Raw genomic sequence first — 144,179 nt, forward strand, 5'->3', positions numbered from 1 at the left:
CACAGATCCATTTACATGCAATCGGAGACCCTCAATGAGTTATGAAGCCTAGGAACACTGAAAACAAATGCCCCATTTGCAATGAACGGTTTGCAAAATTTGGTAGGAGAAAAAAACTCTTAAAAGCCCTGCAGGGTAGGCTAGAATTGAGGTGTTCCATGGATTAGTTGGGGGGGGGGCGACCCTGAGATCTGCTGAGTAGAAGTGAGATGGTAGCACTCTGCATTTATTAGTTACATACTTTTCCACATATAAAATGTGGATGCTGGGGTGCTGGTGTTTTGTTTTGTTTTGAAATAAATAAATGAAGGCTGTCATCTGTACTGGACACTGTGAATACATCAGCTGGTGTCTGTTGAATCTAGTTATTGGTAATCAACAGGAAATTGGGCAGCCCGTTTGGCTTTCAAATCAATATGCTAGGGGGCCTTTCTGAAAATCAGTTGATTCCCTAATGACTCACGTCATTATTCTGGACACAGCACCACTGACCAATGTCTCACATTATTAACGAATATAGTATTGCTTTTCTAGGCATTTGCTAGAAGAGGAAGAATGCATGGTTTGGTGGCAGGTGGCCGCTATGTGCCCATCAGACAGTGCTTCTTGGCAGAGGAGAAGTGAGAATGGCTCATGAAAGAGCACTCAGGTGGTCCTGTGGTCCCACACACCAGCCCAATATCTGAGTGATGCAAGATTCCAGGGGTTCCAGGTGCTAACCTAGGGTTCGTGTTTCCTTTCACAATGAGGCATAGTGTCTTTATGGTTTATGAACACACATATATACGGTAATCTGAGCCTACGATGGAGGGGTTCACAGCATTAACACCACAAAAAGGTCTTCTTTCTCCCATAGCCGCAGCCTTGGATTCAAACAGAAATCAAACATTGCTCTGACTCTCTCTCCAGCCTGCTGTGTTACCTCTAGGTCACATCAGTGCCACTTTCACCTTTAAACTCAGGTTTTGTACTTCTAACTATCTCTGAATTGAGGGAGGGACCTCACCCATTTGGGATCTAGCACAGAGCCCCCTTTCCTTTGTTCTATTAATGGCCCATCACCCAGGCAATCACCTAGGCAATCACCTAAACATAGGAAGCTAGCCTGGCTTATACTTTAACACTTGCTGTATTCAGGGGTTAGAAGGATCTCACATACATCCTACTTCCTCTTCCACAACTCATAACATACTATAGAAGTTCCTATGAGTGCCTAGGATGCGGGGTAGGGAATGAATTTGGAATCATCCCTTAAGATAACTAGAGATGCTCAGAAGGGCTGTAGTTCAGTGGCAGAGCCTCTGATTTGCATGCAGAAGGTTCCACCTTTTGTGTCTCTAAGTAGGGTTGGGGTGGCCTGAGCATTTGAGCCAAGTCGAAAAAGGGATGTGCAAATCAGGTTTTCTCCAGGAGAAAGTTGCACAAACGAGGCACCAGCATGGTGAACATTGAGCCGCTCTACAATTCCAGAGTACAAGCAGGCATTTCCTGCTGATCACAACACCTAGGTGAGATGGTATATGGGGAGATGCGGCTTTCAGTACTTGGGTATTCAAGTCAATTAGGACTTTATCTTGCTTTATATTTAAGGAAAGCCCCATAGCTCAGAGATGAAGCATTTCCTTTGCATGCAAATGGTCCGAAGCTCAATCCATGGTGTCTCCAGATAAGGCTGGGAAGTCCCAGAGAGCCACTGCCAGTCATTGTAGACAAAACTGAGTTAGATGGACCAATTTTAAGTCAGCTTCTTCTGTTCTTAGGATCAAACATGGAGCATAATGCATGCAAAGCATGCCATTTATCGCTGAGCTGTGCCCGGCTTCAGCTTCACCTTAAAAATGTCACCCCAAGTTGCAGCTGGAAACACTGGCACTGCACTGTAGTGCTGAACATCAGTCCAGTGTAAAAATACACAAAATTACTCCAAATTGTTGAGATGATGATGATGATGTCTGCAACCATATTGACTTGCGTCCTTTGGCAGGAGGGAGGCTCAGTTTAAATTTCACAAGGTGGCCGTGTCTCCTCTTTCTATTAATGTGTCTTTTTACATTTTTAAGTCAGAGCCGTTGCTTCCAGCATAAAAGCTATGAAGATCAGCTCAGTGTTAATAATTGCCAGGGGAGGGGGAAAAAATGCATGAAGAGGCTGTTTCTCACATCGGACTTCTCACCCTGCATGACAAATGCTAGCCTGGGCAGATTAAAAATCAATGCGCAGCACAATATGTCATACATAAAAGCAAGTACATGCAGTTAATTGGCAGGTCATCCATTAGTTGCTATTAGTGTGGTTGTCTATGGCTGTAGTACAGAAAACCATTGAGATAGGGAAGGAGACAGATTATTGGCTGGCGTAAATCAACAGAGATCTATCGAGCCCAATTGAGTCCCAAGGATTTAGGGCATTTTCACACCAGCATCTGTTTGCATGAGTTGCTCTGTTATGTACTGCTAGTACCTGGCATGGCTGACATCGAACACCATGTTGTCCCTGATTTGCAGCTTTTTTCTCTTTGTAACAAATTTGAAGTTCTTGAAACAGGGATTCAGGAACCGACTCTGGAACATACAGTAGATGGACCAATGTCATACACATGGTGTTAGAGATTTTTTGGGTATGTGTGGATCCTCCTGAACCCTAGAGATTAATAAATGCTATGATTTTGATTATGAGGACTGTGAAGGGAGAAATATAAGCTGCAGAGAGCCAGTGTGGTGTAATGGTTAAGAGCAGTGGACTTGTAATCTGGTGAACCGGGTTCGCTTCCCCACTCCTCCACATGCAGCTGCTGGGTGACCTTGGGCCAGTCACACTTCTCTCTGAAGTCTCTCAGCCTCACACACCTCACAGAGTGTTGTGGGGGAGGAAGGGAAAGGAGATTGTTGGCCGCCTTGAGACTCCTCAGGGTAGTGATAAAGCAGGATATCAAAACCAAACTCCTCTTCTTCTACCTGGGTTGGCTTAGGCAAAGCAACTTGGATGACCTATGGCTATCAAAAGAACAAAAGAGGGCCATTAACAATACAATAGAACTCTTCTCCCTTCACCATGAGGTGTGAACAGAGACAGGGGTTTAAATAATAATAATAATAATAATAATAATAATAATAATAATAATAATAATAATAATATATTAATACCCCTGGGTTTCCCCAGCCACCCTGGGCGGCTCCCAACAGAACATTAAAAAACGATTAAAAAAATCAAACATCACAAATTTCACTAAACAGGGTTGCCTTCAAATGTCTTCTAAAAGTCATATAGTTGTTTATTTCCTTGACATCTGATGGGAGGGCGTTCCACAGGGCAGGTGCCACTACCGAGAAGGCCCTTTGCCTGGTTCCCTGCAACTTCGCTTCTTGCAGTGAGGGAACCGCCAGAAGGCCCTTGGAGCTGGACCTCAGTGTCTGGGCTGAACGATGGAGGTGGAGACACTCCTTCAGGTTTAAAAGGTTGCCAGGGCAACTGTGTGCTTGAGGTGACAGGAAAAGGGAGGCTGAGAACAAGGGTTGCTGGGAAGAAGATGCAGGAAGAGGGGCTGAGATCCATTGGGAGGAGGCTGGCAACAGGGCTGGTGGCAGAGATGCCTTGGGCTCTAGGGTTGCTCGGCTTTGGGGTACAAGCCCCTCTTGAAATGACCATGCAGTAGGATCTGGAGTCCCTCCATGCAGACTGAAGGTGTAGATAGGTGAACAAACCATATTTCTTAAAGCCACAAAGGTCTCCACCGTGTCTTCAGTTCTCCAAAGGACAAAGGAGCACAGTCCCTATGTAAGTGCCTGGAACCCCATGGTCTCTTGCCACCACTTTTGTAACAATGTATGTGACACTCATATATTTCTCCTTGCAGGAAGCAATGAATGAAGGCCAGGAAGCAGAATCCTGACAGGACAGAGGTATTGTGGATTAGGAAGGTGGCCTTTTCTAGACAGGGCTGCTCTCCTGAAGAATCAGGTCTATCATCTGGGAGTACTGCTGGATTCAGGAGCACCGAGTGCCTCCCTGCTCCCTCCTCTGGTTCATCAGGTATGGCTGTTCCTGGACAGAGATAGCCTAGCCACAGCTAGATTCCTGCAACTCACTCTGCATGGGGTTGCCATTCAGAATAGTCCAGACACAGGCATGGCCACACTTGGCCCTCCAGCTGTTTTGGGACTACAATTCCCATCATCCCTGACAACTGGTCCTGTTAGCTAGGGATGATGGGAGTTGTAGTCCCAAAACAGCTGGAGGGCCAAGTTTGGCCATGCCTGGGACTCCAGAGGCTGCAGCTGGCACAAAATGCAGCAACCAGAACATTTATGATGGCATTTGCACAAGGCCATACAATGCTGATCATCAAATAGCTGTGATTCCTGTATTGCAGAAGGTTGGACTAGATCAGTGTTCCCCAACCTTGGGCCTCCAGCTGTTTTTGGACTACAATTCCCATCATCCTTGACCACTGGTCTTGCTAGCGAGGGATGGTGGGAGTTGTAGTCCAAAAACAGCTGGAGGCCCAAGGTTGGGGAACACTGGACTAGATGACCCTTTTGGATACCAACTCTACAATTCTGTGCTTCTATGAATAGCTGCACTGGCTGCCTATTTGTCACTGGAACCAATTCAAGGCTCCAGTTTTGAGGATTAGGACGCACTCAGCTGAATTCCAGTCTTGAGCCTGACACCTATTTGATAATCAGCCTTTGTTGTTCACCATGTGTCCCCAACCTCTGTCAACCTGAACCTGAAAGACCCAAAACTTCTGTATCTCTGTGTTCCTTCTTCTTACAGCATCTAAAGCTCCTCTTAGGAGACTGGCCTTGCCTTTGTTCCATCTGCTTGGAAATGTACATTTTCTAATCCTACTGAGCCGCCTTTGCTTCTAACCTCCCCCCGCAACCCGCTCCCTTGGCCTCCCCATTTCCAGTACTGTTTACTAGCTTGTGAAATCTAATGAAATGTCACTGAGTTCATGAATCTTTCTGTCCCAGGCTTGTGAGTTACTACCTGAATTATGGGTCAGTTTCAATCATCTGGGAAAGCTGATCTCTCCGGTTTCTCAAAGGGCTTTGCTTTGTGTTGCTCAAATAACTGGAAAGCTGCTTTAAACAGACAACTGGGAATTCCCCGTCATTCACGCGAAACCCAGGAGTGGAGCAAAGCTGGCAGAGTTACTACTGATGCCAATATTTAACATTTATATAGTGCCAGCAGTGCAAAAATAAATAAATAAAATAAAATAAAGGCTTTGTGCAGGACTCAGAAGTGACATGATCCTTGCTGAGAGGTCTTGCTTTATGGCACACCTTTGGTTTTCATAGAGTTATAGGATTATGGAGTTAGAAGAACTCTTGGAGGTCATCCAGCTCAACCCCATGTTCTAATAATAATAATAATAATAATAATAATAATAATAATAATAATAATTGTCAGGGGCTCAGGAGCAGAAGCACAGGGGAGAGAGGAAATGGAGAGCGAAGGAGAGGAATCTGAGGGGAGCGTAGGGGAGTATGACAGTGACCCGAGAGATTCCATGAGCTTCTCCAGCGAATCAGAAGATTCCCAGAAGGGGGCGCCGATGGTGAGGGCAAGGAGAGTCCCAGGGGGGACGCACCAGAAGCAAGGGGCCAGCGGGGACTCCCAAGGCAGCAGCGGGGGATCAGGACCAGCTCCCCCACCAGAGCGCAGTGGGGGGGAAGAGTCACATGTGTCAGGACCAGCCTCTCCTCCAGCGGGGAGAGAAGATGAGTCAGGGCTGACCACGCCCCCATCGGAAAGTGGGGAAACGGAGGGGAGGTCAGGTCCAGCTAGCCTCCCCGAAGGAGGGAGCAGTGACAGCAGTGTAACGGTCAGAAGGAAAGTGGGAGGCTGCGCGCGCGCACCAAGTTCAAATGTGCAGGCGCGCGGGACAGCAGAAAACCCGGATTGGGAGCCAGGTCCTAAAGCCCGAAGGAGGGAGGGGGAAGAGTCAGGGGACTCAGCGTCAGAAGAGTCTAGGAAGGGCGAGACCCCGACGGGCAGGCGGACCCAGAGGAGGAAGGAACAGAGGAAGAGGTGGAGCAAGGCTAGAGTCTTAAACTGGTGTCAGGGGGGAGGAGATTCAGACGGAGCTTCGGCGGTCTAGAGTTTGAGACGTAGGGCTGCGCGCTGCGGCTGTGGAAGTGAAACTGAACTTCAATAAAGACTTTTATACTTAACAACGAAGCAGCGTTGGTCCTTTGTGAGCGGGGACCTAGGGCAGCTCTGACAATAGCAATAATAATAATTTATTTATTTATATCCCGCCCATGTGGCTGGGTTTCCCCAGCCACTCTGGGCAGCTTCCAAAAAAAGATTAAGAATACATTAAAACATCAGTCATTAAAAACTTCCCTAAACAGGGCTGCCTTCAGATGTATTCTAAACATCAGATAGTTGTTAATTTCCTTGACATCTGATGGGAGGGAGTTCCACAGGGCGGGTGCCACTACCAAGAAGGCCCTCTGCCTGGTTCCCTGTAACCTCACTTCTCGCAGTGAAGGAACCGCCAGAAGGCCCCCAGAGCTGGACCTCAGTGTCCAGGCTGAACGATGGGAGTGGAGACGTTCCTTCAGGTATACTGGGCTGAGGCCGTTTAGGGCTTTAAAGGTCAGCACCAACACTTTGAATTTGCTCGGAAATGTACTGGGAGCCAATGTAGATATTTCAAGGTTGGTGTTATGTGGTTATGTGAAAGAATCTTGCAAGTACAGCACCCTGTCTCAGTCCTCTTTAATCCCTCCACTATAGGAGAAGCTCTGACTTTCCAAGGGCTCCTCCAGGTCACCTGTTTATTGATCATTCATCCTGATTTGCTTGCACAAAGCTTAAGTGGGAGTAAAATGATATCTCGTCCTTTATTGTATGTTTGCTGTTATTTGTTTGCAAAGAGGGGCCATAGCTCAGTGGGGGAACATCTGCTTTGTGTGTAGAAGGTCCTGGGTTTAATCTCCAGCAACTCCTGTGTACTTACATTTCCTGGATTATACGACAAGGAGCATTCATTCTGATTGCTTGTGCAGTGGTTATATGCCTCCCTCTTAATCAGTTGTTTATGCCACACTTTTTTGGGGGGGGGCATTTTCCTTCCTTCCTTCCTTCCTTCCTTCCTTCCTTCCTTCCTTCCTTTCTTTCTTTCTTTCTTTGGATTTCTTGTGCCGAGAGAGCTTTGATTCATGCTCATTTTGCAAATTTAAATTTCCAGTACACAATCGAATCCCTCCGGCAAAACATTGATAAGGGTTAAGACCGAGCTGAAAATTATTATTATTATTATTATTATTATTATTATTATTATTATTATTACTACTACTACTACTACTACTACTACTACTACTACAGTTGCCTCCTTGACCACCATCTCAAGGTGATTTACACATAAGAGCATTACAAACAGTCAATAGCACAAAAGCAACAAATACATTTAAAACAAGACTAAAACGCTAATGAGTGGACATGGTAAAGATCCAGCTGGGAAAAACAAAAATGTCTTCAGCTGTTTCCAAAAAGGGCAGATAGTGCACACCTGCCTGAATTGGGAGACCCCTGGTTCAAATCTCCCCTTTGCTAATGAAGTCAGTTTGTGATCTTAAGGCTCACCCAGATTTGCTTTTGTGCTGCATTTCATGGCACAGGTCCATGCTGTAAAGCTCCCTGTCCAAGCACTCTTTTTTGTGTTTTAGACATCTCCTTGCCAACAGAGGTCCATATAGTTCAAGCTATGGTTTTCCCAGTAGTGATGTATGGAAGTGAGAGCTGGACCATAAAGAAGGCTGATCGCCGAAGAGTTGATGCTTTTGAATTATGGTGCTGGAGGAGACTCTTGAGAGTCTCATGGACTGCAAGAAGATCAAACCTATCCATTCTGAAGGAAATCAGCCCTGAGTGCTCACTGGAAGGACAGATCCTGAAGCTGAGGCTCCATTACTTTGGCCACCTCATGAGAAGAGAAGACTCCCTGGAAAAGACCCTGATGTTGGGAAAGATGGAGGGCACAAGGAGAAGGGGACGACAGAGGACGAGATGGTTGGATAGTGTTCTCGAACCTACGAACATGAGTTTGACCAAACTGTGGGAGGCAGTGGAAGACAGGAGTGCCTGGCGTGCTCTGGTCCATGGGGTCACGAAGAGTCGGACACGACTAAACGACTAAACAACAACAACAATTGCTCCAGTGCTTTCCCTAGGAAAACCTGCTCTTTATTGCTGAATCAGAGCAATTGGCGATCCACAGAAAACCTGAACTGCCATTTGTTCCAATTCAGCATTAAAGAGTGAGTATTCCTGGAGAAAGCAGCTGGGGGGCGGGGATGCTTGGACCTGTGTCTTGAAAGTGTGGGGGGAAAGGTAAGTGTGGACGAGCCCTTATATAAGCTCCCCCTCACTCTCCCCTTCCTTCCCCAAAGTATTGGTAGAGAGGAGTTTGTGGGGAAAGGCTAAAACCAACAGTTGACAGCATTTCTGGTAGCAGAATGGTGCCCTTAAGCATTCCTGCTTTGTTTGAGGAATGATAGATACAGCAGACATGGCAATATATACAGTAGACAAGGCAGCCACTTGAGGAATTTATCTACCGGCTGTGTGCGCGCCTGTATAAGGGATTTCACATAAGCCAAATATTTTTTCCCCTCTCCCTGAATGGCAAAGCTACTATTTGTTTTCGCTCTGGTTTTACGCCTTCTAATTGTGACAGCAATACATCAGAGGAGTTCTGTTTGCTTACAATTATTTAGAATCCCAGGACTCGGCAGGCATATCTGTATCTGTTTGAATAAATTAGGGAATCATCTTTTGACATCAAGGCATTTGGAATAGACGGTAGCGTTTTGGGGAGGCTGGGGTGGGCGGGGGTGGGGGGCAGGGAATGGGTTAGAGCAACCATCTATCCTGGGGAAACTATGCTCTTGAAACAAAATTGATGGCTGATTAATCAGCAAATTTCCTCCTAATAAAACATGTCTTAATGAGCTCTTTGGAGGAGAAGGAATCTATCATTTTGTTGTACAACAATCAACTGGAGAGCCTTGCTTATGTCAGACAGAATAATTAATGGCCTGAGAGGGATCAGGAAGCAACAGCTAGAAATGTGCTCGCCCATCAGTCATTCTGTGCAAAAAAACGGGAGATACAGTTTTGCTTGCCCTGTGGGGGATTTGGGAGAGGTGGGGAGACAGAGATACGAGGGGAGAGGGAATAACTTCAAAGCCTGCATATCATGCCTATCAAGATTTATCTGTGTTGTTTGCTGCTCATCCTATAAGTCAGGAATGGTTGGAGTTGTTTTTTTTACACTTGGGGGCTACTCCAGGTTCCTGATAGCCGTCCCAAGAATGGAGGGATAGCTTGCCATATACACTGAAGCTGCCAAAAGCAACTGAAATATATGAGAAGGCTGAGATCTTCTTCTTGACCTTTTCTCATGGAAAGAATGGAGGCAGAGAGTCCTGTAGAAGACTCCAAGAATCTGGGCTGCTTGCAGCAGTGGGTTTAGTAGGGCCAGTATTGGGTGGGTGGGGTATTGGAGTTACCAATTTGTTGCTTCCCTGCACCCCACAACAAAGTTGATTTTCTTAGGTTGCCTCATCGTAGTGCCAGCCCTGGTTCCATGATAGAAGGTTCCACGGTAGAACCATGGTAGGATATAAATGCACTAATTAAAATAGATATTGGTACTGATACCTGCGGGTATAAGACGGTATGCAAATAATAATAATAATAATAATAATAATAATAATAATAATAATAATATGCCATTGTGTGTCCACTACCAAACCTAGTCCAATGCTACATACCATTTCATGTTGTGCATTAAAAGCAGTCAGATACCAAGCACCATTTCATGTCAGTTTAAAAAATACTTAATATCATGTTTATGCCAAGGGGCAAGCTCTCTGTTGTAATTCACATTTTTATTTTTAAGCTGCCTTTAGGTCGATTGTCTCATGGAAAGGTAGGAGATAAGTGTTCAAAAGGTGAACACATTGTAAATACTGACATCAAATCGTTGGCAGGTCTGTAATCATTATTTGAATAATCCGTGACTATCTGAAGGATAAAAAGGTAAAGGTACCCCTGCCCGTACGGGCCAGTCTTGCCAGACTCTAGGGTTGTGCGCTCATCTCACTCTATAGGCCGGGAGCCAGCGCTGTCCGGAGACACTTCCGGGTCACGTGACTATCTGAAGGATAGTCAACAGCAAAATGCACACAGGACAGTTTGGGGGCATTGGAGATGAACAGTGTGAGGAACCTCCCTCAGCATGGTATTGTACTTTGTCAAGATTACTACAAAATATTGCAAGCATTCTACTGATTTCCCCAAATTGCAACTGTTTTCCTGCCTGCTCCTGTCATCTTTGACACAAAGTACAGTTTTATTAGAGCTGAAAAGGTTACAGCAAAAGGTGAACGCCAGACGCTGCACAGCCTCATCACAAGAGAAGCTTGTGTCAGCAGGACTGCAGAATATACGATACCATCTCGGGGAGCAGAAACAGTCGAAATGAAATAAAAGCAAAAGCCTTCTCAGTCTCTATTGCCTGAGTGTGGGCAATCTCATTGAGCTTAGCGGCGTGGCAGAAAAGGTCAGCCTGGCCAGAACGGGAAAAAACAGCCTCCTGGGAGAACAAGGAATATTCTCTTGCACGAGATCTCTTGACCCCTGTCTTTATAGGAGAAAGAAAAGTGCTTTAAAATAATGTTGTAGCTGCCAGCACTAGGGCTGGTGGCCAAATGCACAGAGTGGAGGGGATTTTTGGTGCATATTGCGCAAGGGAGAGAAAAGTTGCAATTGCTGAAATTCCCCTTTTAACTGCCTTCCGAATGAAGGTATAGGAACACGGCCGGTTGCTCCTCGTCACCAGATGGGAAGGTTTTGATGAACAGGGCCATTTTTGTGGACCTGTGGCTAGGGAGCACTGGGGGCGGGGCAGGGCGGGGGGAGGTAAGTGTGGCTAAGCCCCGAGTCAGACCACGGGTCTACCAAGCTTGGCATTGTCTACAATGACTTGCAGTGACTCCTCCAGGTTTCAGAGGAGGTCTCTCCAAAGCTTACCTAGAGATGTAGGCAATTGATGCTGGGAATGTATGCATGGCTCTTCCCTTGTTAGTAGCCATGTTAGTTATGTTCTGCCTCCACTATTGGGGGCAGTATGACTCTGGATATCAGTTACAGAGTGCTGTTGCACTCGTGACAAGCTTGCAGGCTTCCCACAGACAATGTGAAGATGCTGGTCTATGTGGGCCATTGGCCTGATCCAGCAGGTTGTTCTTAAAGCTGTATTTGTTGGGCAAGGCTCATGGAAAGCACCATCACCTGGTGATGGCAGAGTCTGTTTTTCCTCTTTCTGCCACCCCATTTACTTTTATTCTTTCATTCTCTCTCTCTCTCTCTCTCTCTCTCTCTCTCTCTCTCTCTCTCCCCTCCTAACCAACCATTTGAAATCAAAGTCTACTTTACATCTACCAAAAGAGGAATGTTTGCTTAGGAAAGCTTTAGGCACGATGCTGGCCACAAGCAAAACTCTTTGTTATGTCATGATTCCACAGGGTTTCTTTCTTCTTCTTTTTTTATAAAATATTTATTAAAGTTTTACAAAATGAAAAAAGAAAAAGAAAAATACAAATAAAAAACAGTTCCATCTTTCCATTACATTCTTTCATTCACTTAATTTCTGGACCTCCTCTAACCTCCCTTTTTGTATTCCAGTTTAATTTGTCAGTTCAGCAAATCCTTCCCCTCTTTGCTTATCCTAATCTTTAATCTTAAAATAATGTAATATTGGATTTTTACTTATTAATAGTCCATTTTTTCATACTCCTTATAGCATTATAGCTAAAAACCACATAACTTTTAATCCAACATCATTCTAACATTCATTAATTTTGCAATATTTCTGTAAATAGTCTTTAAATTTCTTCCAATCTTCTTCCACCAACTCTTCTCCCTGGTCTCGGATTCTGCCGGTCATTTCTGCCAATTCCATATAGTCCATCATCCACAGGGTTTATTTGAAAGGTTCTTATCATATGCATCAACTCATACAAGTAGAGCCACTTTGAGATTTTCTACAATCAAGCGGTATATAAATGTTAATGAAATGCTGCTGCTGCTGCTGCTGCTGATGGTGATGTTCATATTGTGGCTTTAAAACCCCCCACAAAATATTTATAAGTTGCAAAACTGATCAGAGCACAGAGGTGAGAAGAGAGGCTGGTGACATCAAAGTCACTAGCCAATCCATGCTGTGCAGGAGCTGTTTCTACTTCCAGTCCACAGAACCAATTCCTACTGCTTTGGTTCCTGAAAGGGAATAGGTACACCTGAGAACAATATGGCGGGCACCCTTTTACAGTGCAGTAACCCATGTTTTAGGATCATATGTCTGTCTCCTTCCCCAATTCTTTACAGGAAATCAAGTTTGATCTCTGGAGAGGAAATTGGAACGATTGTACTGGTCCTAAGAGGCTTGAGGACCACAGCCTAAGAGTAAAATTCTGCTCCACAACAGCCCATGGCAGAAAAAGTCTCAGCGACATCAACTGAGCCAGGTTTTCATTCTAAATCTCCAGTATCCCCTACAGTCAGCAACAAATTGGGCTTCGTGTCTAGATCGATCCCTATCTTGCTTTTAGAAAATACCTAGGAGACATAAAGCATTAGATTTTAAAGGAAAGAATTTGTCTCCATTTTGCAGGTTTGGTTTCTCTCTCTCTCCCCCCCTTCAACCTTCCAGGTAGTATAAAACCTCTGGGAACCTGATGCAAAGGCAGCTTCCCTCCACATTTCTCCTCACACGTAAAGCCCTGAATTATCAGCAAAATTGCTTTGCCCAGGGCACAATTTTGTGACTTTTTCATTCTCTGAGGAACTGCTGGATGGGCCTTTTCAGAAGTTCAATCAGGTTCTCAGCAGTGGAAATGAAATTGCCCACAACTATTGAGAGTATAGCATGACACCTGTGATAAAACTGCAGCTTCTGGAAACAAAAGTGTCTCTTCTAACAAGGGGAATATTTGCACCTGCAAAGCAATGATTTCTTAAATAATGATTTATCTTTTGGGAGGAGTTATTCCCACTGTGTCTGCAGAAGGCCTGGAAGGGCAGCTGCAGCAGTAGAAAGTTCAGAGAACTGGGGAAAATTGCAGTCATACTCTCATCTGGACTTGGTGAGGAGAAGCTCTCTCCTAAAGAGACATCTGGTGCTTGACAAAACACTTCTACTCTTTGTACGTATGTGTGATTTTCCATCGGACTTCTAAGAACACTGTAAAGCAGGTTTGGGGCAGTTGTGTCTCTACAGATGTTGTTGGACTTCAACCCCCTTCTGCTCCAGCCAGCATGGCCAATGGTCAAGCATATTGGGAGTTATATTCCAGCAACATTTGGAGGGCTGCATGTTCTCCAACCCTGTTGAAAGGCATAGGCCGTGGGATACAACTCCTGGTCTGTGCTGGAGGAAGCAGTCTTCTAGGTCTCCCTGTCCCAAGTTGTGTAGGGCATTCAGTGTTAAGGTTAACAGAACCTTAAACCTGGCTTGGTAGCTGATAAGCAGCCAGTACAGATTGTATTAACATCAGCATCATCATCAGCATCATTAATATAATCACTTTATACAAAAGCAGTGAAGTGAATTCACAAGATAAAATATAAAGAGATAAAAACAACAGAAAATCAGAAAAAGAAGAAAAAGAAAAGCTAAACAATACAATTATATAAATTAATAATGAAAGATGCAGGGGAGGGAGTCATTATGCGGGCAGGATTTCAGTTTCCTTTCTTTAATAGCAGTTCCATGCAGAATTCAAGACCTTGGACAGCGGTCTAAAGAGAGCCAGCTTCCCAGAGGCAATCTGAATGGCTGAGCTGTCCACGGTGCTGATTAATGCAGTCAACCACCTATATTTCTGATTCTGTTTAAAATAGCGAAGCGGGGCTGCGGTTCTTACGTTAGGATTTGCCAAGAATGACTAATTATCTTTCGAAAGCGCTGGAGCCCCTGAGATCTAGCAAGAGGCAGTTCTCCTTCCTTCTGCTTTCTTGTAGAAGCACACAATGCAAAATGCTGGGTGCAGAATACGATAGACCTGTTCTGCTGCTTGGTGTGCCAGGAATTGGTGCGCGCATATCATGTATACACACCTCTCACTGCAGCATGCATGCATGTGTGAACTCACACTGTAGGCTTCTTACCATATATTGCATTTGCACCACATCTGCACGAGACTTTCAAATTGGAATTAGATCCATGTCATGAGCATATCTGATTCTTATAGATTACAAGCACCTTGAACTTAATTCACAATGGTCAACAATCATTTGCAAAAATATAAAATTATGCATAACATGAGGGCAGTGGATAGGGAAATGTTCTTCTCCCCCTCTCATAATGCTAGAAATTGTGGATATCCAATGAAGCTAAGTGTTGGAAGATTCAAGACAGATAAAAACTATGCAGAGCATAGTTAAACTATGGAGCTTGCTCCCACAGGAGGCAGTGATGGATGGCTTTAAAAGAGGATTAGACAAATTCATGGAGGACAAGGCTATCGAAAGGCTATTAGCCATGGTGGCTATGTTCCACCTCCACTGCTGAAGGCAGTATGCCTCTGAATGCCAGTTCCTGGGAACTGCAGGTAAGCAGAGTGCTGTTGCACTCAGGCTCTGCTTGCAGGTTTCCCATAGGCATCTGCTTGGCCACCATGAGTACAGGATGCTGGATGGATTAGATGGGCCAGTGGCCTCTTCTTATGTTCTTATCTCCACATGCTGAAATATAATAATAATAATAATAATAATAATAATAATAATAATAATAATTTATTATTTATACCCCGCCCATCTGGCTCAGTTTCTCCAGCCACTCAGGGCGGCTCCCAATCAAGTGTTAAAAACAATACAGCGTTAAATATTAAAAACTTCCCTGAACAGGGCTGCCTTCAGATGTCTTGTAAGGGAGGGTGTTCCACAGGGCGGGCGCCACTACCGAGAAGGCCCTCTGCCTGGTTCCCTGTAACCTCACTTCTCGCAATGAGGGAACTGCCAGAAGGCCCTCGGTGCTGGATCTCAGTGTGCAGGCTGAACGATGGGGGTGGAGACGCTCCTTCAGGTCTATTGGGCCTTTGAGGCCGTTTAGGGCTTTAAAGGTCAGCACCAACACTTTGAATTGTGCTTGGAAACGTACTGGGAGCCATGAAAACGGGGGATTCATTTGCACCTTCAAATCAAAGAGGGACCAGGAAGCAACTCAAACCTTCTTAAGAGTGGAGGAGCCAGCTTTTGGTCTGGAACAATGCATGGAAGAAATGTGAGCAGTGAAAAGGACCTGAGAAAAGCATTGTTTCTAAAAAGAGAATCCAGCAGCCGCAATTGTGACTTGAAATGTATGCATGACTGTCATTCATTCATTTTTAAGCTGCTCTTAAGTCTAGCTCAGCCTTTCTCAACATTGGGTTGACAGATGTTGGACTACAACTCCCGAAACATACAGGGAAAATAAGAAATCAAGATAACAAATCTTTATAAAAGAATGGAAATTGTTTATTCAATATTTACAAATAAGCTGTAATCAGATACACTGCAGTTTTATAAGAGTATATATTTAAAGTAGATGAATAAATGAGCAAATTAAGTTAATTTGGATATGCAGAAAATATTGAAAATAAATTTAAGGAACCGTAGAAAGAGGGGGGAGGAAGTTGAGTTTTGAAATGTTAAAATGACTGTAAAATTATTGAAATGTATCAAACTGAAAATCATAAAAAGACTATGACTCCCATCATACCTGACCATATATGTAATAGAATTGTAGAGTTGGAAGGGACCAAGAGGGTCATCTGGTCCAACCCCCTGCAGTGCAGGAGTCTTTTGCCCAACAGGGGGCAGGAACCCACAACCCTGAGATCAAGAGTCTCATGTTCTACGGAGTGAGCTAATTGGTTATAAATAAAATAAAATAAAATAAAATAGGACCTACCCACTGTCTCCACACCATGCATCATTCTGTGTGGGCCCATCCCCTGTCCTCTTGCCCTTCCCTGCTTTGCTAACACCTAAACTGAAAGGCATACCCACGCAAGAAGGCAGCTCCACGTGTTCACAAAAGCGGTGCGGGGGTCTAAACCTCCCGACGAGCCCCGCCCCGTCTTGCCCTTGAGCTCCTCTACCTATCCATCCATCCATCCACCCAGCCAGCCAGCCTTGCTGGGTCGGCGCGGGCGGCGCTGGAGGGAGGCGCGCTCGCCATTGCGCATCCTCCTCTCGCTCCTCGGGCTGCTGCCTTCCTCCTCCTCCTCCTCTCTCCTCGGCTGGCGGCGGCAGGCAGGCAGCAAAGGCTGGCGACCATGGCGCTGAGCAACTTCCTCTTCGCGCAGTGCACCTGCTACTTCCTCGCCTTCCTCTTCAGCTTCATCGTGGTGGTGCCGCTGTCGGAGAACAGCAACGACTTCCACGGCCGCTGCCTGCTCTTCACCGAGGGCATGTGGCTCAACGCCAACCTGACGGCCGAGCGGCAGCGCTTCACCGTGCAGGAGTGGGGGCCTGAGTCCGCCTGCCGATTCAGCCTCTTCGCCGGCCTCCTCTCGCTGCTGCTCGCCGCAGTGCAGGCCTGGAGGACGCTCTTCTTCCTCTGCAAAGGCCACGAGGAGTAAGTGGCGGCCGGGGAGGGAGGGAGGGGAGAGAAGGGGGAGGGAGGGAGCTGGCTTAAAAGAGCGGGAGGGGTCCTCGCTCCCGTGGAAACGGAGACTCCCTGTCGCCCACCAGATGCCTTGCGCGCCAGACTCCAGGCGAAAAGGCTCCGTGCGCATTCCTCTAGGCTTGCAGCAGGCTATTCAGTCCGGTTACCCCCTACGCTTGCCTGTTCTGAAATAAAGCCCCTCTGGTCGGCCCCTGTGAGGACAGGATACTGGATTAGATGGGCCTTTCGCCTGATCCTGCAGGGCTCTCTTTCTTAGACTCTGGTTTTGGCTCCCGTTGGGGAAGGGTGCCCAGAACCGCAGCTCAGCATAGGGGGTTGGACTGCACACGCACACAACTACAATTTAAAACATGCACACACTAAAGGAGGATTTAATGCATACCTTTTGGAGTTGCGGAAAATGAATGCCTTTCTGGACAGACCTACTGAATATTATGTGAATATGTACAGGCTGCGATTTCCCAAAATACCCTAAAAGAGCTCCCCTATTGATACTCTATCCTGAAACCATTAATACTGATTTACAGCTGATTGCTACCCCGCTAACCACAGCAAAATTGCACAAAAAATGGGACGACACCCCCCTACCATAACGGTTTGGTTAGGGGAAGCTATCTTAATGATAAAGCTTACATATGAGAGAAACACAATGCTTAATAATAAAAGAGAACAAATTCATTGAGAGGTGGGCATTTTTACATTTCTGGAATGGCAACATAAATTACATTTTTTCCTTTTAATTTAATCAAGGTATTACAGAGTTTTGCTATGCTGTCCTCGCCCCTTTATCTGTAATTTCATTTCCCACTTTATTCCCCTCCCTCCTCTTTTTTAAAATTTCATTTGTTTTCTTCTTATTGCAAGGATGTTTGATGTATAATGGTTTCTGATACATATCGTTACAAAATAAGGGCAATAACATTAAAACAACAACAAGCAAACACATGCACAACTGATGCTGACAGCAGCTGCTTCTGTTTATGGTGCTTCTCATCCCAAGGCAGGTATGGTCCTCCAAAAGTTTTCTGCTACACTGAGTGAATCCCACCTTCTCCTGACTCACCCACCTCCTCTGGGCCCCCCAAAGCCAATTCTGATTCTTTTTTAATCATCTCAGTACCACAACTGGCTCTTCGAGTGGTACCCAACATGGTACCTTCCGAATTTTGGGGGCTACAGCTCCCATCATCCCTGATTGTCAGCCATATTGGTTGGGACTGGTGAGAGCTGGACTCTTACTGCTTCTGGGGGGGCACCAAATTAGCTATCTCTGAGATATTCCATTTCTATGCTTCCTTTGGAAAAGTGGGAGAGTTAGCTATTATTGCTGAGAGCCGGTGTGGAGTAGTGGTTAGAGAGATGGACTAAGACCTGGGAGACCAGGGTTCAAATCCCCACTCGGATCTGAAGGCCACTTGATGACTTTGGGGCAGTCACTGCATCTCAGCCTAACCTACCTCAGAGGATAAAATGTGAAGATAAAATGGAAAGGGGGAGGAGATTTGAACCCTGGTCTTTGGAGAAAAGGTGGGATATACATGTATAATAATAATAAATAGATTATTTATGGTGAGATCTTTTCTCTCCAAATGTCTGCAAGCAACCAGGAGGACCTAAGAGCCCCATTCTCCATTAGGCAAATTTCTATTTTATTAAGATCAATATGGTACCTCCCATCCTCAGTTAGTCCTAAGCAGAATGAAAACCAGAAGATAAAAAGCAGGCAACATGTTCTGTTACAGTGTCTGCAGAGCAGACAGTTCCAGAGGCTTTGGGCAAGTGATCCAAACCACAGGCTTATAATAGAATGTACCATTGATCTCCATGGTGATGTGTGCCTGCAGCACTGGTAATATTTTATACACTGCATTCAGTTGGCTTTCGATATCTCTCTGGGGTGCTGCAATTTAGCTCAAAGTACCACAAGCTATGAAGAGGTCTTTGCCTGTCCATGTGTTCACCTGTGTAAGATGAACTGGTCCAGGCTGCTAGAATGGGCAGGGGGTGGATGATGATGAAGCTTTCCAAAAACTAGATATGGTGAACTGGCTGCCTTCCTGACATTGCTGAACTTTGGCTCTCATCAGCTCCAGCTGCCATGGCCAGTGTTCAGTGATGATAGGCTTTGTTGTTCGATAACATCAGGTGACCCACAAGACTCGTCTTAAACTCACAATAGGCCTGGTGGATGATTTTGTCCATGGGTGTCTAACTAGCAGATCAGAGGGAAGGCTGTCAGAATGGAAAAGTGTGGTTGCCAAATTATGGTGAGCTTCTATGGAACGTAGTTTTGGATTACTGCTTTCTTGCCTGTAATTTGATATGTTGCCATTTTACTCTGCGTTAGACTTTATTCTCTGTCCTGTTTGGGTTTAAGCTCATAAATTAGGTTAGTTTACTTGCATTGCTTTACATAAGTGAGCTTATGATAATTCTTAATAGTTTCTTAGTATGTTTTTTTGGATCGTTACATTTATTACAGTTAGTTTGATATGCTGTGAGTCACGCTTTGCAGAAAAGTAGCTTACAAATAAACTGGTGGTGATTACGATGGCAGGCATCCAGCTTGTAATATTCCGGGGATGATCAAAGTGTTTAAACTAGAAAGCTGTCCTGCAACCTGGATACACAAAGGACCGCTTGAAGCTGTTTAGATTTTAAGATCAACATCAAGAGGCCTTCCCCAAGTCTAGCCACCATCTGAAGAAAGGTGGAGGAAGATAGAACATCTGCAGAACATTCCCAGCTTCTCCAAACTTTCATAATAGGATTTGTTTTCCATATCACTGGCTATCTAGGTTGAAGAACTTGGGTTTTTTGTTTTGTTTTTTTGCCTGGCAAAGAGCAGGCTGTGATAGGGTTAGGGTTACTGGGCCAAGTTCAAGGTGCTTGTTTGGGTGCATATAGTTGTATACAGCTTGAGAGAGAGATACCTGAAAGATTGTCTCACCCCTTCTTTGACCAATTGATCACTGCTCTGCAGGTGAGGGCCTTCTGCAGAGACCATCATATCAGGAGGTCCATTTCCACACTAACTAGGAACCAGGCTTTTAGTGGTGTGGCACCTGCCCTTTGGAATACTGTCCCCATGCATATCAGACAGGTGCAGTCTCTGTTGTCCTTTTGGCACCTGGTCAGCAGACCTTTAAATTGAGATCTCTCCCAGTCTGCATCTGCAGTGGGACATTTTAAAAGTTGTTGCTTACCATCCTTGCCTACTTTGGGAAGAAGGGCAGAATATGCATTTGGTAAATAAATGAATCAATAATAGCCTCTCTCAGTTTTTCCAACATTCAGCTGCATTGAATGGGCCTGAATTCTACTACTATGGTGATGGGAACAACCTCTCCCTACCTTGTACTGGATAAATCCTCCTCTCCTACACTGTGTTCACAGTCTGGGTCCATCTACCCTCCCCTAGGTAAAGGGACCCCTGACCATTAGGTCCAGTCGTGACCGACTCTGGGGTTGTGGCGCTCATCTCGCTTTACTGGCCGAGGAAGCCGGCGTACAGCTTCCGGGTCATGTGGCCAGCATGACTAAGCCGCTTCTTGTGAACCAGAGCAGCTCACGGAAACGCCGTTTACCTTCCCGCTGGAGTGGTACCTATTTATCTACTTGCACTTTGATGTGCTTTCAAACTGCTAGGTTGGCAGGAGCTGGGACCGAGCAATGGGAGCTCACTCCGTCGTGGGGATTCAAATCGCTGACCTACTGATCGGCAAGCCCTAGGCTCTGTGGTTTAACCCACAGTGCCACCCACGTCCCTCCCCTAGTTGCTGCTTATTTGTGAAACAGAAAGCTGCTACACAATACTAAACTCTGACAAACCTCACATGTTATTTAGTGCTGATTTGTTTGCAAGTCAGAGCATGGACAAAGTATAAGCCAGCCTCCCCCAACCTAGTGCTCTTCATGTGGTTTGACTAATACCCCCTATTCAGCCCAGTTGTGGTGGCCTAGGCTAAAAGGAAATGTTTGAGGTCTGCCACCAAAAATACATAGGAGTGGGGAAGGAGATTGCGGGATAGGCCTCTTAAACCCAGATCTGTCAGTATCAATCTGTCAAAAGGCAAAGGAGCCTCGTCTGGATTTTGCTGCCTTGGCACTGAGAAAACTTTTAGCATTCCAGACATATCTGAACTGGTGCTCCGGCACTGTAAACACAGAGTTGCAGGATTCACTCCCACAAGAGGCATCAATTGGTGGCTACCAGTTTGGATGGCTTTGAAAGAGGATTCGACAAATTGATTTATAAAATTATAAAATGATGCATGACATGGAGAAGGTGGCTAGAGAGAAAAAAAAATTATCCCTCTCTCATAGCACTAGAACTTGCAGACATCCGATGAAGCTGAATGCTGGAAGAGTTAGGATAGGTAAAAGAAAGTGCATGAACTATGGAGCTCCCTGCCACAGGAGGCAGTGATGGACACTAACATAAATGACTTTAAAAGAGAATTGCAATAATTCATGGAAGAGAGGGCTGTTGATGTCTGTTGGCCATGATTACCAGATTTTTTTCAATGAATTCGGGGACACTTTTCAACTTCAGTGGATTTTGTATGGGGACTGATGTGTAAATCTGGGGACTGTCCCCGGGAAACGGGGACGTCTGGTAACCTTAGTCTATGTTCTCAGAAGCAGTAATGCTTCTGAATAGCAGTAGCTGGAAATCCCTAGTGGGGCGAATGCTGTTGCACTCAGGACTTGCTTGCACTCAGAAGAAGAAGAAGAAGATTTTGGATTTGATATCCCGCTTTATCACTACCCTAGGGAGTCTCAAAGTGGCTAACAATCTCCTTACCCTTCCTCCCCCACAACAAACACTCTGTGAGGTGAGTGAGGCTGAGAGACTTCAGAGAAGTGTGACTGGCCCAGGGTCACCCAGCAGCTGCATGTGGAGGAGCGGAGACGCGAACCCGGTTCACCAGATTACGAGTCCACCGCTCTTAACCACTACACCACGCTGGCTCTCTCACACTCAGGACTTGCCCAGAAGCACCTGGTCAGCCACTGTGAGATAACAGGAAGCTGCACTAGTCCTAACGTTGCTGTTGTTGTTGTTTAGTCATTTAGTCATGTCCGACTCTTCGTGACCCCATGGACCAGAGCACGCCAGGCACTCCTGTCTTCCACTGTCTCCCGCAGTTTGGTCAAACTCATGCTGGTAGCTTCGAGAACACTGTCCAACCATTTCATCCTCTGTCGTCCCCTTCTCCTTGTGCCCTCCATCTTTCCCAACATCTGGGTCCTTTTCAGGGAGTCTTCTCTTCTCATGAGGTGGCCAAAGTATTGGAGTGTCAGCTTCAGGACCTGTCCTTCCAGTGAGCACTCAGGGCTGATTTCCTTCAGAATGGATAGGTTTGATCTTCTTGCAGTCCATGGGACTCTCAAGAGTCTCCTCCAGCACCATAATTCAAAAGCACCAATTCTTCGGCAATCAGCTTCTTTATGGTCCAGCTCTCACTTCCATACATCACTACTGGGAAAACCATAGCTTTAACTATACGGACCTTTGTTGGCAGGGTGATGTCTCCACTTTTTAAGATGCCACTCTTTTGTTGAAGTGAGGGCCACTTCATTTCTTTTACGGGATTCTTGCCCACAGTAATAGATATGATAGTCATCCGAACTGAATTCGCCCATTCCCGTCCATTTTAGTTCACTGATGCCCAGGATGTCAATATTTATTCTTACCATCTCATTTTTGACCACATCCAACTTACCAAGGTTCATGGTTCTTACATTCCAGGTTCCTATGCAATATTTTTCTTTACAGCACTGGACTTTCCTTTGACTTCCAGGAATATCTGCAGCTGAGCGACCTTCTGGCTTTGGCCCAGCCACTTCATCAGCTCTGAATCTACTTGTACTTGTCCTCCGCTCTTCCTCAGTAGCATGTTGGACGCCTTCCGACCTGAGGGGCTCATCTTCCAGCGTCATAACTTTTATATGCCTGTTGTCTTTGTCCATGGAGTTTTCTTGGCAGGGATACTGGAGTGGCTTGCCGGTTCCTGCTCCGGGTGGATCATGTTTGGTTACTTTGCTTTGGTAAATGTTGCTTACGAGTTATAATTCCCTTTTCTTCTCTCCTCCCCACCTCCCACTTTCCCCTCGCAGCTCTTTCTTTTACGCCTTCCTGAATCTGCTCATCAGCGCTTTTGTGGTTTTCGTCATCTTCATTGCCAGCACGATCGTAAGCGTTGGCTTTAACATGTGGTGCGACGCCATCACCGAAAAAGGAAGCATGCCCAACAGGTGAGTGTGGCAGGGGAGGGTCCTTCCCATTGATGCATGCACTCAGATAGACTGGAGGCAATAAGCGAAGGGCAAGTATGGAAGCAAGGGAAACAGGCAAAAAGAGGTGTGAGGTGGAAATAATCTCCTAATGGTACGATGGGTAGCTACAGCAAGGCCAACGGAAGAAGAAATTGCCCCTTCTTTGGCTTACGTTGTCAGATGCAACACAGGACAGAGATCCAGTGCCTTTAAGAATTATCTAGCAGCATTGCAATGGGAGAAGTTAACTTCCCCCTTTTCTGTGATTTGAGGGGAAGAAAGACTACTGGAGGCCAGTCCTGTATTGAATATGGCAGTTTGGACCTTGAAACTGCAGCACCCTTTGTCAAACAAAGCAAGATATGGAAGGAGGGGAAGGAAGAATGGTTAAGCACTTCTATACCACACGGGAAGTGAAAATTGGGATGTGCAGAGCATTTGATTACTACTATTATATTCCTTGTCCCTCAAAATCCAGGACGTGATGTGTATCCTGAAAGATTTAAGCTAATTTAGGGATGGGGAACCTCAGGCAAGGGGATCCTAGGCTTCTCTATGTGGGCCTTGGAACTGTCCTCAGACCACACCACTCCATAGCCATGTCCCCCCCTCACCCAGCCCTTCTCTCCACTCTCCTTGAGTGGTTTTGCCTGGCTAGAATGTGCTGTTGAACCCCAATAGCGCTTTTTGCTGGAGGATAGAGAGGGATGGTGGAGGTGAGGGAGGGACCCGTGAGTGTGCTTAAAAAGTAGCCTACGAAGGTGAATTTCACACTTCTTACTCCACCCACTTTCCCCTCTGGCCCCGCCCATCACAGACCCATGACTCCCAGAAGTTTGCACAGAATGGCATGTGACCCCCAAATTGAAGAAAGGTTCTTCGCCCCTGAGCTAGTACTAGCCTATCTAAAAATCTGAAAGATATGCACCTATCCTATTCTGGATAAATGAAAATGGGACGTAATTTGCTTCATAGTAAAGGGCAGTAATCCACATTAACATGGTTGGGTGGGGAATATGCTGTTGTTCCTTTACACAACTGAATTAGCTTGGCAAGGGATGGGGGTGGGGGTTGATTTTCAGAAGCAACTAGGAATGTGCATCTAAAAAGCTGCCAGGCTGCAATTTAAATTTATTACTGTTGTAGAGTATTGAAGCCCAGCAATATTGCACAATTGAGAAATTATCCAGCGTATTGAACCACTCTGCGCGTTTGGTACTAGAAATATTTTTATTGAGAGTCTAAATTTCTTTCCCTTCGTGTTTTTTTATTTTTATAAAAAAAAATATCCACTGGCTCATAAAGTAGAAGATAAAATGGTGACATTTTATGTCATATGATACAGATAAACTGCATTGCTAAAGCATTTACTTTGTTTCACCTTGTCATATGTTGTAAAATGCCATTAGTGAATGTTCTGTTTAGGGCTGCAACGGTTATTCGAATATTCCGTTAAAAGGGGAGGTTTTTTTTGAAAACAAAAAAATCTCTGGACTAATAGAATATTCGGATAAGCATCCAAGATGGCTGACAACACTGGAAAGGAAGGAGAGAAAAAGAGAGACAGAGAGAGAGACAGAGAAAGAAAGAGAAGAGGCCTTCTGAAACATCAGAATTGTTCACAGCACCAAGTAGAAATCCAAGTTACCTGTAAACAAACCAACCCAAAACCACCCATAGGCAGACTCTATCTGACCAACTCTTTGCTCTGGAGCATCTGAAACAAACAAAACAAAAACCACACACACACGCAAACACCCCTTTCTTCTGAAGTCTTCTCTGGTGATGTCAAAAGGTAATGGAGGCTCATAACTCAAGTTTCATTGTGGGGTGATGCCAAAGTGGGGATTGTCTGTGTGGGTGGTTGAGTTGGTGGGGCAAAATAAAAGAGCTTAAGGCTTTTCAAATGCTGGTTTTAGGTAAGCTGGAGGACTTCCCCTGCACATTTTTGCTTCATTTGCATTGCATGCTTTTTTGTTTCTCATCCCCAGTAGTCATTGTCAGTCTGGGGGACACACCACCAGTGTTTCTCTCTCTGTGTGTGTTTTTTTAATGTACGGTGCTTATGGGTCTAAAGGTCTCCTCCAGTTTGGCATGATGATTCTTGAACTCAAGGATAGTTCGTAAACTCTGTGTTGGGATACCATCAGACAAGATGGTGGACTCAACCTTTCTAAACTGCACTGTAACCCAATTTTGCATGATGGTTCCTGAAATCAAGAAGCCGATCGCCACCAAATTTGGCCTGATGGTTCATGAGATCAAGGAGGAGGTACGAAGTAGGTTAGGCTGAGAGAACATTTACGGGCCCAAGTTCACTTCATGAGCTTCATGGTTGAGCAGGAATTTGAACCTGATTCTCCCAAGTCATAGTCAAAGCTCTAACCACTACACCACACTGGCCAGAGGTCAATTCAGTCTGATGCAAGAAGGTTCTTCTTACATTCTTATGCCGAGGCTTGTATGTTGTGCTAATTGTGGCTGTAAACTCCCTTGTGTATCCATTTCACAATTATTGTGCAATTGCCAAAATGCATGCTGGTCTCCTATTATTATTATTATTATTATTATTATTATTATTATTATTATTATTTTACGATTTCATTGAAAGGTCCTGCCAGATTAGAGACCCAATTTAGTTTCAGAATGCAGATACGGATGAAACATTCATACAGCTTCTCTCTCTTAATCTGCAGGAAATTGATCAAAGTGGGAACAGTTGGCAAAGTATTTGAAGGGACGTTGACATTTTGGCCTTTGCTCCATTATTTCTGGTTGAGATCAAACTGCAATAAACTCTGACTGGTTCAGTGGCATGCGCTGAGAGACAGAGGCTGCAATATGAAAGTTTATCTGTGTTTCAAGGATAGCAGGATGATTGTTTTATAATGAAGATGTTGTCATCCAGTTGTTATATATGGCAGTGGGCTATTGCTTCTTGGGAATGGAGCTTTATTGGACAGGATTTAGAGGTCTGTTTCAGCTGGAGCTCAGAAAAGGTCATTTGGAATTGCTGAAATGATTTTCATTTCTTCCCCTCCCCCTCATCCAAAATGTCTTCTCCCTCTAGCTGTGAAGAATTACAGGATATAGATCTTGAGCTGAATTTAGAAAACTCAGCATTCTATGACCAGTTTGCCATCACACAGGTAAGTCAAGTGATCTCCCCCAAAGTCTCTTTGTTTGTCCATAGAGCTGATAAATTGCAGCTCCGGAAAGGAATACTGATTATTGGCTGTAATAAAGAGATTGATTAATTGACAGATCGATCTCTGGGAAGGTTCTCAGTGTCATCTTGTCTTCTCTGGGAATCAAAAGTAGCATGCCTGATGAGGATGGGGTAGAAATTCAATTCAGTGTGCATTTAAAGGAGGATTTATCAAAATTCCACTTTCTGGGGCAACGTGAGAAGCAAAAGATGGTCAGCCTTAAGATAAATTTGCATTGATCTGAACTTTGCAGATCTGAACTTTGAAACCAGCCATTGTTTTCAAAAATGCATGTATTAGGAGAAAGGTCACCCAGTGAGCTTCATTGAATTTTGAATTCTGCCCGTCCAGGTCCAACACTCTAGCCACTACACCACACTACCTCTCAGTTGGAGTTGGAGTCAAATACCACCTGGAAGGCACCATGTTAGCCACCTCTGTATAATTCAGTCAAAAACTTCCCTGTATAAACAGACTTGCATGTACAGTGGTACCTTGGTTTACGAACTTAACCCGTTCTTAAACCAAAGCGTTCTTAAACCAAGGCGTGCTTTCCCATAGTAGTGGGGGACTCAATTTACAAATGGAACAAACTCAAAAGGAAGTGAAACATGTTCTTATTCCAAGGCAAAGTTCCCACACCAAAACACCTACTTCTGGGTTTGCAGCGTTCTTAATCCAAGTTGTTCATAAACTAAGCTGTTCTTAAACCAAGGTAGCACTGTAAATAAATTGGTATTAGGAATTGCTTCACCTTGTTTCTCTCTCTCTCTCTCTCTCTCTCTCTCTCTCTCTCTCTCTAGTTTGGCCTTTGGGCTGCCTGGCTCACTTGGCTCGGAATTACCATTTTGGCCTTTTTGAAAGTTTACCATAACTACCGGCAGGAGGACCTTGTGGAAAGCCTGATTCATGAGAAGGAGCTCTTGCTAGGAAGATCCTCATCACGAACTTCTTTCCAGGAGGAGAAAAGTGGCATGATCTAATGGGCAGACAAGCCAGTCTACCTAGCAGGTTGTAGGGGTTTTAAAAAAAATAAAAATAATTATAATAATTTGGCAGTTTTAGGTGGAGTTCAAGAAAATGGTACTGGTTTTAAGAAAGGAAAGTGAATCTGGATCCCGTTAAGGAGATGGTGTCTGTATGTAGATGCATCCCCATTAGCACTGACACATAGGACTGGTTCACACAGGCATGTCCATCACTCTCTTATCAGCTGGCCTTGAGGAATCTCAGCCAAATGTACAAACTCACTTGAAAAGAATTGGGTTATATTGAAGGTCCATCCCTGGGGTTTCATTTATGATGGCCCATTCACACACATGCAAACCATCCTTTGATGCTGCAGTTGCCATGTGATGGCTATGCCTGCATGAACCAATCTGTAGACAGCAAGCTGTGTGCCACTACTTTGAAATAGATTTTCTTTCTTGGCTGTCATGTTCCTTCTCCAGATGTTTGACGAGATAAGCCTGAGTCATATACTCCTCCGCTCCATCACAAATATAATGTCATGCATGATGCAGGCACTCAACGCTGATGTCCAGTTACGCTGGATGCCCAGTTATTCTTCCCCCTCAAAGAGGAGGAATGAGGGTGAGAATTATCCAAACTGAGCGCCCATGGGATCGGGGAATCTGTATTTAGTGCCTGCATTGTATGTGTGATGTTATCTTTTTGTTGAGTTTCTCCACTCCCACCTGACGGCTCTTTCTGATCCAGTGAGTGGATGGTCTGCAGTTTGCAACACTTGCAAACTCATGCTCAAAATGTACCTCTAAAGAATTGTTGTGTGACTCAGACAGTATCTCTGGGTGTGACCACCAGTGCTACCTTTTGGTAGACCCACTAATAAGCCTTAGACCAGTGTCCTCTCTGGTCACTGATGTTCCCTTGTTGTGCGTGCCAAGTAGCCCAGCCATGTGCCCGTGAATGAAGAGTGCAACTGAGTCTTCGCACATACTGCAGTACAGTTGTACCTTGGTTCTCAAATGTAATCCATTCCGGAAGTCCGTTCAAGTTCCGAAAACATTCGAGAACCAAGGCACAGCTTCTGATTGGCTACAGGAGCTTCCTGCACTCAATCGGAAACTGCATCGGACATTCGACTTCCAAAAAACGTTTGCAAACCAGAACACTCACTTCTAGGTTTGCGATGTTCGGGAGCCAAAACGTACGAGTACCAAGGCGTTCGAGAACCAAGGTATGACTGTACATGCAAAAGCTTCCTTGAAATCCAAATGCCCTGATTCTGCAGAGTTCTGGTTTACATGGAAGCCTTCTTGCATGCAGCTGAAGGCACAGAAACTCATTAGAGGCAGCCACACTCTTTTGGCAAAGACTAGTGGGCAGAGTTACTTGTTATCACTTCCTGGTTGATAAACACAGGAGCATTAACACCCAAGCAGGACTTCTTGCATCCTTGACACAAGCTCCATTCAAATGCAGAGGGGTTGTGTATGAGCTTTGCCTAGAAGACTTAAAAACCCTATGTTCTATCTACCCAGTGTCTGACATCTGTGGGTCAAATCACAGAACTTTCATACACTGGGGAAGGGAGGGTTTTTGTAAATTCAGCCATGATGCACAGGATTTATCAGCCAGCTGTTTAGATGTGACCATTGTGGTCCTGTGTTGAAAGTGTGTTACATTGGGTCATATGCACATAATATAGGCCCTGGGAACAGGCATGGTGATGATTTCAAAGTGTATTACAAGATACACAAACCCAAGCTTTTTCTAAGTATCGGCATCATCTTACTGGTGACGCTGTGGGTAAAACCTCAGCGCCTAGGACTTGCCAATCGCATGGTCGGCGGTTCGAATCCCTGCAGCGGGGTGCGCTCCCGCCGTTCGGTCCCAGCGCCTGCCAACCTAGCAGTTCGAAAGCACCCCCAAGTGCAAGTAGATAAATAGGGACCGCTTACCAGCGGGAAGGTAAACGGCGTTCCGTGTGCTGCGCTGGCTTGCCATGTGCAGCTTGTCACGCTGGCCACGTCACCTGGAAGTGTCTGCGGACAGCGCTGGCTCCCGGCCTATAGAGTGAGATGAGCACACAACCCTAGAGTCTGGCAAGACTGGCCCGTACGGGCAGGGGTACCTTTACCTTTTTATGTTTGAACAGAAACTCAAAAGCTTGCAGCAATGAGTATTGCTTATAGCAAACCAGATACTGGTTCTTTTATGGTTATTGCCCTGTGTGAAATAGGTACATAAGTGCCACATGAACACATTTACTGAAACATTTACTGAAGCAAAGTTGCACATTCATGAATGAATGGAAGAATTCCAGATTGGAGTTCCTGATTCCGAAATGTTGAAAACCAAGGGGTTAAAAACCATGAGTATTTATGCAAAGTTTGAGGTGCCCCCCTCAAAAAACCTTGAATCACTGCTTTAAAAAATATTTTTAAAAATCCGAAGCATCATTTTACCAAATTTAATTTGTTGCAAACAGCAGCCAAGCTGAAAATCTGCAGATTGGAGTTTTGCTTTTAAATTTGTTTCAGTTCCATTAAAAAAAATCTGCTCCTGGATTCAGTTGAGAAGATATGGAGCAGAGTGGCTTGTGTAGATTATGATAAAGATGTGTATTTGGAATGGGGTGGGAGGGGAAACTCATTGCATTATATTAGCTGCTCTCCGTAGATCTTCCAAGGAGATTTCGGAGGGCGCTTTTGCTTAGTTTTGAGGTTGGCATGCAAAATATATTATTATTGCTTAGTAAAATGTAGTGAAATGGGCTATAGTTAACAGCTTGCCTTGTACAGCGATTGATATATAATGCTTGCTTCTTCATATATACAAGTAGAATCTTAATGACATATTCTAATGTAGTAATGTTCATCTGTAATGTTGCCTTCATACAGTATGTGGAATTATTCCAAGATACAAAGTACAGTTATCTACGTGCATAACACAAACAACTACTTAGGCAGGCTGTTTGTGGTTGAATTGGGGTACTCTCCCCCTTTTAGCAAACTGCCTGAGATGGAAGTTGCACTTCAGAATTATGGGATTAGGATTGGATTTAGGATTTAGGATTTGTTTTCAGGATCAGGCAAATTCAAGGAGGTTTATCACTAACCAAAGCTTGATACTTTGGCTGTTGCTGTCGTCTGCTCTTATGGGTAAGTGGGTTGGTGGAATAAAGTAATGCATTAATTACCCACCCTTTAACCTAAGGTCCAAGGGTTGCAGCGATGGGAACCGCAGTTATAAAACAAATAAAACTGTTACAACTACAGAATCGTAGAATTGGAAGGGACCTCAAGGGCCATCTAGTCTAACTCCCTGCAGTGCGGGAATCACAGCTAAAGAATTGGTAAGAGGATATAGAATTATATTTAATCCTCTAGAGACCCACATGTGTGGGGTAGCAGCAAAGGAAAAATGGCTGCAAGGCTGTTTTCAAAGAGTCCCAGTAGCAGAGTTCAGTTTGGCAGTTTAGTGAAGGTTGATTAGCATCCGTCTGTCTTTGGGGGTGAAGTCAGACCCCTGTGACTGCAGGGACCAGTGTGGGAGAGACATGTTTTCTTGCAGCTGGAACAGATGAAGGCATTCAGTTTTGCTGTTACAGATGCACCATGGCGTTCCTTCTTTCTGCACACCTCTTACCTGTAATTCCTCCTCTGGTCACATTATTTATATATTACGATAACTTTGATCTTGCAAATCACCCCCACTTTCCTTCTGCATTAACCGTCTGACAGGCTGATAGTTTAATTAGTTTTGCAAAATCCGAAGACATCAGGTCCCCTGGCCCCTGCTGCAAAATAAAATAATAATAATAATAATAATAATAATAATAATAATAATAATGATGATGATGCACTCAAAAAGGGGAAAAGTCTGTATTTCCCCATGATCTCCAGGATTTAAGAGCTATTATTTTTTATAAGCCATGGGGGCCACTTCCACAAGGCCTCCCAAATGCCAAAACATAATTCTGCTCCTTTTTTATAATGTCTTCTGTAGTGTTTACTTATGTATTTTATTCTGTGCTCTCCTTTCTCCTAGCACAGGATTCAAGGCAACCCACAACATGCATTAACAACAGATACAGCTAAAACACCCACCCACACCAATTTCACAGCCTGCAAAGTGCTTGATTGTTCTTCCATTGTAGATTTTCAGACCCAATGCTTATCTTTCTTTCCAAACCAAAGAACTCATTGTGTAGAGCCTTGATTCTCTCTCTCAATCTGCGCCATCATTTTTGTTTGTTTCTGCTCCCTGCAGATGGATACAATCAGCAAACTGTTTTCTCACTAGCCATGAGTCTTGGCTTGCGTTTCCTCTGATACACAGAAACAGAGCCAGCCCATCTTGAGGCAAAGGGGAAGATGGCATCCTCCCTTTTTCCTATATAACAGAAGATGCCTGGAGTGGGAGCTGATTCTTGCTTCAGTACTGCCTGAGGGTAGCCCCTGTTGCCTTCCAGCATTCTCTGATGGAGGTGGTTTGTACCACACTTCCTAGTGGTAGGGCTGTTTTTACTTAATTGAAAAGGTAAGGGATGTGCGTGGCGCTGTGGTCCAAACCACTGAGCTTCTTGGGCTTGCTGATTGAAAGGTTGGTGGTTCGAGTCTGCATAACGGGATGATCACCTGTTGCTCTGTCCCAGCTTCTGCCAACCTAGCAGTTTTAAAGCATACCAGTGCAAGTAGATAAATAGGTACCGCTGCGACAGGAAGGTAAACCATGTTTCCGTGCACTCTGGCATTCGTCATGGTCCTCCATGCGCCAGTAGCGGTTTAGTCATGCTGACCACATGACCAGGAATGCTGTCTGTGGACAAATGCTGGCTCCCTCAGCCTGAAAAGTGAGATGAGTGCCGCACCCCAAAGTCGCATTTGACTGGGCTTAACCATCCAGGGGTCTTTGACCTTTACCTTTTACCTACTTAATTGAGCAGTGGAACAAGGCTTGCCATGGAATTCCATGTCTAGCAGAAGGTGAGGTCTGCTTGGCGCCACGTTTGTGGAAGCAGGATATTGAGGAGTCCATACATTGGGTTGCCATACGTCCTCTTTTTCAAGGAGATGCCCTCTTTTTCAGGGATAGAATTTCTGTCCTGGTGGATTTTTTAAATTTGCCAAAATGTCCTCATTTTTTCCCTTTGGTACCCAGAGGGCATGCACGCGTTCGGGAACTGCCGTTCCAGGAGTGTCAAAATTGGACAAGAGCTAATTCAGACATGCATGTTTGGTTATTCTGAGCCCGGCTTCAGCTGGGGAGGGCGGGATATAACTAAAATTTTATTATTATTATTTTATTATTCCTTTACTTATTTTCAACAGCTGTCTCTTTCTCTCCCATAAAAGAAAAATAAATCAAGGTAGCAAACAATGTGATAGGAGATGAAAATGATACCAAACAGTAACATGCATGCAATTAGGCTAAAACAACAATAAAACTCAAAGTCAATATGCTGGAGGAAGAACCTGTTCGCCCAAAGGAGTGCTGTCTTGAGTCTGAACTTCCTTTCTTGTCAACATCAGAAAGCCCCCATCCTGTGGCTCACCTACCTTAATATGGAGGGGGAACAGGGTCTTAGAAGATTATCTCAATAAGTGAGCTGAGAGCCAACATGAAACAGTGGTTAGAGTTTCTAGGCTGAGCCCATAGGGTCATAAAAGGGATCCTGCAGGATCAAACCATAGGGCTATGTAGGCCAGCACCTTCTCTCTCGCACCTCCTTCCCCATCCCGCCCCAGGCATTGGCAAATGTGTCCTCTCTTTTGCTCTTCAACATATGGCAACCTCACCCATGCACCCTATGCTGCCTGAGTAGAACTCTCAAAAACTCAGAAAAGAGGGTCACCCATCAAGGCAACTTTAAGGGCTTGGAAGATGTCACCTTCTATCTGCAAGCGTGCAGCCACCATGTTTATGCCATTTCCAGTGAGAAAGCAAAAGCCTTTGCTTGTCAGTGTTTACATTTTGATGTCAGATGTGAGAGTTTCGAAATGTAGCTTTAAAGCAGAAACGTAATCTGAGATTTTCAGATTTCTTTCCTTCAGCCCAGCTCCACAATTTAATGTTCTGTTGAGTTGAAGATGCTGCAGAAGAGCCAGCAGATGGAACCTGGACCTTTTGTGTGCATAACACATTCCCTACCACTCGGCTGAACCTTCCTTTCCTGCAATTCCCAGTAGTGAAAAAGCAAATTCAGTGTACATTTAATGAAAACTTTCTACTGGTAGATGTTTGAACTCTTATTGTATATTTGTGTACATAAAGGAGGGGATGAATGCTTCTGTTTTCGAATCGATGCCCTGTGATGTGTGTGTTTGTGTGTGTGTGCATTCCCTAGCCCAAACTTGAACTTCTTCTGAATTCAGGAGCAAAGCACCAAACAAGGCATAATGTCAGGTGGTCCACAAGTGGTTTTAAGAAAGATCTCTTAAGTCAATTTCTGGGAGAGGGGCTCAAAATGCAGTTGTGTGCATGTATCACACCCACCAACTTTTATGACCTAAGATTTAGAACCTGACCTTCTGAAAAGATTTACTATTGCACTATGCATCTGTCAAATTCAAAATAGTTAAGAAATTGGGACTGGAATAGGTTGCGCTCATTTCGGAGCTTGTTATCACGATGCTATCTGAGTATTTGCACTCACAATCTGCATTCTCTTTTTTGGGTGTATAGTTGGGCATGGATTGCATGCAAAGTGCAGGGAAAACATTGAGCTTGGAAATGCAAAGTGCTGCTTGTTTTATACAAAACTGAATAGGGAGTAGGTTTTTTAAAAAAAAGATGTACCCCAAACCCCCATTGATGACCTTCTGCTGTAACACTTTGTATACATCAAGCAAATCTGAGATTGCAAGGCCCATTCTCCTTGTTTGAACCAACGATTGAGTTTCCATTGTCTTTGGTGGGGACAGGGTTGCCTAAAACGGGAAATTATTGTTTTATATCAGTTGTTTGCCCACCACCCCTTCTGGAGAGCGTATTGGGCTTTTGATCTGGTGCCATATAAAAAGAAATTGTCTGAAAATTTAATGCGTTTTGGTGTTTTATTTAAACACAATCAGAATAATTAGATTTTTTAGCACAAGACGTATGAAGCAACTGATGGTTGAGAACCGAATAGTGTGCTTCACTTATAGGCTATATGAGTCTTGCTGGCAAGTATTGTGCAGATCTAGGAATCTAACAAGGATATAATTCTTTTTTTAAAAAAATGAAAATAAAACCTTTTCTTGTGTGTCGAACCTCATTTTCCAGATTTTTTCTTGCACAGTTCTATAGAAGCTAGGAGGGCTGCTCCCCATTTTCATTTTCCAGCTGCTGACATGTATTAAATGGCAGCTAAAATAAACTCCTTTTCATGTATATATTTTTCATTTTTTGCTATGTAAACAAGAACTGTTTTGTCGCAGTGGGGATAATGCCTGAATACGAAGAGAAGTCAAATATGGTTCACGTAATCGGTGCAGGCAGGTGGTCTCAATTATGGTGCAGAATCCACACCGGGAAGAACATTGCCTACGTCGACCTTTAATGCACTCATACAAGTGGGTCAGTGTGTATTTTAAAAGGTTCCCAGCAATGCATCATCCATTAATGCCATCCTTCGAGGCAGGTGTTATAAATATGGTCAGAATAATTCCTTTTAATGCTCTCCATATTTTATTTTATTTTTTGCGGGGGGTGTTTCCATCTGAAAACAAAAATGGTAACCTGCAAATGAGTTTCTTTCTTCAGTCAATGCCTGTTCAACACTTTTTCATCTGCCATGTAATGTTCCTTCTGCACTTGCAATGAATCAACCCTTCGGTGTGGTAGCAACCATAAGGACGTAAGTGGAGTCTGTTGCATCAGACCAATGGCCCTCAGTCCAGCATGTGCAAAAGAAAAAGTGTCCCAAAGCGCCAAAATTCTGACATGCTTTTTCCACACAAAAGGTGGTAAACATATACCATTAGTCCTGGAAGTGCTCCAAGCTAAACCCCTAGCACAGTTATATGGGGCTCACTTTGGAACTACGGAAGCTGTCCAATCAAAGTTCTTAAGGCAAATTTTCTCTGTACCACCCTGGGACCCAAACGCACCATTGTGCCTAGAAGCTAATCTTTCCTTGGTAGAATTATGGATTTGGTGTAGGACACTTAACTATTGGCTTCGTCTAAATGCAAATCCCCACCCCCCCGTCTAATATCCCTAGTGCTGCAAGATTGTCACAAGAGCGCCTGGACTAAAATTGTCTATCAAAAACTTCACTCTTGCAGTTTATCACCACAACAGCTACTCACTTTGGGTTTTAGTAAAGCAAACAGTCTTAATTTTTCAGTGCCTAAATGATATTGAGCGTCAGAACAACTTGGCCACAATAAGGAAATTTTGCCCATGGTACAACTATTTTCCACCTTCCCATTTTGGCTCTCTGGCACCCTATCTGCATAACCTAGCAATTCTAAAACATAGGCGTGCTTTTACTCTTGCAAGATTGAATGTATTGCCCTCGGCTGTACTCAAGGGGCGATTCCAACAGATTCCACACGAAAAACACTTATGCCCCTGTGGAGATGGCAGTATCTAATTGGTGGTGCATGCCCTTCTGGCTTGCCCTCTTTATAAAGGCTTGAGGAATGAGATTATCACCCCTCTTTTATTGTCCATTCCGGTCGCCCAACCACTGCCACAGTGTCCATCCTTTTGGCAGATCAAGATGAGCTGGGGCAATTAGAATAAGATCCACTATTTGACAACTGATTCAAAACCCTAAAATGTATTTTATATAATTGACTTTTTATTTGTATTCTTTGTATATCGTATTGTTGTTTTATTGCTATGGCCGATGGCTGACGCAAATAAAGATTCCTTCCTTCCTTCCTTCCTTCCTTCCTTCCTTCCTTCCTTCCTTCTTTCCTGTTCTCATAGTGGCCAACCAGATAATAGAGTTATAAGACTGTACAGTTGGAAGGGATCATCTGGTCCAACAGCCTGCAATGCAGATATTGGTGGGAAACCAGCAAGCTGGATTCAAGTTCTCTCCCATCCTGTGGTTTAATTCCTGCCGCTGACTGTGGAGCCAAAGCGTTGCCATTGTGGCTAGTGGCCATCAATAGACTTTTCCTCCATGAATTTGCCAAAATCTCTTTTAAAGCTCTCATCACCGACTCCTGTGGCTGTGAGTTCCACAGTTTTAACTATCCACTTTCTCAATGCCACACATAATCTTAGAAAGTTTCTAACCTGACTTTTCAGCAGAGGCTGGTCCATTAGGGCAAATAGGGCAGTGGCCCACCGGCCTCATCCTGCTCTCAGCCAATCCATTCTTCTTCTTTGGCAATCACTCGTAGCCGAGTAAGATTGTCTTCCATAAACACGGTTTTAACAATGAGTCCATAAGTGACTGTGGAGGTCAATTCTGGATCCACACGTCCTTCCACAGTGAGGACATTGGTTTCCAGGCAGGAGTTGATCACAGTGTGGATTTGCCAAGCGTGCCTTCCTCTTAGCACGTTTCTCCCTTGCGTTCTGAGTTCGAGTGTCTTCAAAGCCCATGACACCTTTGATAAGGCTGTTCTCCAACTGGAGCGCTCGCAGGCAAGTGTTTCCCAATTGTTGGTGTTTATACTACATTTTTAAAAAATTGCCTTGAGGCAGTCTTTAAACCTCTTTTGTTGATCACCAGTATTACGCTTTCTATTTTTAAGTTCAGAATAGAGTAGTTGCTTTGGAAGACTCCTGTGGATGTGAGTTCCACAGTTTTAACTATCCACTTTCTCAAGCCATGCATAATCTTAGAAAGTTTCTATCCTGACTTTTCAGCAGAGGCTGGTCGATTAGGACAAATAGGGCAGTGGCCCACCAGCTTCGTTCTGCCCTCTGCCAACCCATACCTGCCTCCTGTCGGGATGATGTCAGCGACTCCTGGCTGGTTGCCCAGGAAAGTATAAAGACAAGGGAAAGTTTCTTACAGTCCTTTTTTATTTCAAACTTTACACAGAGAGGCTATAGAACCCAGCCTCTTGGATAAGGGCATTGTCTCGAGTGAATCTCTTCTCCCCTCCAATCTCTCCCATCCCTCATTCTTCGTCGTCATCATCTCCTCTATGGGTGCTGCTAAGGACCCTCTGTCTTTGAGCTCTTTGCTCTCCTACTTTTAAGGCTCGCCGGGTTCTGGGAGATGGAGGGTTTGGAATGCTTTCTACTGACAACGTGTCAGCCACCTGTTGCTCTGGCTCTCCCATGGTTTCCCAACTTTACCCTTCATCTGCCTCTGAGCTGTGACCTCCCTCAAACCCCTGTTGTAAATCTAGACTGTCTTCCTCCTCCTCCTCCCTGAAAGGGTCAGGATGGGGAGGCGGTTTCCACCATTCCTGTCCCTGACACTTCCCTTCTTACAGCCAATCTGGGGTGGGTGTGTGATGCTGGCTGTCAGCTTCCTCCTTCTCAGTCTGTTTTGCCCTTGTATAACTAAGCAGGGAGGCAGCGAATAGGGACAAACCTAGAATTGGTTGGCCCCAGCTACTCTTGGCCTCTTCGCCTTCCATTGCACCAGTCCCACCAGTCCCATTCCACCAGCAGTACCTACTCTTTGGAACTCCATGTCCATTGATTTCAGGCAGGTGTCTTCACTGCATTGTTTTCAGCATCTGCTAAAAACACCCCCTCCCCCCCAGCAAGCCTATCCATGCCATTGTTCATACACAATATGATTGTGTATAATTTTTTTTTAGTTGCTGATTTTATTTATGTTTTGCTAAGATTGCATGCCAGCCTTGTTTAAACATTTGCTTTTGTTGGCATTGTTAAACTAATCTTTTATATAGTTCTTTGTAGACCTTTCAGAGGCAGGGACTTTAAATGTATAGTGCAGACAGGACCACAATGTGTGACAAGCAGATTTAGTAACTGTTACCAGCATTTATTCATTCTTAATCATAATTTTGCAATGCAGAAGGCATTTTTTTTTCATTGTGTTCATTTTTTAAAGAGTCTTGGTGTGATTCCAGTAAGCTGAAAATGGCATCAATGTCTTTAAAAAACACCTTTTTATAACCAATTTTTATTAGTATATACAATATTTTATTAAACCATGAACCAATGATAGTAGAGACGGCAACATTCCTGTAATTTTTAATTGTGTGGTTAGACACTTGGTCAACTATCTTTTGAAAGCTAGCAGCAGCTATCCATAAGCTGGCATATATAGAATAGGTTTCAAACCGTGCAATGGATAAAATGTGATATTTATACATACCACTCACAAATACCCACATTGCTTAACCCTCACCTCAAAATATACATCAGACACAAAGAGGCTTGACTCAGCTCCAGCGAAACACTTTTACACCCCATTGGTTCCAGTGGGGGAGAGTAAAATATGCACAGCTACTCTCAGTTTCATCCAAGCCAAAATTTGAGTTGAATTCAAAGGCTCCTCCCCGAAGAAACTGCTGGGGAATTTCAAAGGAAGCAAGTTTTGATAAGGTTATGCACCCTGTCTGTCCACACTTTCCTCTGTAAGCAACACCCACCATTTATCATTTAAAAATAAGTCATTTTTGAAGACTAGTCTTTTGTATGGTCTAGCTCATGGGTTTATTATTATTATTATTATTTTAAAACGTTTGATTGGCAATACTTTGAAATCCTGTTTGCAGCTCCCACACATCCCCAGGTTGGAAATAAAGAATATTCTCAATGCTTCAAGGCTCTTACACAATGGGCCTCTAATTGCAATTGAGATTGCTAGGAGACGATAATGGCATTATGAAAAGAAATGCGGAACCCAAATGACGGCGATAAGAAAGGAAAAATGCCCACCGTGGGTAGCGTCGTAATTTTGCAAGAAGACAGCTGCTTCATTTTCCGTTTAATTTTTTCCCTCTTAAATAAAGAGGCTCTTTTTCTCTCTCAGACACATTCGGACAGTATCCCAGAGGAAGCGAACCATCGTCCCCAGACCTGCATGGTTCCATGTGTGAGGCTTTCTACAGCCTCATAAACCAGGCCCAACATTTCACAGCAACGTGCCTGATCTGAAGGACGACGATAACAAGCTGGGTGTGAAACTCCTCCAAGACTTTGAAATCTCGCCTCACGCTGCCGTAGTAGAGACTTAAAGCCAAAAGCAGGAGCGCACAAAGGAAAATCCCCAGGAACAAAGGCAGTATGCTTGCAGGCCTCTTGTGCGCTGGGATGTAGTGGGGGAGAACAGAAAGAAGCGAGGTTAAAATTAGGTCCTCCCCAGTCATATTGAAACACACCCCACCTCCCCTTTTGTGCATCGAGGTCCCCCAGGCCACCCCAATAACAATTTTTCTTTAAGGTTTTTGGCATGAATTTGGCCACAACTTTATTTAAATACACACACGTGAGTGGTTGCTTAGGCATTGGTTACGACTATCTGTCCTTGCCCCAGGGACAGAACTGACTTCCAGATTCCAGCAGAAGAAATGAAGCTGGGCATCAGTCCCTCATCTCTCACCCTCATGCCCCCTGGGGCTTGCACAGCCCAAGTCCAATGCCAGGGACTAGGATGAAAGGGATGGCAAGCCCCTGGGTTCCTTTAATGGAATTCCCTATGCAGTACCATCATTGGAGGGGTTGGCACTTACCCCTCCACCAACCAATTTTAACCAATGCCTAACTGCAACCTTACAAGTTGTGATGATTTGCTACGCAGTAGGCAAAAACCAAATGGCAACAGCCAATCAGCCAAATGGACAAAATTCCTACCAGGCCCCTGCCCCAACGGCAGACGACCCCATGACAGGCATAGCAAGGTCAGAGGACAACGAACCCCCCCTTTTCAGGGAGGGTGGGCGGGTGATCCGGTGCACGCAGCCCAAGAGAAGGCCCCAGGCTGCCGCCCTGTATTTAAGACCTCTGATCCCTCCCACCATTTAGCAACATAACATTCTCCCCAGCAACACTCCTTGCCCAATCACAGCATTTGCCCAACAACAGTGGGGTGGCCTTCAGGCCCCCACCGCAACACGTGCTCTCTGTTATGGAAAACACACTTTGCTGGAGAAATATTAACTTCCGGTGTCATATCACAGACCCTCCAAGTGTTCTAATTCCACTCCCCACCCCCCGTGAGGTTGGGGAAGCTGAGAGGTTGCAGATGACTCAAGGTGACCAATGTAGATGTGTGGGAGATCCAACGCGGAAGAAGCTTCCTGATCTAGAATAGACTGTCCCTATTTTCATCTCAGAAATGTATGATATCCATTTCTTTTTATTTGGGGGGCGATTAAGCATGCTGCTCTCAGAGGATCTCCCTCTGAGGATACTGCCGCTGCCTCCTTGTGGGAATGTTGTGGATATCAGGAGAGGATATATTGATTAAATATTATCCTTCCTCACTCACGCTGCTGAGTCAGTAGCAGAGTACATTCCCCTGTATATTGCAGGAATCTAGTTGGTAGATTCGTTTGAATCTCTTGAGTTAAGCAATCCAGCCTGGCTTGTCCAGATTGGATTTGTTCCTGGTAAATCCCCTTTGTTCCCTCTTAAAATGAATAAAGACACAACAGTCTTCTCTTACAAGCAATGAGAAGTTTACTTACATTCAGTTCACAGTATGATCCTGAATATAAGTCGTTCGTAGTTACAGAAGAGAGTGTGGGTACATCCATAGCTGTCAATTTACAGATTTGAAAACAAGAGACCAGCAGCCTCGAAAATAAGGGATCAGCAGCCAAAATAAGGGATTTTAGTCAACCAGCTCCTTTCCTTCCCCCCATAATAGTCAATCAAAGGAGCCTCCAAAACAAATCCAAAAGACCCACCCTCCCACGAGATCACCGCCCGCCATTGTACTCAACTAGCTCCTTTCCTTTCCCCCACCATGTGCCCCCGCTCCAAAGAGACCTTTTCCCCGGCAAGGGTGAGTGGGCCGACGATGACATATCTATCCGATCCCGAGCACAGGTATGTTCAACTTCTGAGCCCCTCCGAGCCAAAGGCAGAAAGCCCACCCTGCAGCCAAACGAAGCCTCAAGAAGTGGTTCCCACACCGCAGCAACCCGGCAAAGGGGATGCAGCAAGGAAAACCACCGTCACCTCTCCGCTGGGAAGCGCTGAGCAAAGGCGAGTCCCCAGGCAACGCGGCCAGGCACAAGGCATTCAAGCTCCACCCCCAGTCATTCTGAGACTCCTTATTGGGTGAGCAATGCAGCCAAGGAACACAGTTGGAGCCTCCCTCTTCCCTGGTCGGCAGGCAGAAAGGGAGAGGAGCTGCTTTCTTTGAAACCCGGGAAATTTAAGGGACATCATCAATAAGGGACAGCAGTGGGAAACGGCGCTGGGATAAGGGAGTTTCCTGCCAAATAAGGGACAGTTGACAGCTATGGTTCATCCCATATGGGGATTGAGCCCATGTGCTGCTGGCTGAGAGCCAGCAGACAGCAAAAGCATCAAGATATGATAAAGTGAAGAAGAAGGGTCAAGAGAGAAGGGAAGATGGCTGTGTGACCAGCCCTTTCATGGTCACACTCCAGAGTCATGCCCATCTACCTGGTGACACACGGGGGAGGAAGCTCCAGACCAGGTGTCACAGGAAGTCCTCCTGGCTGGAGTAACATCCCCCTGTGTGTCCACTCTGGGCAAACAAGAAATGTATTTGACTGCTTTCTGTGATGTTACATCCCACGCTCCTCATGACTCTTGATGCTGCCCACTCACCTCTTCCTCTGGCCCCAATCCACACCACATTCCAGAGGGAACATAGGCACACAGGAAGTTGTCTTATGCCCAGTCAAACCATTGTCCCATCTATCTTAGTAGCGTCTGCACCCATTGGCAGAAGTTCTCCAGTGTTTCAGAAAGAAGGGGCGTGCTCAGCCCCACATGGAGAAGCTGGGGGTGGAACCTGGGATCTTCTCCATCTGAGGCAGATGCTCTGCTATTGAGTTACATCCCTCAGTGGTAGACCCTTTCACACCAAAAACTGTACGTGTGTAGAGACAGCTAATATCTGTGTTCAGTGTAATGCGTGAAGAAGTCACCTTCCTTGGAGGTTTTCAAGTAGAGGTTGGATGGTTATCCGTCATGGATGCTTTAGCTGCGATTCCTACAATGCAGGGGGGGTTGGACTAGATGACCCTTGGGTCCCTTCCAACTCTACGGTTCTGTGATTCCACGATTCTATGAAGTCTAAGCACACGGCTGAAAATGTCCTACCTGGAGATGCTGAGGACTGAACCTGGGACAAATAAAATAAAATAAAATAAAAAAAATAAAATAAAATAAAATAAAATAAAATAAAAACCTCTATTGTCACTACACCACCTGTGTGCAGTGAAATTAAACGAGCCCCCCCCCATATACTCAGTCTTGTTCGTGCTCTGTGTGCTTGGCAGAAGTCAATTAAAGTCATACCTTGGTTTACAGATGCTTCAGGTTGCGTTTTTTTTGGGTTACGGACCGCCGAAACCCGGAAGTACTGGAATGGGTTACTTCCAGGTTTCGCCAGGTGCGCATGCACAGAAGCACTAAATCGTGCTTTGTGCATGCGCAGAAGTGCCAAATCGCAACCCGCACGTGCGCAGATGTGCCGCTGCGGGTTGCGAACACTGCAGGTTGCGAACGTGCATTCCGCATGGATCACGTTCGCAACCAGAGCGTGAGCGTCCACTGTACACCACTATTTCCCCCCCCCATTCAGCAGCCCAACAGCCCACGGATAAAAACTTTTCTTTAACCTGTTGGCAGGGCTGACTATACTTCTGTATCTCCTGCCCAAAGGTAGGAGCTTAAAGAAGTGCTGGCCAGGGTATGAGTTGTCCCTAAGAATTTCCCTTGCTCTCCTGAGGCAGTGGTCTCCTGCGATGTTATCTAGTGAACTCCGAGGACAGCCCATGGTATCATGTGCTGTATTCGCCACCCTCTGTAGGGACTTTCTGTCCGCGGCTGTCAAACCTGAGTACCACCCTGTATGAACAATATGTACAGTATGAAAGGCCTGGTAGAAGGAGATAATCAATTTTTGTTTGACATTGTTCTTTCGCAAGACCCTGAGGAAATGGAGTCTCTGTTGGGCCTTCCTAACCACCTGGGTTGTATTGATTTCCCAAGTTTTTCTGCATGCAATAATGTACCGGTATATTAGGGCCAAAGCACTGTTTAATTTTAGCATTTAAAATTAGCATTAAAATGGTGATGAATTTTCACAAGGCCTTTTGTTTTTTACAGTCACAAACTGATGTGTAGAGCATTTTATGATAAAGACTGCAAAATAAGAAACCAAGACACTACGGGACTTAAAACATCTCTTTGTGGTACAATAATGTGTTGACTCTGGCTCTTGCAGAAAAAATAATGCACAAATAATGCATTTTTTTAAGGTAAGGAAGACCTGGAACATTTCTATGCCTTTTGGTGGGATTTCATTTATTGTGTGTTGAATTCAGATATACCAAACTCTTATCCCACCAAATAAAAATTAGGCTGCCGTGATGTGTTTTATTCTTTTACAACATTACCTGCTCTCTTATTTATTTGGAAAATACAACCTCTGTAGTGCTCCTTAGGATGAATGGTTGAGAGAGCTGGGTATGTTTAGCCTGGATAAGATGAGAGCAATTTTCAAATATCTCAAGGGCTTTCACATGAAAGATGGAGCAAGCTTGCTTTTTTGCTGCTCTGGAGGCTAGGACCTGAATGAATGGCTTCAAGTCACAAGAAAGGAGATTCCAGCTAAATACAGTGGTGCCTCGCAAGATGAAATTAATTTGTTCTGCAAGTTTTTTCTTCTTGCGAGTTTTTCGTCTTGCGAAGCACGGTTTCCCATAGGAATGCATTGAAAATCAATCAATGCGTTCCTATGGAGACTGTCCGGGGACAGAGGGGAAGCGCCGCACGCCTTCCCCTCTCTCCCCGGAGATTGCGGGGCAGGCAATGGGGAGAAGCAATCTTCTCCCCGCCGCCCCTTGCTTCAAAAGAGGTCCGGGGACAGCGGGGAAGACGCGCTGCGCTTCCCCGCTATCCCCGGAGCTTGCGGGGCAAGCTTCGTTTTGCGAAGCAAGCCCATAGGGAAATGCGTCTTGCGAAGTGGCTAAGAAAACGAAAAACTCCTTCGTCTAGCGAGTTTTTCGTCTTCCGAGGTGTTCATCTTGCGGGGTACCACTGTACCAGGAAGCGTTTTCTGACAGTAGGAGTAGTTTGACAGAGGAACGGACTCCCTCTGGAGGTTGTGGACTCTCCTTCCATGGAGGTTTTTAAGCAGAGGTTGGATGGCCATCTGTCATGGATGCCTTAGTTGAGATTCCTGCATTGCAGGGGGTTGGGTTCCATTTTAGCTCTTACAGTTCCTTTATTTCGTAACTTTGATTCTATTCTTTCCTCTTTGTACTTTTGGTTTTACATTAATACAAACCCGAAACGAGGGAAAAACGAGAAATTGAGAGAGGCCAAAATTGACAGATTCAGAATTGAATCTGAATTCTGAATTGAATTCAGAAATGAATCTGAATTCTGAATTGAATTCAGAAATGAATCTGAATTCTGAATTTCATTGCATCAATTAAGTGTTTTAAATTTGTTGTTAGCCGCCCTGAGCCCGGTTTTCTGAACTGGGAAGGGCAGGGTATAAATAAAAATGTATTATTATTATTATAAGAATCTAAGAAGAGCCTCATGGATCAAGCCAATGGCCTGTCCAGTGTAGCATCCTTTTCTCACGGAAGCCAACCAGACGGCCCTTGGAAACCCATGAGCAGGCTCTGAGCACAAGAGCACTCTCCTCTCCTGAGAGTTCTAGCAGCTGGTATTCAGAAGCATTACTGCCTCCTACTGTGGAGGCAGAGCAGAGCCATCAGGTCTGGGAGCCATCCATAGTCCTCTCCTCCATGAATTTTGCCTATTCTTTTAAAGCCATCCCAGTTGGTGGCCATCTCTGCCTCTTGTGGTAGTGAATTCCATGGTTTAACTATTCCTACACCTTGGTACAAAAATGGTATTATACACCTGTAAGGTTATACAGTGGTACCTCGGGTTACATACACTTAAGGTTACATATGCTTCAGGTTACAGACTCCGCTAACCCAGAAATAGTGCTTCAGGTTAAGAACTTTGCTTCAGGATGAGAACAGAAATCGTGCTCCGGCAGCAGGAGGCCCCAGTTTCAGGTTAAGTACGGACCTCCGGAACGAATTAAGTACTTAACCCGAGGTACCACTGTATCATATTACAAAATCTGGAAGTAAGAATTGTTGGAGGAAATGTGGAGTGATGGGAACATACAGTCATATGTGGTGGGATTGTCCATTAGTTAATGAATTTTGGAAACAGACTGGTATAGAAAATATTGGGAATTGTGGGTAGGAAGGTGGGAATATCTAAATTAATGGTTCTTATTAGTCTGAGTAGCACCGAGTTAAAAACAAAAGAGGAATGTAAATGGGTAAAATTGATGGTAACTGCAGCCAGACAGGTTATAGCGAGTAACTGGAAAAATGCAGAAGAGCTGGGGTGAACCAATGGAGGAAAAAACTGAATAATATCATAATTTTACAATATCTAACTGTGAAGATACACAGAATGAAAGGGTTTAAGATCAGTGAGAAAGAGGAGGATTGGTTTGAGAAATTGAATTATTTGGGTAGGTTAGAACAATTTGGGGCAATTAAAATGTTAAAAGTTAAACAAACCCTGTGGAGGGAGGAGTGCTAACGTATATAAAATTGTGCATATGGTTGATTTGAATATGTTATTATTGATTATGTATACCTAATGTATCAGCCACCTGGGGGGGGGGTGTTCACTGTTTGTGTTTGGTTGCTGGTAAAAAATAAAAAAATAAAAAAATAAAAAAATAATTGGATTTTGAATAACTGAAAAAACAACAACAACCTATCCCTGTTGCTGTTGTTGTTTAGTCGTTTAGTCGTGTCCGACTCTTCGTGACCCCATGGACCAGAGCACGCCAGGCACTCCTGTCTTCCATTGCCTCCCGCAGTTTGGTCAAACTCATGCTGGTAGCTTTGAGAACACTGTCCAACCATCTCATCCTCTGTTGTCCCTTTCTCCTTGGGCGCTCAATCTTTCCCAACATCAGGGTCTTTTCCAGGGAGTCTTCTCTTCTCATGAGGTGGCCAAAGTATTGGACCCTCAGCTTCAGGATCTGTCCTTCCAGTGAGCACTCAGGGCTGATTTCCTCCAGAATGGATGCGTTTGATCTTCTTGCAGTCCATGGGACTCTCAAGAGTCTCCTCCAGCACCATAATCCAAAAGCATCAATTCTTCGGCGATCAGCCTTCTTTATGGTCCAGGTCTCACTTCCATACATCACTACTGGGAAAACCATAGGTTTAACAATACGGACCTTTGTTGGCAAGGTGATGTCTCTGCTTTTTAAGATGCTGTCTAGGTTTGTCATTGCTTTTCTCCCAAGAAGCAGGCATCTTTTAATTTCGGGGCTGCTGTCACCATCTGCAATGATCATGGAGCCCAACCTATCCCTACACCTCAGCTTTTCAGGCAGCCAGGAGGCCTGCTCCTTGAACAGTATAAAGGCAACACAGGAAGCTGGATAGAGAGAGAGGAGGAGCGTTGATCTGCATATAGATATGTGGCTCTCCCCCCACACCTCCTGTGCTTGCCCAGGATTTGCTATAAAGCAGCCCTGGCTCTGCCTCTTTGCAGCTGTTTGGCAGCAGTTCCCAGGCCTGTCTCTGCCCACTGCATGTGTTCCTCTGGCCTCCTGCCCTTGAATACAGCTCTTTGGCACGCCTAGCTCAAATAGCAACAACACACACCTCCCTCCGAAAGGAGACTGAATAACAATGATGAAATCTAATGGAGCGTTGAAAGGATTTGATTATATACAACAAGAACAGGATTACCATAATTAATGCATGCACTTGGATACCCTCGCTGCCATCTTTTAAAAAACAAAACCCCTTTCAGCAAAAAAACGTGAGCACTTAAATACTTCTGAACGCTAGGCAGCTCTGGCAAATTATTTAATGCTCATTGGCAGCTTATAAAGAAACGAGATTCCGTGGCTTCTGCCTGTAACACGAGCCTTTTATATCCAGTCCTTTCAAATTGGAAGAAAAGAGAGTTAGTTGCGCACTCGGTGCGGCATAAAATACAAGCGGGCTTAAAATGATCATCCGAGTAAACATTCGACATGTTTTAATTTTCACAAGCTGATTTAGGAAGGCTTTCTCTTTCTTTTAATGAAATGCTTGTGCGTGTGTCATAAGCGTTCATCTTAATTTGTATTAATTTTGGTATTTAATGGCATTTACAATGTTTTCATTTGCATTCCTATTTTATTTAAGTTTTCTGCGAAGCCTTTGGGGAGGATACCACTAGTCTTGATACTCTCGTAGAATCATAGAATTGTAGAGTTGGAAGGGACCCCGAGGGTCATCTAGTCCAACCCCCTGCAATGCAGGAACCTCAACCACCCCTGACAGATGGCCGCCCAACCTCTGCTTATAAACCTCCAAGGATGGAGATTCCATCACCTCCTAAGGGAATCTGTTCCCCTGCTGAACAGCTCCTACCCTCAGAACGTTCTTCCTGATGTTTAGCCGGAATCTCCTTCCTTGCAACTTGAATTCATTGGATCAAGTCCTACCCTCTGAAGAAGGAGAAAACAAGCTTGTTGTTCCCTCTTCCATGTGACAGTCCTTGAGATACTAGAAGATGACCATCATATCTCCTCTCCGTCTCCTCTTCTCCTGGCTAAACCTACCCAACTCCCTCAACCGTTTCTCATATGGCATGGTTTCCAGATCCTTGACCCGTGTTGTAGGTGTCAGGAGTTCAGCCTACACTCGAGTAGGACCCTGGCAGAGACACATGCCCGACTGGTACGTTCCCTCCCTCCTGGTCGTTTGTTCGGGAGCTTCAATAGCTTTCTTCAGCCCGAACATCACAGCGACTGATGCCAACCGACATCGGCACACTTAGGGATCTGCAGAGTTTGCGCATCATGTGCGTGACAGATCTCAGCAACTCAGCATTTTGGCTAATCTACTTTATTTACATATAAACACACACGGAGCACTGCAACGTGGCTCCCTCTCTCTCTAGCATCAGACAGCAAAGAGAAAAAGAACAAAGGACAATAGTCCCACTTCATGGAACACAGTAACACAAACATCACTTCCCACTCTGTGGAGTCAAAACATATACCGTCATGTGATAGACAACAATCCTATGACTGCAATCATGGAGCAGGAATTCTAACAGTAGGACTAGCCAATTCTGATGCTCACCTTCCAGATGATGATTGACTCCAGCTCCTATCAGCCCCACCCGGCTTGGCTGATCGGCAGAGATGATGGAAGCTGCAATCCAGCAACACCTGGAGTGACATCTTGTCTGTGAAGACACTGCTGGTCAGTACAGACAATGCTAAAGTGGGTGAACCAGTGGTACAAGGTAGCTGTTTATCATTATAGGCTGTGTGGGGGTTAGCCTGGATAATATACATGGGTCCTTTCCAGGCCTGTGATTGCACATCTAGTGAAGTTTGGAATCTAGCAGAAGCAGCTGTCGGAAAAGTCTCTTTGTTGGGTAATGGCCTTGTCTTAGCTGGCTGGTGAAGTGCTCTCATCAGCATCTCAAAGGGTGAGCTACGTTTCCATAGAGACAAATAGGTGGGCCTTTTGCCACCTCACCTGGTTGGGTGCCATGTCATCCTGGGATGGAGAGCAATAGGCCAAGGGAGATTGCGCATGTGAGTGGATGTGGGGTGATGCTGGAAGCCAGAGAGACAGAGACATGCCTTGCTCTGTGATGGATCCAAAACTGTGACCTGGGGCTTGCCTGGAGACCTAAGGGGAAAGCAAGATCTTTGGGAGTGTTGATGCTGTGAGCCCCTTCACCCTCTGCTTAGGTTGCATATATGTGTAAATCAAACCTTATGTCCCAAGGACACCACAATCTCTGTTGACCTTCATCAAGTGCAAACTATTTAATTATTACTTGCTGGTTTAAATTTATTCTTTACTATTATACTCTAATGGATTATTGAATATTGGTTGATTTGCTATACTTGTTCATTTCAAAGTTATGCTTTTATTCTGACTTCTTTTGTATTGGATCAGATGGTTATTAGGTGTGTGATCTTTGCTGTCTATTTTGTTGTTTCTTCAGCTTGTAAACCGCCTTGCGTATAGTGATTTAGAAAGGTGGTATCATACCCTCCAACATTTCTCCAATGAACATAGGGATGTCCCATTCCATGATGACAATTTTACTATTTATACCCCACACATCTTACTGGGTTGCCCCAGCCACTCCGGGAAGCTTCCTACATATATAAAAACATAATAAAACATTAAACTTCCCTATACAGGATTGCCTTCAGATGGCTTGGGGCATGGGTAGGCAAACCAAGGCCTGGGGGCCGGATCCGGCCCAATCGCCTTCTAAATCCGGCCCGTGGACGGTCTGGGAATCAGCGTGTTTTTACATGAGTAGAATGTGTCTTTTTATTTAAAATGCATCTCTGGGTTATTTGTGGGTCCTGCCTGGTGTTTTAACATGAGTAGAATGTGTGCTTTTATTTAAAATACATCTCTGGGTTATTTGTGGGGCATAGGAATTCATTCATCCCCCCCCAAAAAAATATAGTCCGGCCCCCCACAAGGCCTGAGGTACAGTGGACCGGCCCCCTGCTGAAAAAGTTTGCTGACTCCTGGCTTGGGGGTTCAAATAACTCCATACCCTCCAACATTTCTCCAATGAAAATAGAGACATGCTAAGGAAAAACAGGACATTGCGGGATCAAATCAGAAACTGGGATGGTTTCTCTAGATCAGGGAAGTCCTTGGAAAATAGGGACACTTGGAGGGTCTGTGGTATGCAAATAATAAGTGAAATGAAAAAAGGAAAATGAAATGAAATGGTGTTAAAGGCACAGGGAGGGGCAGAGCTCAATGGCAGATCATGTGCTTTGCAGAGAGTTGGTCCTTGACTCAACCTCTGGCATCCTCAGTAAGGCCAGTTGCTGGTTCTTGTACTTGTGTCCTGCTTGGTAGCTTCCTATGGCCATTGTAAGAACAGGATGCTGGACTAGATGGGGCATTGGTCTGATCCACTAGACTAGTCTCTTCTTATGTTCTACAATTCTGGAAAAGCACTGCCAGTCAGTGTAAAAAAAAAGAGTAAAGGTAAAGGACCCCTGGATGGTTAAGTCCAATCAAAGGCAACTAGGGGGTTGTGGCGCTCATCTCGCTTTCAGGCCAAGGGAGCCGGAGTTTGTCCACAGACAGCTTTCCAGGACATTGCCCAGCATGACTAAACTGCTTCTGGCACAACGGGACACCGTGATGGAAACCAGAGCGCACAGAAACGCTGTTTACCTTCCCACCACAGTGGTACCTATTTATCTACTTGCACTGGTGTGCTTGGTTGGCAGGAGCTGGGACAGAGCAACAGGAGCTCACCCCACCGCAGTGATTCGAACTGCCAACCTTCTGATCAGCAAGCCAAAGAGGCTCAGTGGTTTAGACCACAGCGCCACCTGCATCTCCAGTCAGTGTAGACTGAGCTCAATGGACCAACAGTCTGACTTGGCAGAAGGCAGCTCCCCCTGTTCTTATATGCCCTGTTGATGATCCTGTGTGAGACACACTGTCGTACCAATATCTACTGACAAGCTGCTGAGTGAGACGGAACATCGCTCTGACCCAGCGTGGCAATTTTTATGTAAGTTGCATTGCCATTACTTTATAACAACAGTCTTCTTTTATAAAGCTGCTTTGATATGGAAAGTGCTACCCAACGCCTGATCTATGCATCGAATAATAAGCATTTTTTAAAAAAATAATAATAATTCTGTACAGAGTGTAACCATTTGCCTAGTATATGAGCGCAGCCAGTATGGTTAAGATTAAATATATATATAAACACCGCTGTGGTCTGTATCGTTATGGGTAAAGGTCCACTATTTGCTCTGGCCTATTTAAATTAGCTGCTATTACCAGTCCCAGAATTCATGGTAAACAATTAAGCTGTCATGCTGAGGTACAGGGAGGAAAGTAGAAGTCGTAAAGGCAGGCAACCCAACCCATAATAATGTATCAAAAAGTGTGTGTGTTTTGGGGGAAGGCAGAATGCTAAGAGCAAATCATTTTAAAGAAGCCGAGAAAGCGAATCAATGTTCTCTAATAGAGTCGGGGGGAACTATTTGCAGCAAATGATTTATTCATCTCGAACGAAGCCCTCCTTTCCGCTTGCAAATTATCTCTGAACAGGCTTCCATTTTCTTTGTTAAATCGATTGCTATTTAAAATTACTCTCTTTGTGCTTTCTGTGAATAAATGTCAGCCTGTGGCTTGCTCGCTAACTCCTTCCTGTGAGGGACTGATTCAAATGTTATTGCACTTGTAGACTGAATATATATATATATATATATATATATATATATATATATATATCACACGCACTGTAGTAGATAGCATCTGAAACATACAGTGTGAAATTGCTTTTGGACACAGAAAACTGCTCCATTCTCAATGCTGGAGCTGGGGTTGCTCAAACTGTGTCCTGTGGAACAGTTATTTTGATGCCTATCAGGGTGGTAATTAATGATGAACTCTAAAAAACAGGATGCCCAGCATGACCAACTGTCCCTTAAGATGCAAAGCTATGGGGAAGTGCTATAGGGCACATGAGGACTTGGGTAGCCAAGGAAGTGCCCCCCAGATGTTGCTGGAGTGCAACTCCCATCACTTCCATCTAGCACAGCCTTTCTCAACCTGTGGGTCCCCTGATGTAGTTGAACTACAACTCCCATCACCCCTAGCTACCAAGGCCAGAGCTCAGGGATGATGGGAGTTGTAGTCCAACAACATCTGGGGACCCACAGGTTGAGAACCGCTGAATTCTAGCATGACTGTCATGAACTGGTTGGACGCAGAGGAATGGTGGAAGGAACCAGTTGGGGAACCACCAAGGGAAGAAGGCTCAGAGCCTGGAGATTGGTGGTGCAATGACTATGAGTGGCCAGAGGGAGAAAGGGGAGAAGACTGGGAGGAGAAGGTGAAGAGGGCTTAGTGAACTGGGAGAGCCCATGGCCAAGAGAAGTCCAGAATCAGAGGCAGTAGTAGGAGGAAGGACAAGAGGCAGAGTTGAGTCGGGCTGGTGAAGAGTCATGAGGGTCTCCCCCTCCTGCTACAACAAGCTCCCCTCCCAGCTTGTCTCCCAGAACCAGAAGAGGCATGAAAAGGGCGGAGGAGAGGCTGGTTCACACAGGCACAGTCTCTGATTGCTTGGGAAAAACCCTGGAGAGGCAGGGACTTTCAGTCTCGGCAACTGATCCATGGGGCAAGACCTACTGGGGGCGAACTGTTGTGTTCATTGGGCCCGACACTCTGCCAAGTCTGTACAGATCATGTTCTTGCTAATAAAGACTTAACTTCAACTTGCACGGTGTGATTTACTGTCGGCTCGCTCCTGACAATGACCAGCGGACAGGGATGATGGGAGTTGTAGTCCAGCAACATCTGGAGGGCACCAGAAGTGATGTCAGCTGCTTGACGGGTGGTTGTGGTTGGGGGGAAATAGCCTCATGGGCCAAATTGGACCAACCCAATGCGGCCTGAGATTAGCTTGCTGTCTGGAGGTTAAAAACTTAAAATGAGCCTGTTGAATCAGTCCAGTGGGCCATCTAGTCCAGCATTGTGTTATCACAGTGGCCAAACAGAAGCTCATGGAAAACGTACAAGCAGGACCTGAGCACAAGATCATTCTCCCCTCCTGTGGTTTCCAGCAACTGGTATTCCCAAATATTGCTGCCTGACTTTGGAGGCAGAGCACAGACATCATTGCTAATAGCCATTGATAACTCTACCCTCCCCAATTTTGTCCAGTCCTCTTTTAAAGCAACCCACCCCTAGCTGTGTTTTTTAAAACAGCAGTGTAAAGGAGCTCACCCCCATATTGTAGATGAAGTATGTCGAAGGAGACCTAATGTGAATTGCTACTCTCAGCTAATGTTTTATTCCTTTTGCAAACCTAGGCTATTAATAATCCAAGCAGCAAGCCATCATCAGTCAGTTCCACAAATGGCCCACGGTGAACATGTTAGAGATTTCAACTTACCAACTATGTAGTCACAGCAGGAAATGTCTAGATAGAAAACAGAATGAAAGGGATGTATTATTAGCACTGCAAAGAAGGAACCTCTTTGGACTAATAAAAAAGGGCAAATTCGGCAGAGGACTTAGCTGCAGGTTGGAAATTGCTCAGTTAAAAGGCAAATGCAGATTTTACACGGCTCACTTGCAAAAATAATGAGCTGGATTTTCACTGAGAAAATAATTAAAGCTGGTTCGGCTGATTCCACTTTCTTCTTATACATCAGGTTGGGGAGGGCTGTCATATGTCCGGATTCGTCCGTCCAAAATGGTGTCCGGGTGGAATTTTTGGGGCCAGAGTCAGAAGTGGGTGGAGCAACACATGCAATTATTATTATTATTATTATTATTATTATTATTATTATTATTATATACTGCCCTTTGTCTGAAGGTCACAGGGTGATTTACAGCACAAAGATAGAAAATGAGAACACAAAATTCAAAAATAAACCAATAACCCCACTCCCCCAAACACATTTAAAAGACCATAGCTTTAGCTAAGATTCCTGCATTGCAAAGGGTTGGACTAGATCAGGGATGTCAAACTCAAATTCATCGGGGGGCCGCATCAGCAGTTTGGTCACCCTCAAAGGGCCGGTTGTTCAGGCAGCCGTTGGATCTGTCACATCACAGGATGGCATGCGCTCAATATAAAAACAAGTGGAGGTTTCCTGAATGCATGTAAAGTGGAGGTTTCCTGTGTAGAACGGCCGGCGCCGCTAGAGGGCAGACGTTCTCTGGCTTGTAGGCTGTCGCGCATGCGCTGAAGAGGCGGCTTTCTTGTGTAAAAAAAAAAGCGAGAATAAAAGGTGAAGGCTGGCGGCCGGCGGCGGCTACATGGGCCACATGACGAGGTCTGGCAGGCCGAATTCGGCCCGCGGGCCTTGTGTTTGACACCCGTGGACTAGATGCAGACCTTTCAAGCGTCCCTATTTTCTAGGGACAGCCCCAGATTTACAGAAGACATCCTGGTTTACGGTTTGATCCCGGAATGTCCTGCTTCTCCTTGGGATGGCCCTATGTTCATCAGAGAAAACTAAAGGACTGGTTATAGAGGAATGTTCTTGCCTGGTGCCTAAATATATGCAATAAACGTGACAGGTGAGCCTCCCTGGGGAGAGCATTCAACAATCAGGGAGCCACCACAGAAAAGGCCCGTTCTCATGTTGCTGCCCTCCAGACCTCTCATGGAGGTAGGTAAAGCTAAAGGGACCCCTGGCCGACTCTGGGGTTGCGGCACTCATCTCGCTTTATTGGCCGAGGGAGCCGGCGTACAGCCTCCGGGTCATGTGGCCAGCATGACTAAGCCGCTTCTGGCGAACCAGAGCAGCGCACGGAAACACCGTTTACCTTCCCGCCGGAGGGGTACCTATTTATCTACTTGCACTTTGACGTGCTTTTGAACTGCTAGGTTGGCAGGAGCAGGGACAGAGCAATGGGAGCTCACCCCATCGTGGGGATTCGAACCACTGACTTTCTGATTGGCAAGTCCTAGGCTCTGTGGTTTAACCCACAGCATCCCCTCTCATGGAGAGGGCACACAAATAAGGGCCTTAGATGATATTGCAGGATGTGGGTCAGTTCTTATGAGGAGAAACAATCCTTGAGGTATTGCAGTCCTGAGCTGTTTAGAGCTTAATAGGTCAAAGCCAGCATTTTAAATTGGGCCCAGAAACTAATTGGCAGCAAGTGCACTCAGGTCAGGATTGGTGTAAGATGCTCAAACCATTTTACCCAGGTGAGCAACCTGGCCACCCAATTATGTACCAACTGAAGTTTCTGAACAATCTTCTGAGGCATCCCCACATATAATACGTTGCAGTCATCTAGCCTAGAGGTTACCAGAGCAGAGACAACAGATGTTAGGCCCTCCTTGTCCAGATAGGGGCGTCACTGGACCACCAGTCAAAGCTGATGGAAGGCAATCTGCGGTATGAAGGCTACCTGAGCCTCAAGAAGCAACAATGAATCCAAGAGTGTTGAAGCTATAAGTTTAATTTACATAAAGTGTTATTTTTAATTGCATTGTCTATAAGTTGTTGTAAAATAAAGCTTTAGGTGTATAGCCATTACTTTTCCATAGGGTGCATTAAGTCAGCTCGGGACTCCTCTCCTGACGTGGTCAAAAGTTAAACCTTAAGACAGTGGGAAGAGATGTCATCTGAGTGCCTTGCCAGTGTTTGTAAATGTAAATGAGGTTGCTTGCAACACAGAGCTGTACACAGTCAGTTGTACATGTTGTTGTTGTTTAGTCGTTTAGTCGTGTCCGACTCTTCGTGACCCCATGGACCAGAGCACGCCAGGCACTCCTGTCTTCCACTGCCTCCCGCAGTTTGGTCAAACTCATGCTGGTAGCTTCGAGAGCACTGTCCAACCATCTCGTCCTCTGTCGTCCCCTTCTCCTTGTGCCCTCCATCTTTCCCAACATCAGGGTCTTTTCCAGGGAGTCTTCTCTTCTCATGAGTCTCCTCCAGCACCATAATTCAAAAGCATCAATTCTTCGGCAATCAGCCTTCTTGATGGTCCAGCTCTCACTTCCATACATCACTACTGGGAAAACCATAGCTTTAACTTTACGGACCTTTGCTGGCAAGGTGATGTCTCTGCAGAGACATTAAAAGCAGTTGTACATAGTCAGGAGAAAAAGAGACAGTACAGTCGTACCTTGGATCCCGAATGCCTTTGTACTTGGGCGTTTTGGTTCCTGAACGCCGCAAACCCAGAAGTGAGTGTTGCAGTTTGCGAATGTTCTTTGGAACCTGAACGTCCGACGGGGTTTCTGCGGCTTCTCATTTGTTGCAGGAGCTTTCTGCAGCTGATCAGAAGCTGAGCTTTGGTTTCCAAATGTTTTGGAAGTCAAATGGACTTCCAGAACGGATTCCGTTTGACTTCTGAGGTACCACTGTATGTGATTTTCAGCAGAGAAGCTACATTTTAGTAAAGATGTTTAGAACCTCACCCTGGTATCAGTTTGTAAAACTGAAACCAATTGCTTTTCTCTTCTTTTTTTGTGTATGTGTGCAATGTATCAAATTATCCCTAGGCAAAATTGAGCCCCCCGGGGAAGAAAAAATAGTTCTGCAAGAGGAGAATAGATGGGTGTAGGAATGATTAAGCCCAGAAATGCTAGCTTGGCCCCCACAACTGTGGATGCCCTGGGCTATGGGTACCATGCAGAATGCATGGTCCTGGCACCAAAATTTGTGCATGCCCAGCTCCTTCATGGGGAATTTTGTGGGTGTTTGGGCCCCCAGGGCCCCAGGGAGTTGGCACCTATTATTAAGCCTCTTCTCTTTCCACCCACCATCCTCCCTTTTCTTCTGCCCCTCCCCCCCCGGCCGACTCCATCATTAACTCAGCAGCTGTGGGATTCAGACTGTGAGTTTGCTGAGTTAACATGCAGCTTGTCCCTGATGACAATCAGCAGATGTGCCACTAAACGAAACAGTCTGTTGTGAAAGGGGAAATTCCAACACGTGTGTTAGGATCTGTTCTCAGATAAACATTTTCCCGTCTCTGTTGAAGCTTCGTGATGAGACAGAACACACACACACACACACACACGCACGCAAGAAGAGCCATGACAAGTGAAACAAGGAAATGGAACTTTCTGAAAACATTACAGGGAGCAGATAATAATGTCATAGTATTTATAGCTGCAAATGGAAAGCATTCTGAGAGTTTATAGGGGTGAGAGGGCTCTTTGGTGCTGTAGGGAAGCTGAAATGTTCTTTTTCATTGGAACATCTTGCACAAACACCCACAGGTCTTTGCAAAGCATCATTTTTAGAAAAAAAAAATCCCAATTGTGTCCATCATATCAAAGTGTTTAGATACGTGCCATGTAGGATAGGACTGGCTGCAAGTTCATGGGGGTCCAGGAGTATCAAGCTGTAAAAAGTGCCCCCTGCCCTCACTGTAACCGATTGAAAAAGTGGCCATTTGTAACCCACTTTGACCTATTCTCTCCCTCCCTCTGTGCTCCCAGCACAATTTTTAATAGCATTCTCTTGCCTATGCAAACCTCCCCCCCTCCATGCTAAAATACCAACAGCAGCTGCAATTGGAAATGCAGGAAAACATGAACTGAAAATTTTGCAATTCTCAATTCAGAGAATTGAGAACCCCCTCCCTTTCCCCTCCAAAGAGATTACATGATTTAATTCCTCAGATCCTAGATTATGCATTTGTGGTAGTTATCTTAAAGCTCTATTTCAGGATTTAAAAACATAATCATACCCAGTGACTGGAAAGATAGGAGTTTTATTGAATGTCTTGAGTAGAGAATACTTTGGGTAAATGTTCATTTCATCTCAAAGATGAATGGCAACGTCGATGGGTTTGCTCTTGTTGCAGAAATATAGCCCATTGCAAGAAAACAAGGACTTTGGAACCAGTCCTCTGTATTATTTCCCAAAAGAAAATGTAACACAATAAAATGCTAGGATGTGGGTGGGAGTGAGGGGAATAAGCTTTCCTTTTTTTTTTTTAAAGCAACTCTTATTACATTGTGGATCTATCATCCAACAGTGTTTTGGAATGGCATTTGTTGATAAAAAATAAAAAAAAACGCACACAAGTTGAGATTTAGGAAGAAATGTACTGCAAATGGAAAAATGTCTTTGGTGCCAGAAAGCTTTCATTTCCCAATCCATAGCTGAGCCTTATTGATGGCGTGTGTGTTGACGCACAGCAAAATCACATTTGTCAGAGACCGTTTGCGCTGAAGCACACAAGTGGAGGAGCTGGCAGCCAAAAAATGAGGATCCCTTACCCTCTTCCCCGCTCCCCTCCCTGTCTTACCAAAACATTTCAGGTGTGAGTTTTCCATTTTGGACTTAGGCTCCAAATAGCTCTATAACAGCTGGTGTAAATAATAGAAGGCAGAACGTGGGTTGAAAAGCTGCAGTCCTAAGCGTGATGACTGCTGCTGGGAACGACTGAACTCAGTTCTGTTGCTACATACAAAGCTGCCTTACTGAGTCAGTCCCGTTAGTATTGTGTACACCAGGGGTCAGCAACTTGCAGCCCATGGACCAGATGCGGCCCACGAAGACCATTTTACTGGCCCTCGAGCCGCCCCTGAGCTGAGCCACCTGCTCAGCGTGTCCCCCGCGTGCTGCGCTAAATTGGTGCAACGCTGCACAGGGACTTGCTGAGTCCGGAAATTTCATCTGCGCACACGCAGATACTGGAAAATCGCTTCTGCACATGCCCCCCAGATGCCAAAAATCGCTTCTGCGCAGGTGCAATTTCTGGGCATGCGCAGAAGTGATTTCCGGTGCCGCGGACATTCATAGATGTGATTTCGGGCATCGCGCTGTGCTGGTCTGGCCCATGAATGATCTCCATGGGAGTGATCCGGCCCATGGCCGGTAAGCCATGCCGACCCCTGGTCTACACTGGCTGGCAGTGGTTTCCAGGGTCCCAGGCAGAAGGCATTCCCAGCCTTCCTGGAGATTCTTGGGATTGAGCCTACGACCATCTGCATGCAAGTTAGATGCTCTATCACTGAGCTATGGCCCTTCCCAGTCGTAATGTTGCAGTGTGCTGTAGTGCTTAGCTTACTGTATGCTTGTGAAACATGGACCACTTATAAACGCCATCTCCAACCCCTCGAAAGATTCCATCAATGGTGTCATGAAAAATTATTACACATCACTTGGGAAGACAGGCAAACTAATGGCAGTGTACTGGAAGAAGCAAAGATCACCAGTGTCAAAGCGATGATTCTTCAACATCAGCTTCGTTGGACATGTTGTCCAAAGCAACTACTCTATTCCCAACTTAAAAACAGAAAGCGTAATGCTGGTGGTCAACAAATGAGTTTTAAAGACTCTCTCAAGGCAAACCTAAAAAAATGTAGTATAAACACCAACAACTGGGAAACATTGGCCTGCGAGCGCTCCAATTGGAGAACAGCCTTAAAGTCCAAGTGTCATGGACATTAAAGATGCTCAAACTCAAGACGAAAGGGAGAAACATGCTAAGAGGAAGGCATGTTTGGCAAACCCTCACCATGATCAACTCCCACCCGGAAACCAATGTCCCCACTGTGGAAGGACATGTGGATCCAGAATTGGCTTCCACAGTCACTTACGGACCCACTGTTAAAATCGAGTTTATGGAAGACAATCTTACTTGGCTATGAGTGATTGCCAAAGAGAAAGAGATTGCTTCGCATCATCTCTATCAGGCAAATTGTCGTACTAATTTCCTTGGACTGGTTGACACCAAGTTCCCTTCCCAAGGCTATGGTTCCATGGCTTACAGATGCGCACTCCTGCAGATTCTGTCTCTGTGCATTTCACTCTTAACTCTGGCAGCATAAACAGAAGAATACGAAACCAGGTCAATATTTGTGAAATTAGAGCAGCTTTTTGGGTTTGTGTGGCCTACACACAAGCCAATGGAACCTTGACGTGCATCTGCCTTCCCAGAGTGCTCTTCTTCTCAGCCTCTATTTATACCTTGTCCAATCCAGCAACTGATTTCTTATAATTAGTTTCTATGCCAGTCAACCATGCCTCTGGAAGTCTCCAGAGGGTCTTCAACGTGGCTCCAGGTACAATGAAAAGGCCCCAGTGACAGTTCTGGGGTAAACAGATGGCTGGAGCTTGCAAATAAAACCTCAAAGGGATAGGGTATGAGAGAGACCAGCTTTGAGCTGTTAGTGTCATATATCAAGCATACCATGAACACGTCCAATAATTTCTTCTGGTTCCTGGAAACGAACTCTTCTCCCTACTTTTTGCTTCTGACTGAGAGCTTTGTTCACGGACGATCTTTTCCTCAATATGGAAGGAGGGCTTTTGGTGTAGTGAGTCTAAAAAGAAAAACAATATCTATATCTATATTTATCTATGCACACAGACGACGACCAGAGCTGCATTGAATTATTGAACCCATCTTTTTACTGGGGCAAAATGTCTGCTTCTGAGGGGGCAGCACTCCTCAACTTACCATTTATGGGAAAGGTTTTCTGATTATTTAGGTATGTTGCTTCAGCACCAATCCGCTCTCTTACAATCACAGAATTGCAGCGTTGGAAGGGACCTTGAGGATCATCTAGTCCAGGCATGGCCAAACTAGGCCCTCCAGCTGTTTTGGGACTACAATTCCCACCATCCCTGACCACTGGTCCTGTTAGCTAGGGATGATGGGAGCTGTAGTCCCAAAACAGCTGGAGGGCCAAGTTTGGCCATGCCTGATCTAGTCCAACCGAATATGCAGCTGTCCCATACGGGGATCAAACCCGCAACCTTGGCATTATCAGCACCACACTCTAACCAACTGTCTTCTTAGTTAAATATTCTTTCACATTCATTCTATGATCCCAGCCATTCAGGGGTGGCGTAGTGAATGCAATGACCAGACAGCCAGTGAGCATGTAGCATGTGGTGGCATCTCGTGAGGGCAAATGAAATACTTTGCTCTCGTCCTCAATGGTGGGGGAGAATGTATGCATATATTATTATTATTATTATTATTATTATTATTATTATTAGTTGTCTCAGCAGTAGACAAACACATTCTTTCCGCTGCCCACCAAACACTTTCATGTCCTCCATGAAACATTGTCATGGGTGGCTATTTCTGGGGAGCGGGGATGACCACACTCATGAACCTCAACTCCATGTTTCAGCTGAGCTCCAACGGCAACCTCCACCAATGGATACATAAACACCCAAACCCACTCCATAAAGACAAAAGAAGAACCTGCTGGACCAGGCCAATGACCCATCTAGTCCAGCATCCCGTTCTCACAGCGGCTGACCAGATGCCTATGAGAAGTCAAAAAGCAGGACCTGAGTGCAACATCACTCTCCCCACTTGTGATTCCCAAAAGTTGGCATTCAGGGGCATGCTTCCCCTGACCTTGGAGGCAGAACATAGCCATCGTGCCTAGTAGCCTAGGCCTTCTTTTTCTAGTGAGTGTGGAGGATGAGAAAGAAAAATCTCAGGTGTTCTCTGAAAAATGTCTTCTGAGAGATTGCAGCTTGGCTCAAACACAGGAAGCTGCCTTATACAGCGTCAGAGCATTGGCCCACCCAGCTCATTATTGTTTACACTGACTGGAAGCACCTCTCCGTGGTCTTGGTTAGGGAACATTTCCACCCCTACCTAGAGACGCCAGGGATTTAAGCTGGGACCTTTTCATACCTGCTAACTGTCCTGTTTTAAGTGGGACATCCCGGAATCAGAGAAGTCAATCCCAGCTACTGTTTGCATCCCGGAACATGCTGTTGTTTGGTCCAAAAGATGCTCATTCTGGCGCGAGTCAGCAGGGTCAGGCCAGACCACCAGACCAGAAGGCAGTCTGGTGCAATCCTGCTGATGTGAGCCAGATCGCTTTCTAGACCCTTCTGACTCACGCCAGAGTGACTAACCAGAAGGTGCTCTGGCACCCTAACCGGAAGAGTCTGTGACCAGAAGGAGGAGGAGTATCAGGAAGAATGGAATAAATTTAATGATTATTTAGTTAAATTTGTTAAGTTAAACTAATTGGAAATAGCTTGCAGATACTTAATGGGCTTAGGATTTTATTTATGTTAAGTGATGAATTAATATGTTTAATTCTATAAGGTGAAGATTTAAGGATGTTAATGTTTAAGTTAAATTTCATGAAAAATGGGGAACCAACCAAGGGGAAGCGAGGAAGTCACTTAACAAAGTTAATAACTGTAATTTTTAATAAGGCTATGTTTGTTTTGTTTGTTTGTCTTGTCTGTTTGTTTGTTTATAATATTGTGAAAACCAATAAAATTTTTGGGAGGAGAAAAAAAGAAGGTGCTCTGGCACAACTTTGCTGACGTCCCAGTTTGGGGGACAAAAATGTTGGACAGTATGCCTTTTGCATGCAAAACAAGTGTTCTCCCAGCGAGTGTGGGCCCTTACTCTGCTTTCAACAGTGCGTTCTCTCTCTCTCTCTCTCTCTCTCTCTCTCTCTCTCTCTCTCTCCCTCTCTCTCTCTCGCTCTTATAGAATGGTTGCCCTCATTCCTTTGTCCTCGTTTTTCTCTAGGAATTAAAATAGCCCAGGGCTGCCATACTTCTGGATTTCAAAGGCGGAATTAGCGTCCGGGGGAATTTCCAAAAGGTGGTGCCTTGTCCTGGAATTTAGACAAGTCAAATTGTGGGTTGCTTTTTGCATTTTCACAAAAGCTCAACAACTTTCGGGGTGCCCTGGTTTTTACTTTTTGAAATAAAGCAACCCGAAAACAGCCAGAAAACAACTTAGCTGGGAAGGGATTGTATATCTCTCCCATGCCAATATCTTTAAGGCCACATTTTATCTGTTTTACAAATTAGGTCCATTATTACAGTAATAAAGCGGGATTTGAACATTAGGATTTCCTACAGATATTTCAGTAAAACTATTGATGGAATTTTAGTTGGGAAGAGGCATGATTTACTGTTGCAGAGGATTTGCTTTAAAAGTCCTTGGTAAAACTCTGGGGATCTGCCGTCATTAAACATACACCTTTCAGTCAAGATGGCTTGGCAATGATTGCTGAAATATGTTTTTTTTATTATTATTGTTCCTGCCACGTCAATAGCACATGCAAGCGCAGATTCTTTTGTTTTCCTAGGGCTATTTGTCGACCCCCCTTGCCTTTGTGTTCTTCCTAAGACCAGGACGAAAGCCCTATAAAAGCCTTTCAGATATGAAGCCTCTTTATTGCTGGGTGAGATGGAGAAGTCTAATGCTGCTTTCGATTACCATAAAACTGCCAAGTTATGAATGCCTCAGGAATAGCTACACGGACAAAGTTGTTACTGGGTCACTATAAGCTGCACAACAATGGAAGCTTTGTCTGTAATTTTGGAAGTTCTGTAAGAATGTTTGTAGGCTGCAGCCCCTTTGCAACAAAAAATATATATTTTTTAAGGCCTAGGCCTAAGTGCCATTTGCTCAGTGTTTCTAGAATGCATACCCTGCAAGTGTCCCAGAAAAACTGTGACATCCCTTTTTTTTTTTAATCCCGAGAGAACAGAGGCCATTTTGGTTGATGTGATCTCGTGGCATGATTCTCCCATACACAAAGGAGGGTTTTTTTGGGGGGGAGGCACAACGTGAAATCTCGCGAAATTGCAACAACCAAAATGGCTGCCGTGCTCTTGCAATTTAAAAAAATGGAAAGATGGCATCTGGGAAGACGGCGTCCCAGATTTTGGCTTCAAAGTGTTGGAGGGTATGAGAATGTTATTGAAATTTCACATGTCTTCCCAACACTATGAGGTCCCAGGGCAAATTACAAGAATTTAAAACTAAAAATTATAAACAATGCAAAACTAGTCCATTGCATACTAGCACTTTGGACTCGGCTACATTAGTCAAAAAACAGTGTTTTGGATGCGTTATAAACATGCAGCACCAGATGGCGTTGGAAAGTAAAAAAAAAATTCTATGTGATTTTACATAGTGGTTTTGTTCTTTTGTTATAGCGATTTAATTTCTGACTCATTTATAGCGTGTTTTTTCTTCTTCTCTGTGTAGATCCACTCCTGCATTTAAAAAACAGTTCATGTAACTTGGAAATTCAAGCAAGAGGTTCTCCAAGTCCCTAACTCTAGAGCCCCACATCACTGCAGCTGAGCCAATCTCAGCCAATTCCTGCCCAAGGACGTAGTGATAGCAGCACAGGTCCATCTCTTACCACCAGAGAATGCTCAGTGCTTCTGTGGGCTGTGAAAACACTGGTAGCAACAGCTTGGAGAGGTATTCCGAGAATCCACCTTACCTTTCCTTCACAGTGCATTGGAGAATCTGCAGGAACGCCTTCATGCTGCAAAAAATGGACATCTGCGGAACTTCCGAAAGTCTTGGGAACTTTGCTGGTTCATGGCTTCTGCAAGGATCACATAACTCAGTTAGCACAGGTTGGCCAAGTCAATAGCGGGAGGCTCTTCTGCATAAGACCCACCTAAATGATACGATACGATATGATACAATAATCTTTATTGTCATTGTCCCATACAGAACAACAAAATTGAAAAAATCTACACCAGACATTCAAAAACCAACAAGCCTGCTATCCCAGCCTGGTTAGCCCCCTAGAAACTCTGATACCCCATAATTAAATACAATATACTCCCACAGAGACTACCTTACACTGCATTTAAAACCAAAATCACATTTGGATTAAAAACTGTTTCTCAGATGGCTAGTCCTAGTCTTTATAACCCTGTACCTTCTTCCAGAAGGCAGAAGCTGAAAGAGATCATTTCCGGGGTGCATACTATCCTGCACTATCTCTGCAGCTTTCGTGTGACACCTGGAAGCATAGATTGGGAGCTGCCCGGTTGTTGAACATCTGCAGAATGAGATGCTTTGGGTGGGTTGTGCACACAAGGTGTTCAGGGGAAGCTCAGTGGCAGAGCACATGCACTGCATCTGAATGGTCCCAGGTTCAGTCTCCAGCATCTCAAGATATGACTGGGAAAGACTTCCATATAAAGTCCCAGGAACCCCCTGCCAATCAGTATAGGCAATACTGAGTGAGATAGACCAAGATGGACTCTCTATAAGGCAGTTTCCTAGGTTCTTAGTCAGAACTGGATTTATGTGGGATTTGGTATATACATTTTCCCTTGGCTTTTTTTGCTGGCCCATGTAGGACCCACATGGATAGCTGGCTCGGGTGAATATCTGATGTTTCCTCCCTTTACCATCTTGATCTATGGGCTACTACTAAAATGAGGCTGCATTTTAAGCTGTATTTTAATTAACTGTTTTTTGTTAATAATAATAATAATAATAATAATAATAATAATAATAATTTTTTTAAAAAAAATATATTCCACCCTCCCCAGCTGAAGCCGGGCTCAGAGCGGCCAACAACAGTAAAAGTAACACAATTTACATAAAATCACAATCAATTAATTAAAATACATTCTAAAATCAATTCATTCTAAAATCACTTGTTGCCCCCCCAATTACCGTACGTTTCATTGTAATTTATATTTGGTGTTAGCCGCCCTGAGCCCAGAATGCACCGATCCGTTGGGTATATAAGGGCAAGATGATATTTTCGATACAAGCTGTATATATGTATGTTGACTGTTTAACTGAATAGTACGTGAACAGGCACTTACAACGTTCTGCAAACCACTTTGCAGGTTGCTGAGTGAGCAAGAGGTCTTCTCGATCACTGCCAACTCTTCTAAAGAGGGATGTGATTCAACAGTAGCTCACAGTTTCTCTCTTGCCCTTTCCAAGGAAGGAAATGGGAAGTCTAACAGTAGACATTGTTTGTTTGTTTGTGTGTGTGTGTGTGTGTGTGTGTGTGTGTGTGGATAGATAGATAGATGATAGATAGATAGATGATAGATAGATAGATGATAGATAGATAGATATAGATAGATAGATAGATAGATAGATAGATAGAGATAGATATAGGTAGGTAGGTAGGTAGATGATAGATAGATAGATAGATAGATAGAGATAGATGATAGATGATAGATGATAGATGATAGATAGATGATAGATGATAGATGATAGATAGATAGATAGATAGATAGATGATAGATAGATGATAGATAGATATATACAGATAGATGATAGGTAGGTAGGTATGTAGGTAGATGATAGATAGATGATAGATAGATAGATAGATGATAGATAGATAGATAGATAGATGATAGAGAGATAGATGATGATAGATAGATGATAGATGATAGATAGATAGATAGATAGATAGATAGATGATAGATACATAGATATAGACAGAGTATGAACACAGGAAAACAGCATAAGCAATATGAACTCTTCTTCCCCCCATTTCCTTCTGCAGGAATAAATACTTGAGACAAGCAAAGTACTTTGTAAATGATGCCTTTGTACGGGTTCATGCAGCCTGGTTCAATTATTCCAAAACCCAGCAATTTTCTCATATCATTGAATCTGGTTTTATTGCAAATAGGGTCATAGAAATAGTCATTCCCAGTGATAATGGACTTAGTTTATCTTAACTATTAACACTTCCAGAGGCTGTGTGCTCCGGCACAGATACAACATTTATGTATATATATGCGTGCGGTTGTGCATATATTAATAATGAAGTAACCTTATCTCGTACAATCTGAAAACAAAATCGTGTAATGGCAGGCAGCAAAGTGTGCTGGTGTAACTGGAAGCGGGTGTATCAGGCTCCCCAAACGGGCTGATAATGAATTAATCAGGAGGGATGCTTCCACTGTTCCTCTGGCTTCCCACGCGTCAACCGATCCTCTGTTCAACGTTCCAGCTCTAATGTTCTGGACGCATTTGGTAAATAATAGGGTATAGCCTCCTTTCGCAGCAAGAGCGAAGGATGGGGTTCCCCTTTGTCAGGTGCAATTATCCAGAGCCGTGTAAAACAACCACAAACATCATGTCCCATTGCAACCCGATTAAGAACCTAAGAACATAAGAAGGGCCGGCTGGGTCAGGCCAATGGACCATTTGGTGCAGCATCCTGTTCCCATAGGGGCTGAACAGTTGCTTGTGGGAAACCAGCAAGCAGGATTTGAGCGCAAAAGTCCTCTCCCCTCCTGTGGTTTCCAGCAACTGGTATTCAGAAGCATTTCTGCCTCCAACCATGGAAGCAGAGCACAGCCATCATGGCTAAAGGTAAAGGTAAAGGACTGGACCATTAGGTCCAGTCGTGGCCGACTCTGGGGTTCCGGCACTCATCTCGCTTTATTGGCCAAGGGAGCCAGCATACAGCTTCCGGGTCATGTGGCCAGCATGACTAAGCCGCTTCTGGCAAAGCAGAGCAGTGCACGTAAACACTGTTTACCTTTCCGCCGGAGTGGTACCTATTTATCTACTTGCACTTTGACGTGCTTTCGAACTGCTAGGTTGGTAGGAGCTGGGACTGGACAACGGGAGCTCACCCCGTCACGGGGATTCGAACTGCCGACCTTCTGATTGGCAAGTCCTAGGCTCTGTGGTTTAATCCACAGCGCCACCTGCATCCCATCATGGCTAGGATCCATCAATAGCCTTCTCCTCCATGAATTTGCCTAATCCTCTTTTAAAGCCACCCAGGTTGGTAGCCATTACTGTCTCCTGTGGCAGGGAGTTCCATAGTTTAACTCTGTATTGTGTGAAGAAGCACTGGCGGAGGAACTGGGATGTGGAGGGAGCACACCGCCCCTGGCACCACTATTCCTGTAGGATGCCATCGTGGTGGCCCCCCCCGGACATGCACCCCCCTGCGAGTGCCGGGTGCCATGCCCCCCCAGGCGGCATGTCACGCCCCCAGAATGCGCACAACACCCCTGAGGGTAGCGCGCTATGCCCCCAGATGCGTGCCACGAACTGGGGCGCCAGCCATGCCCCCGCCTGCTCTCCGCCCCTGGTAGCAGAGCATGCGGCTTCGCCACTGTGAAGAAGCACTTTCTTTTATCTGTCCATGAGTTCTAGTGTTGTGAGAGAGGGAGAAATAATAATAATAATAATAATAATAATAATAATAATAATAATAATAATAATTTATTATTTGTACCCCGCCCATCTGGCTGGGTTTCCCCAGTCACTCTGGGCGGCTTCCAAAGAGACCAAAACTACACTAAAATGTCACACATTAGAAACTTCCCTGAACAGGGCTGCCTTAAGATGTCTTCTGAATGTCAGATAGTTGTTTATCGCTTTGACATCTGATGGGAGGGCGTTCCACAGGGCGGGTGCCACTACCGAGAAGGCCCTCTGCCTGGTTCCCTGTAGCTTTGCTTCTCGCAATGAGGGAACTGCCAGAAGGCCCTCGGCGCTGGAGCTCAGCGTCCGGGCAGAATGATGGGGGTGGAGACGCTCCTTCAGAAAGACTTTTCTCTGTCCACTTTTCCCATGCCACATATAATTTTATAGATTTCTACAATGTGACTTCTTCTATGCCTTTTCTCTGAACTAAAAAATCCCAAATGTTGCAACCTTCCTTCATAGGGGAGTTACTACATCCCCTTGATCATTTCCGTTGCAATAATAATAATAATAATAATAATAATAATAATAATAATAATTATTTATATGCTGCTGATCTGACTGGGTAGCCCCAGCCACTCTGGGTGACTTCCAGTAAATTATGAAACCACAGTTAAGCATCAAACATTAAAAATGTTCCCATACAGCAGGGGTCAGCAAAATTTTTCAGCAGGGGGCCGGTCCACTGTCCCTCAGACCTTGTGGGGGGCCAGACTATATATTGAAAAAAATAACAATGAATTCCTATGCCCCACAAATAACCCAGAGATGCATTTTAAATAAAGGGACACATTCTACTCATGTAAAAACACACTGGACCATCCACAGGCCTGATTTAGAAAGCGATTGGGCCGGATCCGGCCCCCAGGCCTTAGTTTGCCTACCCATGCAATACAGGGCTGCCTTCGGATGTCTTATCTACTTGACATCTGATGGGAGGGCGCCACTACCGAGAAGGCCCTCTGCCTTGGTTCCCTGCAACCTCACTTCTTGTAGTGAGGGAACCACCAGAAGGCCCTCAAAGCTGGACCTCAGTGTCCGGGCTGAACGATGGGGGTGGAGATGCTCCTCCAAGTATATAGGGCTGAGGCCATTTAGGGCTTTAAAGGTCAGCACCTTCACTTTGAATTGTGCTCAGAAACATGCTGGCAGCCAATGCAGATATTTTCCAACTCATTAATATCCTATTTGAAGTGAGCTGGACAGAACTGTACACGATATTAGCGGGCTGCTACAAAGTTAGTGGTTTGGACTGTGTGGGAACATCCCTCCAAAGGCAGATATGCAATTAGTTGAACACCGATGGAAGCTGATACACCACCACTGGAACCACCACTGCTGCTGATTTTCATGCAAGGCAATATATTCTTAAGGTTATGTGAGTGATCTATTCAACTGTACCACATTTCCTTCACAATAAGGGGTCCTTCTTAAAAAGTGCTAGGGGAAAATGTGGTTGCATCCAATGCCGTGAAGTTGCCGTGAACCGCCCTGATATCTGACAATGAAGGATGGGATACAAATTTAATTAATAATAAAATAATAATAATAATAATAATAGTGCTAAGTGAAAGTCACTAATTGGGACACTTGTTGAACCGACAGGAAGTTGTTGCAGAAGGGAATTTACAAGTACAGTGGTACCTCGGGTTACAAACGCTTCAGATTACATATGCTTCAGGTTACAGACTCCGCTAACCCAGAAATAGTACCTCGGGTTAAGAACTTTGCTTCAGGATGAGAACAGAAATTGTGCTCCTGTGGCGCGGCAGCAGCAGGAGGCCCCATTAGCTAAAGTGGTGCTTCAGGTGAAGAACAGTTTCAGGTTAAGAACGGACCTCCGGAACAAATTAAGTACTTAACCCGAGGTACCACTGTACGGTACTGGCAGTTGTGTAACAGTTGCACAAGAAGAATGAGCTGTTGTGCAACCAGCATCCACTCAACAGCTGTTTGCTATTGGAGGGAGAGATTTTTTTTTAAAAAAGCACATTGCATTAAAAATAAACAGCAATATGTGTTTTGTATTTAAAAATAAAATACAAAATGGACCTCCTCTGCTAAAGTATTCCAAGAGACTTGAGATAACCAGCTTTTCTCTCCGTTGCAAAACTTTGCCTCAATATAAGGCAGTTTCTTATTTTACTGAAAGACAAAACAGCACACACACACACACACGCACACACTGGCTGAGGTTTGTACCTGTTCCTTGAAGGCAAGGTGTATTCCCAAGTCTCCGTCAGGTGCATCAAACTTGGGAGTCCCGGCTCCCAAACCTTCACAGGAACCACCGCTGTTCTCCTTTCCCCTTGTGCAAATCCCTTTAAAGCTGTCAAAGATGTAATCAGACGAGGTGATCAAACCCAGTCCTCTTGAGACCTGGAAACAAGATCCAGAGAGGAGCCGTTCAGCTGCAGACCGGCCAGGGCTGAAAACACTAAAGTTTCCATTGAAATTAAATGAAGGGACTTGAATTGCTCAGAAAGGGAGAAAGCGAAGCTTCAGCGAAGACTGGCAGGCCAAAAGTACTGGGCCCCTTCTCGGACCAATGAGGGATCTATGCAGCTCATAACGGAATCCGAAAGCAGAACCAAACACTTTGCTGTTGAAGCAGACTTTGCCAACAGAGCATTTAGCTGTGAGATTTTCCTAGATTTTTCTTTCACTCCTACGGCTGAGTAGTTTTATTGCTGGATCAAATTAAAAGAAGAGGAGGAGGAGGAGGAGGAGGAGGAAGGGCATAAAGTCACAGAGAAATTGATTCTTCTTTTGCTTCACGATGTCTGCAAACACGAAAGCCACAGAAAGCTGCGGTGTGGATTTTGCATGAAAAAATGTTGCGTCCTTTTTACTTTCTGCAGGGAAAGGAGGGCTTAGGATATGAGATCTTAAGGACCTAGAAGAGACTGTACTTTCCTCAGCTGCATTGGTGTGAGCTAGATGGAGTCCTCTTTATTGGCTTGGGCACAAATAATAGATGTCATTTGGTATTGCAAGGGGTTGGACTAGATGATTCTTGCGGTCCCTTCCAACTCTACAATTCTACAATTCTATGGTGGGCAATAAAAAGTTCTGTTCAGGCATTCACAGGGCATGTGGAAGAATCAAGTGTGGAGCGGGCATGGCATGTACAGTAGGGTTACCAGACACCCCTAGTTTCCGGTCACAGTCCCCAGATTTGCAAATCTGTCCCCGGACAAAATCCGTCCACAGAATGTCCCCAGATTTGCAAATCTGTCCCCAGGAAATGTGGCAGTGGCAGCCTCAGCAGCCTGGAGCCAGCCTGGTAGCATAGGTGGCTCTGGCTGGCTTCAGGAGCTGCTCACTGCTCACTGCCGTGGCACCCGCCATTTTTCCTGTGCCATGGCAGCGAGCAGCTCTTGAAGCCAGCCAGAGCCAACTGCGCCACCAGGCTGGCCTCTCCTGGGCAACGGCTGCCTGCCCGTGACTCCCGAGCCTCCCCTGATCTGTCAAAACAAAGGGGGTAGGGGGAAGGAGATCGAGGAAGGCTCGGGAGTCACGGGCATGGGGTGCGCTGTTGCCCAGTCTCTGTGCATTTATGTTTCACAAGGTGCGAAAGAAGGGCTTTGCACCTTTGTACAATATGCATGTGTACTTGGGCCCGGGGTCTTTTATCTCACCATCTCCACTGCTGACTCCCTGTTGCTACTCAACTTCTAAAAAAAAAAAAAAGAAGGGTCCCCAGATTCATTGAAAAAAATCTGGTAACCATAATGTCCAGCTGAAATATACTCAGAGTCGCAAAGTGATTTCATACTCTTTATTCAGCTCATAGTGGTGAGGAGGAATGAATGAATGTCCCCTCAAAGTATCTGCTTTATATACATTATTTACACAATGGGCTGCACATGATTGGCTAATTCTGGAATTCTACTGTAAGCCAATCAGGTTGTGGATTCACTTCTATCTGGAGCATGATTGGGTAGTTCCTGCCAACCAATCATACTGCTGCATTGTTCTAGGACCAATCAGACTGCTGCATTCTGAATCCTATTGTTCTAGGACCAATCAGACTGCTGCCTTTTGGATCCTATTGTTCTAGGACCAATCAGACTGCTGCCTTTTGGATCCTATTCAACTCAGTACATAACACCCCTCCCCTCTAAGTTCCAGTCCTGCCTGGGAGGTCGCATTCATAGTCCTCAAGGTACACCGGCGGCCTACGTGTGCCACAACTCATAGCTGCCCCAAGACTTTTTGCTGCCTGAGGCAAAGGACAAGATGGCTCCCCTTCTAATGTTCAGAAAGTGAGAGCTGACTCAAACACTGGCAATAAGCTAGCTGCATCTGCCTGCAAACCCAAGGGCTGCTGGCTAGCTTATGTCACTCTCCTGCTTCTACCCTCCAACAGAGGGCAACTTCCAAGGAGGTGCCGTGACCCCAGAGGTGGTTGTCTCCCTCTGCCCAATGGTTGTGCCGGACCTGCCCACCCCAATATCCCTGTTCCCACCACAGTGATTCCCCCACCACCACTTGAATGGCTTGAAAAGAGGATTAAACAAGTTCAGGGAGGTAAAGACTGTCTTCTGTCTCAGATGCAGCAATGTTTCTGAATACCAGCTGCTGGAGACCCCAGGAGGGGAGAGTGCTGTTCTTTTACATGGCATTTGAAAGCTTTCTCAGTTCCTAGGATGGAGGCTGAAATCAGCTTTTGGCCTGGGTGGATGTACACAGCAAAAGAGACTGTTTGCATTTGGCCAGCGGAAGAAATTTCAATTTGGCCAGGGAAATAAATTTCAGGTTCTGTGTCTAGTTGTCAAGAAGCAGCTGTTTCTTTGAGAAGGGATGGATGTTGTTTCAGGAACTGCAGGCCTGCTACTTCTCTGCTCAGCTTGTACATTTTGATGGCGGAGAAGACAGTTGCTCTGATCTGGTGGCACCATCAAAGTAGGTCTTTGGGACAGAAGCCCAGGGCCCTGCTCAGCCACAGGAGCAGAAGAAGCCCAGATGCAGCAGCTCTGGCTTACCATGTTTTTAAGTATGTGAAGCAATATCATCTAAAAAAGGGACTCCACTATAAGACCATTAAGCCCAGAGTCTAAAATGTGCGGGATATCTTTCCATCAGTAGGCTACTTTCCACACACATTCACCTCTGCCCTCTAGCCTCCATCCTGGTGACAGCAGGCTGAATGGCGCTGTGGTCTAAAACCAGGAGTCTCTTGGGCTTGCCGATTGGAAGGTCGGCGGTTTGAATTCCCACAGCGGAGTTAGCTCCCGTTGCTCTGTCCTAGCTCCTGCCAACCTAGCAGTTCGAAAGCATGCCAGTGCAAGTAGATAAATAGGTACCGCTGTGGTGGGAAGGTAAATGGCGTTTCCATGCGCTCTGGTTTCTGGCACGGTGTTCTGTTGCACCAGAAGTGGTTTTGTCATGCTGGCCACATGGCCCAGAAAGCTGTCTGTGGACAAACACTGGCTCCCTCGGCCTGAAAGCGAGATGAGTGCTGCAACCCCATAGTCACCTTTGACTGGACTTAACTGTCCAGAGGTCCTTTACCTTTTTTCCCCTTGGCAGAAGTAGCTGGACCACAACTATCTTGCCCCTGGAGCATCTCCAGCTGGTCCAGTGATGGACTGCCCAGGTGTGTGCAGGGCTGCAAGGATGAACCTTGGAGGAGATTGTGACCTTGCAGAAAAATACTGCCCAAGGTTGCAATGCTGCAACCTTCTTGCGCAAGACGCTGCCAACCCCCGCATCACTTGGTACTAGGCCAAGAACTCTAACCCCTCTCTCCTTAAGACCAACATTCAACTTGGATTGAAAGAGGGGTTTTTTCTTTTTCTTTTGCCGCCAACACACTCAATCAACATAATATTTTGTTTTCAACTCTGCTCGGGGAAGGGCTGCAGCCCAGCAGCAAAGGATCTGTGTTTCATGCAGATGGTCTCACTTTTAATCCCCAGCATCTCCAGGTAAGTCTGGGAGAGGCAACCTGCCTGAAACCCTGGAGAGCCATTGCCAGTTAGCACACACGATATTGAGCTCGATGGACCAATGAACTGACCCAGGATAAGAAGAAGAAGAGTTTGGATTTGATATAACACTTTATCACTACCCAAAGGAGTCTGAAAGCGGCTAACATTCTCCTTTCCCTTCCTCCCCCTCAACAAACACTCTGTGAGGTGAGTGAGGCTGAGAGACTTCAGAGAAGTGTGACTGGCCCAAGGTCACCCAGCAGCTGCATGTGGAGGAGCGGGGAAGTGAACCCAGTTCACCAGATTACAAGTCTACCGCTCTTAACTACTACACCACGCTGGCTCTAAGAATAAGGTTGCTTCCTATGTTCCTAGATCCTAATGACAAATTCAGAACCAATCTCATCGAAAGAAGAACCCCCTCGGTGCATATCTCTAGCATACTTTGTTTTTTTTTTTAAGGTTCAGCACAGAAGAAACATAAGGAGAGGAGTCACATTATTGTACGTTTCTCGAAAGTCACTTACTTTCCGGAGCTTCCATGGATGATGGTGCTGCTTGCCAGGAGCTCCATCTGCAAGTGAGCTACATACAGAGTTTTTCCGCCTGTGTATATTGGAGCAGCATGTTTAACACTCCTGTCATTTGTCCGAAGATCAAGTGAGGGGAAACGTCAGTGCCAAGAAGCAGCAGCAGCAGAACAGCTACAGCCTGTGGAATAAATACAGGCTCCTCTTGGCCTATGAAAGCTTTCGTTTGTATCTCTTCGTTTATATCTCTGTCTCTACTTCCTCCTGTTGCTCTTGAAAACTGAAATAGACTCTTGCTTTTGAACATGCCTCCTTTGCGCCTCAAAAGGTTTTCCTTGTATGTGTTTGCACAGTCAAATAGTCAGCTCTCAGCCAGCTTTAAGGATGCTTTTTCTTCTGGGTCACAAACAAACTAAAAAGGCATCAAGCTGAAAGCAAGGGTTGGACTGATATTCAGAAAAATTGTGGTTTCCCCAAATTATTACAAAAACACATATAAATTGAGGACACTTCCAGACTGGCTGTGTACACAGTACAAATTTAATGCATGCACACACAAGAATTCTGGGAACTGTAGTTTGTTAAGGGTGGTTGGAATTTTAGCTCTGTGAGGGGTAAACTACATTTCCCAGGATTCTTTGGGGTGGGGAATGTCCTTTACATGTACGGCGTGTTTGCAACCTAAGTCATTGTTTTGCAGGTAGGAGTCAATCTCAAACTGACAAAGTCACATGGCGAAATTAAAAGTGCTTTTTGGCACTATTGCAGCCCACATCAAGAAAGGAGAGAGAAAAAGAGTTTCTGCGGTAAGGAAAGTGATGGGGAAACACACTAAAGAGCATGGGATAGTGACTGAAACAACATTGTAGAAACCCCCACCCTTCAAACAAATCAGAATGGATACTTAAAAAACAGCTGGTGTCGTGTAAACTCTCTGCAAGCCAATCAGGATGAGTGCTTGATAAATAACCAGCCTGGAAGCGATTTTGCTTCCCAGCCCCCAAAAGCCAGGGGCGAACACTATGTACAGTCTCTGAAAGAACCAGAGCTATTGTCTCAGCTTCTGCAGTGCTCTGGCATGTTTATGAACATTCCAGCTGCTCAGCTTTTTCGTTTAAAAAGTCTACAGATGAGGCTTAGGAATAAATGGAGATCAGGGCTAATTCCCTAAAAGGAAAACCACTGCTGGGCTCCTGGGGAAAACATCACCATGATTTATCTAAAGTTAAGCACTTCTTTCTAAGCTGCAGTGAACTAGGCTAGAACGACAGAAGGATGAATGCTGCAGCCAGAATGGCCCCACAGAATGGGCACTCAGCAGTATATAATACAGTAGTATTTCTTAAAATAAATTAGAAATACCTCATCGTTGCTTTTTTCAGGTTAGACATATATTACAGCAGGGTGGGAAACTGCACGTTTGTTACATCTTTGTAACAAAGAGTAGATCTGCCAATGGACTTGGTGCCTGACAACTGAGGTGGTAGATTTTGTCTACCTGTGGTCCACCAAAACCAGCAAACTCTCCGTTGGCGCTGAACTGGACAAGCAGCTACAGCAATGGCGCACTTCTCCAAAAGGGTGTGGGAGAATGTGATGCTCACATCTAATACCAAGATGAAGATCCACCAGGCTTGTGTGTTGATCATGCTGCTGAGTCATGGGCAGCTTGCGGTCAGGAGCAATGCCTCAACGCCTTCCACATGCACTGCACCAGGAAGATTTTGAGCATCACATGGCAAGACAGAGTTTCAAGCAAAGATGTACTCTCCCAAGCCGACATTCCCAGCATGTTCGCAGTCCTATCTCAGCGACATCTATGCTAGGTTGGTCATGTCCACAGAATGGAAGATGACAGGATCCCCAAAGGATGTGCTCAATGGCTACCACTCACAGATTTCCCGGTTCCAGCCTATTTTTTGTTGGTGGGCAAGTGAGATGGCAACACTGGTCCTGAACATAAGAAGAGTCTGCTGGATCAGGCCAATGGTCCACCTGGTCCACCATTCTCTTCTCGCAGTGGCCAACCAGATCCTGCATATGGGAAACCCACAAGCCTGTTTAGGAAGCCTCCCATCCACTCTTGAACTTCCTGTCAGGCGTCTCTGCACATCACAGCTCCTCCATCTCATGCACAAGTTTTGCAAATTGATGTTCCGGTGCTTATTTGGAAGACAATCCCATCCAATCAACCTTTTGACAGCTGAAGCAGGTGCTGATGGGTAATCAGCAGTCTTCAGCTTGCTTGGCATGTTCCCAGGGCAGTGGGCACCTGCTGATCTCGTCAGAACTACACAGTCCTGGTGGCAATTTGCCCACGTTTTTTCTCAGTTAATAAACACGAAACAGCAGGGGGCCAGGGGGCTGCGAGCAGAGATAGTGGCGTGCTTCACGTAGGGAGTCCGTTCCTATTGTTCATTGGGCGAAATGGAAGCTCAAATTCTATCAGACCCAGGCAGAAATGGCTACATTGCAAACTTTATTATTTTAAAAAAACCAGATTCCATGCAGGTCTTCTCTGTGTAGTGTAAATTGTACTGTGCTGCTGTTTATTGATATGGAGCATATGATGAGTAATGTGGGAATCTGCCTGGTAGAGAGTAGCTATTTATGTGAACAGCAGGATGGGAAATTAGAAGGCTGTATCTGAACCTCAAAAACAGAATGTGTCCATTACGATGAGCATTCGGCTTTTCTTTCCTCAGACATATCTCTACTCCCTCACCTTATGCACAGAAAACAGTAAAAGTGTCTAAGAGTCCACACCAGCATTTTAGTGGTCCAATTCAGTTGTCTCCAGTTCTCTTTTCCCTCAAGCTCAAATTCAGTTTTCAACATTTACACAGCAAAATCTTCATGAAAATGCACCAGCATTTTAGTGTGAATTTCTCCTAATAAACACACCTTTGCATGCAGTTTCGAATAATGAACACATTTATTTTTTTGCATGTAATGTGTTTTGCACATTATTTTCACTAACATATTCATTTCTAGGCACACTTTCACTTGTGCATTTTTGTAAACATTGCTTGGCTGGAGAACTGCCTCACAAAATTTGGGTAGGTGCAAATTTTGACAGACAGCAGTGTTTCCTTTAACCTGTTGTGGAAAGTGTGAATTTAATGGATTTGTCTTTTAAATGCAAACTGAATCTAACTTATCATTTATCTCTACCAGTAGCTAAACAGCGTGCAGATGTGCTAACATTATGAACTGTAGAAGAACTTGGGAAATGGGGAGACACAAATCTGAGCGTTCCTTAGGTTGCGGGCAGATATTCTTCCTCTCTCATAAAATGAGAACTTGATGACACCCAACGAAGCTGAACGTTGGAAGATTTGGGATTGACAAAACAAAGCTAATCTTCATGTAACAGATTCATGATTGAGGCTGTTTGGTTATGTGGCGGCACTCACTTCTGAACCACGGAAATAGAGGAAGTTATTATGGTGCTGGAGGAGACTCTTGAGAGTCCCATGGACTGCAAGAAGATCAAACCTCTCCATTCTTAAGGAAATCAGCCCTGAGTGCTCACTGGAAGGACAGATCCTGAAGCTGAGGCTCATGAGAAGAGAAGACTCCCTGGAAAAGATCCTGATGTTGGGAAAGATGGAGGGCACAAGGAGAAGGGGACGACAGACAACAAGATGGTTGGATAGTGTTCTCGAAGCTACCAAACTGCGGGAGGCAGTGGAAGACAGGAGTGCCTGGCGTGCTCTGGTCCATGGGGTCACGAAGAGTCGAACACGACTAAACGACTAAACAACAACAACAACAATTATTCCATTGCAGATTGTTGAACTGAAAATCATGTCCAGGCACTTGTAGAAACACAACGACAATGTCTTGGCCTCCGTATTCCCTGGTCTGGGCACTAGGGAGAACATTTGTTATTCCCCCTCCCTGGGTGGACATCCCCCCCCCATTCCTTGCCACAGAGATTCAGGGCTCTCATAAACCTATGAGCTCTGTGGCATTTACTGGAAAATAAAAACCACTGGAAGATGGTTAATTTTTTTATGGCAATTGCTCGGGCCTCTAAGGCTTCCACCGTATATATTTTCCTGTCAGGGTTTAGGAGTTTAATGACCATCTTTGCTGGGGTGTTTGAGCCATGAGCGGTCCCCGGGGTCACTGCGCCTTGCTGGCTGTGACCATCACACATTGCAATGACTTATAAAAGTCCCTTTCCACCCAGCCTGTCCCTTTGATTGCTTTCCCTATCTAAGTAATTTCTGCGCCTGCCATGCACTACTAATGGGGAGGGAGGAGGTCTGTGACTGCGATGGGAGGCAGAGTTGTCCATTAGAGGCAACTTGTCTGTTAAGATCTGTCACTCAGGTGGAAAGGGGCAGGAGACCCCTGACTTCCAAAACACGCCTCATTTGCTTGGCTTCAAAACAGAGAAAGCAGGACCTAATGATCACAGTGGCAGAAATGCGCCCTCTCTCTCACTCTCTACGCTTCACCTCTCGGACAGAGAGATGCTGCTTGATTGACCGTGCAGAGAAGATGTCTTTGTGTATCCAACAGTGTTTAATTTCTGACTTTTGTTTCAAAAGGATGGCTGTTGATGTGACCTTGTCAAAAATGGTTTGCGAAGCCAAGGAAGACGCGAAGCCTCAACTCCCCTTACTGGGGGCTGATTGTAACTGCAACGATGTGACTTACCTGTTTTTTTAAAAAATAATAATATTTATTAACAGTTTAAACACTACAAAAGAAAAAAAATTAAAACAATACAGTACAATACAAAAACAAAGACACTACATAACACTAACACTAAGACATTAAACTAACAAAACAAAAACAATTTAAAACAAATCAAATAATTTCAATATCTTATCTTTCATTCACTTGTTTCAACGACCTCCTCACACCTCCCTTTTCGTATTCCACTTCAGTTAACTGTTTCAGCAATTCCTTTCCATCTTCCTCTGTTTTCTGTCCTGTAATTATCTTAACATATTCTAACCTTATTTTTCCCTTTAATACATTAATAATCTATTTGTACTTAGTTCCTTATAACATTTCTACTAAAGCCATATAACTTCATTCCAACATTTTTCTAACATTCATTGATTTTACAGTATTTCTGTAAATAGTCTTTAAACTTTTTCCAGTCTTCTTCCACCGACTCTTCTCCCTGGTCTCGGATTCTGCCAGTCATTTCCGCCAGTTCCGTGACTTACCTGTTTTGGATGGATATGATTTCGAAACCGTACGAGTCTAAATTTGGAAATGTCAGCAGCGTGGCTAGGGATGGGGGAGGGGGGAGGAATTTGATTCGGTTTACGTTTAAAGGAGCATCTGCATAATTTGCACTTTCCAACACTGTGCACAAAATGAAACACAGCCATCCTTCAAAATGTGAATCTTGCAATGCTGTTCTTCAACAAACTCATGTGTACAAAAATGCATATAATTGTGTGCATATAAATTTGTATATTGGTGAAAACTGTATACAAAACTGCATTATGTTGGGGAAGTTAGCTTTTCAAAATGCATGTATATTAGGCGATATTGCATGCAAATGTGTATATTAGGAGAGATCTGCACTAAAATGCTTGTGAATTTTTCATGAAGCCACTCTCATAGAATCATAGATTAATTTGAAGGGACCACAAGGATCATCTAGTACAGCCTTTCTCAACCTGTGGGTCCCCAAATGTTGTTGAACTACAACTCCCATCACCCCTAGCTAGCAAGGCCAGAGCCCAGGGATGATGGGAGTTGTAGTCCAACAACATCTGGGGACCCACAGGTTGAGAACAACTGAATTCTAGTCCAATCTCCTGCAATGCAGGAATATTTCACCCCAAGTGGGGCTTGAACTCAGACCCTCAGATTAAGAGCTCTATCATGCTCTACCAGCTGAGCTATCCATAGAGCTATCCCTAGCTCCCTCAATGAACTCGTACAGGTTTGCAAGACAGGACTGGCCTTCTGTGAGATAAATTTGGTGAATTCCCATATGAAGCCACTACAGGATTTCCATGTTAGATGGAATTCTGCTACCCTAGGAAATTGCCTAGATCATTGGTTCACCAGGCCTTGCACCCTGGTGCACTGCAACCCTGGTGATGGAGAGGCAGGCAGGAAGGAAAATGAAAACCTTTCCCCTCTCTCTGTGCGGTTGGTGCTTCCACTGCAGCAGCTATCCCACTATCCTCCACAGGTTGAGCGTTGAATGTCTGGAATTGCTCCACTGAGTGCCAGTAGACCTGTGGAGGATGGTGAAAAGGCAGAGAGAGGCATTTTCAGTGGTGGTCCCTCATTCATGGAAAACTCTCCCCAAGAAGACTCACCTGGCAATCAACATTAATGTCTTTCCAGCCCTAGGCAAAGACTTTCCTTTTCTCCCAGGCAATGTTCTGGCTAGTCTCAGAGGCAAATTTAGAGGAGTGTGACCAATTCAGTCACACTAGGCATGGAGCCTCAGGGGCACCACCAGTGACACCACAACTATTATTTAGAGTGGAGTGTGAGAGGCAGAAGGGTGCCAATTTTTGGCATTGCACAGGGCACAGATGATATTTGAGACCCCAAGATCCACCATTGGCTAGTCTTTCATTTCGGCACCTCAGTGACCATTTGAACCTAAGAGGAGAAGAAGAAGAGGAGGAGGAGGAGGAGGAATTTGGATTTGATATCCTGCTTTATCACTACCCGAAGGAGTCTCAAAGTGGCTAACATTCTCCTTTCCCTTCCTCCCCTACAACAAACAGTCTGTGAGGTGAGTGAGGCTGAGAGACTTCAGAGAAGTGTGACTAGCCCCAGGTCACCCAGCAGCTGCATGTGGAGGAGCGGGGAAGTGAACCTGGTTCACCAGATTACGAAACTTCCGCTCTTAACCACTACACCACACTGGCTCTCTGGATCAATCCTGTTCTCACAGTGACCGACCAGATGCCTATGGGACGTTTGCAAGCAGGATCCAGGTGCAACAACCCTCTCCCCCCTCCAGCGGTTTCCAGCAATGAGTATTCAGAAGCATACGGCCTCTGACTGTGGAAGCGGACCTCTCATGGCTGGCAACCATTGATAGTAACCTTTACCTGCAAGAACTTGCCAAATCCCTTTTGTGTAAGTGTCTCATCCTCCTTTAAAGCCACCCAAGTTAGTGGCCATCACTGACTCCTGCAGCAACGGGTTTCAGACTTTTGTGTTGTGGTGTTTTGTGGTGGTATGTTGGCAGGGAGGTGCAGGAGTCCTCTGGCCACCACCACCAACTTTGACCACTAATGGTGCAGAAGTTCTGTGATCTTTACCATCTGGCCACCTACTAATCCCATTGAAGGTGAGAGGACAGGGAAGGCAAAGTTGAGAATTCTCCTTTGGCTGGGCTTTTGATCTCACCCGGAGAAGAATTTGGGGCCTTTCATAGCTACACTCTAATTCAGGTGGGTTTTGAGAGATCCCTAAAGCTCTCATGTATGGAGGTGAGAGCTGGACCATAAAGAAGGCTGATCGCCAAAGAATAGATGCTTTTGAATTATGGTGCTGGAGGAGACTCTTGAGAGTCCCATGAACTGCAAGAAGAACAAACCTATCCATTCTGAAGGAAATCAGCCCTGAGTGCTCACTGGAAGGACAGATCCTGAAGCTGAGACTCCAATACTTTGGCCACCTCATGAGAAGAGAAGACTCCCTGGAAAAGACCCTGATGTTGGGAAAGATGGAGGGCACAAGGAGAAGGGGACGACAGAGGACGAGATGGTTGGATGGTGTTCTCGAAGCTACCAACATGAATTTGACTAAATTGCAGGAGGCAGTGGAAGACAGGAGTGCCTGGCATGCTCTGGTCCATGGGGTCACGAAGAGTCGGACACGACTAAACAACGTAACAACAACAACAAAGCTCTCATTGAGCCTGGCTGAGGAGAATGGTAATGGCATCTCCTGTTCTGTAAGATGCCCATCATCTCATTAGTGCGTCAAGAATGAAAAACTACACCCAAGCGTTGGGGGAGAACAGTGGAGGCGGTGAGACTGCAAAGCCATTGCAATTTTAAAAGCGGAAAGGTATTAAAAGCTGTTGATGCAAAGGGGCAAAGCAGAGGGGAGAGAGGTTGAATGAATTTGAGTGCTGGCTTCTCTGGTGGCTATTTCATTCCATCTCCTATAAAACCTGGTAAAACGAACTGGGTAATTGATGCAATTACAGTCCCCCCTCCTTTTAATCCAATATCTTAGCATAGTCAAGTTGCTAGTTTATAAGCAGCTGATAAAAGGCAACCGCTGTGCCTTCTGATCTGCCTTAATCAGGATGATGGAGATAAGAGAGGCAACCCATGTAAAAAGGCCCCATCCTGCTGCATTCCACATGGGGGGGGGACCCGTTTACAATCCTGAGGACTTGGTCAAATTTTATTTACTAAGCATGTTCTCCCCTCGCTGCAGTTATTTCCCAGTGAGCCTAATAGTGCAATGGATTTGAATGCTTCCAATTGATATGATTTTGGTCTATGCATCCCATTGCAATGAATGGTGGTCAGGCATTTCCGCCTGCAGCGCTTTTTGGCACTTCTTGCATTCCCATCAACAAGGTTTGCACAGAAGTTCTTTGTTCCTGGTCCCCTTTGGTTCTTGGCTAAGCCTGACCCCAAACTGCTCACAGGAATGGTCTGCAAAACTTTCAGCAGTGTTGAAAAATTTGGGCACACATTCTGAATATTTTTTTTCCCCTTCCCAAAATTCAGCTGCTTTTCATTGCTGTTTGCTCTTACCCTGATTTGATTTAATGACGCGATCACACAGCCAAATCTAATTACCTATGTACATTCGCCATATAATTCCATTTATGACACAGTCCTTTACTGGCTTTCTCAATATTACTCTCACTGTCAATTGCCCTCATTTACGAAGAGTGATATCATTATATCATTATATAGTCAAATCTGTTTGGTTAGACAGCACCACTTCCTCCTCCTTCATCCCAGCAACACTTGCAGAAATAAACTCCTCCCCTTCCACTTCCAGCATCCCATCCCCTGGTCACCCTGGCAACCTATTTCTTAATACCATTGCAAAAGGCATTTTTCATCTGTTGCTTACATCAGGCCAATGCAAACCAGGGTCTTATGTTTTGCCAGTGGCTTGCAGTTATCAAACAGCCCAGGCCATTATCAGTTTTTTGTTTCTCCAAGACCCACACCATACCCTCCAACACTCCTCAGGTGAAGATAGGGACATTCTATTCCACATCAGAATCACTGCATGAGTATTTCCTCCAGGTCAAGTTATTAGAGGAAGTACACAAAACTGCAGCATTTTTAGCACAGGAATCTTTAAATTCATGTATTGCATTTAGGGGAGTTGGAGGGAAAACAAACCCCAAATCAATAAATACAACAAACTAGCAGTGATATTGGTATAGAATAGAATGTCCTTATTTTCATCTGAGGAACATTGGGGGACATGCCATCCTCAGCGAGTAGCTTCATTAGGAAGCTAGCCAGTATTATTTGCTAGGTAAAGGTAAAGGGACCCCTGACCATTAGGTCCAGTCGTGACTGACTCTGGGGTTGCGACGCTCATCTCACTTTATTGGCCGAGGGAGCCGGCATACAGCTTCCGGGTCATGTGGCCAGCATGACTAAGCCACTTCTGGCAAACCAGAGCAGCGCATGGAAACGCTGTTTACCTTCCCGCCGGAGCGGTACCTATTTATCTACTTGCACTTTGACATGCTTTCGAACTGCTAGGTTGGCAGGAGTGGGGACCAAGCAACGGGAGCTCACCCCGTCACGGGGATTCAAACCACTGACCTTCTGATCGGCAAGTCCTAGGCTTTGTGGTTTAACTCACAGCGCCACCCACGTCCCTTCATTAGGAATCTAGCCAGTATTATTTCCCAACCCTCACTAAATTCATGAATGTATGAGTTTTCTCAAATTCTAACCCTTCACTGAATGTAGAGGTTATGGGGGCCTGCCTTCCCCCATCCCCCGCATAATAATACAACTGAAAGAAGTATTTTGGGCACTTTTGTTTTTTTTAAAAAAGAGAGAATATTTGGCACTTTTCTTCTCAGCATGATTTGCCAACCTCTGTAGTTCTTTGACAGGTAAATTATCCTGTGCGTTGGGTAAGGATGTTTCCTCCCACCCACCTGACAGATAACCAAATTCCCATTACATGGCCCTCTAATTGCAGCATCAGGTCAGGGAAGTCTTTAATAAAAATATCCAAATGGATGGTTATTTCCTAGCTGGGATGATGGATGCTTTGAAGGCATTAGGGAACCACCAACATCTGACCGTGTAATGACACAAGAAATATAGGCAGTAGCTTTACAAGTCCCTGGTTCAATCACTGCAGCCTTGGAAAGCAGGCAAAGGGAAAACACAGCAGTAAATTTACCCATGGCTTTCTAACCCCTGGGACTGAGTGCCAAGACATCATTTAAAGGGTAAAGACATTTGAGCCCCAAACTTGAACAGAAAGGAATAGACCTGGTGATGACCTACAAAGCCCCCAAGGAGACTCAGCCCAATATATCCAGGGGCAGATTCCATGTTAACTTGACCTAGGATCATCTTCCTGTGCTTACAACATGACATGTGACCTATACATTGAGACTCAAAGGGTCAGGATGTCTCTCTCTATAATAAAAATGGAAGACTGTCATCAGATGACACTCATTGCAGGATTTGTAGAGCATCAGTATGAATGAACACATTAAATTGGCATAGAGCAGGAACAGGCTGATCTGTACTCCCCTATTTTTCACTTTAGCTGAGGTCTGACTGAGGCTGATGTGAGTGTAATCCAAAACATTTAGGGCCAGATTCAGGAGGACTAACTGGTCCTCCTAAAGGAAACCCACACAAGGACTTCTACAAGTGCAATGGGGCTTTCCCCTTCTCCTCTCTGATGCCCCCCATTGGCTTGAAAGGGGATTGGGAGAACCTTCAGGACAGCATGCAGAGGGCGAGACATGGATATATTTCCATCACTGCAATCAGAAGTGCTTGCACAGATGGAATGATCTCCTTAATGTTCTGTTGAGTTCTTCCCTGTTGGTTGCATTCAGCTACACCTTGCTCAAAATGACACATTAAATTAATGAACTTATATTTGTCAGCTTCAGTGGGCCTACTCTGAGAAGGACCTGCATCAAATGCCACCCCTTGAGGGCTCCAGTTTTGGGAAGACTGCTCAAGTGACTTACACACATCCAATTAGAGGTGTTTTCTGGAAGGGGTATCAGACCTTTTATTTTGGTAGCCTGAATCTGAATCAGTGTTCTTGGAAGTTTTGTGAAGAGCATATTATCATCCAGCTAGCAGCCTAGGAAAGGATATATATATTATAGACCTGGTTGCTAATTACCTACTGGGCTAAGTTCAATGTGTTGGTTTTGCTGTATATAGCTTGGGACCAGGATACCCAAACATTGTCTCACCCAGTCGATCACTACGCTCTGCAGGTATGGGCCTCCTGCAGAGTCCGTCTTATCATGAGGTCTGTTCCATATAGTGTAGGAATTGGGTACCAGTATTTAGTGTTGTGTCACCTGCCCTTTGGAATTCCCTCCTCCTGAATATTAGACAGGCACTGCTTATGGAAGACCTTCCTCTTTCAACAAGCCCTTTGAGCTGAGATCTTCTCTTCTTTGGGAGGAAGGGTGGAATATAAATTTTAATCATCCTATCTATCTTTCATCTATCATCTATCTATCTATCTATCTATCATCTATCTATCTATCTATCTATCTATCTATCTATATCTATCTATCTATCTATCTATCTATCTATCTATCTATCTATCATCTATCTATCTATCTATCATCTATCTATCATCTATCTATCTATCTATCTATCTATCTCTCTATCTATCTATCTATCTATCTATCTATCTATCATCTATCTATTTATCTATCTATCATCTATCTATCTATCTATCATCTATCTATCTATCTATCTATCATCTATCTATCATCTATCTATCTATCATCTATCTATCTATCCAGTGCTTTTTTCTGGGGGGGATGCAATGGTATGAATACCACTAAACATTTTGTGAATCTTTGTACTTTTGTCCATTTACTGTATTTATTTTCCCCGATTTGAACTATAAAATTGTGGTTTTTTGAGTCAAAATGAAAGTACCCTAAATTAACTCTCTCTCTCTCTCTCTCTCTCTCTCTCTCTCAAATATACAATCCTGAAACCAAATATTATTGGAGATGTATGATCTGCCAGTCCATGCAACTTGGAATTTTCATCAGCGGACAAGGATGGATAAATCGGCCATTTTTGGCAGCAAAGGCAACAGATAAATATAGTCAAAGAGTAAGCAAATAAGTAAAGGTGGCTTCTGGAATAAAAACATCTGCTTCCTCCACAATTAAAAGGTTACCAGTGTTTTGTCTTTGAAGATGAAATGTCTATCCAGGCCTGTAAGGTGTTCTGCTATGGTGCTTTTCAAGGGAGATGTCCTTAGAGACCATATTAAAATAACCTAACCAACTCCGTACATCTCTGTGTCCTATTGATCTGTCTTTTAGTAAAGCCATAAAAGAAGTTAAATTAATCACAAAGCACACCGAGAGTGGCCATTTTACAGCTTGTACTTATGATAAAATGATTGCGCTATTAAAATGAAATACCAATTTGATGCATTAAAAAGAGAGCTTTGCAGATAAATATTTCCTAGCGCTTCCCATTTGCTGCACTAAGATGTTCTTTTGTCTAGGTGCACTTTGTCCTTTTCTATTATTATTTTTTTAAACTATGCCATGTTGGGGCGCTTTAACAAGAGCCGTAAAGAACTCAGTTTAAGCTGATTTTCAGCAGGGATGGGGAAGCATAGGCCTAAAATGGCCAGTTACGCATGGCCCCAACAGAGGACATGCATGGCCCCCCAAAAGGGCACAGATATGCATACAATTTGCACGTGCTAATCTATTTGCATAGATGCAACTTTAGAAATAATTACTGTAACTTCCCTTCAAACAGAGGACACTTTGTAATAGATGACTGTGAATTCATAAAAACATATGAAGAGCTCTGCTGGATCAGGCCAAGGGCCCATCTAGTCCAGCATCCTGTTCTCACTGTGGCCAACCAGATGTCTGTGGGAAACCTACAAGTAGGATTCAAGCTCAAGAAAGCTCCTCCCTTCTGTGGTTTCCAGCAACTGGTAAAATGGACTAGAGGACCATTTCTCAGTCTCCCATCTGCAACATGGGCATAAAACAATACTGACGCTGCAAAAGTTACTGAATAAATGTGTGTATTTTTTCTTTTTTCTTTTTGATACTTCAAAGAGCCAATCTGAAAGCTAAGCATTCTGAATATAGTACGGAGAGCATAAAAGCCAGTTTTAAACTGAATGTGCATCCTGGTCAACGAAGAGTATTTTTCCTCCCATGAACAAATGTGGGACATTCAAAAGAACCATCTAAGCATCACTTGTGAAAATGGCCATTAAAATTATTGTGGTTTCTATTGTGCTTCGGGGCTTATAGCCTTGCTGCTTCAGATTTAATATCCCTTCCCATTATGAGTTAATTGCTACTAAACTGGTATGGCTGTTGTAATAAGTCTAATATGCTTGCATGAAATTCTTTGGGATGTTGCTATTTCACAAAGATGATCATGAGAAGGGCGGAAGGTAACAAGTATGATCAACCATTAGGCTATAGTTGCTATGGATAATAGTCTGCAGAAAGGAGATGGCTGTTTTTATATGATTAGGAGGGTAGTGCAGTACCAGGGACATTTCAGCTGTTGCCCTAAAGATATAGGCCTTGGTTCATCTGTAAGTGCTCAAGCAGCAAGGACTGCCTCTTGTAGCCTTGTAACAGACTCTTCAGTACACCCAGCCTGCCTGTCAGTTTAAGATGAACCAGTGTTATATGACCCCTCCATTCCATCCAGGCAGAGGGGTCGTGGTGTTCCTGCAAAGTTCCTAATGCACATGCTAAAGAAAGGTAGCTGTAAAGATAAAAGAAAGCACTTCTTCATGCAGGTAAAAAAAAGAGGCAAAGGACCCCTGGGCAGTTAAGTCCAGTCAAAGGTGACTATGGGGTTGCGGCGCTCATCTCGCTTTTCAGGCCGAGGGAGCCAGTGTTTGTCCACAGACAGCTTTCCAGGTCATATGGCCAGCGATACCTATTTATCTACTTGCACTGGTGTGCTTTCAAACTGCTAAGTTGGCAGGAGCTGGGACAGAGCAACGTGAGCTCACCCCATCGTGGGGATTCAAACCGCCAGCCTTCTGATTGGCAATTCCAAGAGGACCAGAGGTTTAGACCACAGCGCCAATCAGCCTGCTGTCACCAGGATGGAGGTTAGAGGGCAGAGGTGAATGTGTGTGAAAACTAGCCTACTGATGGAAAGATATTCAGCACACCCAGTTGTAATTTTAGCACCTGGGCTTAATGGTCTTATGGTGGAGTCCCTTTTTTAGATGATATTTCTTCACATACTTAAAAACATGGTAAGCCAGAGCTGGGACAGAGCAACAGGAGCTCACCCCATTGCAGGGATTCGAACCAACAACCTTCTGATCAGCAAGCCCAAGAGGCTTGGTGGTTTAGACCACAGCGCCACCCGCTGCCTACTTCTTCATGCAGCGCCTAGTCAAACTATGGAACTCGCTTCACCAGGAAGCAGTGATGGCTACCAACTTGGATGGCTTTAAAAGAGGATTAGACAAATTCAGGGATGAGAGGGCTATCAGCGGCTCTCCACAGTTGGAGGTAGCAATATTTCTGAATACTAGTTGCTGGAAACCATGCAATGCAGTACTCCAACCAAACGGCGTTTACATAAATGTTTATGTTAGGCGGAAGTGTGCATTGAAATTAGAGTATGGATGAAAAGAGCTTATAAACATGCATTTATGTGCAGGGAAATTGCATGCAAAAAATGTGCCAACTAGTCAAAACTGCAGATGAGAAAAAGGGATAGCTTTGCGATAAACCCCTCTTGAACTTTCGGAAGGATTACAAAATGCAGAGAGGTGAATTTAAGATAGGGAAAATGAGAAACTGAGCGAACCAAAATGGACAGATCCTTCTGAAGCGTAGAAACCTCTGGGTTTTACGTGGCTGGAATGCAGCTTGCTGTAAAAAGGTAAGAGTCATACTGTTGCTCCGCCTACTTTTTGCCTCAGCGCCACCCACCACAGTCAGGGAGTCCTGGTAAAATTATCCACAAGGGACTGCGACCCTTGAGCTGAAAAAAAAAAGTTCTCAACCCTTGGGTGAAAGCCCCGGTAGCAATAATATAGAACCAAAACGGAAGCATCACAGATAGCTTGGGACACATCTAGGAGCTCAAGGAACAAAACATGCCATTGGTATTTATTAACATAGCACTGTAAATCAAAGGGGCCTGCATGTCTGCCGTCTTGTCTAAAATTATTGGTTCATTCATCTTAGCCTTATTAAGCCAGCCGCATCTATCAAGGTCACATAAAAGGAAATACATACGGACGTCAGTTGCCCGGTAGTTAAATGCAGGTATAATGCTTCTGGCAAGCCTTCCATTCATATTAATAAAGCCTTAGCTTGCAATCACTGCAAGAGCCTTAAGAAATGTGGGATACAGGAGCACTTGCAATTTTCTGAGGCAGAAAGCGAGGGAAGCCAGTCGGAGAACAGAGAGAGTATATACGTGTGTAAAGCCATATTTACATCCAAGGAGATGTGAAGTGCTCTCTGTCTGCTGGCACAGGGAAAATCTTTAAAATCTGCACTTCAACAATGCAGTGAGAGGGTTTGTTCTCCCTTCTACACTATATGTGCACACACATCAATGAATGTAGAAATTCAGCATAATAAAATTAACTATGTAAAAAAGCATTGTAGGATGTGAGCATCATTATTACATTGTGAGATTACGTTTCCAAAGGAAAGCTTGGTCCAGTGTTCTTTGATGTTATCAGGGAACTCCGAAAGCGGGTGGTCCTTAAGAGTCGTTTGGAAGCAATCCCGCTTAATAGGATCTTGAAGGGCTTGAGTGTTCATTTTGAGCCTTGGTTTCCGTCCTTGAAGCCTGTGTTGAGGTATAATCTTGATAGCCATTCAATCTGTGGCCTGAGACTATTGGGAAAGAAGGAACTGGCAACAGCAACCAGAACGGAATCTTGCTTTTGACTATATGTGCAGTGCACAACCTTGTTATTACCAACACACTCTTTCGACAAAAATAAATAAATTAAAAACATCATGGAGGCACCCTCGGTCGAACCACTGGCACCTCTTAGACTATGTAATTGTCCAAGCTGAAGATTGCTGTGATGTGCTCCTTACCAGAGCTATGATGAGTGCCAACGACTTCCGGACAGATCACCGATTAATACGGGGCATCCATATTGCAGGCTCTGGATAAAACAGAAGCTACCTTTGCATTCTGGTTCAGCTCCACCGAAGACTTAAGGTGTGAGAATATATGTCTCTGATGGGCTGCAGTTCACATCTTCTGCAAATGGAAGGATCCTCTCCGGATCCAGCCCCTGGAACTTGCTGAGTTGATATCTCAGTTGATAGAGTGGGAATTGGTAATTAAAATTGAAACCATTTGGTATAAAACATGTAGAACTAAAACTCTCTTTCATTAGGCATGCAAGGCTAATTGCAATATCCTGGGGTGAACAAATAGCATTGTAATCACTCGATAGTTACATGCGGGTTCATTAGAAGAAGCTGATAGGAATTTGAAAAGAAAAAGAGATGCTGCTTTCAAGTGATGCATTCCCCCTCTTATAAATTTTCTGCCCATGTTCCCAATGGTGTGAAATGCATTGTAAGCATATAGAGTGGAGGGCTACAGCCTCCCCCCAGCCTGCCCACAACTGGCCAGTTTTTTTAAAAAAATAATAATATTTATTAGAGGTTTAAAGATTACAGAAAAAAGAAGAAAGAAAAAATGAAAAGTTAAACAAAACAAATCAATACCTTACAATACATAAAAAGAACAAAAAACAATACAGCAAAACAAAAAGAAAAACAAAAACAATTAAAAACACATCCAATATTTCCATATCTTTGTCTTGCATTTACTTGTTTCATCGACCTCCTCACACCTCCCTTTTTTGTATTCTAATTCAATTAGCTATTTCAGCAAATCCTTTCCATCTTTCTCAATTTTTGTTCTATAATTTATCTTAACACAATCTAACCTTAAATTTTCCACTTTGGCCCATTAACAATCTATTTTTACTTAATTCTTTATAACATTTCTGCTAAAGCCATATAACTTCATTCCAGCATCCTTCTAACATTCATTAATTTTGCAATATTTCTGTAAATAAACTTTAATTTTTTTCCAATCTTCTTCCACCGACTCTTCTCCCTGGTCTTGGATTCTGCCAGTCATTTCCGCCAATTCCATGTAGTCCATCAACTTCATCTGCCATTCTTCCCGGGTGGGTAGATCTTGTGTCTTCCAATGCTTTGCGATAAGTATTCTTGCTGCTGTTGTAGCATACATAAAGAAAATTCTATCCTTCTTTGGCACCAATTGGCCGACCATGCCCAGGAGAAAGGCCTCTGGTTTCTTCAGGAAGGTATATTTAAATACCTTTTTCATTTCATTATAAATCATCTCCCAGAAAGTCTTAATCCTTGGGCATGTCCACCAAAGGTGAAAGAATGTACCTTTAGTCTCATTACATTTCCAGCATTTATTATCGGGCAAATGGTAGATTTTTGCAAGCTTGACTGGTGTTATGTACCACCTGTAGATCATTTTCATTAAATTCTCTCTTAAGGCATTACATGCCATAAACTTCATACCTGTGGTCCATAACTGTTCCCAGTCAGCCATCATAATGTTGTGTCCAACATCTTGTGCCCATTTAATCATAGCAGATTTCACCGTTTCATCCTGGGTGTTCCATTTCAACAGCAAGTTATACATTCTTGACAAATTCTTAACTTTGGGATCTAACAATTCTGTTTCCAATTTTGATTTTTCCACCTGGAAGCCAAGTTTTTTGTCCAAATTATATGCCTCCATTATTTGATAATAATGCAGCCAGTCTCGCACTCTATTTTTTAATTTTTCAAAACTCTGCAGTTTTAGTCTGTCTCCCTCTTGTTCCAGAATTTCCCAATATTTCGGCCATTTGGCCTCCATATTGAGTTTTTTCTGAGCCTTTGCTTCCATTGGTGACAACCATCTTGGGGTTTTATTTTCTAACAAGTCCTTATATCTTATCCAGACATTAAACAATGCTTTTCTGACAATATGGTTTTTAAACGCTTTATGTGCTTTAACCTTATACCACAGATATGCATGCCAACCAAATACATTGTTGAAACCTTCCAAATCCAACACATCAGTATTTTCAAGAAGCAGCCATTCTCTCAGCCAGCAAAAGGCGGCTGATTCATAATAAAGTTTAAGGTGTGGCAGGGCAAATCCACCTCTTTCTTTGGCATCAGTTAATATCTTAAATTTTATTCGAGGCTTCTTGCCCTGCCAGACAAATCTAGAAATATCTCTCTGCCACTTCTTGAAACAGTCCATTTTGTCCAAGATTTGCAATGTTTGAAACAAAAACAGCATCCTTGGCAATACATTCATTTTTATCACAGCAATTCGGCCTAACAGTGATAACTTCAAATTTGACCATATTTCTAAGTCCTTTTTCACTTCAATCCAACATTTTTCATAGTTATCCTTAAATAGATTCACATTCTTAGCAGTCATATTAACCCCTAAATATTTCACTTTCTTAACCAGTGTTAATCCTGCCTCCTTCTGAAATTTATCTCTCTCAATCACAGTTAATTTTTTCTCTAAAACCTTAGTTTTCATCTTGTTCAACTTAAAGCCTGCTACCTGACCAAATTCTTGAATCAGTTCCAGTACTCTTTTAGTACTAGATTCTGGCTCCTGTAAAGTCAATACCAAATCATCAGCAAATGCTTTCAGTTTGTACTGTTTAGCTCCAACTTGTATACCTTTAACCAATTGGTCCCTTCTAATCATATTTAGCAAAACCTCCAGGACCGATATAAAAAGCAGTGGAGAGATTGGGCAACCTTGTCGTGTTCCTTTCTCAATCTTAAATTCTTCCGTCACTACATTATTCACAATTAATTTAGCCTTTTGTTCTGAATAAATTGCACCTATACCATTTCCAAAACCTTGACCAACCCCCATCCCCTGTAAATTCTTCTTCTTAAAACTCCAAGAAATATTGTCAAAGGCTTTCTCCGCGTCCACAAATATCAGAACTGCTTTAGTATTGATATTCACTTCTAGTTTTTCTAAGATATTAATTATGTTCCTCGTATTGTCAGACAAATGTCTGCCCGGGAGAAACCCCGCTTGATCTTTATGAATTTCTTCTGCTAACACCTTTTTTAATCTTTTAGCCGAAATATCTGCAAAAATTTTATAATCCACATTAAGCAGTGATATGGGGCGGTAGTTCTTGAGCTGTGTCTTTTCAGTCTCTGTTTTCGGTGTAAGTGTAATATAAGCTTCCTTCCACGACTCTGCTGCCCTTTTCCCTTCCAGTATTTCATTACAGACTATTTCATTACAGACTTCCTTTAAAGGTTGTATTAACCATTCTTTCAGAGATCTGTAATATCTTGAAGTCAGACCATCCGGTCCTGGGGATTTACCTAATTGCATGTTCTGAATGGCCCCTTCTACTTCCTGCTCCGTTATTTTGTAATTCAGCATTAACTTATTTTCCTGAGAGATTTTTTGTAGTCCATTAGTTTTAAAAAATCTATCAATGTCCATTTCTTTCTGCATCTCCTGTGTATATAATTGTTTAAAATACCTCTGGAAGCACTTTCTAATCTCCACTGGATTCTGTATATTCTTTCCTTCCACTTCCAAATTCGTAATGGTATTAAGTTTTTGTCTTTTTTTCATTTGCCAAGCCAACAATTTTCCACACTTATTTGCCGATTCAAATGTCTTTTGTCTCATCTGTTTAATCTTCCATTCTATTTCCTGATTCATCATTTTCATATATTGTACTTGATATAACTTTATCTCTTTCAGGATCTCCTGCAACTTTGGTTTCGCTCTCAGTTTCTTCTCTCCTTCCTTTATTTTTTCCAGGATTTTATCTGGAAAAATGAGAAAAATTTTGAATTCTCTTCTTGACTGCATTCTGTTGTATCAGAAATCCTCTCATAACCGCTTTGCTTGCGTCCCAGATTACCCTTTTTTCCACAGTAGCATTCATATTTATCTCAAAATAGTCTCTCAAAGTTTTTTGGGCCTTCTTAGTCACTTCTTCATTCCTAAACAAAGTATCATTCATTCTCCATCTAAAGGAACCAATTGGCGTCAGTTTCATTTCCATCTTCACAGCATTATGCTCGGAGCAAGTTTTGGGGCAGATTTCCACTTTACTAATCTTCGGAACCAGTCCTCTAGTTACCCAAATTTGGTCAATTCTTGTCCATGTCATTTTAGCCTCAGAGAAGAAAGTTCCCTCTCTTCCCAGAGAGTTCCCTCTCTTCGTTCTCCAGATGTCAACTAAATCCATATTTTCAGTCATGTCAAAAAAAGTTTTTGGTAGTCTACCATCCCTTGTCCATGTTTGTAGATACCATTCCATTCATATCTCCCATCAGAATCATATTGTAATCCATATAGTCCATCAGGGTCTCATGTAACTTCTTGAAAAATTCCGATTTTCCTTCATTTGGTGCATAAATACCTACTATCAAAAATTTCTCTCCTTGTGATTGAATTTCAATTGCAACAAATCTTCCTTGGTCATCTTTAAATATAAATTTCGGTGATAGGCTCTCCTTTGCATAAAGGACTACTCCTCTTTTTTTAACTTTATCTGATGAAATAAATTCTTGGCCCACAAAACTGGCCAGTTTGTGGACAGCCTACAATCTGACTTCCTGGAGGCCCATCTAGGGATCTCGCTGGCCAGGAAAACCCCATGACAATCGCTCCCTCATCGGATCCAGCCAGGGGCAGAAGATGCCGTTTCTCAATGCCGCCTGACTGACCTCAAAAGGGATAAGCGGATTTATTCTGCCTTTTGGGGAAAGTGGATGCATTGCGCAACACCTCTCAATCAAGCACAATTGCACAACCTGAATGTGCTGGCATGTGATTGAATCCCACGTGACAATAGTGACAGTCTGGAAGTGCCCCTGATCTCTGTCAGAGTCTCCTGGGAACAGTGAAAGATTGTTAAACTGCTCTGGGCACTGTGGTTCAACAAGGGGTTCAGTGTGGCCTAGTCAGCGCAGCTGATCAGGGATTGCAAGAGATGTCAGAGATGTTTTGGGGGCTGGAGGCTGCCCAGAGTGGCTGGGGCAACCCAGCCAGATGGACAGGGTATAAATAGTAACTGGTTTAGGCACACTGGGTGTCACGCTGCAGGCGGCACCACAACAATGCTGTAGAATGGAGCCAAAAGGCTGCATGGAACACTGGATTTTAATGTTGCACAGGTTGCTGCTGAATTTTGAGAGCCCAAGGTTGTTGGAAACACACTCGGAAAGGCCACCAACTTTCCACGTCTTCGGGGCGTCTCTCCAGTGGTCCTCTCTGGCCATAAATCTCTCTCAGTCCAGAGAGACCGGTAATAAGTGACGCCTCTCTCCTGAGAAGGGACGCGGGTGGCGCTGTGGTTTAAACCACAGAGCCTAGGACTTGCTGATCAGAAGGTCGGTGGTTTGAATCCCCGCGACGGGGTGAGCTCCCGTTGCTCGGTCCCTGCTCCTGCCCACCTAGCAGTTCGAAAGCACGTCAAAGTGCAAGTAGATAAATAGGTACCGCTCCGGCGGAAAGTAAATGGCATTTCCGTGCGCTGCTTTGGTTCACCAGAAGCAGTTTAGCCATGCTGGTCACATGACCTGGAAGCTGTACGCTGGCTCCCTTGGCCAATAAAACGAGATGAGCGCCGCAACCCCAGAGTCGGCCACGACTGGACCTAATGGTCAGCGGTCCCTTTACCTTTACCTTTACTTCTCCTGTGAAGAGCACGCTAGTCTTCTGGCTTATCATAGCAGAAGATAGACTCAATCAGTAGCTCTAAACTACTTTATTTACAGGCTTATAATACAGAGACTCCATCAGCACGTCTGTGCTCTTTGAACACCAGTACAGAACTGCGTCACATACAGAAGTGGAACTAACTTCCAAAAGCACTCAGACTTCCTGTCTCACACTCACTCAGACACTCACATGATGTATACAAAACATAGTACAATAGTACCACTCGCTGGAGCAGCTCGGCTAGATAAAAATCCTAACAAAGGTCTGCCACGGGAGCATCTGGAGGGTCACAGATTCCCCACCCTGCTTTAGAGTTTGAAGAATCTCCAAGAAATACGAACTTGCTATAAAAAAACTGTAAGGTGTGTGAGGTAGTGGGTTTTGTTGTTGTTGCAAAGAGTCAGAGAACTTGTCAGGTACTGCATACTGTTCCTCTGAGACTAGCAACAGTCTTTTCACACTGAAATATTCTTTGCAAATTTCCAGAGTAATCTTGTTTATTGCATGCTCAAAAGAAAAGTCTCAGAGTCCGTTCTTGCTCTCTCATTGAATTTTTATGGAAGTTTCGTAATGATTAGGAAATCATTGAATATGACAGTGACTGTTCTGCTGTGTTTTTTTTTGTGTTATTTCCACCTGAGGGAAATATGAAAGAATATTTAGAATAAGACAGGAAAGAAGAGTTTCTTCATTTGTTCACCAATAAGATCTAGAGGGCTACAGGTTCCCCTTTCCCGTTTTGCTCTGGTAGGTTATGGTTTTGCTGATCTGCAGAGGGAAAATGTCCATTTGCAGGCGTGGTTTGAATCCAAACCTCACCTGTGAATGGACAACAATGGCTCACTGTCAGTGACAATTGGATGTTTGGCTGATTTGAAGGGACCGGGTTCAGCACCAATTAGAGGGTCAGTACTGACAGCAAGCCCCTTTGATATGAGTCAGGTGACTGGCAGCAAGGCAGCTCCGCCCATCTGTCAAAATTGGCCCACATAGAGCGGGTCACCTTTTCATCTTACCATCGGGCTGAAAATGGTTCCCCACCTCAGACTGAAAGCTCTCCAAACTAATGCAAGATCCTCATGCATTTAAGAAGAGATAAGAGCCTTGCAATACACATGCATTGTCTTCTCCAGTTAAGTGATCAGGGGTGCTCTTCTGGGGGGAGATCCCTCTGTGAGCACCTCAGAGAGCCCAGGCCCATGAGAGATCTCTGGATCAAACCATTCAGCAGCAACCTAAGATTTATAAGTGCCCATGGAAGAATTGTGTCAGTTTCAGAGCACAATTTGTCTAAGCACTGAAAGCAGAATTATTGTTTCATATCCCATAGAACAAGGCAGTAAATCATTTGACAACAGGTTGGACGTTAAAGATAAATGTGTTTGACCCATTGGGCCTGATCCATCCATTTTGCTCATGCTAAATAGCTCTGCATTTTCCACTGTGAGTTCCATTGATTTTTTTCATCTCTCTCTCTGTAGGATGACTTACAGAAGGCATCAAAACATGGTTTCTGCTAATGGAAAAGCAGACCAACTCTGCGGCCATCCAATCTTCTTTTATAAGATACAGAGATATAACGTTAAGAATAAATATTTGAGCATTTTAAGCAATAGATGAGAATGCACTCCAGAACTTGAAGATTAAACCACTTTTTTTGCCTTTATTAACCAGGTGATCAGTTGAGAGATGGAAGATGGTGGCTGCACACTCTCTAGTTCTCCCCCCCCCCCAATTATTTTTGGATGCAGTCTGCATCTGTGCGACTCAGCCATTGCTTTCCTTCTGGTGAGGTGCTGAGCAAGTTGGTACACTAGCAGCTCTATTGGAGCCACCAGAGGAAGTTTTGACAAGGATCCCAATCCTGCTGCATGTACTCAAATATGATGCCAGGGACATTGGGATCATCAGGTAAAGGTAAAGGGACCCCTGACCATTAGGTCCAGTCGTGGCTGACCCTGGGGTTGCGGTGCTCATCTCGCTTTATTGGCCGAGGGAGCCAGCATACAGCTTCCGGGTCATGTGGCCAGCATGACTAAGCCACTTCTGGCGAACCAGAGCAGCGCACGGAAACGCCATTTACCTTCCCGCCGGAGCGGTACCTATTTATCTACTTGCACTTTGACGTGCTTTCGAACTGCTAGGTGGGCAGGAGCAGGGACCGAGCAATGGGAGCTCACCCCGTCATGGGGATTCAAACTGCCAACCTTCTGATCGGCAAGTCCTAGGCAAGTCCTAGGCAAGTCCGCGTCCCTTTTGGGATCATTACGTTGAATTAAATTCCTTCTGAGATGGTGTGAAGCTTTGAAAGCTTTAGCCTGATGAACCCCCTGCTGCCACACATGCTTTTGTGTGCATAAAAAACAAATAGGGTATATGCTTTACATATATACTTACCAAAGATGTCCTTTTTAGCCAGATGCTCTAAATCCAGAAGATTTGGGCAAATCTGGGTGAAATGAGTACCTTCTCCTAAAAAAACACAGCGCTGGTGTAAAATCCTGCTGAATATTTATGTATTTATTCCATAAAATCTGTGTAGTTCTTTATTGTAAAAACAACAATAAAAAGTGTTAACAAAAACAAAACAATATGATTACAGGTAAAAACATTTTTAATAGGTAAACCATTTTTAAAATATTAATATCAGCGATAAACTAAAACCAGATGTCAGAATTTTGAAAGTGAGGACAGACATGTAGCCTTGTAAAATTAGAACAAAGGTCCATCTAGAAGAGGACCCGCTTTCCACAAAGCCGATTAGATGGATCTGTAAAACCAACAAGTATAGTATGAAGGCAGAAAGGCTCTCCCATTAGTGCTGTCTAGCTACTGGTATTCTAAGGCATTCTGGTTCTCCACATGACACTGAAGTGGAAAATAACTCTGTATGTGTTTTTGAATGTGTATTGCTGAAGGTTTTAACATTGGAAATCTCCCTTGGGCTATACTAAAGCCGGTAGAGCTCTCTGAGCAGCCAAACAGGCTGATAATTAACTGTTGATGCTCTCTCATGTGGTGTTTAACTTTAGATTCATCAGGCGAGGCCTTCTTCCACCTGCCTTGCCCCACCCTCCAGTCTCTGCTTCTCAGTTTGCATTGTATTATTTTATGCATTGTGGTTTGCTGTTGTTTTATTGATTGTAGTTTAGAAATTATTTATTGTAATTGTTAAGAGTAGATTTCTGCTTTATTTTTATATGCTGATATTTAATATTATTCTATACTATTCTAATGATTGTTGAATGTTACTTTAGGCTGCTTATTTTAAAGTTATGTTTTATTATCACATTTTTGTATTGCCTTAGATTGTTATATTTTTTTATTTCAAGGTTATTTACTTGAAATCGCCATCTTTGGGAGTTGGTCTTTTGAGTCTTTCTCTGGAAGCCACAGAGAACAAAAGATGTGATAATGAGGTCTCTCCCGAAGAGAAAACAGCTCTTGGCTGTGGGGATAGACAGACTTCTTGGGACCAGTGGCGTAGCGTGGGTTGTCAGCACCCGGGGCAAGGCAAGTAATTTGTGCCCCCTAACCCGTGGATTTGCGCCCCCTAACCCTAACCCCCAGATGTTGCGCCTGGTGCGGCCAGCCCCCCCTGCACCCCCCACACTACGCCACTGTTTGGGACTCTGTTCTCACAGTGGCCAACCAGATAACATATGTAGCATATGCTGGTGGTCAACAAAAGAGGTTTCAAGATTGTCTCAATCTAAAAAAATGTAGTATAAACACTAACAATTGGGAAACACTTGCCTGCGAGTGCTCCAGTTGGAGAACAGCCTTTACCAAAGGTGTCATGGGCTTTGAAGAAGCTCAAAATCAGGATGCAAGGGAGAAATGTGCTAAGAGGAAGTCACGCTTGGCAAATCCACACTGTTATCAATTCCCACCTGGAAACCAATGTCCCCACTGTGGAAGGACATGTGGATCCAGAATTGGCCTCCAGAGTCACTTACGGACTCATTGTTAAAACCGTGTTTATGGAAGACAATCTTACTTGGCTATGAGTAGAAGAAGAAGAAGAAGAAGAGTTTGGATTTGATAGCCTGCTTTATCACTACCCGAAGGAGTCTCAAAGTGGCTAACATTCTCCTTTCCCTTCCTCCCCCACAACAAACACTATGTGAGGTGAGTGGGGCTGAGAGACTTCAAAGAAGTGTGACTAGCCCAAGGTCACCCAGCAGCTGCATGTGGAGGAGCAGAGACGCGAACCCAGTTCCCCAGATTACGAGTCTACCGCTCTTAACCACTACACCACACTGGCTCTCCTCGCCAAAGAAGAAGAAGATATGTAGCATACTTTTTATACCTCATATTAACGTTAGCAAATTTATTACGATAGGGCAAATACTAGTCAACACTTCTCCTTTTTTAAAAAACCAAAGGAATTTGTAACTTTGATATGCATAACTAGCACTAGTTTGTAATAAGGATTCCACCCCAACTCTGTTCTGACGATAGGGCTATTACAGTTTATTTAGTGCATTTTTAGGTGCCAAATAACTTCCATACTCTGAGCACAGGACAAGGAGAAAGTGACTAGTGGCTTGAGCAATCATGTCCTCGTTGAGATTTCACCAGAACTCATCTTTTTTCCTGACTTGGAAATATGAGCTTTGGGGAGTCCCCTAATGATCACCTCAACTACATGGAATCCATTACTGTGATTTCCTCGGGGTACTTTGGAGAGTCCTTATCCTGACACCCCAAGGGGTCACTAGGTAAGCTGAATTTGAAGAATATCCCGTTATTCTTTACCACTGGGATTACAGTCACTTTGAAAACGGTCCAGCGAATCACTAGCTGCCACCATTTATTGAGTCAAATGGCAATCGGACTGTCATGCAGCAAAGGGAAAGAGATCTAACTGGGCTGAGGTACCGGCTAACAGCTCTGTCAATTTCCAGTTTCCGTTTGCCCATTGCCCCCAGCACACTCTTTTGTCATAACTGGGTTGAGAGGAGCAAGAGAACTAACATGAGGTAAGACAATATTTGCCAAATCAGAATACACTTGTTTAATTAAACAAAAAGTTAGGTTTATGAATAGACACAAATGGAGTTTATTAACGGTACAGAAGTACAGTCCAGGCAGTAAACAACGAAACCAGGAAAACGTTCTCCTAACCTAATTGCCTGGGGAATGGGAACGTGTTAACCCATCCCCTTAGGACAGTGATGGCCAGACTTGGCCCTCCAGCTGTTTTTAGACTACAACTCCCACCATCCCTAGCTAACAGGACCAGTGGTGAGGGATGATGGGAACTGTAGTCCCAAAACAGCTGGAGGGTCAAGTTTGGCCATCACTGCCTTAGGAGAAGCACTTTGGGAAAGAATGGCTGAGAAAGGCACCACAGATCCACAAAAGACTGGTAGGTCTTGAAAGACCTACATTGGTCCCAGAACATTTCCGAGCACAATTCAAAGTGTTGGTGCTGACCTTTAAAGCCCTAAATGGCCTCAGTCCAGTATACCTGAAGGAATGTCTCCACCCCCATCTTTTTGCCCGGACACTGAGGTCCTTCTGGCGGTTCCCTCGCTGCGAGAAGTGAGGTTACAGGGAGTCAGGCAGAGGGCCTTCTCGGTAGTTGCTTCCGCCCTGTGGAATGCCCTCCCATCAGATGTCAAGGAAATAAACAAGGCAAACCTCTTTAGGGAACTTTTTAATGTTTGAATTTTTATGGTGTTTTTAATATTCTGTTGGGAGCTGCCCAGAGTAGCTGGGAAAACCCAGTCAGATGAGTGGGGTATAAATAAATGATGATGATGATGATGGCAACATATCAGTGCCCCCCAAATGGAGAATTTCACAGTGGAGAGAACACCTCATGAATATATAGTAAAATGTAAAGGTAAAGGTGAAGGGACCCCTGACCATTAGGTTGAGTCGTGACCGACTCTGGGGTTGCGGTGCTCATCTCGCTTTATTGGCCGAGGGAGCCGGCGTACAGCTTCCAGGTCATGTGGCCAGCATAACTAAGCCGCTTCTGGCGAACCAGAGCAGCGCACGGAAACGACGTTTACCTTCCCGCTGGACCAGTACCTATTAATCTACTTGCACTTTAACGTGCTTTCGTACTGCTAGGTTGGCAGGAGCAGGGACCGAGCAACAGGAGCTCACCCCATCACGGGGATTTGAGCCACAGACCTTCTGATCGGCAAGTCCTAGGCTCTGTGGTTTAACCCACAGCACCACCTGCGTTAAAAGCACAAGGAGAGTCTGTTGGATCAGGCCCATCTAGTTGAACAACCTCTCCTCTCCGTGGCCAACCATATGACTGTGGAAGAGATTTCCTGGAGTATCAGCAAAAGCTGTTTGTTCTTCTTTTTTGTTGTAATATAGAACTTGAAAGAAAACAACGACAACAATGGCTTAGCTTGGCCCATTGAGAGAATATGATTAATTCACTCATTCACAAAACAGCACACACTGACAATGAGCTATTGTTATTATTACAACTATTGCAATTTATTACCTGCCCTTCACCCTAAGGTCCCAGATTGGGCTACAGCAATTAGAACACAACATTACTATCGAAACACAATATTGCACAATATTTAAAACATCAACTGGCTGCTGTCACTATGCATTTAGCGGCTGGTTGCTATGCAAAACTCAGGAAGTCTAAGCTGCCCCATGGCATGAAGATATGTTAATGTCTACACATCAAGCAAATGTCAAAGGGACAGCTTACCGGGGCTCGTTGAGAAGTTGGCAATCCCTACTTGTGTTTACACAATGTTTTGCATTTGCAGAAAATGGATTAACCTTTTCCGACTATCCTTTGTGCATTTCCTTTTAATGGATCCACTTTGTTTCATCTAATAAACAGCAATTTGTCAGCTCTATGCCAAGGAATTAATCTTGTCTATTAACTGATGCATCTGTGGAAGTCTATCTGATTGCCCAGTAATTGTGACCTCATCAGAGGGGCTTTCCAATTAAGCTGCAATTTGGCGGGGTGGTTAATTGTGTTTTATTTTTCCGATCTGCTTTGTTGATAGTCACGAGAAAACCAACTTATAGAGCACAGCCCAGGGAGATGAGGGAACATCATCATCACCAAAGCCTTCAAAGAACACTGCAGGTGTCCTGCTTTAGTGTGAAAGATGTAATTAAGGTGGAAGCCAGCTAATGGGAGCAGCCGAAGGTCACAGAGCATGTGAAGGCTTTTAGATCTCTGAAATGGCATGCGGAAAAATACCAACCAGATGGACTGAGGATTGCGCAAGGCTTTTGTAATGCAGGGTGTGGTAGTATTATAATGCATCACGGTTTCTGATGGGGCTGGTTTTAACTCACATTTAGTTCATCTGTCAAATGAGGTTTAGATACTGGAACAAATGGCCTGGAAATGGCAAGCCCTCAGAGGTGGGGTTGGGACTAGGGGAAAGATCTCTCCATTTTGCTTCTCCCCATTCCTCATTTTTCCTATCTGAAAGTTTCTGCAGCAATTTTCAATTAAAAAAAACACCCCTCATGAATATTCTTCAGTATTATAGTGCGAAGTTTTGCTGGTAAACATATTTTTTGTGCACATGGTTTGATTAGTGCACACATTTTTGCAAGCAATTGAGCCCACAATCACGGCTTTTTGTGTTATTTTCATTAATATATTCATTTTAATGCACCCTCCTGCCCTAATACATGCACTGTTTCGAAACATTGTTTTGGTTGAAGAACTGCATCACAAAATTTAGATAAGTACAAATTTAGGAGGATGGCTGTGTTTCGGTTCTCAAATTGTTTTAGAAAGTGCAGATTTTCTAAATTCAGCTTTAAGTGCAAACTGAATCCCTTCCTACCTGAGGGTCAGAGTCTTTCCCAATGCCTGGGAAGTGAAATTTCATCTAGTCCAGGGAATGGGGAACTTGTAGCTCTCCAGATATTTGTTGGACTACAGCTCTCATCATGCTTGACCATCAGGCATGCTGGCTGGAGCTGATGGGAGTTGGAGTCCCGCTAGGGGGTCAAAAGTGCCCTGCTGTGATCTAGCTTCTGCATTGCAAGCCTTTCATTGGGCTTTTTAACCTGTTTTGATTGTTTCCCTGATTTATTTGAACAGCTCTTGCTGTTCTGGTTTCATTGTATTCTAATTGTTATTTGCAATTTAGCTGCATTGGGGGCCTTCGGGCAGAAAGAAGGCCAATAAATAAATAAGTAGAAGCTAGATTAGTCTGCAGTCTAAGCTATTTATTCACTGTTTGTCGTGTGTATTTCTCCCCCTCTGGTATCGCATAGCTATCCATTTTGAATCCAGTGCATTAATATTAATTGCTTTTCAACTTTCAACAATCACTTTGTTTTAATATAGAATTTGAAAGCCGCTGGATCATCTAGTCCAGGGAAGACCAATTATCTCAACCTGCAATGGGTGGGCAGAACTTTACCTGACCAAGTTACTCAGAGGTTGAATGGACATGAAGGCATAGGAAGAAATGGAACTCCTTGTATGAAGAAAATAAAATAAAAAAGTGTCTGCTGGATCAGGACAGTGGCCCATCGAGTCCAGCATTCTGTTCTCAAAGTGGCCAACCGGATGCCTGTGGGAAGCATGTGATAATAATAATACTAATAATAATAATAATAATAATAATAATAATAATGATAATAATAATAATTTATTTATTTATACCCCGCCCTCCTCAGCCAAGACCAGGCTCAGGGCGGCTAACATCAGATATAAAAACAATTGATTGAAATACTACTCAAAAGACAGGATTAAAATACAACATTAAAATGCAGCCTCCTTTCAGTAGAAACTCAAATCAAAAACTTTTTGGGGGATGAAAACGTCAAGTCTTCACCAAGGCCAACTATCCAGACTGGTCCTACATGGGCCAGAAAAAAGCCAGGGAAATCCCCAAATAGGAGTTCCACCACAGAAGGAGAAAGGAAAAAAGATTTGTTAGGCCACTGTGAGAAGAGGATACTGCACAGAAGAACTATACAGAAATATAGTGCCCAGATCAAGGAAAGGAATAGTACCATCCCATTCTCCCTTGGTCAGACCACATCTGGAATGCTGTGTCCACTTCTGGGCAACACAATTTAAGAAGGATGTTGACAAGCTGGAAGGTGTGTAGAGGAGGGCAATCAAGAAGATCAAAGGTCGGGAAACCAAGCCTTATGAGGAACGTTTGAAGGAGCTGGGTATGTTTAACCTGGAAAAGAGGAGATTGAGAGGAGATAGGATAGCCATCTTCACATATCTTAAGGGCAGGGGCTCATGAAGGGGGGCGGAGGGGGCCGGCCACCCCGGGCACCACTCAGGGTGTGTGTGACAAGATGGCCCGCTGCTCCCCCACCAGCTGTATAGTGGCCGAGGGCTTGTGTGCAGTTTGTGTGGTTGCTGCACGTGTCGCGTCCGTACAGGCTGCTGCTTGCATGGCATCCATATGAGTTGACACTCTCGTGCACCTTTCATACGGGCGTCCATACAGGCTGCCGCTCACATGGCGACCATACGGGCTACTGCGTGTGTGCAGTCCGTACCGGATGCCACGCATGCGCAGTCCGTACGGACGTTGCGCGTGCACGGCTGAGTGGTTCTCCCCGCCCCTCGGCGTCTCACCCTGGGTGCCATAGAGGGTTCCTCTGCCACTGCTTAAGGGCTGTCACATGGAAGAGGCAGCATGCTTGTTTTCTCCTGCTCTGGAGGGTAGGACTCGAACCAATGGCTTCAAGTTGCAAGAAAGAAGATTCCGACTAAACATCTGGAAAAACTTTCTGAGAGTCAGAGCTGTTCAGCAGTGGAACAGTCTCCCTTGAGAGGTTGTGGACTGTCCTTCCTTGGAGGTTTTTCAGCAGAGCTTGGACAGCCATCTGTCATGGATGCTTTAGCTGAGATGCCTGCATTGCAGGGGGTTGGACTAGATGACCCTTGGGATCCCTTCCAGCTCTATGATTCAATGACTAGAAATGGGCCTGATCTGTTCTGTGTTCTGGGAGAGGAACGTGGCTCAGTTGCAGTGTATTGGCTTTGCATACAGAAGGTCTCAGGTTCAATCTCTGGCATTTGTAAATAATAACAACAACAACAACAACAACAACAACAACAACAACAACAATAATAATAATTATTGATACCCCACCCATCTGGCTGAATCTTCCCTAGCCACTCTGGGTGGCTTCCAATTGAATGTTAAAAACAATACAGCATTAAATATTAAAAACTTCCCTAAACAGGGAGATCACTCTGCCAGAAATTCTCAACATCTAGTCAGTGTAGGAAATCCTGAACTGGAATGCTCCAAACTGGTTTATGGCAACTTCCTATTTTCTTATATTCTCTGAATCTGGTTCCATCTTAAGAGTCTCATTCTCTGCCAACAGAACTGCAAAGGCAGAATCTTATCTCTACTCAATTCCCTTTCTTTGCTGTGTTAATGAGAACATTTTGCATATGATATAAGGGAAGAAAATATCCTTTACTTTTCTTTTTTTAAAAATCGCAATCATAATACAAGCAAACTATTAATATGTTCCCTTTCAGGCACCAGGGGGAAGCCTGTTTTATGAATGGGCAAGGAAGGAAACTTTCAAGCATCAAGTATATGGTATATTAAGGGGAGGAATCCCAATATGCCCTTCATTGTCTTTCTCTTTTCAAAATACTGCTTTATTTATTCCACCAATGATGATGGTGATCATCAAAGTGGTCCTATAAAGGACTGAAGCATTTAATAACAAAGTTCTACCCCCTTCTCTCCGTGGATTATTATTGTTGTCATAATGGCCAATATTGTGAACTTAATGGAGGCTCTTACCCACCCCACCAATGGCGGAAATGTTTTGTGCCATTTTAAATGCAGGAAATGTTACACTGGGTAATTGGAAATCTGAACAGTAAGCATTGTGCTAATTTCCAAAGAAGCTGGAAAGTGAAACTAACTAGAAATAGGGGTGAGATTGACTAGACATTTGTTCCCGGGCAGAAGAGGGTTAGATTATTAGATTTTAATAATCTAAGATGTTGTTAGTAATAATGAGCAGTAACTGGGGACTATTAATCATTGCATAATTAAACTGATTTGCTTGTGGCTTTTGCCTCTTCCTGGATGCTGCTTTCGCCTGCCTTTGGCACCACATCCCTCCCCGCGATGATGTATTGCGCTAATATATCTTCGGCGGGAGCGTCCTTCCTAATGATCTATTAGTGAAATGCGTCATGTGAGTGAGGAAGAAGAAGATGATATACTACTGCATGGATGGTGCCATCGCAAGCAAAGAAAAGGTCAGACAACAAATTCAGCAGAGTTATGGGCTACCCATCATCCCGGAAGGTACTTTCCTGATATCGAAAGAGTCCCACTGAAGCAAAACTCAGCTTACCTGTGTACATTGCTCCCAGGCAGACTTGGGGAGGCTGTGCAACTGAGAAACGACCTGAGTATTTGTCGGAGCCAAAACAGCCTGCTTCACTTTTTGCTTAGGCTATGGCAGGAAAGCCCTGGAGCAACGGTAGAGAGTGTGTTTTTGTGTCTGAAGACCCTGGAGAATTGCTGCGAGTCAGTGGCAACAACACCCAGATAGATGGAACAAAGGTCTGACTTGGTACATGGCCACCTGCAATGTTTCATTGGTTTTTCCTCAAAATCCTGGATGCCGTGAGATAATGCACACCCTCCAACACATCAAGGCACAAAACTGGGACACACGTCTCATGGGGCCTTGCTCCCGCTTGAGTCACAAGAGCATGGTACCCAAAAACATCTCTATGAACACGGAAGAATATAACTCTCTCTCTCAATGCAATAGAGGCGAGGAGTGCTAGTGTTTCTGTGTGTATGTATGTGCCAGAAAGGAGTACAGTCATATCTTGGAAGTCAACCAAATCAGTTCCAGAAGTCCGTTCGACTTTCAAAATGTTCAGAAACTAAAGTGCAGCTTCTGATTGGCTGCAGGAAGTTCCTCCAGCCAATTGGAAGCTGCAGAAGCGCCATCGGATGTTTGGGTTCCATAGAACGCTCGCAAACCGGAACAATCACTTCCGGGTTTGCGGCATTTGGGAGCCAAAACGTCCAAGTACCAAGGCGTTTGGTATCCAAGGTACAACTGTACAGAAATTGATGTTCTCCCATAGAAGCGGTAAGAAGTCTGCTGGAAGGAGAAAGTGGAAACCTCTCAGAAGGAGCTGCATAGTCTACCTGGACAATGTTCAGAAGGCTGAGTGCAAGTGCTGAAAGAGAGAAAGACGCCGTCCGTTTGAATGTTTCAGGAAGAAGCTGTTATCTTCAACTAAGAAAAACTAAGCCCATGCATGTGAATGTGAATACTTTGCATATATTCTTCATTAGCTACATGTTCTGCAAGTAAAACCTTTTGAATATTTTAACAAGTGTTTGGACATCAATTTTAACCTGAAAGTTGCCGCTTGTCCAGTTTTAATTTTAATTTGTTTGAATTAATTGTGGGATGTATCTTAATTTATTGATCGCTTGTTTTTATGCATTGTCTTACTCGTATGATGTTAGCCGCTCTGAGCCCAGCTTTGGCCGGGGAGGGCGGGATATAAATAAAATTTATTACTATTTATTATTTAATTTCAAGAAAAGAGACAGAACTGCACATGATGTTGGCTTCCTAGCTGCAGTTTCGCCACTCTGCCAACATGTGGAGTTATTGTCCGATCACTCCCAAGAGGTTCGGATACAGTCCTTTGCGTGTCGAGATCCCCAATACACCCCAAAGGAAAACACAATTGACACTTAATTTTTGTTTAAATTTTTTGGCATAATTTTGGCCACAACTTTATTCAAATACAGCAATGTGAGTGGTTGCTTAGGCATTGGTAGCACTAACTGCCCCCGCACGGGGACAGCTCTGACATTTGCACCCCCCGCGAAGTCAGGAAGGGTAAGTCACCTGGGGAGAGAGACAGGACTGGGAACCATGCCTCACCTCTCCCCAGCATGCTCCCAGGGGCTTGCGTGGCCCTAGCCCCTTGCCAGGGGGCTTCGGGCAAAAGCATGGGGGAGCCCCTGGGTTCCTTTAACGGTAAAACTCTTCAGCAGCAGCAGCATTTTGGAGGGGCAGGCACAGCCGAATCCATACCCCTCCACCAGCAGCAGCATTTTGGGGGGCAGGCACAGCTGAATCCATACCCCTCCAGCAACCAATTCCAGACCAATGCCTAACCGCAAACCTTACAAGTTGTGACGATTTGCTACGTGGTAGGCAAAAACCAAGTGGCACACACTAATCAGCCAAATGGCAAAATTCCTACCGGGCCCCTGCCCCAAAGCAGACGACCCCATGACAGGCAATAGCAAGGTCAAGCAAACAGCCTAACATTAGGGAAGGGGGGCGGGTGATCCGAAGCACGCAGCGAAAGAGGACGTCCGTTGCTGCGTGCCTTGTATTTAACAAATAGGGCTGTCAATCACTAAATGGCAACATCTAATTTTCCCCATAAAGGACCATAAAGAAGGCTGATCGCCGAATAATTGATGCTTTTGAATTATGGTGCTGGAGGAGACTCTTGAGAGTCCCATGGACTGCAAGAGGATCAAACGTATCCATTCTTAAGGAATTAGCCCAGAGGGCTCACTGGAAGGACAGATCCTGAAGCTGAGGCTCCAATACTTTGGCCACCTCATGAGAAGAGAAGACTCCCTGGAAAAGACCCTGGTGTTGGGAAAGATGGAGGGCACAAGGAGAAGGGGACGACAGAGGATGAGATGGTTGGGTGGTGTTCTTGAAGCTACCAGCATGAATTTGATCAAACTGCGGGAGGCAGTGGAAGACAGAAGTGCCTGGCGTGCTCTGGTCCAGGGGGTCACAAAGAGTCGGACACGACTAAACGACTAAACAACAACAAATTTTCCCCAGTAACAGCCCTGCCCCTGCTTACGAGTTGGCCAAACCATCTGCCCAGAAACAGCAAGGTGTCTTGGAATCCCCAACCGCAACACGTGCTCTCCGTGATGGAGAACAAGCTTTCCTCTACAAAACTTCAGCACCAGCCTTCGCTCGAGCAACACCCTTGGGTATCTGTCCTCTGCTAATGCAATTTGGACTGTCGATGGCTTGCCATCTTGTGCTTTTATACAAGCACCCCTGAGGTTATCTATTTTCATAGAATGAGTGATCTTTACTTGATGGAGAGGATATAGGAGGAATTACCCAGGAGCCAGTGGGCTTCCTGTAGACCGAGCCTTTCAATGGCTGGTGCAGAGAGGAAATATCTCATTCAGCAGATAATCCAGTACTCATCTCCCAGTTGTGACGAGGCAGGGCGCAGTAGAGAGTGTATGAATTATCTCCAAAGAGATTTACTGGGCCTGAAGGAATCAGATTTCTTTCTTTTTTGGGGGGGGGGGAACCCATCCAGAATCTCACCAGGCATTAAATAATCCCCCTGGATAGAATGCTATCCAAAGCATTTATTATGCCTTCTGGGTCTTTTGCTAAATTCCACATGCTCACTTCAATTTTATTTCTTTTTAAAAGGAGCCTATTGAAGAGTGTCATGGCTTTGTAATTTGAAGCGATTGCTCGGTACTTAGTGTGGCATTTCTGTATTATTCGGTCTGCTCAGCAGTCAGACTTTTAGTGAATTACGGGAAGTAACAGAGCAGAAAAGCTCTCTTTCTCTAGCTCAAAAGTAGCAAAACGAAAAGAGAGTGACGAAGGCGGGGAGGGGAGTGTATTTCTCCCTCTTTCGTTCTTATTCTCCCCCCCCCCCTTTCTTGAGCAAATTCATGGTAATGATGCATCAAATGTAGACTTGTAAAAGACATAATTGCATGGCATTACTTTGTGAAGATTACCTTTGGAGGACTTCAAGCAAGATTCTAGCTGAAATAAAACTCACTTGCTTCTACATTGTAGGAACATAGGAAATTGCTTTGTACGGAGTCAGATCTCTTGGTCCATCTGGTTTAGTATTGTCTACACTAACTGGCAGCAGCTTCAGGCTGGGCTCTCTCCTTATATTACATCATTTCAAGTCTCCTTGAAATTCAGTCGGTAGCTGGAGTAGAACTATTTCAATTTTTTTAAAATAAACATAAGGTTGGACCATCATTTTATTTTATTTTTTCATCTGTGAATGGAAGGAGCTTGTAGTCATGAAAGAGAAGTACTGAGATCCTTTCTGCAAGTGAAACTTTCCTTCTGTGAAACACCACCTTCTTCAGATCATGGAGCAAAGGGTTTGGACCCAGCCCTTGAATGTAAAAAGTAAGAATTGCCCTCAGTGTTTGAAATCTGCCTTTTTGCAGTTGGCTAAAACTAAATGATAGTGATGTATGGAAGTGAGAGCTGGACCATAAAGAAGGCTGATCGCCGAAGAATTGATGCTTTTGAATTATGGTGCTGGAGGAGACTCTTGAGAGTCCCATGGACTGCAAGAAGATCAAACCTCTCCATTCTGAAGGAAATCAGCCCTGAGTGCTCACTGGAAGGACAGATCCTGAAGCTGAGACTCCAATACTTTGGCCACCTCATGAGAAGAGAAGACTCCCTGGAAAAGTGAAGGAAAGCCTTGCTTCTGCACATGACTGTGACATGTTTGGGAAAGTCTTACTTCTAAGTTTCGTCTCTGTACATGCTGCACAAATCGTTCTGCACAAATCGTTCTAATACTAAGACATTCCCTCATCACCTCAGAATGTTCAGTTCACATTGAGTCCAGGAAAACATTATACTTTGACCCTGTTCTTAATGCATAGTTGACCACATCTATTGGAACGTAATTGTTTAAGTCTTGCATTATCAATCATTAGTTATATTTTAATTAGGAGGTTTTCATGCCTGTCTAGTTCTGTGCTCCCTTTCCCAGCCTTTAATCTATCGGTGATTAATGCCTATATGCAACCTTTTGCTTTGTACTTGTGTTAACCAATCAGCAATAAGCACATATGTGGCAATGCTGTAATATTCAATAAAAGAGGCTCCTCGGGACTTGCTCGGGAGATGCCTCCCAGATGACACTCGCTACCTGTCTGTCGTTATTTCAACCCAACAGAAAAGACCCTGAAGTTGGGAAAGATGGAGGGCACCAGGAGAAGGGGACGACAGAGGACGAGATGGTTGGACAGTGTTATTGAAGCTACCAGCATGAGTTTGACCAAACTGTGAGAGGCAGTGGAAGACAGAAGTGCCTGGCGTGCTCTGGTCCATGGGGTCATGAAAAGTCGGACACAACTAAACAACTAAACAACAACAACAAAACTAAATTAAAATAAATGCATTAAAAAGTATACAATCCACTGATGGCTACTGCTTGCTTGCTTCTCATACTATCCAGAGCTTGACCCCTATTTGCTGTGCAGCATAGATATTGCCCAATGCTGATGTCCTACTGCATGCTGCCTGTCAAATTGTGGGATGCTTTCAGATACCGACAGCTACAGTATGCCATTTGCTGCCAACATCTTCTCCTCAATAATCCAATGCAATGTTCTGTTGCTGCCTTATAAAGCCCTAAATCATTTGGGTCCCAAGTGCCGGAAAGAGTGCCTCTCCTGTTGTTCTCCAGACTGCCTTAAGATCTTCTGGGGCACCCCTTCTTGGGATCCTGCTGCTGAGGATTGTGGGGGGGGGGGCAGGGGCATGAGGTGCCACCCAGCGTTGGCTCTGCCCATCGGGACTGGTAGGGCAGAATGTGGGGAGACCAGCAGCACCCAATGGCAGGCAGAGCCACCATCTGACTGACTGTAAGAAATAAGGGAGGCAGTGGCGTGGGATGGGGAACCAGCTGGGGGCAGACTGAGGTTGTTGAGGTCCTAATGCACCAGCCTTCCCTGGTGCCACCCGTGGGAATGCCCTGTTTCATGTCACCCTCCTCTGAGCTTCTTCCAGAATGGCACCATGCAATATTTGCCATATAAGGTAAAGCGCGGGTGGTGCTGTGGTCTAAACCACAGAGCCTAGGGCTTGCTGATTGGTTGGCGGTTCAAATCCCCATGACGGGGTGAGCTCCCGTTGCTCTGTCCCAGCTCCTGCCAACCTAGCAGTTTGAAAGCATGAAATGCAAGTAGATAAATAGGTACCTCTCCAGCGGGAAGGTAAATGGCGTTTCAATGCGCTGCTCTGGCTCAGAAGCAGCTTAGTCATGCTGGCCATATGACCCGGAAGCTGACTGTGGACAAATGCCTGCTCCCTCGGCCTATAGAGTGAGATGAGCACGCAACCCCAGAGTCGTCCATGACTGGACCTAACGGTCAGGGATACCTTTACCTTTTTAAGGTAAAGGTAGAGGACCACTGGAAATACTGCTTACCTATTTATCTACTTGCACTTTCGAACTGCTAGGTTGGCAGAAGATGTGGGCAAAGCTGTGGTCTCAGTCACTGAGCCTCTTGGGCTTGCCGATCAGAAGGTTGGCAGTTCAAATCCCTGCAATGGGCTGAACTCCCATTGGTCTGTCCCAGCTCCTGCCAACTTAGCAGTTCGAAAGCACGCCAGATAAATAGGTACCACTGCGGCAGGAAGGTCAACAGTTACCGTGTGCTCCAGTTACCGTCACGGTATTCCGTTGCACCAGAAGCAGTTTAGTGATGTTGGCTGTCTGTTGACACCGGCTCCCTCGGCCTGAAAGCGAGATGAGAGCCGCAACCCCATAGCTGCCTTTGACTGAACTTAACCGTCCAGAGGTCCTTTACCTTTTTTAAAAAACTCTTTCCTACCATATAAATGTAAATAAAGACCAACACTTGCATCGTTGTACCTGGAGTGGATGGCAGGGTCTACCTTTAGGTCTGAAATGCAACGATGCCCCTGTTTCACAAGCCCAGATTGATGATCTGAAAAATTAACAAAATACCCTTGCAGGATTATTCCTGCAGCATGGTTATTTGCATTCCCACCTCCTTACACTGGATGGGAAGAGGGAATAATCTCATTGCTAATGGCACTATGCAGCTGTCTTTTCCCTTCACGGCGCAGTCTGTGATTTTCGAGTTAGCTAGGTGAGGTGGAAAAATAATGATGGATAAGGGAGTCGTTTTGTCACTTGCAGGAAGATTCTGTCCACTGTTCATTCATTCCCTGCCACACCCGCTGGTTTGATTGCCAATGGCCCACTTTGTCCCTCAATGGCGAGAACAGGTGTCTGTTGAGGCCTAGATTTTTGGGGAACCCCAGAGCCACTCACTTCTGCGTACCAACTTTATTTTTTAAGAAGAGAGAGGGAAACAATCTGAGATTCTGTGGAACCCCTCCTTCGGAGGTTTCATCGCTTGAATGTGAGGCAAAGGAAATTAAAACAAAGGAGAAGCCAATTAAACGTTGAATCCCTCGTAAATGCTCTTCATCCGAAACAATGCATCATGGAGGATGGAGCCTTAATGTGAAGACTGGGTTTAAAACCAGCGTTGATTAGACTTTCTCTCAATTTGCCATTAAGGACAATAACGGCTCTTTTGAGAAAGGGGATAATATGGTTCAGTAGCTATTTTAAAAGTCCAAGTCTAAGGATGGGGATGGGGTAGCGCAGTGAGAAGCATCTTAAGCTGATGGCAACAAGGGCCATTAGTCATGTTCCCGAGTTTATCACCCCTTCAATAAACAGTTGCCTTGGGCTCAGGATGACTGTGTCATAACAGTGATTCACCCCAGTCTCCTGTTGGGCACTTGGTTGGAGCCCAGCTATTTTTGCTGGGATGCAGCCCAACAGCAGGGAAAGAGTACCCCACATAATCTGGAGCAGGAGAAAGGTAGGATCTAGGACAAGGTGGAAAACTTCAAACCTCCCAGATGCTGCTGGGCTCCAAACCCCACAAGCTTAGTAGGCCAGAAGCTTGACATGAGTCAACAGTGTGATGCAGCAGCAAAAAAGCTAATGGTTTTTGTGTCCAGATTGAGGGAATACTACTACTACTACTACTACTACTACTACTACTACTACTACTACTTTATTTATACCCCGCCCATCTGACTGGGTTTCCCCAGCCACTCTGGGCGGCTTCCAACAAAGTATTAAAATACAGTACAGTGGTACCTCAGGTTACATACGCTTCAGGTTACATACGCTTCAGGTTACAGACTTGGCTAACCCAGAAATAGTCCTTCAGGTTAAGAACTTTGCTTCAGGATGAGAACAGAAATTGTGCTCCGGCAGCACAGTGGCAGCAGGAGGCCCCATTAGGTAAAGTGGTGCTTCAGGTTAAGAATAGTTTCAGGTTAAGTACGGACCTCCGGAATGAATTACGGTAAGTGAGGTACCACTGTAGTCTGTTAAATTTTAAAAGCTTCCCTAAACAGGGCTACCTTCAGATGTCTTCTAAACGTCTGGTAGTTGTTCTTCTCTTTGACATCTGGTGGGAGGGCGTTCCACAGAGTGGGTGCCACTACCGAGAAGGCCCTCAGCCTGGTTCCCTGTAATTTGGCTTCTCGCAGTAAGGGAACCACCAGAAGGCCCTCGGCGCTGGACCTCAGTGTCCGGGAAGAATGATGAGGGTGGAGACGCTCCTTCAGGTATACTGTACCGAGGCCATTTAGGGCTTTAAAGGTCAGCACCAACACTTTGAATTGTGCTCGGAAGTAATAGCACCACTGTATTCTGCCCTGGTCAGACCACACCAGGAATACTGTGTCCAATTCTGGGCACCACAATTTAAGAAGGACATTGACAAGCTGAAAGCTGTAGAGAGAAGGGCAACCAAAGTGATCAAGGGTCTGGAAACCAAGCCTTATAAGGTGGAGGGAGTTGGGTACATTTAGCCTGAAAGGAGGAGGCTGAGAGGAGATATGAAAGCCATCTTCAAATATCTCAAGGGCTGTCACATGGAAGATGGAGCAAGCTTGTCTTCTACTGCTCTGAATCCAAACCAATGGATTCAAGTTACAAGAGATTCTGACTAAACATTTATGACAGTAAGAGCTGTTTGATAGTGGAAAATCTCCCTCAGGAGGTGGTGGACTCTGCTTCCTTAGAGGTTCTTAAGCAGAGGTTGGCTGGCCATCTGTCATGGATGCTTTAGCTGAGATGGCTGCATTGCAGGGGGTTGGACTAGACAACCCTTGGCGACCCTTCCAACTCTATGATTCCGTGAAACTCATCCAGCATGGTCAAAGATCACAGATGATGACTGGAGCCACTCTCCAGGGTTTCACGCAGGGGCACCTGTCCAGGCCTACCTGAGATGCATGGCATTGAGTCTGGGACCTTCTACATGCAAAAGCAGATGCTCTCCCACTGAGCTGTGGCCCTTCACCAGGTAGGTCCCTCTGGATCCAATATTTTGGGGAAAGGGAGCAAAAATGGTTACATCAAAGCCTACACCTGCAAGCAGGATGGTTTGCTACAATAATAAGCGGTCTCTTTCATGGAAAGCTCTTTTACAATTTGTGGTGGCATCAGTGAGAGCAATTTTGTTTCAACACTCCAGTTTGCTAGTTCAGTTCTGATTTCATTTTTCTTAAAAAGGGCAGCAGGAAGAAACTAACAACACTCCCAACATCATCAGAAGAGCTCTTCTAGATTACACAAGAGCCCTCTTTCATCTAGCTTCCTGTTCCCCACAGCGACCATTAGGAAGACTGAAGGAAGTCCACAAGCAAGACTCGAGTGCTCTATCTCACTGTTCCAAGTGTGTGGCATTGAGTGGCCACATTGCTTTGGTTCCTGGAGTTAACGTACAGTAATGATCACTTGGGAACACGGGTGGCGCTGTGAGTTAAACCACAGAGCCTAGGACTTGCTGATCAGAAGGTTGGCGGTTTGAATCCCCATGATGGTGTGAGCTCCCGTTGCTTGGTCCCTGCTCCTACCAACCTAGCAGTTCAAAAGCACGTCAAAGTGCAAGTAGATAAATAGGCACTGCTCTGGCGGGAAGGTAAACGGCGTTTCCGTGTGCTGCTCTGGTTCGCCAGAAGCGGCTTAGTCATGCTGGCCACATGACCAGCTGTACGCTGGCTCCCTCGGCCAATAAAGCGAGATGAGCGCTGCAACCCCAGAGTCAGTCACGACTGGACCAAATGGTCAGGTGTCCCTTTACCTTTTACCTTTTAATGATCACTAAGATCATGGCCACTGGTCCCATCACCTCCTGGCAAATAGAAGGGGAAGAAATGGAGGCAGTGAGAGATTTTACTTTCTTGGGTTCCATGATCACTGCAGATGGTGACAACAGTCACGAAATTAAAAGATGCCTGCTTCTTTATAGAAAAGCAATGACAAATCTAGACAGCATCTTAAAAAGCAGAGACATCACCTTGCTGACAAAGGTCTGTATAGTTAAAGCTATGGTTTTCTCAGTATGTATGGAAGTGAGAGATGGACCATAAAGAAGGCTGATCGCTGAAGAATTGATGCTTTTGAATTATGGTGCTGGAGGAGACTCTTGAGAGTCCCATGGACTGCAAGAAGATCAAACCTATCCATTCTTAAGGAAATCAGCCCTGAGTGCTCACTGGAAGGACAGATCCTGAATCTGAGACTCCAATACATTTGGCCACCTCATGAGAAGACATGTTGGGAAAGATTGAGGGCACAAGGGGAAGGGACGACAGAGGACGAGATGGTTGGACAGTGTTCTCGAAGCTACTAACGTGATTTTGACCAAACTGCGGGAGGCAGTGGAAGACAGGAGTGCCTGGTGTGCTCTGGTCCATGGGGTCACGAAGAGTCGGACACGACTAAACGACTAAACAACAACAAAATGATGACTCGTGGCCATTGATGGCCTTATCCTCCAGGCATCTAAAGGGGATTCTGGGGCCTCTGCTACCTGCTGCAGAGGATCTGATATGAAGCTGCCCAATTAGCAATGATCATTAGCATCAGACCAGCCTTGCATAAATATTCTATGAACTGGGACCTCTAGACTATGCGAGACAACAGCAAATATTGGAAGGGATTTGTTAGTGGAGCATGAAACTTTGATGTATTATCCCCACCCCCACCCCTCAGATGACAGGGCTGATGATGACTGTGTTATGCTAGCAGGCGGGATGAAGCTCATTTGGAAAGTGCCTTGTAGGTGATGGCTGGAGATGACAGCAAGATTAATTAAGGTCTTCAAGCATCAAGATGCTTACGAGAGACCCTAGGAATTGAAAAGTTGGCACCAGAGGGATTTTTGCAGGGAGCAGCTGGGCTTCGCTTTGTGTAAGTCAAGGCGCCTCCCTTTGATAATTGTGGTGCTCCATTGACATTGGCAAGGATTGCATATTCCCTTTGCAGGGCAGTTTGCCAGAATAAATGTTGCCTGCTTCAAATTAGAGCTTGGTTGACCAGGAGGAGAGACTAGGAGGGCATACACATCCATTTCCCTGCCCCCAACGTCTATTAAGTCACTAGATGAAACTCTCACCTAGCCACAAGTCTGAAATGAGGTATTGATGTGCCTGGAGTAGACTTAAATATCTGATCTGCCATTCAATATTTGAGCTTAAATGACAATTCCATAACACTGTATTTTATTGTCCCACATGGGGACCATAGGGGAAGAGCTTTGGCTCAGTGGTGGATCTTGTGCTTTGCAAACAAAATGTCCCAGGTTCAATCCCCAGCCTGTCTAGGTAGGGTAGAAATGTCTCCGCTCTGGCACTCTGGAGAGCTTCTGCTGTCAGCGAGACAATAGTGAGCTAGCTGAAATAATGGTGTAGCATCCTTGTTTCCAACATCCTAGAGCTACACAATCAACATGAATGGGGAACTTTTTTAGCCACTGAGAAGAAGCTGATTGGAGCCAATCAGAGCGAAAGGAGTGAAAGAGTGAAAGGAGGTCAGTTAGCCATTGAGGATTGGCACCTGGGGTCCCTCTGGAGAAGGTGCATGGGAAGAACACAGAGGAGTCGTCGTCTTGTATACTCCAAAGCGAAGCATTCAGGAGCAGTGAGAACACAAGGCACATCAGTTTCAAGAGAACGCTGTGCAAGTTCTCTTACGTACGATGGAACTTCAGGGAAAACACAAGTCGCTCTGAAAGAAGGTATTGGAGCACTCCAAATCATTTGCCCATGTTCGTGCCCAGAAAATTGTAGATTGAGCTGAACGGCAACACAAGGAGGTCAGTGCTAATCATTACAATGCACTCCTCATTATGATTAGGGTATAATTATAAGAATATTAGAGACTCAGGAGAATGTGCTACTAACTTTCTTTTTTAATGCATCTTGAAAATAGACAGTTTCCTATGTTGACTTGCTTGGAAGGAATAGGTTGCAAGTGTGACTCATAGGAAGCCTGCGCACAGTTAAGAAAGCAAAAGAATGCTAAATGGAGCGAACCATTTTCCATTTTCTTTACAGATAAAGGGAAAATGAATAAAAAGGACAATTTCAACAGGAACCACTTCCTCCCCACCCACCCCTGTCCCAACATTCATCCTAGAGATGCCACACCTGGGAAAATTCTCCCTTATTGGTATATTTGCCATCTCTGGGTCTCGAACTGTCAATCTTATTACTTGAGAGCCAGTGTGGTGTAGTGGTTAAGAGCGGTAGTCTTGTAATCTGGTGAACCAGGTTCGCGTCTCCGCTCCTCCACATGCAGCTGCTGGGTGACCTTGGGCTAGTCACACTTCTCTGAAGTCTCTCAGCCTCACTCACCTCACAGAGTGTTTGTTGTGGGGGAGGAAGGGAAAGGAGAATGTTACTCGCTTTGAGACTCCTTAGGGTAGTGATAAAGCGGGATATCAAATCCAAACTCTTCTTCTTCTTCTTCTACTTGTCAAAAGAATTATTCCCTGGAGAGACTCAGCATTGCTCCCCAATCTGCAGAACACCTACCTTCTCTCTTGTGTTGTGTGTTGTGTTGTGTGTGTATATATAGAAACACACACACAGCCTTCCAAAGAGCAGCTCCATTGACTTAGCATTCAGGGCCGCAGTGCGATTTGTTTAATGTATAGATCTGTCAGAACTCATAAATCTCCGCAGTGTTATGGATGGTGTTATTAGTTTTGATCAAGATTACAGCCGAAGCGCGATGATGTGGCTGATGCGGGCGCTTATGGGCTATCAGGCGCAGCTTGGATATTACACTTAAAAACCCCCAATGCGATTCAGAGCATGCTTCCATTTAAATATTAATGGCTCCGTGATATTGATGAGAAAGCCGTCCCGGCAAGGGCCAAGTACTGCGTCCTAACCGTATGTGTTCAGACCATTATACGGAAGAAAAAGCACTCAATAATCGAGGGCCTGCCACAGACTTTCATGCATAAGCATCCGTGCACAGCTGCTTGATGCTATTGACACGATGAGTGTGTTTTCTGTAAGGCCATAACATGGCATAAGAACTGCCTTGTTGGGACAGAGCCACTTCTGCATCGTGTTTCTCTTTGGCCCTGCAAGCTCACAAACTTCCCCCATATATGCCGACTCGGCCACTTCAGTCGACAGAATTGGCACTGTTCCTCAAAATGCTCCTTTCACATTTGTAGGAACTGGATGTATTTGTAGCACCCACGTAGACTTTGGAACTCCCTGCCTCTTGATAATCAGGCAGGCAAAAGAGTTCACTGAACTCTTTTGGGTACCTGCTAAAATATTCCTGTTTAAGCAAACCTACCCAGATGCTTAGAAAGTTGGTGCGAGTTTTAATCTGGTTTTTAGATAATTGTTATTTGAACTTTTCAAAAGTATTATCGTTGTTAATTTTTCTCTTGTTTTTTTTGTAAACTACTTTAAGCCCCCTGCCTTTTACAATCAAGCAGCGTACAAATTATATTAAATAAAAAGATAAACAAACAAACAAACAACCCTTTCACATGGGGTTTATGTTCCAAGGCGCCACACGTTTAAGTGAAATCACATATATTGGGAACACCACTGAAAAAGCCTGCAAACCACCATCTGAACCCTGCTCAAACTCCAGCGCTCTGCAGGCCTCAACAGTCGGTGCAAGGGCTCCTGGGAAGGCATCACAAAGCTTTGTGGGATTGCTAGGCACTCTTTGTTACGATATAGAAGCAATGCAGCTGCAAACTGCTAGCTTGAAAGCAAAACATAATGGGAATGTTGGGAATGTCCGTGGTAAACAGAGGGACAGTCAATTCACAGTGCGAAGCACCGGAATGAGCTCAGAGTGTAATATGAGCTCTTCCATTTGTTCCTGTCCAGGAAGTGCAGGAAGTGTTTGTCACTAGACTGCTGGAGTTTGAAGAGAGCAGTCATATTTTTTGTAATGCTGCAAAGACAGAAATAAAGGCATGTAAACATGTTTCTGTCTATCTCTTTCCCCTGCCGGGGGGGGGGGCAGGAAAGAGGGGGGGTGTTCTTCCCACGTTTGAGAAGAATCGCCTATCGAGACCTAGCCTGGAACTTGCTGGGGAATGCAGCCAGGGAGGTCAACAGGGAATCAAGCCGGGTGCCTGGGAAAGTTGCCAGTTTCTCCTGATATGGGCTTGATTTCCGACACTCTTTTCATACATTTTTGCCCTTCCTGCACTGTTTTCGGGCTGGTTTTGCCCTTTCCCTAGTCACTTCTGGGTTTGCAATGATGTACACATGTGCAGTCGTGCACATATTGAACATGTGTAAAATGGTTGTTGCCTGTAAACAAATAAGCAAGCAAGCAAGCTGCACATATGAAAACGTTGGGTCTTCCCCGTCAGGGACTGGTGGGACCTTCCAAGTGTCCCTATTTCTAGGGACAGTCCCAGATTTGAAGACCGTCCCAGTTTCTGATTTGATCCTGTGATGTCCCACTTTTCCTTAGAACATCCCTAGTTTCATCAGAGAAATGTTGGAGGGTATGAAGTTATACAATTTCCAAGCCAAGGAGATAAGTAACTATACTGTGCCGGCCCCCGGGGGGTCCACACGCTTCCTCTGGGCGACTCTGTTCTCCCAGGGCTCCTCCGGTTTCAGCAGAGTGTAAACACAGCAGAACAGAAGCCGTTTCCGTGTGTGCGCAATAAATCAGGCTTAACGCACGGTGTCTTCTTTATCTTACTTTAAGTCTTTATTTCCGTAGCAAAAACAACAGTCATAACTCTCCTGGTGACAATGCACTCATCTTCGCTCCTCTCACGCAATGGAGCAAACACACACTGAGAGAAACACAGTAAAACACTCCCCTCAGTATTCTAAACCACGCCTCAGAATGTGAGACGTCACTCAGAACTTCTTAACCCTGTGAGTTCTGATCCTCTCTCCACATATACAACCTTCAGAAGACATCTGAAGGCAGCCCTGTAGGGGGAAGGATTTTTTAAAAATGTTTTATTGTGTTTTTATATGTGTTGGAAGCCACCCAGAGTGGCTGGGGCAACCCAGTCAGATGGGCGGGGCATAAATAATAAAATGATGATGATGGAATAGGACGTTGTTATTTTCTTCAGAGAAATGTTGGAGGGCATGGATTCTGAGGAAGTGGTGGTTGGGATACTGATGAATGGGCAGTGGGAGAAGTTCAGTTGTAGACTGACTTGGAAGAAGGGATCAGTGTACTGGGGTAACCTGTAAGAGCTGGGAGTTGTGGCAGAAAAAGCTGTAGAATTGGAGAGTGAAGAACAGGCGCAAGAGTAGGGAGCAATAAATCAGGCTGGTGTAGAGTCAAGGGCTTCCACACCTTCTCCTCCTGCCACTAGCTCTCCGGCTCCGCTGTCTCCCAGGACCAGGAGAGGAATGAAGAGGGAGGAGAAGCAGGTAACATGCAGGCGTAGTCTTTGCCTGCTTGTGTGCAGCTTGGGTGGGGAAGATGCATCAACTGAGATCGGCAGGGGGGCCTCTCTGTTGCTACAACTGCCTCATTGGGTGGACACCTAGGAGTAGCTGAGAGGCGATGCAGGGGTTTTTCTGGGGGATGCAGAGGTACACATACCCCTAAACATTTTGTGAATCTAACGGGAGAAGAACTATCTATCTATCTATCTATCTATCTATCTATCTATCTATCTATCATCTATCATCTATCATCTATCTATCTATCTATCTATCTATCTATCTATCTATCATCTATCTATCTATCTATCTATCTATCTATCTATCTATCTATCATCTATCTATATCTATCTATCATCTATCTATCTATCTTCATCTATCATCATCATCATCTATATCTATCATCTATCTATATCTATCTATCATCTATCTATCTATCTATCTATCTATCTATCTATCTATCTATTATCTATCTATCTATCTATCTATCTATCTATCTATCTATCTATCTATCTATCTATCTATCTATCTATCTATCTATCTATCTATCTATCATCATTATCTATCTATCTATCTATCTATCTATCTATCTATCTATCATCTATCTATCTATCATCTATCTATCATCTATCTATCTATCATCTATCTATCTATCTATCATCATCTATCATCTAATAGTTTCTTCTCTAGCACAGTTATTCGTCAGTTCTGTTGAATAAGACGGTGAACCATCAGTTCTGTTGCTACCCCCGATGGCGGCCTCATGTCCTGTCACAGTGTTTCCTGAGTCTCAAACGGAAGCAAGCGTTTAATGTGTGAAGTAGGAGTTGGAATCTAGCATGGTGATTGGTCAGTTTCGTTGTTACCACCTCCGATGGCGGCTTCATTTCCTTTCCCGGTGTTTCCTGAGTCTCAGACGGAAGCGAGTGTTTAATGTGTGAAGCAGTGTGGAATGTGTGGTGTTTTACTGATGAAACTCATTGAAGGGTGGTATTTCAATATGCGTAATGCATATTCTTTGTACTTTTGTCCATTTACTGTATTTATTTCCCCCGATTTGAACCATCAGATGGTGATTTTTTTTGAGTCAAAATGAGAGTACCCCTATACATTTTTTTCTAGAAAAAGAGCACTAGGCATAGAACTGAGGGACATGCCTTTTCCTAACTTGTTAAGTGTAAGGTAAAGGTAAAGGACCCCCGATAGTTAAGTCCAGTTGCAGACGACTCTGGGGTTGCGGCGCTCATCTGGCTTTACAGGCCGAGGGAGCCGGCGTTTGTCCACAGACAGTTTTCCCAGGTCATGTGGCCAGCATGACTAAGCTGCTTCTGGCGCAACGGAACACCGAAACCAGAGCAGCGCACGGAAACACCGCTTACCTTCCCGCTGGAGCAATACCTATTTATCTACTTGCACTTTTTGGCGTGCTTTCTAACTGCTAGGTTGGCAGGAGCTGGGACCAAGCAACGGGATCTCACCCCGTTGCGGGGATTCGAACTGCCGACCTTCTGATCGGCAAGCCCACGAGGCTTAGTGGTTTAGATCACAGCGCCACCTGCGTCCCAACTTGTAAGTGTATAAATACACTTTCTAACCTGTGATGTTTCCTAACTTGTAAGTGTATAAATAGTTAATTCCTCACTCTGCACATTCCATGCCTGACAGCGGTGTGATATTCCGCTACTTGTCATGAGCCCCATGGAGATGTTGTGGAGGGGGTGGGTGGATCCCAAAGAGGTGGGGGAAGAGATTAAGGAGTTGGAGCAAGGTGAGCCAGGGGAGGGCCTCAGCCCTCACTGCTCCCTCCTCTGCACATTCACCATAAGACCTCAGTATCTGGGCACCCAACTTTTCTACAGTTGTATTTGTGGCTGTGCCCGCAGGCCTAATAATGAGTCCATAGAGAACAAGGGAGGGTCAAGGTTCTCTCCACTGTGATATTCAGTGTGTAGGCTGAATAGTAGTTTAATTCTAAAACTAGTGGTCGTTGCCACATTTCTTGTTGGTGCTTTCTGTCTGTCTGAGGGCAAATCTGGTCCATTAAAGTCACATTCACACCATGCATTTAAAGGGCTGTGATACCACTTTAAACAGCTGTGGCTTCCCTCAAGGAATTATGGGAGTTGTGGTTTGTTAAGAGTGCAGAGAGCCCCATTCGGAGGTCCCAGTCCCTTCGCAGAGCTACAATTCTCAAAGTTCCCTGTGACGAGGGATTGATTGCTAAGCCACTCCTTTTATCTAAAACAGAAACAGAAACGAAAGAAGAAGCCCTAAGGAGGGAATGGAGGAACCCACACCTCAGTGAGGACTGGGCATGCTCAGTGAGCACAGAATGTTGATTTATGAATGGTGGTAGAAGCAGAGCACTGGGGAGAGGGAAAGAATGGAGCCACAGGACTCTTGAACCAGGAGACACCATTTGTTGCTGTTCCCACTTCTCAATCCCTCACCCTTTTCTTAGATTCAGAGGTGATGTACAGCTGTCTGCTGCATGCACTGCGACGTGCCGGAAACCGCTGAGAATCATTTTGATATGCAACTTGCAACATTAATTCTATGGCTTCTCTACTAGGAAAAGAAGCTGTATCATTAATCCCGGTTTGCCGCCTACGCTAGGAAAGGCACGCTGAAACTGATGATCTCGAGGGCCCTATCTTTTGGAGTGAGTGAAAACATACTTGGATTCCAAGATCACCTTCTTCCTGCATTGGGTAAGCTTGCAGTGTACAAACACGCTGACCTTTGAAATAATCTCTCAGTGGGGAAAGGAAGGTGCCATAAACCATTGGAGGGAGATGGTGGGAGATTTGACATGCTGGAAACGAAACATGTAAATGAAGACCAGGCAAATGACTGCAAGAGCCAGCAGTCCCTAAAACATTAGGGACTAATTTCTAGCAAACCATTAGCTGCGTGGGGAATTGTCAAACATTATTAAATGTAATTTGCCACATCTGTTTTATTAGGGAATTCATTTGGCACATATGCTATTGATGTTGTATAGTATTAGGAGGTTTTTTTTATTTATTTATTCTTGTGCCTGAGTTCCTGTTATAAGGTTTTGTTTTGTTTTAAAAATGAGTGGGACTCCCTTTGGCTCACCTAGATTTAAACTCACTTGGCATTTTTTCTTTGTAAGCACTGAAATAAAAACTGTTGGGTTGTATCCAAAGTAGCAATAAGTCTCTCGTTATGTCTGCGCAATAATTTCTGCTATTGCAGAAGAACGTTGTCTCCCTCTCTTCTAACCAGCACCCCCTAAATCTGTTCTAGGTTATCCACCATGCCTGTGGGGCAGATTTGGGGAGGGTGCAGCACACAGGGGAGGAGAGAGGAGGAGTGGGGAAAGGAAAGTTCCATTGCACAAGCAGAAATCTTTGCACTTAAAGGATACGTTAGTTGAATGCTGTGCGCAGTCCTGGTCAACTCAGCTCAAAAAGGATATTGTAGAGTTGGGCAAAGTTCACAAAAGGGCAGCCAAAATGATGAAGGAGATGGAATGACTCTCCCATGAGGAAAGACTGCAGCGTTTGGGACTTTTTAGCTTAGGGAAAAGGTGACTATGAGGTGTTACGGAAAAATCTAGGTGTGAGGCTTCTCAGTCACCCAGCTCACTGGGCAGAGCTCACGGGTCCCTGTGGAATAAAGGAAGGAGTCCAGCCACCAACCGGAGCAAATAGCTGTAGACCAAAGTTTAATGCGCAACAGGTTCAAAGAGGAATTTTGAACCCTGAGGATGGGGTGACAAGGACTTTTAAAAGTTTCTATCTTATCCCAGCATACAGTTCATTAAGCATCATTGCTACATCAGAAAAGGGGAGGGTTATACATGATTAACATAGGAGGAATGTGTTGGGGCAACAGGCGGATACAGGATATGTATTGGAAAGTACATTCTAAGCACCTACTACAAAGGGACAATAGAACTTTGGTTTGCATAGTCTGCCACCTGGCAAGTTCAGAGGAGTGCCTTTGCCCAGTGATTGACACCTATGAGTACCTTCCTGTGAGTATGTGACCTCCCGCTTGAGGGATTATGGCAGGGACCGAGTGGTTTCCAAGTCCTTGGCCAATGAAGCAAATTGGCGGTGGAATGAAGGAAACTAGCAAAGGAGTTGATTTTATTTGATTTCTAGGTAACTTCCCTGAGCTGTCAAGTCGAAAGGATACATTTATGCATAAAATTTGTAACATTTAACAACTTTAAAGATGTGCGCCCCCATAATTTCCATAACAGAGGTGACTTGATATAAATTTGTAAAACCATGCAGGGCAAGGGGAAAGAGTACAGAGAAAAGTTTACCTCCCTTTCTCATAAGCCTACAACTTGTGGACAGCCAAGGAAGCTGAATGCTGGAAGACTCAGGTCAGATAAAAGAAATAACTTCTTCATGCAGTGCATAGTCAAACTAGGGAACTCGCTCCCAGAAGAGGCAGGGATGGCCACCAACTTAGATGGTTTTAAAAGAGATCCATCAAAAAGGCTATCAATAGCTACTAGTCACAAAAGACGCGTGTGGCGCTGTGGTCTAAACCACTGAGCCTCTTGGACTTGCTGATTGGCGGTTCGAATCCCCGCGATGGGGTGAGCTCCCATTGCTCTGTCCCAGCTCCTGCCCACCTAGCAGTTCGAAAGCATACCAGTGCAAGTAGATAAATAGGTACCGCTGTGGTGGGAAGGTAAACAGTGTTTCTGTGTGCTCTAGTTTCCATCACGGTGTCCCGTTGTGCTAGAAGTGGTTTAGTCATGCTGGCCACATGACCTGGAAAGCTGTCTGTGGACAAACGTCGGCTCCCTTGGCCTGAAAGCGAGATGAGCTTCACAAATCCAGTCACATTTGACTGGGCTTAACCATCCAGGGGTCCTTTACCTTTTACCTTTTTACTAGTCACAATGACTATACTCTGCCTCCGTGACTGGAGGCAGTAATGCTTCTGGATGAATTCTGGCCAGCTCTAATGTTGAATTGTGGGTTTGGAGCGTAATGCACATGGTCACAAGGGTGGCAGGGAAGAAGAAGATGCTGTGTCTATGTTTTCCTGCACCCAAACACATGTTTAATCAGGGTTCTGAGAAGTGGAGGGTTCAATCCTGCTCAATTAGGCAGCATGCATGTGTTCCCCTGCTGGGAAGAGGTGTATGCAGTGAAAGTGTAGTGTGGGACAGTTTGAAACCCCTTTTGCAAACAGCCCTGCACTGCTCTTTTAACCTTGCAGAGGGTGCCTGCCCCTCCTTCCTTCAACCTCCTAACCATGCTGACTTTTGAGATCCCCAGATTGTTCCCAGTCAGCTGACCCAAAGCAAGGTGATCCAGGGTAGTCTTAATTTGATCTCAGTAAAGCCCAGGTTTGCCTGATTTCATTTGGAATCTGAGCTTCAGCCAGGTCTGTTGTTGTTCTGTCGTTTAGTCATGTCCAACTCTTCGTGACCCCATGGACCAGAGCACGCCAGGCACTCCTGTCTTCCACTGCCTCCCGCAGTTTCGTCAAACTCATGTTCGTAGCTTTGAGAACACTGTCCAACCATCTCGTCCTCTGTCGTCCCCTTCTCCTTGTGCCCTCCATCTTTCCCAACATCAGGGTCTTTTCCAGGGAGTCTTCTCTTCTCATGAGGTGGCCAAAGTATTGGAGCTTCAGCTTCAGGATCTGTCCTTCCAGTGAGCACTCAGGGCTGATTTCCTTAAGAATGGATAGGTTTGATCTTCTTGCAGTCCATGGGACTCTCAAGAGTCTCCTCCAGCACCATAATTCAAAAGCATCAATTCTTCAGCGATTAGCCTTCTTTATGGTTCAGCTCTCACTTCCATACATCACTACTGGCTAGGTCTACTTCCTGATTATTAATAAGAATTTAATAAGAGCCCTACTGCATCAGATCTGTAGTCTATGCAGCTCAACATCCTGTTCCTGCATGAAAATTGTGGTTTATTAGCCATTCACTCAAAACAACAACACCACATTTTGCCAAAGGAAACACAGAGCGAGAAACCACAAGTGGTGGCAGCAACTCCTGGCAGTGTCAATATGTATACCAAAAATGGATACTCATGCATTTGTCATAAGTGTCACCCCTTTCCCAAAGCTGGCTGAGAAATTGTGGACAACCTAATTCAGTTAAGTAGACTTACATCTTCCCTTTCCAGTGGTGTGCTTAGAATAGTGAACAGAAATATGCACGTCATGTATATAATTCACGCCATGTTCATGAATTAAACAAGTGGACCCAAGAAATGAGGGGGAAATGGCACATTGCAAAAAGTGCCTCCTTCGGTATGTTATGATCAATATGATTCATTTCCTAAGTGCTTCACATCAACACCAACAAACTCATGTTGCTACATCCTCATGCTAAAGATGAAGTGTGCATATAATAACCTGCCTTATACAGAGTAAGGACATTGACCTGTCTCATCCAATGTCTACCCCGGTGGTGGACAGAAGGCATTTTGGGATCTACTACAGACCCCTTGGTAATTTGCAGTAGATCAGATCAGATTTCTGATGCCCAACAATGGCAAAAACAGAATCACTTTTCCACCCCAAAATTATACTGTTAAAATGAAAGCTCGGAGTAACAGGGAGTGAATTTTTGTACAAGGGTACCATACCCTTCAACATTTCTCTGATGAAATTAATTAATTAATTAAAAAACTAATTAATAATAATAATAAATCCCTCCCACTCTGACTGGGTTGCCTGAGACACTCTAGGTGGCTTCCAAGGCAATTTCTTATGTTCCTATCTTCATCAAGCTATCCACTATGACCTCCAGGTCTAAAACCAGTTCCAGTCACTGCCAGTTCAGACCCCATTAGCATTTATGTGAAATTAGGGTTAGTTTGCTTTTGTCCCACTATGTACCACTTTATGCTTCCTTACCTTGAATCACATTTTACTGTCCGTTCACCCAGTTTGGAGAGACCCTCCTCGCAATTCCTTTTGGTTTTAAACATCCTGAACAACTCAATATCATCGGCAAACTGGGCTATCTCACTACTCATCCCTAACGCTAGGGATTTTGCAAAATTAATATTTTTTCAAGACCATTAAGACTCTAGGTCATTTGTGAACAATTTACAATACCTTTATTAGCATTAGTAATTAATTAATACCTGAATTAGTAATACCTTTGTTAGTATGCAAACTTAGGAGTACAGAGGTAGCCAAGTGGTGCCTCATGATTTTGTTGGACTCCAACTCCCATCAGCCCCCACCAGTATGGCCAATGGCCAGGGGAAAGGGGAGCTATAGTTGAACAACAACATCCTGAGAAGATATGGAATGTGCTTTCCCTTCACCAGGGAATGAAAACCTCTAGGGGTAGCATTCCTGAGCTTGGCATCCTTTGGATCAGTGATTGCCAAACCTGACCCTCCAGCTGTTTTGGGACTACAATTCCCACCATCCCTGACCACTGGTCCTGTTAGCCTAGGGATGATGGGAGTTGTAGTCCCAAAACAGCTGGAGGGCCAGGTTTGGCCATCACTGCTTTGGAGAAAAGAACACTGGAGACTCTCAATGTTTTTGCAATATTCAGGTGCTTACAAATGTGCAGACAGGAACAGAGGTGGTCAAGCAATACAGACATACTAATATCTCAGGAAATCCACCACCACACATCAGATCTCCAGGAAGACTCAGCCTGCACCCCAAGTAAGGATGGATGGATCTGTCAATTTCAGTTTCTTTTGGTTTCTCATTTTTCTTAAGTTCAGTTCTCTGCCTCTGTTTGGCCATTGTGAGAACAGGATCCTGGACGAGATGAAACTTTGACCTGATCCATCAGGGTTCTCTATAGGTTCTTATGAGAAGAGGGCATTTCAAGCCCAGAATCAGCATCTAGAACCATCACACTAGGACCTTGGCGGGTAAAAAGTTAAAGTAAAGTAAAGGACACCTGGACAGTTAAGTCCAGTCAAAGGCAACTATAGGGTTGCGGCACTCATCTCGCTTTCGGGCTGAGGGAGCTGGCATTTGTCCATAGACAGCTTTCTGGGTCATGTGGCCAACATGACTTAACCGCTTCTGGCACAACGGAACACTGTGACGAAAACCAGAGCGCACGGAAACGCCATTTACCTTCCTGCCGCAGCGGTGCCTATTTATCTACTTGCACTGGTGTGTTTTCAAACTGCTAGGTTGACAGAGCAACGGGAGCTCACCCCATCACTCGGATTCGAACTGCCGACCTTCTGATCAGCAAGCTCAATAGGCTCAGTGGTTTAGACCACAGCGCCACCCGTGTCCATCTTGGCTGGTACACCAGTACTGACATTTGGGCTCCCTGCTGGAGAGGGCTAGCAGCTATTTCCCACAATGCCCCAGAGAGACACTCTTGTGAATTTTGGGGGATTTAAATGGGCAGCTTTTATTGACCCACTGCCGCCAGCTTGAAAACATGGTCAGGGGGCCACACCGATGTATGAAGGAGCTCATGGAGGGCACTTTTGCAGGGCCCATGAAACCTCGAGCTCCCTAGCCAAAACATGGAAAAGATATTACACTCCAGGCTGGCAGGGTGTGTGCTTTGCTCATTTTTCTTCTTCTAATGAGCTAGTACTGGAAAGAAAGTGAAGCTGCAGTTCTGTGCCCACCTAACTTGGGAATAAGTCCCATTCAGTTCAACGGGATTTATTTCTGCATTGATACCATTGCACTTTAAGCGTTTCACAGTGGTTTAAAATCCAGGGCTGCAATCATCCTCTGTAAACACAACTGCTTAGCATTTTAGCTCATTAAACATAGTGACAACATGATGAAGTCTGTATTTTATTTCTGGTTTTGGTATTCATAGTTCCAAATCTCTCCCCCCCCCCACTTCCCCTAACACACATACACAAACAGGCACCACCTATGCCTTTATAATCACCGCTAGGTCTGCAGTAAAAGTTTGGGAGTTCTGAGAAATTACCTGCCACTGGAGGTTATTCAAATTCTGCTCTTGATTTATTAGTCTAGACATTTTTAAGGCCATATCTATAGCTGGTAGTTAGCCATATTGCTGAACTGACACTTTTTCCCTTTAAAGACTCAGCTACAAAGAATAGTCATTCATGGTTTGCTTATTTTATTTACAGCATTTTGCACTGAGCAAACATTAAAAATTTACAAAGTAATATTGATTTGCAGTGCTCCATCAAAGCCTTTCCACCTAAACGGAGCCTTCTGAGAACTTCCCTCTTATTACCATTGGGTTGTACAGATGTCTGCAGTCTGGAGAGCACCTGTAAATCCAACGAGAGCAAGAGAGCAAGAGAATATCTGAAGCAGTGTGGGGAAGAAGGCTCATTAAGGAGTATGATGGATATGAAAGAGAGATGTTCTGCTGCTCTGGCACACAGCCGATTTCTTTCTTTCATATGCCGTCGTGATAAGTGTGTGAGGGGATGTGTGTCTTGCTGGCTGGCAAAGCGGAACACAAGATGGCACTGTTGTCAGCTAGTTGGGCTGTTACTGAGAATCTCCTCGATTTCAGTCCAGTTGTAGAGCACCTTTTTAAGGGCAGGAAAAGTGGATGTGAAATTACCTGGGGATTTGTGGGTTAATGATGAATTGGGATCTGCCTTCTAGAGGTCCCTGGGAATCAGAAACAACTAGGACGCTGCCATATACCAAGTCAGAACATTTGTCCATCTAGGTTTGTTTTTTCTACAGGCAGATCCACACCATAAATTTAAAGCACATCAATCATAATAATAATAATAACAACAATAATGTTATGTAAATGCCACCCATCTAACTGGGTTGTCCCAGCCACTCTGAGCAGCTTCTAACAAATATAAAAAGCATAATAAAACAATAGACATAAAAAACTTCCTGAAACAGGGCTGTCTTCAGATGGCTTCTAAAGGTTATATAGTTGTGTATTTCCTTGACATCTGATGGGAAGGCATTCCACAGGATGGGTGCCACTACTGAGAAGGCCCTCTTCCCGGTTCCTGGTAATTTCACTTTTTGCAGTGAGGGAACCACCAGAAGACCCTCGGAGCTGGACTTCAGTGTCCGGGCTGAACGGTGGGGGTGGAGACGCTCCTTCAGGTATACAGGGCCAATCCAATGCACATTTAAAGTGAACAACTTCCCCCAAGGAATTCTGGGAACTGTAGTTTGTTAAGGGTGCTGGGAATTGGAGCTCTGCAAGGAGGCAACTACAGTTCCCAGGTTTCTTTGGAGGGGGATGAATCATGTGCTTTGAATGTTCCTTAAATGTATGGTGTGGGTCTGCCCTATATTGACTGGAAGGCGATTCTCCTAACCCTGCCTGGAGCTGCTGTGCAAAGTAGATGCTCTCCCACTGACTTATGGACCTATGGACTATCCCAGGTGGAAATCTCTGCTCTTAGACTTCTGGGGATTCCACAGCAATATCAGAAGCAACCTTACACCAAATCAGACCACTGGCCCATCTCTGTTTGTATTGTATACACTGACTGGCAACAGCTCTCCAGGGTTTCAGGCAGGGACCTACCTGAAGGATTCAATCTTCTACAATCAAAGCATGTGCTCCACCCCTGAGCTATAGTGTCATAGTGGAAAGAGCCTCTCAGCCTAGCTATATAATTATAACCAATAATATATAATTATAACCAACGCACGAGTTTCTTCTTCTTCTTGAGGCGCTAGAGAAATAACACATTGCAAGAGAAAGGGTACTTACAATAATTAAAGTTGGTCTTTCTTACAAATCAAGTAACTAATCAGGAGCTCTTGATCTTTGATGAACATGAATGACTGCTTGGTGCTTGCTATTTCTCTCCTGGGGTGGATAATAGCAGCTTTGGGGTACACAGATTTTTTCCACAACTGCCCCACTTCCCCTTGTGCTACACCCCCTAACCTACCTTCCTTCCTTCCTTCCTTCCTTCCTTCCTTCCTTCCTTCCTTCCTTCCTTCCTCTCCCTCTCCCCCCTCTCCCCTCCTCTCTCTCACACACGAATTGTGATTAGAAATGGGGCAGAAATTTGATTCAGTCTGCATTCTCAATGCTGGCTAGGGCTGATGAGAGTATGGCAATACCTACAGGGCCACAGGTTCCCCGGCCCTGCTATAAGAAAAGACAGAAACACTGGGAGTTGTTTGTTGTTGCTTTGGGGTAGTTTGTACCTTTGTACACATTGTACACAGGTTGTATATTGCCAATAAATGTAATATCATCATCATCATCATTATCCGCCTTTGCTCCCCGCCCTGCACTCAGCTCTCACCTGTGGCTCCTAGAAGCTGTCAGCATGTGACAGCAGCCACACCCCAGAAATGGTTTCAATTGGCTGGCTAAACCAGGTGAGAGCAGCTGATGGGTCTCAAACCCTCAGTGAGTTAGGTTCTTCCCTTGCATACAAAGACAGGTTCTGGCAGACTGAGTGGGTGAGACTAATAGTGGGTACAAAAAGGGGGATTCTGCATGTGCTGTGGAGGAAAGTGAGAGGCAGCTGGGGCTCAACAAGCTGGGAAGGTAGCCCATCAAGGAGAAGGAAAACTGAACCTTTGCTGCCTTGTTGCCATATTAATGCACAAGAAAGGCTTCTGATGTAAACCCTGAAAAGAAAGCTTGTACCACTGCTTGCAGAACATCTTTGGGAGAAGAACAGAAGTAAACCCTACACGAAGTTCCTAAGATGGTTGGATGGTGCCTTGTATGCCTTCTTCCGACAACTCCTGCAGCCAAGCTGGTGCCAGACGTATTGATCTGCTTTCCTTTGAACCACATCAGCCAGGCCGAAAGTGTGGTCTTGTCATCCAAGCAGCTCAGCAGCCCAGGCTTGTTCCCCAGAGAAGTCGCCTTGGTGCCATGAACACAGCAAAAACAACTTGGGAAGAAGCAATTACGAGTTACCAGTCTCTGCAGCCACAGCAGGCGCTGTGATTCTCCAGCAGCTTGACTTCACCCCCTGGTGGTCCACTCCATTGTCTCTTGGGACAGACAGACAACAACAGTTTAGGGAGATAAATTTAATGGATTTGATAAGGCGGAGATGGATCTGATAAGGCAGAGATGGATCTGATAAAGCATCTTAGAGACGTTGCTGGACTCCAAATTCCATCAGCCCCAGCCAGCAGGACCAATGGCCAGGGATGAAGAGAACGCTAGGGGAGCAACTTTTGGAGACTTAATTCCCCCGGTGAGGAAGGTTTGCCGCAGTTTAGAGAAAAGGTGAGGAAGAGGTGATATGATAGAAGTTTATAAAATTGTTCAAGACATGGAGGAAGTGGACTGAGAAAAGTTTTCCTCCCTCTCTCGTAATCATGGAGATCCAATGAGAATGACTATAAGAATCATGGAATTTGTTGAGTTGGAAAGGACTTTGAGGATTATCTCGTCCAACCCCCTGCAATGCAGCTGTCCCAAACAGGGATTGAACCTGCAACCTTGGCATAAAGATAAAAATAAAAAGGTAAAGGACCCCTGGACGGTTAAGTCCAGTCAATGGTGACTATGGGGTTCCGGCGCTCATCTTGCTTTCGGACCAAGGGAGCCGAAGTTTGTCCACAGACTGCTTTCTGGGTCATGTGGCCAGCATGACGAAACCGCTTCTAGCACAACGGGACACTGTGATGGAAGCCAGAGTGCACGGAAATGCCATTCACCTTCCCACCACAGCGGTATCTATTTATCTACTTGCACTGGTGTGCTTTTGAACTGCTAGGTTGGCAGAAGCTGGGACAGAGCAACGGGAGTTCACTCCATCGCAGGGATTTGAACCGCTGACCTTCCGATCGGCAGGCCCAAGAGGCTCAATGGTTTAGACCACAGCGCCATGCTTTACCTTTTGCATCCTTGGCATGATCAGCACTACACTCTAACCAACTGAGGTATCCAGTGTGTTGAAAGATTCTAGAGAGATAAAAGAAAGTCCTTCTACCTGAAGGGCACAGTCAAACTATGGAACTTGCTTTCATAGGCGTCACTGCTGGCCACTAGCCTAGATGGCTTTCAAAGAAAATTAGATAAATGGATGGAGGGAAAGGTTGTCAATGGTCATGATGGCTATGCTCTGCCACCACAATTGGGGGCAGGAATGCTTCTGAATACCAGTCACTGGAAACCAAGGGAGTCCTTGCAGGTTTCCCTTTGAGGCATCTGGTCGGCCACGATGAGAAGAGGATGGTGGACCAGATAATCCATCAGCCTGATCCCACGAGGCTCTTCTTGTTGACATTTCCATTCCACCTTAAGGAACAGGGATGAGATTGTTGTGTGTCACACGTCTGTTTACACTCCAGCACAGTATGCTGGGAACTTCCGTTTGTGTGTAGCTTTTGCTTTTAGCTGTTCTCTCCGAGACGACATGAGAGAGAGATGACATGTTTCTTTGTTCTGATTTAGGTTTAATAAATCTGTAGCTGTAGCATGACTTCACATGCCTCACGCCTACTTCTGTGTGCGCAGTAAAGGTAAAGGTACCCCTGACCGTTAGGTCCAGTTGTGACCGACTCTGGGGTTGCGGCGCTCATCTCGCTTTATTGGGCAAGGGAGCCGGCGTACAGCTTCCGGGTCATGTGGCCAGCATGACTAAGCCGCTTCTGGTGAACCAGAGCAGCGCATGGAGACACCGTTTACCTTCCCGCCGGAGCGGTACCTATTTATCTACTTGCACTTTGATGTGCTTTTGAACAGCTAGGTTGGCAGAAGCAGGGACCAAGCAACAGGACCTCACCCCGTCGTGGGGATTCGAACCACCAACCTTCTGAATGGCAAGTCCTAGGCTCTGTGGTTTAACCCACAGTGCCACCCGCGTCCCTGTGTGCGCAGTAAAGGTAAAGAGACCCCTGACCATTAGGTCCAGTCATGACCGACTCTGGGGTTGCGACGCTCATCTCGCTTTATTGGCCGAGGGAGCTGGCATTTGTCCGCAGACAGCTTCCGGGTCATGTGGCCAGCATGACTAAGCCGCTTCTGGCGGACCAGAGCAGTGCACGGAAACACTGTTTACCTTTGCACAGGAGCGGTACCTATTTATGTACTTGCACTTTGACATGCTTTCGAACTGCTAGATTGTGCACAGTACACTCTGCTAACTGTGTGCCCTGGCTTTTGAAGTTCGGGTCACTGATTTCCATTGGAGCACAGGCTGATGGAAGGAGACGTCCGATCTGGGCTTGCCAGCTGGCCTCCCAGCCCCTCTGCATGTCGACACTTCTCATGTTCTTATGGGATGGCATAATCTTGTCCTACCCCTGGACTAGATGGGTCCTTAATCTGACCCTGCGGTGCTTAACATTGCCGTGATATAGATCTGCTATGTCCTTGTGCTTAAAAAAGTCATTCCACGGAAACGGAGGGTGTCAGGCTGATACAACATGGAGCGAGGGGGGTTAAAAAAATCCAGTCCGTGGGCTGCTTCTCTGCAAATGCAGCTCCCGCCTTTTAACAGGGCATTCTCATGCCACATAAAACTGCACAATGTGCTGGAATAAAAAGCAATTCAATTCGGAGAAGTATGTCCACCAGCGAGGGTATTTTTATATATATATATATATATATATATATATATATATATATATATATGAATGAATAGGCCTATAAATAATACATTTCTATTTTTGCTGCTCTTATTGCTATTGATATGCAGCAGGGAGTCCTCTGGGTTTAAATCTGCAGATATTTTTATTGCTTCAGGTCATTGGCTGTTACTTTTGTACAAATAGCACCCAGCACAGTCCCCCCAGCGTATGTTGATTTCTGCATGCCTCGATGGACATCTTGAAAGAGCAACCCATCATGGCCTTTGGGCTCCTTCTACCTGTCTCCAGACTTTGCTAAGTGCCTGCATTTATGGATCAGTTGAAGAGCCCAGATTGCTCTGTAATTTAGGGATTTTATGCCCGAGTTGAGGTATGTCAGACTAATAGGTGACGGGAAATCAAATTCAGTAAGAATTACATAAATAATATTTTTTGGTTCTTCACATTGAGCCTTCTGCTTCATGAAACTGTTAGACAAAATAGTAGTGTGTGTGTGTGTGTGTGTGTGTGTGTCACTGCTACACATAGCAGTCAAAAGTTCAGGCCATGCAATCCAGCTAGGGCTGTCAAGGCCTTAAATGCTAGCACATTGCAATCTTAAGCGTGTCTACTCGGAAGTAAGTCCCACTGAGTTCACTGGGAATCACTCCCGGGTAGGATAAATTCAATTCTTCTTGCAATTAAACGCAGACCAACCTCATCAGCAATTCCTGAAACAGGACCCAAATTGAAAAGCAAGCCAAGCGTTCAAATTTGTGCTTCTCCAAATTTTGCAGTGCAGTTTTCCTGCCAAGTAACAGGTATAATAATGCACACAACTAGGGCAAAGTGTGCTTCATATGCATATATCAGTCAAAATAACATGCATCGATGCTTTAGATAAGAGGAAACTGCTTGCAAAAAATGTGTGTACTGGGCAAAATTGCATTCAAAATGTGCACATTAAGAGAAATTCACACCAAAGTGCTGGCGAATTTTTCAGGACAGTTTCAAACTAATACATAGATGTAGAGAACTGATCTTAAGTCTGGGAAAATGAGAAACCGGAATTGACAGATTAATCCATCCCTACTTGCGTTATGTGCTACAAGTCCATTTAGCCGTGTTTTTTAAAACACACACACACACACACACACTTTCTTGAGTACAAAGCCAGAATATAACACGGCATCAGGTGGCAAACCCAGAAAACTAATCAAAGATTACTTCTAATAAAGAACGCTGAGAATACTCAACCACATCCATTACCACAAGCAAATGAAATAAAAGCATGTCTTCCAAGTCAGAAGCAGAAGCTGTAAATTGACACCACATGGCCATTGCTGAAAGAAATATCTGAATTCAGGTAGAACAAAAACTGCACATTGTATTCTGCAAACAGTCTCAGCAGCCCTGAGGAGCGCCTCTCTTTTTCAATGATCCCGGTAAAGGTAAAGGTAAAGGGACCCCTGACCATTAGGTCCCTGCTCCTGCCCACCTAGCAGTTCGAAAGCACATCAGAGTGCAAGTAGATAAATAGGTACTGCTCCGGCGGGAAGGTAAACGGTGTTTCTGTGCGCTGCTCTGGTTTGCCAGAAGCGGCTTAGTCATGCTGGCCACATGACCCGGAAGCTGTACGCCGGCTCCCTCAGTCAATAAAGCAAGATGAACGCCGCAACCCCAGAGTCGGCCACAACTGGACCTAATGGTCAGGGGTCCCTTTACCTATTTACAACCTGAGCTCATGACAGAGGGGCTCACAACCTTAACACCCCAGAAGATCTTGCTTCTTCCATGTTGTTGTTGTTGTTGTTGTTTAGTCGTTTAGTCGTGTCCGACTCTTCGTGACCCCATGGACCAGAGCACGCCAGGCACCTCTGTCCTCCACTACCTCCCGCAGTTTGGTCAGACTCATGTTTGTGGCTTCGAGAACACTATCCAACCATCTCATCCTCTGTCGCCCCCTTCTCCTTGTGCCCTCCATCTTTCCCAGCATCAGTGTCTTCTCCAGGGAGTCTTCTCTTCTCATGAGGTGGCCAAAGTACTGGAGCCTCAGCTTCACGATCTGTCCTTCCAGTGAGCACTCAGGGCTGATTTCATTAAGAATGGATGCGTTTGATCTTCTTGCAGTCCATGGGACTCTCAAGAGTCTTCTCCAGCACCATAATTCAAACGCATCAATTCTTCGGCGATCAGCCTTCTTTATGGTCCAGCTCTCACTTCCATACATCACTACTGGGAAAACCATGGCTTTAACTATACGGACCTTTGTTGGCAAGGTGACGTCTCTACTTCTCAAGATGCTGTCTAGGCCTGTCATTGCCCTTCTCCCAAGAAGCAGGCGTCTTTTAATTTCGTGGCTGCTGTCACCATCTGCAGTGATCATGGAGCCCAAGAAAGTAAAATCTCTCACTGCCTCCATTTCTTCCCCTTCTATTTGCCAGGAGGTGATGGGACCAGTGGCCATGATCTTCGTTTTTTTGATGTTGAGCCTCAGACCATATTTTGCGCTCTCCTCTTTCACCCTCATTAAAAGGTTCTTTAATTCCTCCTCACTTTCTGCCATCAAGGTTGTGTCATCTGCATATCTGAGGTTGTTGATATTTCTTCCGGCAATCTTAATTCCAGTTTGGGATTCATCCAGCCCAGCCTTTCGCATGATGTATTCTGCGTATAAATTAAATAAGCAGGGAGACAAAATACAGCCTTGTCGTACGCCTTTCCCAATTTTGAACCAATCAGTTGTTCCATATCCAGTTCTAACTGTAGCTTCTTGTCCCACATAGAGATTTCTCAGGAGACAGATGAGGTGATCAGGCACTCCCATTTCTTTAAGAACTTGCCATAGTTTGCTGTGGTCGACACAGTCAAAGGCTTTTGCATAGTCAATGAAGCAGAAGTAGATGTCTTTCTGGAACTCTCTAGCTTTCTCCATAATCCAGCGCATGTTTGCAATTTGGTCTCTGGTTCCTCTGCCTCTTCTAAATCCAGCTTGCACTTCTGGGAGTTCTCGATCCACATACTGTTTGAGCCTTCCTTGTAGAATTTTAAGCATAACCTTGCTAGCGTGTGAAATGAGTGCAATTGTGCGGTAGTTGGAGCATTCTTTGGCACTGCCCTTCTTTGGGATTGGGATGTAGACTGATCTTCTCCAATCTTCTGGCCACTGCTGAGTTTTCCAAATTTGCTGGCATATTGAGTGTAGCACCTTAACAGCATCATCTTTTAAAATTTTAAATAGTTCAGCTGGAATACCATCACTTCCACTGGCCTTGTTATTTGCAGTGCTTTCTAAGGCCTATTGACTTCACTTTCCAGGATGTCTGGCTCAAGGTCAGCAACCACACTACCTGGGGTGTACGAGACATCCATATCTTTCTGGTATAATTCCTCTGTGTATTCTTGCCACCTCTTCTTGATGTCTTCTGCTTCTGTTAGGTCCTTACCACTTTTGTCCTTTATTATGGTAATCTTTGTACGAAATGTTCCTTTCATATCTCCAATTTTCTTGAACAGATCTCTGGTTCTTCCTATTCTGTTGTTTTCCTCTATTTGTTTGCATTGCTCGTTTAAGAAGGCCTTCTTGTCTCTCCTTGCTATTCTTTGGAAATCTGCATTCAATTTCCTGTATCTTTCACTATCTCCCTCGCATTTTGCTTGCCTTCTCTCCTCCGCTATTTGTAAGGCCTCGTTGGACAGCCACTTTGCTTTCTTGCATTTCCTTTTCATTGGGATGGTTTTCGTTGCTGCCTCCTGTACAATGTTACGAGCCTCCATCCATAGTTCTTCAGGCACTCTGTCCACCAAATCTAAATCCTTAAACCTGTTCGTCACTTCCACTGTGTATTCATAAGGGATTTGACTTAGATTGTATCTTACCGGCCCAGTGGTTTTTCCTACTTTCTTCAGTTTAAGCTTGAATTTTGCTATAAGAAGCTGATGATCTGAGCCACAGTCAGCTCCAGGTCTTGTTTTTGCTGACTGTATAGAGCTTCTCCATCTTTGGCTGCAGAGAATATAATCAATCTGATTTCGATACTGCCCATCTGGTGATGTCCATGTGTAGAGTCGTCTCTTGTGTTGTTGGAAAAGCGTGTTTGTGATGACCAGCTTGTTCTCTTGACAGAACTCTATTAGCCTTTGCCCTGCTTCGTTTTGATCTCCAAGGCCAAACTTGCCAGTTGTTCCTTTTATCTCTTGATTCCCTACTTTAGCATTCCAATCCCCTATAATGAGAAGAACATCCTTCTTTGGTGTCACTTCTATAAGGTCTTGTAAGTCTTCATAGAATTGGTCTATTTCAGTTTCTTCAGCACCAGTGGTTGGTGCATAAACTTGGATTACTGTGATGTTAAAAGGTCTGCCTTGGATTCGTATCGAGATCATTCTATCATTTTTGAGATTGCATCCCAGTACAGCTTTCGCCACTCTTTTGTTGACTATGAGGGCCACTCCATTTCTTTTACGGGTTTTTTGCCCACAGTAGTAGATGTGATGGTCATCCGAACTGAATTCGCCCATTCCCGTCCATTTTAGTTCACTGATGCCCAGGATGTCAATATTTATTCTTGCCATCTCATTTTTGACCACCTCCAACTTACCCAGGTTCATGGTTCTTACATTCCAGGTTCCTATGCAATATTTTTCTTTACAGCATTGGACTTTCCTTTCGCTTCCAGGCATATCCGCAACTGAGCGTCCTTTCGGCTTTGGCCCAGCCGCTTCATCAGCTCTGGATCTACTTGTACTTGCCCTCCGCTCTTCCCCAGTAGCATGTTGGACGCCTTCCGACCTGAGGGGCTCATCTTCCAGCGTCATAACTTTTATATGCCTGTTGTCTTTGTCCATGGAGTTTTCTTGGCAAGGATACTGGAGTGGCTTGCCGGTTCCTCCTCCAGGTGGATCACGTTTGGTCAAAACTCTCCACTATGACCTGTTCATCTTGTGTGCCCTGCTCAGCGTAGTTCATAGCTTCTCTGAGTTCTTCAAGCCCCTTCGCCACGGCAAGGCAGTGATCCATGAAGGGGGCTTCTTCCATAGTCATAGCCTTTTAACCAGAAATCAAGCATGGCCCTCAACCTCTGACTTCTCCTTACTTCTAACCCAGTTCACGTACACAATCCTTGCTTTTGTCTTTCTCCCTACCAGCCAGGATGTGGCCCACCTATTTACTCTCTGGCACAGAGCAACCTCCTTTGTTATAATAACGACTGTACTTAGGTGGCAACTATCTCACAAAGGAACTTGCCCGGCCAGCTCAACAATGGAACCCTCCATTAGATTCTAACTCAGACTAACCCTTACCCCGCAACTCACAACAGTATCTTTCAGGCCCCCTTCTCCTAGTCCACACCTTCATGGGATCCAAACCCATCTGCTCCACTCGCTTTTCTGCTTTGCCTCTTCATCAGCGCCACAGAGCGGCAGCATCCATTCCCAGAAAAGCGTTCCTCTTTTCTGCAGAAGGCTGTCAGCGGGACTCTGCCGTTTATCTGGTCCTTCATCTAGATAATTAACAAAGAGGGCCTCTCTCCATCACCGTTCATATCAGGGTGATTTCCCTGAAATTAGCTATCTGCCAAAAGAGTATCTTAAGCACCCGCGCCACTTGAGAACTAATTACAGAAGAGGAAACATGAGATTTCCACCCACCCACCCACCCCCATCCCCGGTTCAAGGTCTTTATGGCGGATGAAATGGAAGAAAAGAGAGAACATTTTCTTGCCCCACAAAAACCCCTTCCCAGCTGTGCTGATTTTGCAGCTGGAGGTTGAACTATAACCCTTATCATCCCTCACCATTTGCCATATGCTGGCTGGGGCAGATGAGATGTGCATATACAGTGGTACCTCAGGTTAAGTACTTAATTCGTTCCGGAGGTCCGTTCTTAACCTGAAACTGTTCTTAACCTGAAGCACCACTTAGCTAATGGGGCCTCCTGCTGCTGCCACGCCGCCGGAGCACGATTTCTGTTCCCATCCTGAAGCAAAGTTCTTAACCTGAAGCACTATTTCTGGGTTAGTGGAGTCTGTAATCTGAAGCGTATGTAACCTGAAGCATATTTAACCCGAGGTATCACTGTATATTTGTGTGTGTGTGTGTGTGTGTGTGTTGGTATGTATTTGTACCCTATTCTTCAGACAAAAAGTCTCCCAGAATAGCTTGCATACAATATGTTAAAACAAGGCTGTCCTTGCTCAGAGGTTTTACAGTAAAAAACAAACAAACCAGGAAAAAGTACCAGGAGGGGGAAGAGGGGAAAACACAAACAAACTCAGGGGACAATGGAGAAAGACAGTATGCAACAATGTCCAGAGGGCCACAAGTTCTGTGCTCCTGTTTTAGATGCTGCACTTAGAATCATAGAATTGTAGAGTTGGAAGGGACCCTGGGGTCATCTAGTCCAACCCCCTGCAATGCAGGAATCTCATCTAATTCATACATGACAGATGGCTGTCCAACCTCTGCTTAAAAACCTCCAAGGAAGGAGAGCCCATAACCTCCCTACTTAATGGTCTTATGGGAGGTGAGAGCATTTTAGACTGTGATTTGTATTGCTTTACTTCTGGGATGTGGAAGCTTGGAGTTGGGGGCCGTCTGGCCCTCTGTCTGGCCCTTCAGGATTCTCCCCCACAGAAGCCACACCTCTTCTCTACAAGCCACAACCCTCACTGCCCCGTCTTTGCACCCTCCTTGTGTGTTCTTTTTACCGGCCAGAATGTATCACTGAATTCTGATAGTGCTGCTTGTTTGTGTGGGAGAGAGAGGAGAGTGTTTGAGTGTGTGACAGAATCGGCTCTCCAGACATAGGTAAAACGAGTGTCCATTGCTCCACCCATTTTTGCTTCTGGCCCCACGCACCACTGTCAGCTGACCCTGAGGAGGTTGCCTAGTAGGAAATGTTACCTTCAAGCTGGCAAAGGTTTCAACTCCTATTTTGCTTATTTGAAAACAAGGTAAGCCAGGCCTGCCGCATTTGGGAGCTACTTTACTCTTCTCTTGCTTGTGTTATAA

The 144,179-nt window shown here is 44.7% G+C and overlaps 2 protein-coding genes across 2 annotated transcripts; one reads left to right on the forward strand and one right to left on the reverse strand.

The window, feature by feature from the left end:
* Positions 1–16,187: 16,187 nt before the first annotated feature.
* Positions 16,188–27,238, forward strand: TMEM179 (transmembrane protein 179). Its single transcript, XM_053361247.1, has 4 exons — positions 16,188–16,645; positions 22,820–22,957; positions 26,049–26,127; positions 26,991–27,238. Exons 1-4 carry the CDS (start codon positions 16,344–16,346, stop codon positions 27,168–27,170), a joined length of 699 nt encoding a protein of 232 aa, XP_053217222.1. The 5' UTR covers positions 16,188–16,343; the 3' UTR covers positions 27,171–27,238.
* A 10,844-nt stretch (positions 27,239–38,082) lies between these two features.
* Positions 38,083–64,147, reverse strand: C1H14orf180 (chromosome 1 C14orf180 homolog). The gene is made up of 4 exons (XM_053361364.1): positions 64,006–64,147; positions 59,955–60,087; positions 53,227–53,253; positions 38,083–39,343 (listed from the first exon to the last, which is right to left on the reverse strand). The coding sequence occupies exons 1-4, from the start codon at positions 64,021–64,023 to the stop codon at positions 39,141–39,143; spliced, it is 381 nt and encodes a 126-aa protein (XP_053217339.1). The 5' UTR covers positions 64,024–64,147; the 3' UTR covers positions 38,083–39,140.
* Positions 64,148–144,179: the final 80,032 nt, after the last annotated feature.

Source organism: Podarcis raffonei, chromosome 1 (assembly GCF_027172205.1).
Source record: "Podarcis raffonei isolate rPodRaf1 chromosome 1, rPodRaf1.pri, whole genome shotgun sequence".
Classification (NCBI taxonomy): Eukaryota; Metazoa; Chordata; class Lepidosauria; order Squamata; family Lacertidae; genus Podarcis; species Podarcis raffonei.

What these genes read in the sequence shown, in the direction of transcription:
- C1H14orf180 (XM_053361364.1), bottom strand. An exon ending in AATTATTGGACGTGTTCATG is followed by an intron (nt 53,254 to 59,954) that starts GTATGCTTGATA and finishes TTTTCTATCTAG; the next exon opens with ACATTTCCTGCTGTGACTAC. An exon ending in CTGCTGTGACTACATAGTTG is followed by an intron (nt 39,344 to 53,226) that starts GTAAGTTGAAAT and finishes ACTACATCCCAG; the next exon opens with CGCACAAGAGGCCTGCAAGC.
- TMEM179 (XM_053361247.1), top strand. Translation starts at nt 16,344, where the DNA reads ATGGCGCTGAGCAACTTCCTCTTCGCGCAGTGCACCTGCTACTTCCTC. An exon ending in AAAGGAAGCATGCCCAACAG is followed by an intron (nt 22,958 to 26,048) that starts GTGAGTGTGGCA and finishes TTCTCCCTCTAG; the next exon opens with CTGTGAAGAATTACAGGATA. An exon ending in ACCAGTTTGCCATCACACAG is followed by an intron (nt 26,128 to 26,990) that starts GTAAGTCAAGTG and finishes CTCTCTCTCTAG; the next exon opens with TTTGGCCTTTGGGCTGCCTG.